General features: G+C 42.3%; 6 protein-coding genes across 7 annotated transcripts; 3 read left to right on the top strand and 3 right to left on the bottom strand.

The window, feature by feature from the left end:
* Positions 1 to 678: 678 nt before the first annotated feature.
* On the top strand, positions 679 to 8,377 carry alg14 (ALG14 UDP-N-acetylglucosaminyltransferase subunit). The gene is made up of 4 exons (XM_084566085.1): positions 679 to 847; positions 2,404 to 2,555; positions 3,020 to 3,142; positions 6,621 to 8,377. The coding sequence occupies exons 1-4, from the start codon at positions 703 to 705 to the stop codon at positions 6,849 to 6,851; spliced, it is 651 nt and encodes a 216-aa protein (XP_084422211.1). The 5' UTR covers positions 679 to 702; the 3' UTR covers positions 6,852 to 8,377.
* A 1,936-nt stretch (positions 8,378 to 10,313) lies between these two features.
* cnn3a (calponin 3, acidic a) lies at positions 10,314 to 22,429 on the top strand. The gene is made up of 7 exons (XM_084566082.1): positions 10,314 to 10,540; positions 18,842 to 18,963; positions 19,293 to 19,359; positions 20,549 to 20,686; positions 20,805 to 20,921; positions 21,162 to 21,308; positions 21,470 to 22,429. Exons 1-7 carry the CDS (start codon positions 10,484 to 10,486, stop codon positions 21,809 to 21,811), a joined length of 990 nt encoding a protein of 329 aa, XP_084422208.1. The 5' UTR covers positions 10,314 to 10,483; the 3' UTR covers positions 21,812 to 22,429.
* A 22,326-nt stretch (positions 22,430 to 44,755) lies between these two features.
* Positions 44,756 to 57,294, top strand: f3a (coagulation factor III, tissue factor a). Its single transcript, XM_084566084.1, has 6 exons — positions 44,756 to 44,982; positions 51,874 to 51,985; positions 52,304 to 52,497; positions 53,893 to 54,074; positions 54,167 to 54,335; positions 54,501 to 57,294. Exons 1-6 carry the CDS (start codon positions 44,919 to 44,921, stop codon positions 54,647 to 54,649), a joined length of 870 nt encoding a protein of 289 aa, XP_084422210.1. The 5' UTR covers positions 44,756 to 44,918; the 3' UTR covers positions 54,650 to 57,294.
* Positions 57,295 to 58,971: 1,677 nt separating this feature from the next.
* Positions 58,972 to 63,317, bottom strand: LOC311503395 (tartrate-resistant acid phosphatase type 5-like). The gene is made up of 6 exons (XM_084566083.1): positions 62,910 to 63,317; positions 62,422 to 62,612; positions 60,694 to 60,821; positions 60,289 to 60,480; positions 60,051 to 60,198; positions 58,972 to 59,902 (listed from the first exon to the last, which is right to left on the bottom strand). Exons 1-6 carry the CDS (start codon positions 62,983 to 62,985, stop codon positions 59,663 to 59,665), a joined length of 975 nt encoding a protein of 324 aa, XP_084422209.1. The 5' UTR covers positions 62,986 to 63,317; the 3' UTR covers positions 58,972 to 59,662.
* Positions 63,318 to 65,801: 2,484 nt separating this feature from the next.
* abcd3a (ATP-binding cassette, sub-family D (ALD), member 3a) lies at positions 65,802 to 84,106 on the bottom strand. Its single transcript, XM_084566072.1, has 23 exons — positions 83,747 to 84,106; positions 79,950 to 79,986; positions 79,763 to 79,861; positions 78,048 to 78,136; positions 77,474 to 77,543; positions 76,669 to 76,766; positions 75,357 to 75,480; positions 74,913 to 74,969; positions 73,817 to 73,959; positions 73,645 to 73,714; positions 73,056 to 73,125; positions 71,767 to 71,864; positions 71,414 to 71,505; positions 71,000 to 71,088; positions 70,817 to 70,889; positions 70,587 to 70,650; positions 70,354 to 70,431; positions 70,203 to 70,268; positions 69,753 to 69,842; positions 69,548 to 69,667; positions 69,313 to 69,417; positions 68,241 to 68,297; positions 65,802 to 67,512 (listed from the first exon to the last, which is right to left on the bottom strand). Exons 1-23 carry the CDS (start codon positions 83,854 to 83,856, stop codon positions 67,435 to 67,437), a joined length of 1,977 nt encoding a protein of 658 aa, XP_084422198.1. The 5' UTR covers positions 83,857 to 84,106; the 3' UTR covers positions 65,802 to 67,434.
* Positions 84,107 to 91,146: 7,040 nt separating this feature from the next.
* acvr2ba (activin A receptor type 2Ba) lies at positions 91,147 to 114,843 on the bottom strand. 2 transcript variants are annotated; one of them, XM_084566079.1, is made up of 11 exons: positions 114,612 to 114,843; positions 99,878 to 100,085; positions 96,968 to 97,074; positions 96,334 to 96,482; positions 94,518 to 94,661; positions 94,269 to 94,412; positions 93,984 to 94,132; positions 93,728 to 93,842; positions 93,500 to 93,638; positions 92,251 to 92,381; positions 91,147 to 92,161 (listed from the first exon to the last, which is right to left on the bottom strand). In XM_084566079.1, exons 1-11 carry the CDS (start codon positions 114,661 to 114,663, stop codon positions 91,940 to 91,942), a joined length of 1,560 nt encoding a protein of 519 aa, XP_084422205.1. In that variant the 5' UTR covers positions 114,664 to 114,843; the 3' UTR covers positions 91,147 to 91,939. The 2 variants fall into 2 exon arrangements, with proteins under 2 accessions (XP_084422205.1, XP_084422204.1); XM_084566078.1 differs by having other exon boundaries at positions 91,147 to 92,381.
* Between the last annotated feature and the right edge of the window lie 29,336 nt (positions 114,844 to 144,179).

The following is a 144,179-nucleotide window of genomic DNA, read 5'->3' on the forward strand; positions in this document are numbered from 1 at the left end:
CTCTGGCGGGCCGGTTTTGGCCCCCAGGCCGTATGTTTGACACCGCTGTTCTAAATGATGTGATAAGTATGACCACTGATAAGTATGCTATGAATAAAGCATTTAAAACTGCATTTATGAACTACTTACTAATGTCTGTTATTGTAGGAGTGATGCCTTGTAAATGATGAATCAAGTATTTACTAGTGCTTTACTACTGCTTCATAGTGTGCAGCTATTATAAAGTGTTACTGTTTTTTTTCCTTTCTGTCTAGTCGCTTACTCCATGCTTCAGTCCAGATGGTGGCAGCAGTCCACCTCTAAACTGGTTTGCCAACTACCATTAACAACATAGGCAGACTGAGGACTGGACACTGTGGGTTAAGGGACATTCTACAGGGTTATGTGAGTGAAGCGGGATTTCCTGGAAATGGCTAAATATAGTGCAGGAGCATGAAGAGTGTTGTATGGGAGAGTGACAGAACTAGATGTTTTGTCATTCTCTGATAAATTCTTTTTCGGCCATAATGAGAACCACCATCTGATTGTGGAAACAGTTTACAGTGTATGATGTAGTGCTGTGCACTTACATCTGAAACGTGGTTGTTGTAAATAATCTCGTCCTGTGGAGGGCAGTATTGCGCCCACTAACGTCAGAACGACCACCAATCAGAAGCAGAAGAAGAAGGAGAAGGCGGAAGCGAGGAAGTCCGAACAACTGAAATGGAGTTTGTAGTGACAGCGGTGTCCGTGGTGTTATTTATATGCCTGTTATTCATTATTCGGTTATATGCCGTTGTGAAGACGGGACCAAACCGCCTGCCTGGAGGCAAAGGTCGGGTCTCTGTTCTCGTCGTTGCAGGATCAGGTAACGTTAACTACAGCAGTAATGGTTCATCCATACCTGGTACCTCCACCGTCGTACAACTTAAAGCTGAAGCTTGTTACATACTCCGTTAACGTTAGGACTCACAACAGTTGTTGTCGAGCAGTGTTTCGGGTAACCTCTTTTATACACAGCCTATATGGTTGTAATTCGCAACTGGGAGCAACAAGAGTACCTCTGTACCAATATTAAGCAATGTATTTGATACCGAGTTGGAGACTGAAAACATATTGGGTGGAGATTAAAACTGGTTCCATGCAGCCATATTTCTGTTAAGTGGGCTTACGCCACAGGTAGATGTGGGGAAGGTATTTCTCTCCTGAAAGAGTGATTAGTTAGTCAGAAGATGTATGAAGCTGAGTGCTGAGCCTTTGTCTCCCCCCTCTGGCTGTCACAGGGCCCGTTCAGACCTAGTATTGAGACCCGATCTGGGCGATCGGATCAAGTAAAAGACTGGTGTGAACACCCCCAGGACGCATTGAGATGGCATGTGACAGATCCGATCTCTGACCACATTTGGAGGTGGTCTGGGTCACATGTCTCTGCATTCCAGTGCATCCTGAGTCACATTAAAGACCACCTATACTCAACAGGGGTGCACCTGCTTCAGCTGAGTTTCGCCTCATTCATTCATTCAGAAAAAAAAAAATACGACCTATAATAAATGATAAGTGATGTCTTCACATTAGTAATGAGAGCCTATAACAATATTATGTCCTTGTAGCTGTTAACTAACTAAAACTAAATAAATCTAAGAAAGAATTTACAAATGAAAGTATTTAATATGAGTGCATGAGTGTGAGATTCTGTGTGTAAAGACCGATGTCTTTATTTCCCTTTATTACCAGAGATTATGGTGCAGGTCTATCTAACGTCAGGGTGGAGATTAATAAATAATAACTGTGCCAAAGTCATGACGCACACACATAAAACAGCTGTTCTTGTTTCTGGAGCAGTGGTAGAGATCCATTAGGGACATCAGCTGTTAAAATGTTCTACTGCGCCCCAGATGATGTCGGGGTTTGTTTACATACAAAGCGCGAAACTGAGATTGGATCTGGAGACGCATTTGGAGATGCACGTCAATGCCAGGTCTGAACACACGTACCTAAAACTGGTTACTTGTGATCGTATTGCTCAGATTGGATCTTAATGCAAAAGTCTGAACAGGCCTTGTGACTACTTGTGACTCCTTGCTGGCAGAGACCGTGGTCTCTTGATTTGCCAAGTCGGCTGGGGACAAAGCTCTTGATTTGGTTTCGCGGCAGCTCAGCAGCCAGAATTTCACTTTACGCTGGTTACTGTGTAACTGTGTTCAACTTGATCAGCACTTTGTGAACTTGTTTGCCAAGGGTTGATTTATGTCGATAAAGATCATACACAGCAGCTTCAGTGTAAAGTGATAATAGTTGAAAAGAGATGTTGAAAAACCTGAACTAGAAACAGGGATAAGAAGCTTACACTGAACCAAAGGAAAAGTCAGAATGTTGTCTTGAAAGTGTGTGTTGTGGCTGACACTACGTCGTCTTGTCTTATAGGTGGTCACACCACAGAGATCCTGCGGTTAATGGAGTCCCTGTCAGCAGCCTACACACCTCGACACTATGTTATTGCTGACACGGACAGAATGAGCGAGGAGAAAATCTGCGCCTTTGAGAGCTCTAGACAGTCGTCACACTCAGAGCTACAGGTACACAACCTTTCACAGTCATAGATGTGTTGGTGACAGGGATGTGTCTAGGGCTGGGTGTCGTTAACACACTGTGGGAGCACGCAGCCATCATATCGCTCCAGGAGGAAGCAGGTTCTGTCTTGTAGAGATTAACATAGTTTGGTTTGAAAAGTGCAAATCAATTCCAGATCAACAGCAAAGGACCTGAGGAAACAGAAATATCTACAGGAAGAACTGGTATACATTTAGAAAATAGATGGAATAATGAACAAGGAAGATTACATTTATATATTAAAGCAACATCTCAATCCATCTGCCAGGATTTTAGACCTCATATGGGACTTCCAACTGCACAATTGCCTCAAACAATGGGGGCATGTTCGGGTCAAGTAACCCCTGTTGTATGGCAGTGTAGTCAAAAGTGTAGACTTGCTTGGTGTCGTTGTTATATTTGAGACAAATGGTGACGTCTTGTTTTACAGTTCTCCATCTGGCGGATCCCGCGGAGCCGGGAGGTGCGTCAGTCTTGGAGTTCCTCTGTTCTCAGCACCCTCAACGCCTTGCGGTACTCCTTTCCTCTGGTATTCAGACTCAGACCTGACGTGGTGAGTGGATCAAGAGACTGTCCACAGCAATATGTCTCTGTAGCCTCACACAGAGCGTCACACATTGTTTGATCAAATTAGTTACGGGTTGGCAAAACACAGGTTACATTGTTTTTGGAGCTAGATCTTAAGTATTTCTTTTTTTTTTTGAGTCACAGTTTCATTTAGTCCATTTGTAAATGATGCGTAAATATAACGCCGAAAGAATCTTCCTCACAAAACATTAATTTATACAACTTCTGTCTCATTATTAGACTGGTAAGTTATTGAATATAACTTTAGTTTTAGGAGTATGCGTTGACCTCTGACAGCCTTCACTATTTATTTACCCTAATGAGGCTCCACCTCGGCACACCGAGACCACAAATGCTCTCCCATCATGGTCATCTTTAAAGGGGAACTACGGCCGCGTATATCGATATAGTGGGAGTGATTGGGGCACCGAAACGCAGCCTTCAAATAACACATTATCTTCTAAACTCATTAATTTCACCAATATTTTGTTATGATACGCTAGTGCTATTCCCCGTTGAGTCCGCAGCAGATAATGCTTTATTTAGAGGCTGCGTTTCGGTGCCCCAGTCACTCCCACTATATGGATATACGTGGCGTTCCACTGGAGCTAAATATCTTCCGAAGGACTAAATATGACACTAAAGTTATATGGGTGAGTAAACAATCGTATTTTATGCCAGAAATAAGGTCCAGGTTGTAAAAAACCATAGTTCCCCTTTAAGACCCCATCACAAAAGCTGTTCTTCTCCCTTTGGAACGCAGCCACATACATGAAGAAAAGCGCGAGGGAGACAGCTGGGCCTTAAGTTACAAGGCTACGCACGTACTGACGTCCCAAGCATCTAATGGGACACCGAAACCGAAGTCATATCCCTGAAATATGACTGCACAAAACTGGAGGAGGAAGACTCGAGATGCAGCCAAGCAAATGTTTTCCATAGACCTGCCCTTAAATGGGGACCCCAGCGTCTTTAGTGGAGTGTACTCTGAGACCAGCTGGAGGAACATGTGTGACTGCCTCATAACGTCCCCGGATCACACTGTGTGGATGCCTCAGCTACTTGTGAATGATTTAAGGTCACGCAGTCATCCAGATATGTCAAAATCCTCACTTTAACCCGTAACGTTGGTGTCATTCTTAGTCCTTCTGAAGATACTTAGCTCCACATCGAGGGAGTGACCGGTTAAGTGGCCTCAGTATTCTCCACACATTTGGAGAATGTGCACAGATCCAGGGAGTGTCCCAAGGGAGGATGGCAGTACTGAAAAACTCCCTTACTTTACAGATATTTTCTGCAACACAGCAGGACGGAAGCATAAAAATAGATCTGTGTGCGTAAAATGCAATCGAGTGATGGAGGGCGGTGTCAGAACTGGAGCACATAACCCCTCCTCAGCGAGGAGTCCAGCCAAGTCAAGCCAGGACAGTGGTCTGTGAGGAGGGGAGACGGATACATAAAAACTGGCGCGTCCTTGTTTATTAACACCAGAAAATGTGACATTGGAAGCTTTAGATGGACACTCAACCTCGGCCAGCCGGTCTCAGCATGAGAAGGCTGCTGAGGTGGAGCTGATCAAACACTGGGGATGTCCCAATCCAGGCATTGGCCAATCCAGGCAGTACCGCACTGGGCAGCCTTGGCTCAGTAGGTAGAGTGGGTTGTCCTTGAACCAGAGGGTTAACCGTTCGATCCACACAACATGTCAAGTGGTGTCCTTGGGCAAGACACTAAACCCCCAGCTGCTCCCAGTGTGAATGTGTGTGTTTGTGTGAGTGAATGTGTAGATGTGGCACAGTGACTGTGAAGCGCTTTGAGTACCAATAGGTAGAAAATCACTATATAAACACAAGACTATTTAGTATCTATACAAACCATATTGCAACTGGTTGTCTACTTATTCAGGAGATACAGAAGAGCAAAGAATGCTAAAGCTGGTAGACGGGAGGGAGTGTAAAACAATCCATGTTTAGTTAAGGAGCCAAGTAGGACATCATCTTAATATCACTCTCCCAGTAACGATGATGGAAGTTTGGTCATCCCATTTGACCTGCTGATCTGTTTTTTCGTAAGAATGTCCTTCCAATTCTAGGTTTTTCTGATGTAATTTGTCACAGCTAAGAATAGATACAGTGTTATAGATGGTCATTTTGATAAAATACGCTACACCACTCACTGGGGGAAGACTCAAGATAAACGCTGATCTGAGTCCCAATCAGATCTTAAACAAAATTTCTTTCCCTGGAGGTTCATAAAGGTATTTCCTATCTTACCTGCATTCTCATTTTAATCTAATTTTAAAAGTGCGATGCCGTTCTACTGTCTGTATCCGGTTGGCCTTAGGCAGATGGGTCCCTCCATATGAGCTGGGTTCTGCTCAAGGTTTCTTCCTGTTAAAAAGGAGTTTTTCCTTGCCACCGTTGCCTTCAGGCTTGCTCTGGGGGTTTCAGGCCGGGTTTTTGTAAAGCGTCTTGAGACGATTTGTATTGTTATTGACGCTATATAAATAAAATAGATCCACAGATTCCACCCGAGTTTTCCCAACCTTCTGCGCACTTTTACAGGCTCCCCTCAAAGCCTTCCATTCTTCCTCCACGTCCTTTACACCTACAACTACAGGTCTGCTGAGCCAAATTGCCACCTGGTGAAATCCGCAGATGACACAGTCGTCTTGTGTCTGCTCCCTGGGCCGTTGCAGCACCATGGTCCTTCTCTTCAGGAGTCTGTGGACTGGTGTGACAACTCCCGTCTGGACCTCAATGTGAGCCCAAGACCAAGGAGATGGTAATGACCATCTTTTAGGGCGATACCTCAAGAAATACCAGCAGCGCCAGTATTCGTTGAGGATGCTCAACTCACCTGGTCCGGCAAGCAAATCCTCACCACGTTTTTCCTTCTCCTTTACTACCACCTGGCCCATCAGACCATAGTCGGAGCCCGCTCTAAAAGCATAGTCAGATCCCGTTGGACTCCCCCTCAGTGCCTCTGGCCTCTCTTTATCCTGGAGGATCACTCACATTCCTCATCTGAGTGGCTCCATTCCGCTCAGGCCGTCGGCTTTGCTACCCAAACGGATTTATTGATATTCTGTAGCTGCTGTAGCTTACATTTTTAAATCGGCTTCATTTCTAATTATGATGATGAAAGCGTGTAGGACCATGCTTTAAAGTGATTAAATGTGTTTGAACAGATGTCTACTGAGTACAAGTTTTTGGAAGTTTCCAAACTATGAAGTTAGAGAGAGAGAAAGTACTTCTTTAAATAAGGAAACTTCAGTGTTGTTGCTCAAACCAAAATACAGTATTTGTCACATGCCTTCTGCTAGTGGCATCAAAACAGCAAACATGCGTGTTCCTTTGTCATTTGAGAGATCTGTCACAGGAACGGCCCGCGACGCTGCTTTCTGGGCTGTGTAAATTCCTGGAAATAAACTCACCCCCTTTGTTCTGTGTGTGTTGTTTCAGGTGCTGTGTAATGGTCCAGGGACCTGCGTTCCCCTGTGCGTGGCAGGACTCCTGCTCGGAATTCTGGGAATGAAGAAAGTCTTGATTGTTTATGTTGAAAGCATTTGCCGGGTGCAGACACTGTCACTCACGGGGAAGATCCTGTATCCAGTGTCAGACTATTTCTTTGTGCAGTGGGCCTCTCTGAGGGACAAGTACCGCAAATGCATTTTCCTTGGAAGAATAGTGTGAAAATACCCAATGGACACACAGTTTAACCCTCCAAGGAGCAGTGTCACCCAACGCAGAGAGGCATGAAACATAACGGTGTGTGGAACACAAACCAAATCATCGGTTTTGATCAGTTTTAATCGAATGACTGTTACAAACGTTCCCCTAGAATCAGGCTTTGACCCAGGAGGTGGGACCTTGGCGGTCAAACATCAGCTGGGGCTGGAGATCTCAGACAGATGCGTGGAGCCAGCCTCATCAAAAGCCAAATACCCAGAGAAGCCTTCACTTTCGGGTCTGCAGCTTGGACACCTTCCATGAGGGCGTAGTTGAGCTGTAGCCTGATGTGCACCTCCTGATGCAGAACTTGGCGACGATGCATGTCCTTCTGCCTCTGACCACCATCTACTCAGACTTCTCTCTTTTTTGTGTTTCCACTAAAAGTTATTCAACGTGTATTAATTTACATCATGCACTAATCCATTTGAATCGTCTTTATTTGAAGTACACATTTGGCACCAAATGAACATGTTCATCAGGAGGAACCATCAAGAGTTGTGTGGGAAGCAATGTGCAAACAGCTGCAAAGATAAAGACAGCTGTAAAAAGGTTTTAAAGGTTAGCAGCATGTAGCTCATGTTTATGTGCTTATTAGACCATTTCCGTTTAAACCGGTTGCTTTAAGGTGCTCCAACTTTATTTATATGTGCTATAACATATTGTACATGTGGGATTATTTTGAAAGACATGGATATATGGATTCATTATGGTACATGAGGGTATTTTTACTTTCCGAAAATAACCAATAAGAAAGAAACCTAGAAACTTTTCCTGGTTCTCGGTGTTGGAGCAGCAAGTCATTTTTAAACCGCAGGTAGTGCTATTAACATCATCAGATGTTCAAAGTATTGTCTTGTGTTGCGTTTCGGTACCATAGCCATACTGTTTGTCTTTTCTTGTGCTTTGCCTCCTGGACAGAAACAGCTCTGAGACAATACGTTGAGTAGGAGTAGGAGGAAGGAAGTGAATGAACAAAATGAACCTGCTTGTGTCGGATGTCGGGAGTCTGACTGAGACGTGCACCGTTTCATATGATGATAGATGAAGGTTTAATACTTCCTTTTGTGTTCACGTTGAGATATTCTTAGACTTGGATAGACTTTATTCATCCACAAGGGAAGTTGCTTCTCAACTCACGCTTGATTGTCTTCCAAATACTGGTTCTCTGTGTAGCAGGTAGTGAAATGCTACAGTAAACAGAAGTTTGATGAAATTACTGATTCATTGAGCTGGAAAAAAAATCCCAAGGCATGACAAGACAATGACATAATGTTTGTCTTCGGAACTGGTTACGCTGTAGTTGAATCCATAAATAATAAACTGCAAACAGTACAAAATGGTTGTAAGTGGTTCTCTATATTTGTACTTGTGTCATAAAAAGCTAAATATGCTATAACTTTGGCAACAGGTAAGGCCTGAATCCCTCCTAAACAGTACCTTTATGGCACAACCAACTCTCTAAGTGACAAGAGGAAACTGGTACAGCATCGAATAGAGCAGTGAGATCCGAAGAAATAAAACGATTTTAAAAATCTTAATAGACAAGGAAAAAAATGTTTAAGAAAGAGTTTCACTGACAGGCTTTAAAATTGGGCTGGAATCAAACTGGCAGATTGCAACACTAACTTCTAAGTATCATGTTTACATTTTAAAATGATAATACAGTAACACAGATAATATCATTTAAATATCATTTATCATGTTGAAAGGCACTTCCTCATTTGCCCCAAGTCCATACAAGGATCATAATTCAAATCACACAATAACAGGTAAATTACTATCATAGAACATAAAACCAGTATGAATACACCAATCAGGAATAACATTATGACTACCTTCCTAATATTGTGTAGGTCTCCCTTGTGCCTCCAAAACAGTTGTGACTCATCAGAGAATGGACATGGGCCTTCTGAGGGTGTCCTGTGGTGTCTGGCAACAGAATGTTGCTAGTGGGGGCCTTTGAGGGGAGGGGCCTCTGTGGAGCATCCCACATACTTGATCAGTTTGGGATCTAGTGAATTTGGAGGCCAGGTCAACACCTCCTGTGCTGGGGATAGCTGCTGTCATCAAGGAGTGTCATTGCTATGGGGTGGGGGTGTCTATGTAACATCCACACGAATGCCAGAACACTGTATTGTCACAAGATGGTCAGCGTTATTTACTTCCTTCTGTCAGTGGATTTAATGGTGATCAGTGTACACTGGCTTTGAACAGGGTTACATGTCTATTGTCCGTCCAAAGACTTCTCCACTGTCCAGGGGTGAGTGAAACTTCATTTTTGAAATTGAAATGAAGTGAATCAACAACCTGTAGACCTGAGGCTGAATGGGCAGAATACCTATTAGTTTAAAAAATAAAAAATAAATCTAAACATTTGAGCAAAGTAAAAAAAGCATTACTGTATAGCACTGCCAGAGGTGATCCTATACTCTGGGTCTTTTTCCAGAGAAGCCCCAGGGTCGAAAAAAAAAAATAAAAATGCACAATTGCCTTTGATCAAATGACAGTCATGTCAATAAGAATGATGAGACCGTGCACGCAAACATCCGTGTATTAGATCAAAATATGTAAGATTAGATTAGAACTTTGTATGGAATGCTCACATTCTGGTTCAACTGGTTGCACACAACCCTTCGTGGGGCCCCTTTCAGCTCACATGGTACAGAAGGGCTGCCCTTTGCAAGCCATTACATCCTGTCAAACCTCTTCACTTCACTCTTCTCTATAGTGGCCTGAGCAGGAACACTTGATGGCCTTTAAAGTCCTCATCAAGTCTATGTTGCCAAACCTCTACCACTCATGCAGATGCTTGCATTAGTATCCCATCCGTAGAGAGGAGCATCGAAGGAGGGCCTAGGTGTATCAGAAAAGACTGCTCTGATTGGCCGGTGTGGCTGCTTCAATCATTTGAGGACATCTTTCCAAAGTGACCCTTCCTATCCTAACACAGAGTAGAGATGGGATTTATGGCTCTTCAAAGGGAGGCGGATCGTCTGGATAAGTTCCTTTCAAAGAGTCGTTCAAAAGAAACGGCTCATTTTGATATTTATTTATTTTTAAGATGCCAGCCTCTGGATAACTCATTATTTCATGGAAATAATCACTGGGAGGAATGATGGGGTAAGATTTGGATCAGAATCATTCAAACTAAGACATCCCACTAATATATAATCTGAGATATCTGAGTTTGAATTAATGATTCTAGGTAGATACTTTATTTATCCCTTGGGAAATTTGGTAAAAAACTTCATCCTAGACTGATTACAAAGGTAAGTACAAATGGAAAGGATGAGCATGTGTGTGCAACTATGTGAAACACAACAAAAAATAAAACTAAAGAACTGCTTGCAGCTGCGACAGGGTTCCCATCGTTCATTTGAAAGAGCCGGCCAATAGACTGGGTTCGTTCGCGAACGTCACAGCTCCACCACAGAGAATATGCGCTTCGCCGAGCAGCTGCATTGTGGATCCTAACGGGATACTTCTCCAAATCTGGCTGATAAAGGGACCACAAATAACAACCGCCTGATCTCCTCGGATATCTCCCCTCTGTCTGCGGGTATAAATTGAAGTTTACGCGCAAAACCAAGAAAATGACTCACTTTAACAAGGGGCCAGCGTACGGACTGTCCGCTGAAGTGAGGAGCAAAGTAAGTGTCCCACTCATTGTCTTGTCCGCCGCGTCTCAAAGAGGAGAACATTTGAAAAGTCGAGAGAACCTTGTGTCGGTGCTTTGCTGCTGTCGGGGTTTGATAGACACGACCCCGCGGGCACGGCAGCCCCTCGGTCTCGCTTCCACGGAGAAACGCTCCTACAACAAAGTGCTAGTTTAACGTAGCATAGTTTGTAACTCTGAACCTCCCCCCAAAAAAGAAATGATCTGTGCATCAGCAAAGGTAGAATAAAGAAATGCATGCCAAGTTTAAGAGTCGAAAAGGAAGTTCAGCTTCTAGGCTTTGACGAAGAATGCTGTCTGACAAGACTGGAGGCAATCAGGCCTGCGCCACTTTTTTCCATGAGTGATGGGAAAGCAGCTTTTTCTCTTTGTGTGTGAAACGGATGGCACGGAGTTGGAAGTTTTCCGCGGAGTTGAACTAGTCGGATGAACTTTTGTTTTTCTGGTTATATGATGCACCGCGTGTTTGCATAGAAGGGCTAAAGGAAGTTTGGTGATAAAAGTGGGATTTTTAATTTTTTTTTGTTCGCGTTACAGGAAGCTGGGTCCCCTTTTATTGACCCAGTCTGCTGCCTGCTTGTCTGTGTTTGGATGTGCTCTACCGTGTTAAATCGGCTGCCACGTAGCTGCAGCTTTATTAAGGCGCTTGTGTTTTCCGAGAGAGCGAAACGAGGGGCCCTCCGAGTGTCATTGTTGCCGTTTTTTTTATTAGAATGGAGACGTGAATTCAAGGTGCCGGAGTTGCTGAGAACTGTCGTAGGAAATGTCTGAATGATGACATCACCAGGAGCAGCGCTCAGGGAGCAGACACAGCCTCATCCAGTTTCCATCACTTCTGTCTTCACTCTATTCTTCCATAAAATCACCACTTCACACGATAGGGATTAAGCTCATTTGAAAAGGAGAATGGAACACGATGCTCTTTTTCCATTTCGTCAAGCGTTAAACACAAATGATATTTACTTTAAAGGGGAAACTTAACTAAATTAGTATTTTCTCAGTCGAGAAATCTGGTAGGCGACTCCATCCTGGTTACTGGTGGCAACAAACTACAAGCAATACAACAAGTTTGCTGTTGGAGGATTTAAAAACTGTATAACAGTGCTGTGGAAAAGTAGTGTCTTTAGCCAATCAGTAACATTGAAAAGTTGAATTTTTTATTTATTTATTTTTTGGGTCCAGATTAAATTTTTTTTTAAAAAAAAGACGCGGAATTGCTGTAAGTAATGTTGCCTACTTCTGTGTGTTGACATAGGCTGTATATAAATATGGACACTGCATCCCCACTTTCTTGCACTGGCCATACTGGCACTAGTTACTGGGAGATACGGGTGACGTCATCTTTGCGGTACGATCTGAGGGTGGAGCCACGCAAAGCTGTGTTAACGATGACCCGCCCACTCTTCCGCCAGACCTCAATCGCGTTTTCGTGAAATTCAATTCAATTCAATTTTATTTATATATATCAATAACAATACAAATCGTCTCAAGACGCTTTACAAAAACCCGGCCTGAAACCCCCAGAGCAAGCCTGAAGGCGACGGTGGCAAGGAAAAACTCCCTTTTAACAGGAAGAAACCAGCACTGCGCTCTGTTCTGCCTCCACCAGTTACAAAGAAATGTTAGATCATGCACTGTAGTTATTTATTTGTTTTTTCCAACTATCGCAGTCCCACGGGACCGCTTCACGGAGCGCTTGGCATGGCAGCTTGTACTCATCATGATGTCACATCCTGTTTTTATTGACAACATTATATTAACTACCTAAAAATTTGACGTGTATTTTAGTGTTTTAGTTTGGCCCAAGTCCTATCCACTAAAATGTTTGGGGGGGGGGGCTTATGACCTATACCACAGCCAGTCACCAGGCTCTACTTGTTTTGGCTTCACTTTTGAGGAACTGTTCCATCATCCATCTTTACACAGTCTATGGTGTTGACAATGAGGACACAGTCCACCTATCTGAATAAACTTTATTGGACTGAATTACAAACCAGCTAAGGACTTGATGCTTTCAGGCTTGCTTGTTCTCCACATGGTGGCTGGTTGTGAACATAAAAGCCTCGGCCTAAGCTCACGCAGCTTCAGACATTTATTGAGTTCACATGTTTACTATAATTTACACAGTGTTTGCCCAGCTTTCAAAAGCTAACCCTGATAACACGCTACAGCTGATAGCAGTAGGTGTACTGTCAAAAATATGGTTGGGCATTGTTTTTTTTTCTTTTCTTCTGCTTCTCAGTACTCCATGATTCCTGACATTGCAGAGGTGTCAGGTTGGGTTAGGATAGGGACTTTTGCTAAATACATTAAGCAAAATTTTCAATGCAGAATTTTTATTTGTAACTGAGGAACTTTTGTCTCCCACTATTGTCTGTGTGAATAATTATACAAACATTATTGACTCTTGACTCTTTCAGTCCAGACTTACAAGTAGAAACCACACCTATGGTAATTCATGTTTGTCCTGTTAGTCACTCTCAGAAATATAGAGTACTGGACATAATATTTTTGAAGAGGGGGCTGCAGTAGCCTTGCTGATGCTTGTGGCATTTTGAAGTGATTTAGCACCAAAGATCCACAATGATACTTGCAGCCACTTTCAAAATAATGTGGCCAACGGTTTTCTAAAACCTGATTACATCAATCCACACAGGTTTTATGCTTGCATTGGTTTAACACAGCAGGTGTTTGCTTGGATTTGATGGCCTCATGTTCACTGCTGCTAAAACTAACTTCTCTGCAACCCACAGTAAAGAAACTGTCAGAGAACATCAATATGCGAAGCTCACACTACATATGCCGCCTCCAAAATTCTTTACGGTGGGGATGGTGCGAGTGTACTCTGATGACCTCAAGTTTTCTTTTTGGTCTCATCAAACCAAAGAACTGTCTGCCAGTTGGCCTTGGAGTCGACCACATGCCTCTGTGTGAAGACTTAATTTCTCTTTGCCAGTCTTCCACAAAGCTTTGACTGGTCAGTAACATGTGCAACAGTTACATCCTGATTCTGCGTACAAAAAATCTCTCCCAGCTGCTGAAGCGTTTAAGTCCTTCGCAGTGCTCAAAGTGTCCTCGTGGCCTCCCTCACTTGTCTCATTCTTGTTTGGTCCCTTGATTTGTGTGAATGACCAGCTCTAGGCAGATTTACAGGTTTGTGCCATGTTCCCTCCATTTCTTAAGGATTCATTTAACTGAACTTCAGGGTGTGTACAGTTCTTTTTTTATTGGTTTTTGTATTAATCCATTGACTTATTCTTTTTAACAACCTGGGAGTGTTCTTTTGTCTTCCTGTTAATGGACTTTCCAGACTCGGGTATCGTTATACGAAAGCGTCTTCATCACACATTCACTGCACTCACAGGTAATCTTCATCTCGCTAACCGTGAGGCTGTCAGTTCTATCAAGCACCAATCAACTGAACCTCTGTTGAATTAGGTTAGTCACTTTATCATATCAGTAAAACCTCCTTTGTCAGGCTGCATGTAAACAAAAAGAAGAGGACAGGGGACAGGCAAGGGCTTGGGGTCCATTGTGATCAGTAGCCCATGCTCTTTTTCCATCTGCAAACATCACATTCATGAAATTCTTCAGCACAAACCCATTGATGAGAGCCCCATCCAGCAGGCCCTCAATGCACCACATTTCACTTTTCACTTTCCACTCTCCACTCTGCTCAGTAAAGTGTTTTTCCAGCTTGGGCAGTCAGGCATGCTTTTCATTTATTTATTTTATAATTTTTTTTGTAATATGCTTTGTGTGGGACAACCATGTAAATAAAAGGTAGATTTGGATATTTACAGACTATAGTTTATTTAGATCAACAAATAGTTTTTTAATCTTAAAGAAATTAAATTATTATTTAAATTACCTAATTAATCAGCATTGTTAACATACAAATTACTCATGGACAGCATGTGTGCATCAGAGTAAAACAGTTAGAGGCTGTTGATTGCCTTCCCTGACTGACTTAACATGTCTGCTGCGCGTAAGAACTTTACTACGGAAAATGAAGTCGGTGAGACAGGAATGTATAAATTGTGCAATGTGGATGTCTGGAGAGGTGGTAGTAGATGATTGTTATTCAATGATACCAATTTGATTCGCCACCAAGAATAACACACACAAACAAAAAAAAGGAATGGGCCGAGTCCCCTCAGGCAAAGGCTGCACTGAAACAGTTTATAGCGTTGGATGATCAGCCCATTTTTACGTTCATTTTTCACATTTTTACCGTCTGTTAGAGTTTCAGGAGCCAAGGTACAAGCTACCTACTCCTCAATACATTAGCTTTGGCAACTTTATTTATTGTGTTTGCCACACGGTGCACACATGATCTAGGAAAATACGAGAAAAAAAAAAAAAATAAAGGACATTTTGTTTATTTAGATCAGATCGGGACTGTAATTGGCCAATTAAAAGATCGGTATCAGAATTTTTAACTGGCCTTCTTCGGGATAACCCTACATTAGCTGACAATATTAACTGTCATTTCATAATAAGGAAAGCGTACATGAACAGTCTTCCAGTATTAATCCATTAATTTGGTGGGTGAGTTTTAAATCCGCTATTGCAAAAACCTTGTTGATCAAGACGACCCTTAACCTGCAGACTATAATAAATTACAGACCAATCTCTAGTTTACAATTGAATGTGTTTATAATGTGTTAGTACAAATTCCTTTTAGTGCCACAAATGTTTTGGACTCGCGACACCTGTTTTTCTCTTATTGGAAAATTGCTATCACTGAATAAAGCAAGCAGTAGCGTAGTGTCTAAACCATGGACTGTATATAAATATGGACAATGCATCTCCACTCACTTGCACTGGCCAAACTGAAAGTTTCCCGGGGATACGGGCAGTGCCATCTTGCGAGTTTGGAGCCAGAGTCTGCGCAGTTCGGTCAGAGAGTGGAGCCAACTTACCAGAAAAATGACACACTGCATCAGCATTAGATTAACTAACTAAAATGAGAGAAACTATCCTTGAAAAAAGATAAGTATTGTATTTTAGTGTTTTAGTTTGGCCCAAGTCCCATCCACTAACATGGAGGAGGTGGAGCTTATGACCTATACTGCAGCCAGTCACCAGGGGGAGCTCTACTTACTTTGGCTTCACTTTTGATCTGTTCCACCGTCTGTCTTTATTTACATTCTGTTGTATAAACTGGTAAGTTTTCCAGTTTTGTTAGACCCCATTATTTAAGTTCTCTTCTGGTAGTTAATCTACAAGAACTCTTAAACACCTACGCAAAATGTATTTAAATATTTTAGTATAGACAAAAGAGGTGCTAGATATATCAAAATCAATATCAGATGAAATAAAATCATCATCATCAAATAATAACCTGTGAGATATTTAATCACTTCGTTCTGCTCATCCAGCTACAATCACGTAGCAAGCCCATGATCCAGGAGCTTCATTGGACACGTTTTTCAAACGCACACAGTTTTGTGCCGATGCTGTTGGTTACAGAGATGAAAGCTGTTAGAGTTGTGTCTGGTTTTCTCTTCCAGTGGGCTCAGACTTTGGCCTCTGAGGTTTTCTCTCAAAAGCTCAGATTAATGATTTCCTCACGAGGAACAGATTCATTTTTCAGATGCCTACTTTCCTGGCAGTCTTTCATTAAATTAACTGATGAAAGACGTTGAAAAAAAAAAAAAAAGAAACCCTTTTTTACAGATTAGGTCTTTGACCACTCAGTGACAAAAAAATGCTTTCAGGCCTGGTATTATGACCATAGACCTTTAACTCCAGTATTCCACTGAGGCAGTTCGGAACATAACATCCTCTTTGGCCTTTAACGAGAACAAGAGGGGAGGGCAATGAAGATTGGATTCTTTGTTCTTTGCAAGACAAGCCAAATTTGATACGTGTGTGAGGCCATGTTGGTAAGCAAGCTAACACAGTGTCTTTATTATGCAAAGACCTTAAAGCTCTTGTAGTAGTTTTAAACTCCAGTCTCACGGTCACTTTTGCTCATCAGGAGGAATAATTCCTGCACAAAGCAGGAAATGTTGTTCTGGTGTCTGTTACTGGACTATGTTATCTGCTGGCATGATGATAGCCCATGTTTTCCTAGATTTGCTAGTAACAGTCAATGTCACTAAGATCCCAGTTTTTCTCATTCATTAAGCTTTCATTCATTGATGCTCCTGACCTGAGCACACTTAATCCACATGGCATTACAATGCTGCTGCATGACTGGCTGATTGGATAATTTCATAAATAAGCAGGTGCACAGAGGGCCCTTATGAGATGATTTATTGCAAATTACACAGCATTATTGAACATTTTGGAAAATCGGCTTAATGAAAAGTGAGTTCTTTCTCCCGAATAGAAATTGTTGGGTTTTGCTGAATTGAAATGACATGTACTACAAATTGGCACATTTCATCATTTTACAAAACTTGATACATTTTATCAAGGTTTATTAAGTATCCCTGGGGAAAAAAGGATCAGTTTGGCCAATGCAAGGAAGTGGGGACGCAATTAAAATTATGCTGCATTTGCTGTATGCCTTATCCATCCTTCTCTTCTCCATTTCTTTAATGGGCCAGCCTCAAGCAGATGGGTCCCCACATATCAGATGGGTTTTTCTCAAGGATTCTTCCTGTTTTTTGTTGCCACCACCAGCATCTTAGTGCCTTACTCTGGGGTTTTCATGCTCTTGAGACAATTTGGCTACTGACACATTTTTTGTTATTTTAGCTCTTTAGCAAAACATGCTGACATTACAACTATGTAATGAATAGAGACTTCATAAGTACTGAATCTCAACTTTACTTTGAACTGAAGACTCGAACCCATGGACGTCACCAAAGAATGGATTTCTCCTTTGCTACGATTTACCAGGCCTTTACTGCAGCTGCCTTCAGTTTCTGTTAGTTTGTGGGTCTTCCTGTCTTTGGTGTTGTCTTGGCTAATAAAATGTATGCTCGATCAAGCGACTGACTCAGCCACAGCAGAATATTTCACTTTTTTCCCTTTGGAAGCTCCGGGATGCTTTCACTGATTTTGGTCATTGTCCATCTGTTCTGGGAAGCAATTATGCTTCATCTGTCTTAGAGATGGTATACACGGAACACGGAACTTATCCAGCTGCTTCTGCCCTCGTTCACATAAAGAATAAACACCAATGTTCCTTGCCGTTAATATCAACTTTGAACGCATGTGTGTTCCAAGCATAGACCGTATAAAGATGGATGGCAGAACAAAAGTGAAGTAGAGCTCCCCCTGGTGACTGGCTGTAGTATAGGTCATAAGCTCCACCCCCTCCATGTTAGGACTGGGGCTTGCGGCAAACTAAAACGGTAACATTTATTTAGAGTAGAAAAAAATGGCAGAAATGTGGGCGGGTCATCAATGACACAGCTCTACGTGGCAGACTCTGGCTCCAAACTCACAATATCGCGCTGCCTGTATCCCCGTCAGTTTGGCCAATACAAGGGAGTGGGGACGCATTGTCCATATTTATATACAGTCTATGGTTTACAGCAGCAGTTTCCATGAAAATGCCACTTGGATTCAAGTCGAGACCTGTCACCTACTTATGATGAAGGCAATACAAAGCAATACCGCACACCTGTCCATGAAACCACTTTTGAGTCAACTGTCCAATCATGTTTGCACCCTTGTAAATGAGGGGGACTACATATTTCAGTCTACATTTTTCTTCCCCTTTTCCTCCCCCCACTATTGCAATTTCCCCATTGCGGGACTATTAAAGGTTTTCTCAATTCTCAATTAAAGAGCTGATACGGGAAACAATAATCAGCAACTCTATAGTTGGGAGAATGATGAAAGACAGTGTTGTTTCTTGGCTTTCACAACTGGATCCGGACCGTCTTCATGGCAGTTGGCAGCAATGTTGAGAGCTAAGTGTGTTTGCTCACAGATGCAGACGGGGGCTGGGGACAGGGTGTATGGTCAGTTAAAGAGGTGCAAGCCTTTACTGAAGTATATAAGCAGTTGAATCAGATTTGTGTGGTGATTCTGTACATGCAGGCTTTCTGTCCCAGAGGCTCTCTCTCCGCTCACTGCAGATAGTGGCTTGGTTTTATTAACCCTAAATTGCTGCCTATTAATGACTGATCAGTTCCAACACCCTAACCCTAACCCTAGTGTCCCAGTAAGCCAGTGACCGTGAACCAACATGCAAAGTAGCAGAACATCCCCCAAGTTTAATTCAGCCATCATTAAAGGGGCTTAGTAGACCTAGATTATTTGTTTCTGAAATGTAAAGCAGAGTTAATGATTATGTTTAATCTTTCAGATTGCTCAGAAATATGACCATCAAAAGGAGGAGGAACTCCGCTTCTGGATTGAGGAGGTAACAGGAATGTCTATTGGAGAGAGCTTCCAGAAAGGCTTGAAGGATGGAGTCATTCTGTGCGAGTAAGTTACGTTTAATTTTAGGGTGCATACTTGATTTAGGTTTAGGTTCAGTTAACATTAGGAAATGGTAGAATAAGGGTGAGTGGCAAGGTAACACTCCAGGATATTAATGTAACTTAATGAGCTATGTCCTTGAACCTTTTTTCTTTACAAATGAAATTGTGAATTCGGCACTTTATGCTGCATGGGATGCTGACATACCAAATATAGTAAAATGTTTGAAATGTGAGATGGAATTTGTAGTACAACATATCCAATGCAGTAATATTGTTAAGTAGATAGATGACATTATATTGTGATAACATGTCGTGTCTTTTCTTTCCCCTCAGATTAATTAATAAGCTGCAACCTGGCTCAGTCAAGAAAATCAACCTTTCACAGCTTAATTGGCACAAGGTAAGACCCGTTCTGAATGGGAAACGGTGTGTAGGGCTTTCAGTTCGTCTACTGATGTCAACAGTCATTTAACCCCTTGCACCTGGTACTGGCTCTGAAGAGTGTTATGTGTGTTTTAAACCTAAAAACAGCAACTATCCAAGCGCATTGTATTCCAAAAGTGTATTTTAGTTAAAAAATAACACCCCTGTAAATATGAGGGACAGTCAAAATGTTACGTAACCGCGCAGTCCACTCTGCATGACTGGCTGATTGGCCTGGCTACCCTCCTGGGTTTTATTTGAAGCTTAGAAGAAGCTTCTCTTTCCATTGATGGCCAGCACCACATAGCTGGCGCTAACCAGCTAGCCTCAGCCAACAGAGAAAACTTGAGACAAACTACAAATTTGACAGTCAGCATGTCAGAGTTTCATTTTATGTCTCAGTAGTTCATGAAATCCAAAAAGAATTGACAACAAATGCAACTGATATTATTTTATTGATTCTCCATCAACTATGGACCACATGGTGACTTGTCTGAAAGAATCTGATCCCTGTGCCTCAATGCCATACATGGGTTACTCTGCCTACATCTAGTGGGGTGATGGTGGTGCAACAGATAATAAACACAATGGAGTTATCTTCTATGGAACGATACCTTTCCAAAATTGTACAACATGCCTTGGTGACTTGTTTCCCTATTTTGTTGTCAGAATCCCTTTTAAGGGATAAAAATCTTGGATAAGACGCACTTGACACACTTTGTTTATCCAAATGGCCTCGTACTATTTTTGCTAAAACATTTATAGAAATACCACAAATCCCACAAGTTCTATGAACTCTCGGTACAGAGTACAGTTTGCTGAATGAGTTCAACGGCCTCTCTGTACCTGATGTCATTGCTATCAGTGTGTTTTCTACTATCTAAAGAATTTTAGGCCAGGAAAAAGATTAATTTCTTGACTTTAGTTAATCACAAACTAATCAGGCACAGTAACAGCAACGCTTTTGCTAACACTGGGAATCCATTCCGCAAAGTCATTCCTGTCCATAGAGGAAAGGGTCATGTATATGGACCTGATAGTTTTGGAGTGTGTTTCTTTTTAGGCTTAAGAGGTTAAAGAAAGCAAATCAAAAGTCCGCATCCTTAAGTGGACATTGCTAATGGGATTGCTACTTTTGTTTTTCTTTTCTATGCTACACTTCACAGCTGGAAAATCTTGGGAATTTCATCAAAGCTATCCTAGCCTACGGCCTAAAGCCCAATGACATCTTTGAGGCCAACGACCTTTTTGAAAACGGGAACATGACTCAAGTCCAGACCACACTGCTTGCACTGGCTAGCATGGTGAGTGTATACACAGTGAAGAGGGGTCATTGTCTCGTGAGGAGCACTTTTCGTGTTGTTGTAGCACACAAATCCAGTTTCACAGTGTCCTTTTCACCAGCATGTCCTCTCTCAACAGGCAAAGACCAAAGGCATGGACACAAAGGTCGATATCGGGGTGAAATATGCAGACAAAAAAGCTCGACATTTTGATGATGAAAAGATCAAGGCTGGGCAGTGTGTCATTGGACTACAGGTAACTGTGACCTGGTAGCTTAAATGTCTTGTTACAGTAAACATTATTGTTTGTATCTTTAGATAAAACCATTTCAGGGGTTTTAGTGCTCTCAGAAGCAGGATTAACACCCACTTTATTCAGTATAGAAACTAAAATTGGACAAGTTTAGCCTTCATTTAATATTTTTAAGGGTATAACAATTTGGGCTGATAGTTGATTTGGTTTGGTGAGATCCTTTTGCTGGCCTTTTGTCCTCAGATGGGAACAAACAAGTGTGCAAGTCAGGCCGGAATGACTGCTTATGGAACCAGAAGACATCTGTATGATCCCAAAACTCAGAGTGACAAACCCTATGACCACACCACAATCAGTCTGCAGATGGGAACCAACAAAGGAGCCAGCCAGGTTAAGAGCTTGTTTAATTATGCTTTGGCGCACGTGCACCTACTTTCATATGGACTCATTTCACCTAGTGAAACAACTAAATGTGTTAGTATTAGTCCAGTTAAAATGGAGCATTTTATACTGTTTACACAATTATTGTGTTGTATTGTGGTTTCCCGCAGGCGGGCATGTCAGCCCCTGGTACCCGCAGAGATATCTTTGACCAGAAAGTCGCGCTGCAGCCGCTGGACAACTCCACCATCTCCCTCCAGATGGGCACCAATAAGGTGGCATCCCAGAGGGGTATGAGCGTGTACGGTCTTGGTCGGCAGGTTTACGACCCCAAGTACTGCGCCCCCCCCACTGAGCCGGTCATCCACACCAACGGCAGCCAGGGCACAGGCACCAACGGTTCAGAGATTAGCGACAGTGACTATCAGGCGGAGTTCCAGGAGGACGAGTACCACAGGGGTTACCAGGACGACTACACCTCCCATTACGACAATCAGAGCATTGACTTTTAGTGGAGGCCTCTGGCGAAGTATTACCTAGCGTGTTTGATCAGCTACACATCAGAGCGAGACCTCTGCTATCCTTAGTAGTCTTTTTATTCTCTCGAAGCATGAAGTAAAATGTTGACTTGTGCTTTCTGTCTTTCCGTAGACTCTTTGGTCTGAGCAGCAGTGATTGGAAGAAGTTGTTGTAGCAAAGACTGCAATACAGTCTATTTGTTTTTTTAAACAGAATATTTTTAAAGATGTGTTAATGATGCAACATCGAAGTAGTGATAATATTGCTTCATTATAGTATTTCCACGTGTCGTCCTCAACAATCGACCAGTCTATGTTTCTCCCCTTTGTACTCCCTCAGTATTCTTTCATACAGAAGACCTGCCTGGAGCTGATAGACGTAGACCTTCTTGTGCATCATATGGCATTTTTGTTTTGTTCCCCAGCTGTATTTATAGCAGTGACTTTTAATTGTAAACCAGTCCACTGTAAAGATAATGGTATGTTATACATAAATGCTATGCTATAAATAAAGTCTTAAAATCATTCACTCTTCAAGCCTGTCTATTGTTGCACAGGTGTGTTCCTGTATGCGAGTACTGAACACAGCACTTTTACAATATTTGCATCCCATTTTGTGAAAGAAACTGACCCTAACTGTTAATTTAACAATACATTTCTTACATACTTCCACTTTATTCAAAACGAGAGCTATGCAGTGACCCAGTAGATTTAAAAAGCTTCGGCCACTGTCCTGTCCAGGATCGGAGAAAACGTTAACGATGATGTTTCTCGCTTTCTGTCTTTGGCACAAACCTGTTTTGTGACGTGTTTCTGGCCCGTAGCAGTACATGTGGAGTGGGGGAGTACCGCTGGTTGTAAAGAGACAGTCAGTTGCTGCGGTTACCATGCTGCTACCATGCTCAGGGGTCTCTCTATGTTTGAGTCCTGCATTTTCACCCCGGACTCTGCAGGCCTGCACAAAGCGGCGATTATTCCTGAGCAGCGGATGGGTTGGGGGGGAGGGGGGTGGTGTGTGTGCAGGGAGTGCAGGGGGGGGTTAGAAGGCCCTTTGAATGGGTGCATTGCATTCTCATGATGCTCACTGGCTGTACACTCTCCATATGCCTCTCTCTCTCTCTGAAATCCCAAAAGAGAAGGGAGTGTTTGATCCAGTCGTCACAATGAGAGATACATTTAACCAAAAGGACACAAACTTCTTCAAGTCATTTTCTGATTTCAGTGCGACAGGCTTAACCGATTTAAAAGTACTAATGAAAAATAGTGTGCAAATATAACGGAGCAAGTTTAAAGTCTGAGGACTTCCAGTTCTTCCGGTTCTGAACGTTTAAACTATGCTTGATGCTTAAAAATGCCTTTACAGCACAAAGCCTGTGTTAGTGATTCTGCCATTTGGGCTTTTATGAAAGTTGTTTTTAACAACAACCAGTACAGCTGCATCCATCTTATCCACATTTGTTAGCATTCTCATGGCCAGTTTTATTTTGCTCTTTATTTCTTCTTTTATTAACGGCTTGGTCGCTTCTTAATCAGAGCCCTGATTAGTCAGCTGTAAAAGCTCTCGGTTCAGCAGTACACTTACACTGATCAGGCATAATATTATGACCACCGACAGGAGAAGTGAATAACATTGACCATCTTGTGACAATCTAGTGTTCTGCTGGGAAACTTTTGGACCTGGTATTCATGTGGATGTTACTTAGACATGTAGCACCCACCTAGACCAGACCAGGCACCCCCACCCCATAGCAATGACACTCCTTGATGGCAGCAGCCATCCCCAGCAGGATGCAGCCTGACGCAGACACACACACAAAAACACTTTAGGAACAACTAAAAAAACATGAAGAACAGCACAAGGTGTTGACCTGGCCTCCAAATTCACTAGATCCCAAACTGATCAAGTATCTGTGGGATGATCCACAGAGGCCCCACCCCTGAACCCATAGGACCCAAAGGCCCCCACTAACAACATTCTGTTGCCAGACACCACAGGACACCCTCAGAAGGCTCATGTCCATTCTCTGATGAGTCACAACTGCTTTGGAGGCACAAGGGAGACCTACACAATATTAGGAAGGTGGTCATAATGTTATGCCTGATTGGTGTACATCAGCTATATCTTTCCATGTAGTCAGGTGTATGTATCCATGACAGATGGATGTTTCTCATTCGTCCTTCCCTATCTCTTTTCCTGTTTGCTCAGCTGGCTTCAATCAGATGGGTCCCTCCATATGAGCTGGGTTCTACTCAAGGTTTCTTCCTGTTAAAAGGGAGATTTTCTTTGCTACCGTCTCCTTAGTGTTTGCTCTGGGGGTTTCAGACCAGGTTTCATAAAGTTTCTTTCAGATTATGTATGTTGTTATTGACGCTATATAAAATTGAATTGAATTGAATGCCAAACCATAGCCAAAGTCTTACGGTAGGTCCAGCACATATATAGAAAAATCAGCAGACATTAAACTTAAAAAGCCCCAGTTCATTCTGCCAGTGTATAACAGAGACTGGACAGCAACTTTGATTTATTGTTATGTTATCATTAACTTGTAATAAAAAAAATACAATTTTGAACTTTCATTTCTTTTAAGCATCAGAATGCGAGCTACTCGACATTCATGTTGTATTCTAAAATACATTTCTTTTGCAAAACAGATCTCAAAATAAACTAAAATAAATAAAAGTTCTAGATTAAAACGCAATAAAAAAAAATTCACTGTGCTTCAGCCTCGTCCCAGAGACAACCAGCGTGATGGCTGCATCCACAGCCACACAGGAGTGAAAATGCTGGTGGGGTCCCCTCGTGGTGCTGCTGCAGGAGGCCGGGAGCAAAGGCTGAGAAAAAGGGTCGGGTCTGCTAAATGGTCTCCTGGGCCGATTGGGCTGCACCATCTCCCCAATACCTCCAGGGAGGAGATTAGTTTGACTATTTTTGTTTCTTAGGGTATTTAGAATTTTTGTATTTCTTTATTAAGGCCTTTGTTTAGAGAATTCTCTGTGTTTTTTTGTTAGACGTTAATAGTTGTAATAGTATGTCTTAGTGAGGTTAGTGTAGTGTCTTTCAGTTCCCCCTAGTGTGTCAACGTGGTCTGATCAGCCACTATATATGTGCCCCATTGTGTTAATTTTGTCAGGTCTGTTTGTTGAGTTTGTTCTTAGTTGTTTTTTCAGTTACACACTGAGTCCTGTTAATTTGACCTCTTTCATGGGCCCAAAAGTTTAACAAGTTTTTTTGTAAATTACTTTTTTGCCTTTTTGTTAAATAAAACCTTCTTTTCTTTAAACCACCTGAGCATTCTCCTGCTTTGGCCAGCTCGGTCTCTCACGGCCAGGTATAGTTGTATATTGTCTGCATAAAAATAGAATGAGAAGCTGTACTCCGTGTGACCAAAGGGAAAGGTTCAGGGAAAATAGGAGCGGCGCAAGAACAAATACCTGGGGTACTCCTCAAAGTAGAGGTGCAGAGGAAGAAAGCCTTGTCAAAAAGGCTGACATAGAAACTCTCGTTGGACAGATAGGACCTAAACCAGCACAGAGCAGCCACACGGTGCTCCAAACAAGTCAAAAGGATCCTGTGGTCTACAGTGTCATAAGCCGCTGTGAGGTGATGATGACTGAGTCAGCCTGAATCTGTGACTAATAAAAGACGATCAAATACTATTAAAAGAGCAGTTTCAGTGCTTAAGTCCTAAAACCACAATGAGCAACACAGCACAGTCTGTTTACACTCCACCACACTTCATACAGACACACCTGTTCTTCAACCCTTCGACAAAATACAAATATGTACACGTGCTAAAAATCTGAATAGTAAAGAAGATTGCAACAGAATAATGACAACAAACATGTTTATCATTAAAATGAAGACATAGGAACTTATTATAAGGCGTATAGAAGAATGTGTGTTTTATTTCTTTCATCATGAATTGCACTGTCCCTTACCTTATTATTACCATCACTGTGTACAGGACACAAAATAATCAGCTGTGAACCAGTGCTTGGTCTCTCTGAGCTGAGTAAAAGACTATACTGACCTCATGTGGACTCTCTGCTGAATTACTGTTCCACATTGAGATGACAAAATGGAAGCTACCGTATCTTTCCATGAGCACTGAAAAGGTTTTGCTGATTGTCAGGCAATGTTTTAAAGCTGTAAACTAGCACACAGCCATTACAGACCTAGAAGTAAGACAGTATATTTAAAAGTTGCCGTGTATATTAATGCGTTTTCTCCATATCTAGCAATTGCTTGATTCTCTTTAAAATAGTGCCTAGAGATAAAGGTTAACTCAAACAAATGACGAGTTAAGCTTACACTTTGTAGCCATTTTATTAGTTGAATAATTTAAAAAAAAAAAAGTAGCACCCCTTCAAAATCATAAATTCAGAATCAGGTATTCCACATGAGTTGCCAATGATTAGAACATACTGTACTTAGGGAGTGACAGATCTGTGTCATTTCTTTTTTTAAAAACCTAATCTCTTAAGTCTGGTGTTTGCTTGGTTTCTGAAGTGTGCACTGTCGTCATGCCAAGTTCTAAAGAACACTGACAAGTCTGGGAGGGGTTTTACAAAGACTTCCAAGTAATTCAAAATTAATCCATTAGCTGTGGTATAGAGTTCAGAAGACTGCTGTTTTGCCCAGGACTGACCAACTTGGCAAATTAAGCCCGAGAGCAGACCGAACAGTTGATACAAAAAAGTCTCCATGAACCCCCAAATGAAGACCCTCATCCATCTCAGCGTTCAACCTCACTCATCCCTTCACATCACACCTTTCATCCTATACCCTCGATCCTACCCATCCCTCCATCTATTTCTCTCAGGTCCTGTCAACCTGTGAACTATTTTGCATCAATTAAGGTGACTTTGCTGGTGACCACAAGTAGTACACTTTGAGAGTGTAGTGTAATATCGAACCGTAAGGTCTTTACAATATGATAGATCTTGGTCAGTAAAGCCTGGATTATGCTTCCGCGTAGTGATCACGCAATGGTCACGCAATGGCCACGCAGTTGCTCGGACGCAGTCGTGAGACCGTGATGGTTCTGCGTGGGGTTTACGTGTCGAAATGCAATTCAATGCCACACCGGTAGAGGGCGCTATGATTTTTTGTGACCGACCGACCGACCGACCGACCGAGACTCTTGTGACGTATCTCGCCTCGTATTGTTATTTACCTTCCGGCTTTTGTCGTAGTCACAGTGAACGATGTTGTCCATTCTCAAAGACCAACCAAACTGAAGACTTTTTAAAAATGGCGGTGTTTATGAGTGGAAACCGGAAAAGCGGTCTCCAGCGGATGTAGTTAGCGGACCAATCACAGCCAATGCCGCTGCGTTGCTGCTGCGTTGCTGCTGCGTTGCTGTTGCGTCGCCTTGACGCGCGACGAGGATTTTTGGGAGGTGCACGTCTGGCCCTTGCATAGGACGTACGGGGGTCCGCAAGGACGTAATAGGTCCGTACGCCCCCTCGCGCTGTGTCAACGCAGAAGCATAACTTGGGCTTAATGGTCTTTTTTGTTTCTTGCTAATTCCTGTCAGTAATCTTCCTCCATATTGTACCCGTTGGACAATCCAAAGACTTCTTTGAATTTCTTGCTAATAATCAGTTCCTATGAAGTAACAAAAGCGTGATTTAGTTCTTTAGCATTATTCAAGTATTCCAATGACGTAGAAGCAAATGGAAAGTGGGCTGCCAACTGTTGAGGTCAACTAATAAGAGAAGTGACCAGTTTCAAGTTCTCAGTTCATAAGAACTTGCTTATCTGGGCACTTCTCAGGCAACGACATACCCAGTATTAAGATGCCCAACAACAATGATTTCAACATTAACCAGAAATAAACCAGAAACAAGTCTAGTCAAGTAGATTACTTGGAAAGTCTGTGGTAGAATGTTATACTGTCTTCCCAGGAACATACCACATGCTGAATAGTGTCCTTGAGCAAGACACTGAACCCCCAGTTGCCCCCAGTGCGTGGTGTATGACTGTGTGTGTGCTTGTGTGAGCGAATGGGTAGATGTGTCTATGACTGTAAAGCGCTTCGAGTACCAATAGGTAGAAAAGCGCTATATAAAAGCAAGGCCATTTACCATTTACCAAGTACTGTAAAGACTTTGAGAACCAATCATAGACTGTATATAAATATAAAAATGTACAACGCATCCGCACTCCCTAGCATTGGCCAAACTGATGCTAGTTTCCCGGGAATATGTGCAGTCTTGCGCAGTACAGTCTATGACTGTCTTCTACCAGACTTTAATTAATACCTCCACCAGTTACACTGTTGGATTATACACTGTACTTATTCTTAAAAAAAATTTATAGTGTTAAATAACAATCAGAAAAATGAAAACTTGAGTATGCATCAGCATTATATTAACTGCCCAAAATAATAGAAACCATCCTTTATTTATTTATTTGTTTGTTTATTTATTTATTCTTTGACGTATACTTTAGTGTTTTAGTTCAACTCAAGTCTTATTCACTAACATGGAGGGTCTGGAGCTTATGACCTATACTGCAGCCAGTCACCAGGGGGAGGTCTACTTTGTCTTCACTGTTGAAGAGCTGTTCCTTGTCTGTCTTTATGTACAATCTATGATACCAAAAGCTATAGAAGCGCTATACATATATACATAAAATCATCCTTCTCTCACTTATTTTGTACATTAGGTACAAGGCTGGGATCTATTGTATTCACAATTTCTTAATCAAGTAATGCAAAAAGAAACTTTTTTTTTATCAAAAAGGAGAATAAAAGAGTGAGAGCTGTCCAAACCATCTACTTTTTTTTCTTAATCACTGTAGCAGTGGTGGTAAAATATGTCCTCCTGCACACTGCGGACTGTAGCACCACCATCACTTCATCTTAAAAAAATTCTGTGCTGTAGCGTTCTGTAGAGCAGTAACTCCTTAAACTGACCTAACTTTTGGTTTCATAACCTTTGGTCACATTGACTGTATATTGAGTAATCAGTGGTGGATAGAAAGTCAGTGCATCTATTCAGCTGCTGTACTTCCTCTATGTACAGTGCATAAAATTCCCCTTGCATATTTCAGCATTTTGCTATTTCAATCTCAGCTCACTTAGATTTTACACAGAAATGTACCCCTAGCTACTAGTGAGTTTGCAACTGCATACAAAACATAATTATGCACATATAACATTTTTATTTTTTATAAAGCAATGTTAAAAAGGTGTGATAGGCTTTGGAGGAAAATATAAGAAAACGGAGCATAGGATCAATGTCTAGAAGGATGAATACATTCCTCGACTTTTTTGGATACAGATGATTTTATTTATTTTTCTAATGCTAAATTTAACCTAATATTTCAAGCATATGAAGCGAAACTTAACAGTTGTGACATGTGAAAAGAGTAATGGCCAATGTTGCAATAACAGAACAACAAAGAATATGTTAAATCAGTTTTTTACTCTTTTCACACAACTTTTCAAGACACGCTGCCAATGGCTTCTGGGAAGTCTGCATTAACGCTGATTAAAAATGCTCTGCCGCAGCCAGCAGGGTTATCCACGGCTTTTAGTTGTTGTGTTGCTTGGGGCCGGTTGCCATGTTTCCGAAGAATCCAGTAGTGTTAGCAGGCCTGACTGACTACGGAGAATGTGGAGCGGCTTCATGTTTCCATCATTGACTGTTTCCATCCACTTGATGAATCTGCTCTACAAATGAATTTATTGTCATTAATCTTATGTAATCAGAGAGTGTCACCATCTGTCTTTTTTTCAAGATAGACCTGTGAAAAAGAGCAGAAATGTGGATGTATGCCCAAGAGCAGACAGACTCTTTATTGGGTTATTTCATTTTCTATATAGCGCCAGATCCCAACAGAAGTCATTTAGGTTACCTATCCTATAGAACAGGTCTATATCTTGTTCTTTTATTAAACAACCTAAATAGCCTTATGTTATTTGTCTTATTTACACGACAGAATGACGTTTCTATCTCAGCTTGATCGCGTGTGCGATGCCCAGATGAGCACACACAGGTGAGCACACTCCCACCAACGGACAGAGACATGTTGCACCAACCCTCTGCAATATGGCTCCTTCAGAGCCAGGTGATGTGGTTGCCCATACTGTCGTTCCAAGGCTGCTAGTGCCATGGTGAAGGGTTGAGGGTCATGGACATAAGAGAGGGCAATAAGGAGGGCAGAGGGGAGGCTTATGTGGTTTAGAAGGATATGAAATTTGCTCTGGTTCCTCTTTTGACAGAATTTAACTGAATCTGAGAGCTGTATCCTGTTGATATTACTGGGTTGTGTACAGGGTGAGGAGGCACAGAAGAAGGGGCTTCTGGAGCATTTCCAGGGGCAACATGTGTTTGTAGGAGTGATGGAGGCTGAACAATAGACATATGGGAAGAGGGAGTGTTAATGAATATTACTGAAGGTATAAAGGAACTGCAGGCTGAAGATGATAATGCTGAAGCTGAAGAGGTGGTAACTGGGAATCAGACTGGCAAAGCTGAAGGAAGTGCTCTTGAGGATTCTTGACTGAGAATGTGACTCATTTCCTATGTTGATGACTGAGAGGGGTCTTCCATACACACACTCACACACTCCCCTATCCCAGAATGTTTGGTGGGATAGGGGAAAAAGTGTTTGGTCTGACTGACAAAATTTTCGCTGATTTAATTGCAAGTGCAGACTCAGATAAATTAGGTTCGGAGTGAGCCTTCTCCCAATGTGCTTCTGTACCAGTCCGTGGAGGCTGGTCGGCTTCATCATGTGCCTGCTCAACTTCTCCTTACAGTGCACGGGATTCTCCTGAATTTCTCTCTGAATAGCTCTTTTCAACTCTTCCCATTAATTCTCAATTGTTCCACTTCCTCTCTCAATAAAGAAGTCTCTGGTGTCTCTGAAGGACGTTCCAAATGTTGTCTTATTTCAGGTGGGCGGCCATAACGTTCGGTTTGGTAATCTTGCAGATACCTCGGAGGCAATCTGTCTCGCTTGGGTCGTGCTCCTTGTATCTCGGAGGACCATGTGAAAGCTCAGCTGCTTGTGTTGACAATGGCCGGGATGTGTGAACATCTCCTGTGTTTAAATGTGAAAATCTCACAGGAGAAAACACAGGATCCAAACTTTGCCGCATTCAAGTTTTATTTACAAAAACTGGTTTGTGGATCGTTTTCCTACACAGAAAGGATAAATAAACATTGCAGTCATGAACTATCTTTTAAAGAATAACAAATAAGTCTGCCTTCTTAATCCACTTACTTCATTTATGCATCCAGTTTTATGGTACTCTCAATGTAACTAGTCATGCACACAGCAATCTAACAGAGAACATAAATGTTATCAGTAGAATACATACTCAAAGACAAAGAATCAAGAATCCTTTATTGTCATTATGGGAGAACATAATGAAATTTTGGACGGTGCAATATGAAAAACAATAAAATAGGCATAAGAATAAAATAAAATAAAAAAGAAAAGTGAAAATAGAGCTGTGCAGATATATACATATGAGTAGTCAGCAGCCAGCCTTGTAAACATACGGTGCAAACATTGCAACGACTTGTAAAGTGTCCATGACGGGGCGGGGGGGGTTCAGGGGGAGGGTTGAGTGTGTGTGTTTGCTCGACTCAACAGGAGATTCCAGCCTCTTCAGCTTCCTGAGGAAGAAGAGCCTCTGTTGGGCCTTCTTCACCAGGTGTGCAGTGTTGACAGACCACGTCAGGTCAGATGCGATGTGGGTGCCCAGGAATTTGATGTCGTTGACACGCTCGACCGCCTCCCCTTGCACGAGGAGAAGAGCGTGTTCTGTTTTTCTGGACCTCCTGTAGTCCACAGTGACCTCCTTGGTCTTGCTGGTGTTCAGAACAAGGTTGTTGTTCGAGCAACACTCTGTCTCAGCATTGTCCGATAATATGAGAGCCACCACGGTGGTGTCATCAGCAAACTTCACAATCCTGAAGTCAAACAAAATGCACAAACAATCATGAGTAATGTCCACGATTCACTCACATGTGAAGTCTTTGTTCTTTTGAATGGAAAAGGGTCTCAGTGTCTTTTGGGAGGCCTTATATAGGTTCTGGAGGAGTGGTAAAACATCACAAGATGCAGACAGGAAGTAACTTGGGATTTAACAATTACTGTATTATGTACAGTTTCTATTTTTTTGTTTGTATGTAAAATAAAATTCTTATTGGTGGTTCCTTGGAAAATAAATTCAATGGAAAATAGTCTCTGGTTGACGTTCATCCATTCATTCGTTCATCATGTGTAACCACTTGTCCTGTGTAGGGTCACAGGGAGGTTGGAGCCTATCCCAGCTGTCATTGGGTGAGAGGCGGGGTACATCCTGGACAGGTCTCCAGTCTATCACAGGCAGTGTTGGGAAGGATACTTTCAAAATGTATTCCGTTACAGAATACAGAATACATGCCCAAAAATGTCATTTGTAACGTATTCCGTTACATTACTCAATCTGAGTAACGTATTCTGAATACTTGGATTACTTCCACATTGAATTGCATTTTATAAGTGTAGGAATGCGACCATCAAATCCTGCTTACTAAACAGGCCTATTCTGGTGTGTTCTTCTGTTCCAACTGGCTGAATGTGTTAGGCCCAAGTCTCCCTTAACGTGCAAATTCTATATTATAATTTGCTGTAGAGAAACAAGACTATAAGGGTGTGTTTATGCAAAAGATGTTTCTCTTTGTTAAAAAAGTGAAGAATTTACCAATTTTCCCTTTTCAGTTTCTTTATTTACTCAGCTGTTAAATGTGGGAAAATAGACAAACATAATATATCTAACAAAGGTGTTGCAACTTCAGGATGAGGCAAGCAGAGATTGCACTGCACAGTTATATTGCGTCCCTTCTCTTTCTTGAAGGTGAAATGATCTTTGAATTTCCACGATGTTGTGCCGGTTCCAGCTCTACCTCTGCTAGCTCCTCTTCTGACTCCATTGTGACTGATCACGCGGCTCATTTTTTCGTTTTCATATTGGGGCTTCTGGGAAATGCGTGGAGTTGACTTCATTTATTTAGAAAGTGAATAAACTCGTGAAACAGAAGTATCGTCATGTAATCCATTGATTTCAACAATGTAACTGTATTCTAAATACCAACTATTTAAATTGTAACTGTAACGGAATACAGTTACTCATAATTTGTATTCTGAATACGTAACTCCGGTACATGTATTCCGTTACTCCCCAACACTGATCACAGGGCTAACACAGAGAGACAGACAGATGAGGAGACAAATACATCTTTGTCTTTGTTCTACTCTTGTGCTTTCTTCCTGTCAGGGAACAGTTGTGCTGACAAGACCTAGGCCCAATAAGAAACCAAATGGAATGCGGCCATTATTGTCTTAAAGCCAAGAAATGGTAAAGACATTTCCGATAGAGTGGAAAAACCATCTCTACAGCTCGGGTTCCGGCCCATGGCTCAGTATTTTCAGTGCGGCACTTAAAATGTGTGAATCACAATAAAACTGAGATAATGTAGACGCCTGGGCTGTTGTTCTGCGTCTGGTTCCCCTCCAAACAGTCACAGAAATAAATGACCTGTGATCAACCCGCGCGCAGCAGGAATGCTCCGTGTATATTCCCACTTATTTAGTAATCAAACATCTGGAACAACAGACCCTGCTATGAGAACTATGCCAGATTACAGGAAATGTTATGTGGAGCTTTCTCAGGGAGGACAGTGGCCCTCTGACGCTCATTATATCTTGCTGTTCCCAACGCCAAGACTGGAAGATAGTTATACAATGAAAGTGGCATTAGCTGAAATAAGAAAAAAGACATATATTCATATTTGTCATTACACGATTGAAAAAAAGTGCATGGTTAAAAATTCGTCCTCCAACTATCCATTGGCCCCTTCTTGTGGCAGATCTGGAGACTGTCCCAGCTGATACTGAGTATATGTACGTACGGACACTACGCTGGAGCTTGAAGGCTTGTTTGAAGGTATATTTGCTCGACTTAACGGTGACCCAGCCTGTACAGGAGGCACAGACTTCATAACATTCTGCAGCAGGTTATTAATAGAGCAGATTTTGCGTTTTCAGTGCTTTGGCTGGACTCTGAGACGTCACGGAGCAGTAAATCAGCTCAACTGAGATCTCTGCTCTCTTTTTATTATGGAAGCCTTCCGACCCCGGCTGGCTGGTTCAAATTAAACCTTTCTCCATTCGGAGCTCGAGTGCATGGTTTCACTAGTTTTACCACGCTCGTGGTATTTTACGATGCTGGTGGGCTATAAACAAAAGGAAGTTGGAGCAAGTACTCACTGAAGTGGTGAATAAAGAGGCAGCCCCAGAAGAAATCAAGTTTATTTAGATAGCTAAGAAACACGCATCCCAGTCACCAGCTGAAAATGATCCGGTGTGAAAAAGACTGGGGAAACCTGCAGCTGAGTAGTCACTGCTGTGCTATGTAAGTACAAAATAATTAACCAACGCTTAGGAAATGAAAGATTTCTCCCAGTGTATAATAAATCAAACTAAAAGTTTCTTGACAAATCAACAATGGGTCGTATTGGGAGGTTGTTATTGGTAGCACACACCAACCATCTTCTTAGTCATATTCCCTGTGCTGGGAATTTTTTTCGGAGGGGGGGCTCTGGGAGCGGCGGGTTCATTATGTCTCTCAATGACACCTGTATGAATGTTCAAGACAGGCGGCTGATTGGAAGAGATAACGCAAACATGACGCACCAAACAGCTAATGGCTGTAAGGGCCCATATCAGTCGGAGATCAGTGTTCTGATGGGAATGTATTCACTTCCAGACTTTGTTTTGGTCTCATACAGTATGTGGGAAATCCAAGCTAGACGTGTCTGAAGTGCATGAGTAACTTAGCCAGGTCAAAGTTTTAACAAGGAAAATCTCCGCTACAGTACAGACTGTACTGTGCATTTTATGTTAATGTACACCGATCAGGCATGACATTATGATTGTGTAGGTCTCCCTTGTGCCTCCAAAACAGTTGTGACTCATCAGAGAATGGATATGGGCCTTCTAAGGGTGTCCTGTGGTGTCTGGCAACAGAATGTTGTTAGTGGGGGCCTTTGGGTCCTATGGGTTGTAAGGGGAGGGGCAGATACTTGATCAGTTTGGGAGCTAGTGAATTTGGAGGCCAGGTCAAGACCTTGTGCTGCTGCCATCAAGGAGTGTCATTGCTATGGGGTGGGGGTGCCTGGTCTGATCCACATGTCTAAGTAGCATCCACATGAATGCCAGGTCCAAAGGTTTCCCAGCAGAACCTTGAATTGTCACAAGAAGGTCAATGTTATTTACTTCTCCTGTCAGTGGTTTTAATGTTGTGGCTTAACCCATGAGACACTCAGACATTTTTATCAGTTGAGGTCATCTCAAAGCAGACCAGCACGCCCTTTCTTGCTTATCTTCCTGCAGGTTTAACAGTACTCGATGTGACCTTATCTCATCATCTTGGAAAGGTTCATGCCTACTTCTTAAGTTCCCCACCACCAACGCATTATCCCTCAGCAACCTGCATTGTCTGCAGGTGGCCCCACATGGCACAGTAATGCTGACAAACAGACATGCTGCATGTTAATATCAAGTCACTTTCGTGCTTTGAGCCCTAGTTGTGAAAATGTGGTGCAGACAGTCATGTACCAACAGGTGAATATCCCACCCCTGTTCTTGGTCCCTCTTCCCTGTAAATTACCACACCTTATCTGTATCCGTTCTTCACATTCCTGGGCAAGCTGAGGCATTGTGAGCCGAGCCACTCAGTGATAGTGGAAATTTCCTGCTTAGAAAGCTCAGTTCACCATGTGTGTGTTTTTTTTTTTTTTTTTTTAAATGTGATACCAAACTGCAACAGTACATCTTGAACGTGCATTCAGTTTGCTTCCACGTTTGCTCAAACAGCAGTTTGCGAGTTTGTGACAAGACCAAAAACGGAACTCAGTTGTTGTGCTCAGTGGACAACATACTGCAGCACAACTGCCCCACGTCAAAGGATGCAGGACCTAACAGGAAATGGATATTTAACTGACCCACTGGTCCAATAACATCTCGCTGATATCTCCGCTGCTGTTTTGGTGCCTGAATCAATGAACAAATCATGTAAATACATGTGCAACTTAGTGGTTAAAAATAAAGAGACACGTCATTTGACTCACAAAAGCAAAGCAAGGTTAATACTTGATGTTTTGCGACTTATACCGAGTACTCATAGCAAAATTACCCCATGCTATTTGCCAATACCGTCCAAATCAAGTACTGACTCTTTGCATTTGACTAAAAACAGGACTTTGCGTAAATGCACATGCCTGCACAAGTGTCGTTGTGGTGACGCAGATTCAAACCAGTCCATACTGTTTCTTTCTGTGCCCTGCTCAGTATATAAAAACACCCAAGCCATTTTTGCAGAGACAAATTCCAATCCTATTCCTAGACTGAATGCTCACACATTATTAATATTTGTGGTTATAAAAGGAATTATTTCAACACTATCTGTATTTGAATGCTGCACGTGACTTTGAGAGCTGGAGTCCATGGAGCTATCTCAGCCCTAGATGAATGTAATCTCTGTGATCAAGTTATATTATCTTTTGATTAAATTTGATCCTGCGACTGAATTTACAAGCTTTAGAAATTGAGACTGCTCTATCTGCTAGATGTGTGTTTCTGGAAATCCACAGCTTTCCTGATAATGTCTTCACTGTTGACAGTCGCCAGAAGGATTAGCGCAAGCAGCTTGGAATGGCCAGACAGAGTTCATACGGTTCCCATGTGTATGACCAACTGTTTATTTGTTCTGTGCCTGGGACACATATCTTGACCGTAACCCGTTAATGTTCATGTAGGCTCAATATAAGTGCTTCGACTAAAGAAGTGGCTGCTCAGTTTGTGTCTGAGCTATTTTCCATTCACTGGAATGTAAGCCCAGTGTTTGGCTCTTATCATTTATAAGAGCACATTGATAAGTAGGCCGACAGTAGACACACATTGTTTAATGTCTGACTTTACACCTGAAACCCTTGACAGTTGATTTGGCAAAACCTTGAATATATATTTAATAGTTTAACAGCCATTTCAGAAGATAGTATTTTTACCACATGATTTGAAGTTCACAAACATTTAACCATTTAAAGGGGAATTACCATTTTTTACAACCTGGACCTTATTTCTGGCATAAAATACGATCGCTCCAACTGCACACTACTGTGTGAACAGTTGGATGGGCAGGAACTGAAATTTCCCCATTGCGGGACAATTAAGGGTTACAATTATTATTATTATTATTATTATTTGGAGTCGTTTGAAAGATATTTAGATCCAGCAGAGCGCCGCGTATATCCATATAGTGGGAGTGACTGGGGCACCGAGACGCAGCCTCTAAATAACGCATTATCTCCTGCGAAACTCGTTCATTTCACCAATATTTTGTTATGATACACTAGTGCTATTCCCCGTTGAGTCCGGAGTTACCTGTCATCTATTCACGGACGTGCGGCGGTTTGTTGCTCTTTGGCCAGCTATTCCTCTCTCTGCCTCTGCATCCTCCTTTCAACGAGCCCCTCATCCATATACTCTGGCTCAAAACGGTAAGGACGTCCATCATACACAAAGTTGTTGTCCACAACCTCAGAATCAGAAAAATATTCAGCCATGTCGCAAAAAACTAGCAGTAGCAAATTACAGGTAAACAAGCCGACCACCGCGGCTGCGCGCGGCGCTCAGAGATGACATCATCCAGGTCAGAGGTTAGTAGGGTAGGTCAATCTACAGACCCCAGATGATGAAAACAGGTAACTCCGGATTCAATGGGAAATAGCACTAGTGTATCATAACAAAATATTGGTGAAATTAACGAGTTTTGCGGCAGATAATGCGTTATTTAGAGGCTGCGTTTCGGTGCCCCAGTCACTCCTACTATATGGATATGACACCAAAGTTATATGGGTGAGAAAACGATCATTTTTTTATGTCAGAAATAAGGTCCAGGTTGTAAAAAATGATAATTCCTCTTTAAGGCTGTATTTTGGAGAACTCACTAAATGGGAACAATATTCATATGATAGGATAGGACAAAATAACAAAAAGCAGTGCCAGTAGAGGTTTGAGTTTATTCACATTATTTCACATTTTGCGGTTATGATCTGAGTTTGAGAACAACTAAGTTACTGCAGTTACTGAGAACCACGTCCAAATTGCCCAAATTGGAAAACATAAATGTTTTCCAATTTGGGCAATTTGAATGTTTTCCAATTTGTTCTTGTTCTTGCACTTGCTCCTTACTCAGAGTTTTTAGCATACACTGTATAAAGATGGACACGGAACAGTTCCTCAAAAGTGAAGCCAAAGCAAGTAGAGCTCCCCCTGGTGTCTGGCTGCAGTATAGGTCATAAGACTTGGGCCAAGTCTTAGAAACGGGACCTCATGATGACTACAAGTTGCCATGCCAACTGCTCCATAAAGCAGGACTGTGAGAGTTGGAAAAAAAATTAAAATAAAATGAGTACAGTGTTTAATCCAGCATTTCTTTGTAAATGATGGCGGTAGAGCAGAACGCTGTTTTAATTTAACAAAAATGTGAGTGAGTCTGGACGAAGTGTGGGTGGGGCATCAATAACGCAGCTCCATGTGATTTCAGCGTGGCAGGCAACAAAATACAAGAGAATTCAAAATCACTCCCTGAGGAGGCAAACTAAAACAACCGTGGAAAACATGTTACATGATACATAAACTAGATTACAAAAACAAAAAAACTCTCACGAGGAGGAAAAAGGAACTGGTCCAAGACTACGAAAAACAACTCAACTGTGGCTTGAGAATCGAACATGAACAAACGGCTGGGGTGCACGAAGGGACGAAACATTCTGGCACAAGATAAGAGGAATTGCAGACTATATATAGACATGAGGGTAATGGGGAACAGGTGGAAACAATCAGGAATCAGGGAAGACAATCAGACCGGTGACACAACGGAAGTGCAAGTGACCTGAAATGAGAGGAGAGTTATTTTTCAAAATAAAACAAAGATGAGACAGAACCTCACCGCCATGTAAGCCCCCTTCAACTGACTCCTGACAGCCCAGGCTGTCCTGGATGGCCCCTATGAAAATCTTCGATAAGGCCTGTGTCTACAATGAAGCGTGATGGGATCCATCGTCTTTCTTCAAGTCAGTTACCCTCCCAGTCCACTAAATATTGTCTCCCCCGGCCCCGGTTGGGTACTGCCAACAGCTGTTTTACCTTGTATACGGGGGTTGTGTCGAAGCAGCCACGGATGGTCCAAAATAAGTGCATGTGAGGGTGACTTAAAAAAAATGAAAGTTTATCTGTTCCTGATGCTCGTTGATGTGAAGATCGAGGGGTTCTGTGGTGTGTGTGATGGTAAATAGTTCAACATCGCCAAGAGCACTAGCCTTGATAGGCTTAGCCAAAGGTTTGGTTGAGTCTGAGTTTATCAGCTAACCCCCAGTCCATCATGCTCTCATCAGCCCCTGGGTCTACAAGCACTTCTAGTTCAGTAGTGGTGGCGTGGTGCGTTACCATGAAAGACGTGATGTTACGTGAAGCGGAACTTGAAGCCTTGAATTGGCTCACCAAAGGCTAACTTAATGCCATCCCCAACATAAGGCATGGCCAGGGCAGGAGCAGGTGCTGCTGCCAGGGGATCAGGTGCTGTGGAGGTAACAGTCTCCTTGATGAGGTGGTTGAGTAGATCCTGTACTCGAGACGAGAGAAGGCCCAATTGAGAAGTCATGGCAGTCTGGAATTCTTCCTGATGGGAGATACGGACTTCTTGAGCACGAAGAGCCGCCGTCATCTGCCCAGTCTCTGCTAAGTCCATCTGACCAGAATGTACTCTCAGGCCGGGACTTGGAACTCAGACGCAGAGAAGGATTTCGGCAGATCTGACGTTATTGCACAAAACCAAAAATACTCTCAACGAGAAGACAAAAACAAACAAAAATACAAGAGAACTCAAAATCACTCCCTGAGGAGGCAAACTAAAGCAACTGTGGAAAACATGTTAACTAAGATACAAAACCTAGATTACAAAACTAGATTACAAAACTAACCAAAAAAGGAACAGAAACGAGACAGAAGTAACCACCAGCCCTTGACACAGAAAAACTGCGAGAAAAAAAGAAACTTGCTCTTCAAGCAAACGCTGCCAAATGTGCCGTGGCGGTGGTGGTGACGGTGAACTTGCAGTAAGCTGGACTGCTTTCAGAACACTTAGGCTATGTAATGAGGAGGCTAAACCCAACCCCTTGGTAAATCTGATAAAATGATAGTCAGTTTGTATTATAAACGCAGGTGAAATTAGCTAGCGTCCTTACCACTAACATTGACTGGGCACAAGACATTGTGCCTACTCACAGACTGGATGAGATAATAAGCCTAAGTTAGTACTTTAATGTCTTCCATCCTGAACTAAATAGTCTTGAATGTGAGAACACTTTTTAAAACCATCATTCACCAGCAATAACAGTAAGTCAGTGAGCAGCATTCTGATTTCATTATTAGACTATTATTGTTTGTGGGGTGAGTAGTAAGCTAGCCCAAGGGTAAGCTACTATTTGGTCCTGGAAAAATGTCTTAGGCAGTTTTTATATAGGTGGTTAGAGACAATGAACAGAAATGAAAGAAAATCACACTTTTAAAAATGATATCATTTTGTCTATTGCCTATGTTATGCCAATGCAGCTGTGCACCTCTTTACAAGAGAATCCCATAATTCTAGACGTATTTGTAAATGTAAAGCCACCACTCACCAACATGAAAAGTGAGTCAGCAGGCAGCTTTCTGATTTACTTATCAGGCTATTAATTGTTTAACTGCTTTTTAGACCTGGAAAAAAATGAGTTTGGGGCAGTTTTTATTTAGCTTAGGTGGCTAAAGACAATGTAGGCTACAATGAAAGAAAATCACAGTTTTTAAAATGACATCATTAGGTTCATTGCCAGTGTTATTCCAATTAAAGGTGACAGAGAATGAAAAAACGTTTTTACCTTGTCTTAGTTGAATAACGGTAGTCTGCCCGCATTCACGAACATACGAAAAGTGCTAGACATTCTGAACATCTCCGTTTCATAGAAATTCCTCCTTTAGAAATGTCAGCCAGAAAATGGCCCAATCTGAACAACGGATACATATTACGTAACATGTATCTCACTGCCCCCCCACTCTCATTCAATTCCCTCCCCTTCAAAATAATTTGCATACATCCGCCCTCTCGCCTCCAACGGGAAGTACATTGCAGCAGTGCTTGCGGAGTTCAAGGCGAAATGGCGAGTCGCGTTCCGAGGTGTGCTCTTCCAGGCTGTGCAAGCGGTGTGCAAACTTTCCATTACATTCCCACCGAAAGAAATGCACGAGATGCGTGGCTGCTGTTCATTTATAATCGGATTCCAACTACATTCAACCACAGACTGCTACTTCGTTTGTGAACGGCAGTCTATGGCGAAAGATAAATTATTTTCTGGTCCCGATCGACTTGTGCCTTGGATTATACATATGTTGTTTTTCAGAATAAAAAATGATTTTACATGTCAAGAATGTCACAGTTTGTCGCAAGATAGTTAAGTAAAACGCTATGGAAAATACGTAATTAAACGAACTACAAGTCCCGCATGCTGGCGCGAACAGAACCGACCAAAACTCCCTTCGGTAAGTAGAGGGGCGGGACTTCGGCTCTCTTGAGTGGCAGCAAATGCAGCCAATCAGCGTCAAGTGCTTGCATTTCATAATGAGGTTGCCAGTTAAGCCCGAAGGGGCGCCAAATAGGTGCAAAACCACGTGTTTAAAATCCCCCACCCTAATATAGCTTTCTGAGAGAGGTTTTTAGGAAGCTTCTAAGGCATTACAGACCCAACCAAAATTTTGTTGTCTGCATGTCACATCACAGATCAAGGATAAATACCCCGTTCAATCATTCTATGTCACCTTTAAGATTAAGATTCATTACTGTGATGGAGTGGTGGAGTATACATTTTTGTAGTGTTAATTAATGACACTTTTTGAAAGTATATAATGTGACCTCTTCCACTGATTCCCGTTAACTCACTGCATGGCTTAAAGTACATGGTTTTAAAGAGTTGCACAACTGGTATACACATTCAAGAGACCAAGAAGACTAAAAAGGTGTGCGTTATCAAATGCGTTGGGCCGGTCTGGTCCAAAATGCCAGGGCCGATTTGTTTTGTCCCAGTCCGCCCCTGTTCCCCCTGTAAAAATAAAAAATGCATAGTTTAAAGCAGACAGTCTGGAGAGATACATAATAAGTAATATAAAACTGCCTTCAGCAGTCCTAGAAAAACATATTATTCATGATGAGGGGGAAAGGATAGAAGGGAAGTGAGTCCCTTCCTGTCTCTCTGTTTTTCTCCCTTCCCTATGAGCCGGGTTCTGCTGAGGTTTAAATATAAATTAAGTTGTGTATATTTAAACCTCAGCAGAACCCGGCTCATAGGGAAGAGAGAAAAACAGAGAGATATATATATATGAACTCGTATTGTCAAGAATTCTGTCTTTTTAAAGGACATATGCAGAGTCTGGCCTCACCTTAAGGTGTTTCTGTAAAAAGAACATGACAAGTAAAACCGATAGAACAGTGACATGATGACAATAGCACCAACTTCACTGTCGTGCTTCAAGAACAACAACCGTTTACAATAATCGGCGCAAACCCAAACAACCACTAGGAATCTACCCGACGAGAAAATGAAAATCTTTTCGCATACGCGCAAAGAAACATGGCGACAGTGCTTACGTACTACACAATATGAGGAAGGAACCCAGGGGGGCCTCTCAAGACAACAACGGAAACCTTATCCAGGTTCGAATCTGTGCTCGACGTGCTGGAGCGCACAACAAAGCTGGCACAACAAAAAGCTAAAGGTACGCAGAGAGCGAGCAAAACTGCTGATTCACTTTTTAACATAGAGGTATGAACATTTGAATAATTTATTTTTGGACATTTAAAAACCCAGTGATTTAACAGGGGGGGTTTTTTGACACTGAGAGGTTGTGTTGATACAGAGATTGTCTCACCTCTTAGCTCTTTGCTGAAAAGAGTAAGCTATACAGTAATTAGCTATCTGGAGACCCTTGTCATGTGAGTTTCTCAATGTACAAATAGGGCACCACTCACAGATTCCTCACGAAAACCTGAATTCCCAGCACTCTGATTAAAAACTGAAGGAGCTGCTTGGATGAGTGGCAAACATCTTCAAGTAAACCCAATGAGTCCGGTTTTTGTTTCATCTAGGACTTTCCAGACGCCACATCCTGCCAAATTGCATACTCCAAAAATAATCATTCTATCCATCTTTGTTCGTTCACTACTTAAGGCCAATTCATGGTTTCTACATTTGTGTGTGAAACCTCATGGAAACTTTGACTGTGTGGCGTCAGTCTGTATTGGTGTGTGTGTATCACTATGTAAGACCCTCGCAGTCAATACAAAAAAACTCTAGCAGACTCCTGTGGATTTGGAAAAGCTGACAGAAGTATAGACGCTCAGGATAGTCACCGATGCTGTTCAGCCCCTCCAGCCCCTATTTGTGACTCAGGTGTCCCGTTTTGTAACCCACAGCCAGTTTGTTGCTGATCTGACTGTGTGTCCTTGTATTCTTCTGCTGGTAAAATATATATGCCGCAGATAACAACAGATCTGTTCACACAGGCCGGCTTAGTGTCAGGCCGATCATTGCGGTTTATCTTTGTGTTGCGTGTGCACCGTCAGTGTGACTGTGTGTTCAAACGCTGTACTCCCTGCTAATGTGTCAAAGCTGTGGTTGATGAGCCGCGTTAAGATAAAAATAAAATGTTTATCGTAAGTAGTAGGAGTGCTGTTTCATCACTACGGAAAATAAGAAATGTGAATCAGAATTTTAAAATGTGTGTGTATGCACATCTATAGGGACACATCACTTGCTCATTCCCTTTTTAACTTCCGATCTATTTATCTACATCACCTACAGTATAATGAAGTGGCTTTACTTTGTTATATGTGTGTGTGTGTGCGTGTGCTAGAAGCTCCTATTATTCCTGTTAAGCTTTTATCCGTTCAAAAGAACTGGTGAACTTTTGTATGGGTATTCAGTCCTTCCCATCCAAGGATTACTTTGTATTCAAAGCTACCATGTGGCAGGGGGGGAGGGAGGGGCCCTGCCAAGGGACTAACACAGGGAACTGGGCAGCTCCACATCAAAAAAGCTGAGCATCCGAGAGCTGCCCCAGATACCGTATATGTATGTGTGTTACATTTCTGTTCAGCTATACAGGATGGTGAGGGTGACAGCAGACTGTTTGAAAAGTGACATGCGACCAGAGCAGCATTTGACTATGATACACAAGACAAACTGAACCAAAGTTTTCTGTTATCAGTCAGCTGTACAGTACAACAGAAACTACTAAATTTCTACACGGTCTGGACACAAAGCGAACGCATAAACAGCGTGGTGTGCCAATAAAGGTCCAGTTCAGCCGCTGGAGCTGTCCAGGGAGTGAGTCATGCGATGAATGAGCCGCAGTGATCCATGCTGATGCCACCACAGACAGAACCAGGCATCTGTTTACCATGCTCACTTCACTTTTCTGTAATAAAATCCGGGCGTGTGATCACCAACGAAAAGCCAGTGTTTACTACAACACTGCTTCAGACACACATGTCTGGACAACGGATGGCATGCTGCACTTCCAGTAACCTTTCTGCTTCTAGTACAGTCACTATGAACGCTATGAATGACTAGTTCATTATTTAATTCCTCTATTTCGGGACATACTTGAAATTCTAACATTTCAAATGCGGTTTTGAGCGCGTTGGAAATATTTCTAATCCAGGAGAATATACCTCGACTTCCGCTTAATGACCTCACCAGGACGGCACCCTGTCCCAGCCTGGTGACGCACACTCCCGGACGCTCCTTATATGGTCACGACTCGCGCGACCAGATTGCTGCGCTAAGTGGAATGAAGTCAGACTAAAGCGATACGAGAAGACGAGAAGAAGTTGAACACGGCGCAGCGCTCCTTCTGTACGAGACGACCGAAAAGACACAGCGACACCTGAACTATCCGACGCCGGGCTGCACTTATCCTTAAAGACGACCATACACCGACATGATGCCGAGACTGCCAGCAGCCCTCCTTGCTGTCTTCTTTCTGGCCGCGCACTGCGCCTCAGGTGAGCCCGAACTCTTTGATGTTTTGGTCCTTTTTTTTCCCTCAGCATACCTTTAAGCATCCGCGGGCTGTGAAGCGGTAATAGCAGGGCGGGATACAGATGTGCTGATTACTGTATCAGATGGCAGGCATGTGGAGGAGCCCGCTCACAGTGCTGTGGTCGAGACGAGGACGCTGTTAAACAGAGTAGGGGTCCCACGGACAGTGCATGATTAGGGCGACCGTTATTAGAAAACACGTGATTTACTGCAGTGTTGTGATTTCACGATCGGGTCAAGTTGGGAGCAGGCACATCAACGTTTTTCTTTTGGATTGCTTTTTAAAGCCAGGCCGTTTTAGTGCTTATTTTTTTCCTTGCCATAACCTGATAATCTTGATTATTTTCAGCATATGCCATTTTCATTAATTCTGTTGCTGTTTTTGGTTTTAATTAAAATGTTAGTGCACCTCCTTGTGACAAGTAGCTCAGTCACTGTGCCATGCATGAATGTAAAATTAAACTTTGATTTTATATTATGTAAGGGAAGCTTTGGATCTGTACGTGGATCCACTCACTGTAGGAGTCCCATGAAATAAAAGTTAAGCAGCGTAAAATAGGCTCAGTGTGAGTTCTGCTTTTATCACATGCAAGGAGCTGCAAAAGTTGAGGTTTACTGTCAGGCGACGGAATTTATGACCTCTAATAGAGATTTATATGAATCATTTTAAAAAACGGTAGATACTGAATGTCGTAATATGCTGTGAAGTTGTGTACTCTAGATAGTAAGGCGATGCATAATGTCATAAAAAAGTACAGTATTGCTTCTGATAAATAGTGGAGTCAAAATAGCCAGCGGCATAAAATGGCAAATCCCAACCCTCTTGAGAAATGTTGATTCTATCGGCCAGTGTTCGTTCAACCACTTAAGGCCAGTTTATGTTTTCCTTGTCCTCATGTAAAGACTGTGGACTTTGAACGGAGGGGTGTGTTGCCTTTAGGGTATTTGTCGCTGTGCTCCGTAGATGAGTTACCGGGGTCGCACCTTCATTACTAAAATGAACTTAGTTTTCTTTGCAGTTAAAATTGTATGATTCAGTCTAAGTAGAAGACAACATTGTCCAGGAAATATTTGTTATGGAAAAAGTGACATACCTGTTGAGACTCAAAGAGAATGTATTTGAAAGAAACTGGGAAAAATGGAACATTTACATGAGATGTGACACCAACTGAACGAACGCTAAATGGAACAGTGGACTGAACAGTAGTATCTCCAGACAGTATGTTAGTGTTATTACTGTTACTTTAATTTGTACCTTGTTTGCTGTCAATAAAAATTTAAGTGATAAAAAAAGAAGACAACATAACATTAAAATACTCAACAGTACTAGAGTAAATTTACTTTAAAGCCAAATTAAATTTAGCATCTCACAGCATTTCATTAAGTCATTCAGTCACGCATTAGAAACAAATGACAGAAGTCTGTTAGGGGACTGTGTTTGAAATGATCATGTAATATTGGAAATGAAAATATAATTACAATAGTGGCATAATGATTCACAAATATGTTATTTGATTTTTTTTAATTTACATTTTTATCTTAGTCATTAAAAATAAATATATATAAATGTCATACTACAGTGCAGTAGTACAGTACTACAGTGGATAATATTAAAATTGCGATCCAGATTTGAAAATTCAAACAATGTAGCAAATCTATTTCTCAGACACCAGATTTAGCTGGTGACAGGCAGATGCTGCACTTAGTCACTTGCCTAAATATAACACTACAAACAAGTGCACTAATGAAAAGGAATGCGCTCTAACATAGCAGTCCAGCACTTAATCCCCCTTTCATGAATGAAACAGCTCAAGGTGGTAATTCAGCTGAAGCCCACTGAATAAAATGCCAATAATAGCCCACTGACTTAGATTTAGCGCAGGATGATTACATTAGAATTCACTTGTGTACCTAATGAGCTGTCAAGAGAGTGTACAATCACCTCCTGTTTCCAGGATGACCTTCCAGATAATTCTGTGTTACAAACTGGTGCATCACTTTGCACTTTGCTCTCCTGAACCTACACTTCCCATGTGCTGGTGTGCTTACATTGACATTACTCAGATAGAAATTGCAACAAATTTTATAGACCAATACTGAGTACAGTCCCTTTGAAATGTGTCATGGGTATTGCATATACCAAAAGCTATTACTGAGTGTTGGAGGAAATGATGAGGTGTGTGGATGAAAAGAAACCAAAAAAAATTTACAAGTACAAACTGTCAAATGACTATTAAAGGGCAAGTCCCCTGGTTGCATAAACAAGTGTGAATGCAACTTTGTCATCGAGCTTTCCAACAGTATGTCACACTCAGGCGCAACTTACGTGCTCATACGCTACATACTTGCATTCCACTTTAGGATGTTAGTAATTACGCATGACACACTCATTTCCGATTATTTTCTTTCTTTTTCTTCAGTTTTACAGTGTCTAAGTTACAAGAGCATTTAGCAACTTGGAAGTCAAGGAAGAGATTCACAGGTGTTGAAACTGAGGAAAATGTACACAACTCTTCTACATTTTGACCTGCTTTCCAGTACACGTTAGTGTTAGTTAGTTTCACTGACAGTGTAGAGCAACAACAGTGGAAATCTTTCCCCCTCCCCCCATATTTGTGGTGTCACACATAGTGTAGAATATATACATAGTTACTCTTAACATTCAATTCAGTGCAATTTTATTTTATTTATATAGCTTCAATAACAAAACAAATTGTTTCAAGACATTTTATGAAACCCAGACTGAAACCGCCAGAGGAAGCATGAAGTGTATGTAGAATCTGATCTTGATAGAAGTAAAAGATTGGGTACAGGTCAGAAACACACAACTTCGGGCCAGGGACACTCACAAGAAGAAGGAGGAGAGAAGGGGAGACGGAGAGATGGACACACAGCTAATATAGAGTGATATAGTAGATAAGGAAAGGTGCTCAGTGCATCGTCCCCCAGCAGCCTAGGACTATAGCAGCACATCTAAGGGACGGGTCAGTCCAGCCCGAACTCTAAGTTTTATCAAAAAGGAAAGTCTTAAGCCTGACCTTAAAGGTAGAGAGGGTGTCTGGGAGCTGGTTCCACAGGAGATGGGCCTGATTGCTGAAGGCTCTACCCCTCATTCTACTTTTTGAAACTCTAGGAACCACAAGTAAGCCTGTGGTAAAGCTAAGTGTATTGTCAGCTGAACAGTTAATAATTCCGACAAGTAATCTTGGCAGTCCTGCCAATTGCAAGCAAGGGATGGCACAGCAGAGCCACTATGAGATGAGGGACTGTCCATCTGCATCTGCACAGCGACAGGACTGACCATATAGTCCATGGAACTGACTTACAAGTGAAACGCCAGAGGGCAGTATAGGCCATGAACCAGTAATGCTTGACTGGCGCTTGCTGCCTTCTCCCTGGCTTCCATTTGTTGGCAATGAAAGCATGCTGTCAACTAAGCCTCCTCTCTGGAGCCTGTGCTGTACAATTACCTAGAGCACTGAGCTTGCTTTAAACTTTGTTTTGAATGTGTGCTTAACAATCCGTAAGAAATAAGACAACAAGGTGAATAATAACCTAATAACTGTTGTCAATGTAAAAATTCAAAGTGATATCAAGATTGAATGTGGTGGTTATTGTTCAGCTGTAGTGTTGTGATGGAGGCCACATTCCTGTGGTAAAAGCTGCCTGTTAGTTCTGGCTCTTTTTGTCCTGGCTGGACGACAGCGTCTCAGACAGGGACTGGCAGGGGTGTGTTACCTTTTGCTTTTCTGTTCTTGTTCTTTTTTGTTAAAAAAAACAAAAACGTGTTTGCACCGGCAAATTAAGAAACCGTCTTTATCACTTTATCAACACATGTGCTGCCAGTACTCACAAGACAACTGAAAACAGAAATGTGTGGCAAGTTCTCACAGTGCAAAAGAAAACCTAAGTGCGCCACAAATGCAAACACAGAAATACGCTGCAAAAGTGAATGCGACAATGGAATTATGTCCAGGGGCCCCATAAAAGTGGACGCACCACAGAGTCAAAACTCTGTGACTTTGAAGCTGACCATGACGTTTGCCACTCATCAGTGGTGTTGAAACAACCAGTAGCCTTTGCAGACGTGACTACGTATCACTCTGCGTGAATAACATTAACTTGCAATTTTCATAGTCACAAATTTCCATTTAGTGTCATGATACTCTTTGATACTTTTCTCTCCTTGTTTATTTTTTTGTGCTTGAATATTTTTGTCAGAATGTGCTGGCTTACGTTACGCCCCTGGAAGACGGGAAGGAATGATTGCAGATGTGATTGTGGGCTGTTTCCTCAGTTAGAGCGTTTACTAGAATGAGGAAATGGCGCGTTCTTTCGCTAAGTGGAGCTAGACAAAAACAAGCGACGATAGTGTAACAGATCCAGACTTTCTGGCTGATAACAGATCACGCTGGCTTATATTAAACCATTGTGAAAATTAATGAAACGTGGAACGGGCCAAAAGATTTTACACCTTTAGTGCTTTCTCAAGCCTTTTAGCTGTTTTTACAGATTGAGTATGTCAGAAGCCTTAGTGGACTGTTTCAACTCTTGTAACTGAGTTCATACACATATATTTTAACCGGTCACACTATCAAATCCAAATGAGAGGGAGGGAAACAGAAATACCACAAAAAGTTATAAACTTTTTGCGTAATCACTCAACGAATATCACTGCACATACATGTAACGAAAGCTGCGTAACTCATCTCCTTCTACTTTAGTCCACAAATCGCCCCACTAACACAGTTATCTACATACATGTGCACAAATGAGACTAACTGTGGAGCATACACACTTGAACTGGTTGATTTAAACTGTTGAAAAAAGTATATGAGCTTTGAATATCAATAGGTAGAGAAGCTCTATATAGATACAAGCCATTTACCATTTATGAAGGGTGCCCTACACAAAGAAGAGAAATGATTACAGCAAGAACAAAAGTGTGTACCACTTTATTTTCATCACCAATATAAAGAAAATGCAACAACATCAGAAAGGATTTCTAATTTACATTATGGTTTAATCCAGTGTTAGTGTTCTTAATATAGCTTGTTGAGAAACCCTTGACATGTCACACAACAAGAATACGCAGGACTGACTAAGTGTGTAACAAACTCTGTTACACAATGCATACAATGGTGTGCAATGATGCCTAGAGCCGCCGCTACTAGCCCGCATAACCTTCCATGAAAACCAAACAGTGCAGTCACTGATGACTGCACAAAGGGTTTTGAATTCATCCTGTCCATCTGTGAATGCCATGCTTGGACTTGCCCTGCTAAGGCATCACATATCAAATAAACCTGCCTCTGTGGCAGAGATGAAGCCCAGATGGGTTTTATGTGGAGTAGCTGTGTTTACAGTGGCAGTGGGGAGTACAGTCTCTCCTACTGGTTAGGCCTGCATTCTTCAGCCTGCTTTTTTATGAGGCTGAGACTTGAGATAAAAACTGGTTTGATGCAGTTTGAAAAGTATTTAATCAGCTTATTGTCTGCACAAATCCAGCAATAAAAAGGCAAAAGCAACGATAAGAAAGACTTGGACAGGAATATAAGCTTACCGCCTTTAACAATCAGGCAGCATCAAAAGACCACGCTCATATGATTCTAGGCTATTTTAAGACAACCATGTCTTCAATATGTTGTCTCAGGACATTGACACGAGAGAAATGCTTCCTGTGGAAAGGCTGCTAATAACTGACTGCTGCTGATTCTGCAGGTATAAAAACATCCAACAGTCAGTTTGATTCAGTTCAGTTTGATTTATATAACGTCAGTAGCAGTACAAATTGTTTCAAGACGCTTTACAAAACCTGGCCTGAAACCCCCGGAGTAAACAAGTAGGCGGCAGTGGCAAGGAAAAAATGAGCCTGTGGAGGTGGAGGGTGATTGGAGGATGAAAGCAAAGCTGTCATTCCTAATGGAAAGCAGTCCCACCCCCTCCATGGCGCTGCTATAACAGCACCGGGCAGCGCCTTCAGCAGCCGACTGCCTCACCCGGCCTGTGTGAAGGAGCGTTACCACAGGTCCTTCCTTCCTGCTGCTGTGAGGCTGTACAACCAAGCCTGCTCCCAGTAGACCACAAATGTAGAACTACTGTTGTATTTCATTTGCGATTTTTCTTTTTTATTTATTTAATGTTTACTTCACTATCTCTTGTAGGCACTGTCCTTAAACCATATGCTTGAGGCCAGCCGGGTAGAGATGGAGAGGGGGGGGCACACAGCTATTAACATGCTATACAGTAGCAGTACATAAATACATGAGTAGAAATAGATATAAAAGAGAGAAGAGGACAGGTGCTCAGTGTATCATCCCCCAGCAGCCTAGGCCTATAGCAGCATAGTTAAGGAATGGTCACCTGAGCTAGCCCTAACTATTAGTTTTATCAAAAAGGAAAGTCTTAACTTGCTTATCCCTTATGAACTTACTGGTTTGAAAGTAGTTATAAATGTCACAAACAGTTAACATAACGTTAGCATAACATTTGATTTGAATTAGCAGCCGACAACTAAAATGAGATTTGGGTTGTTAAAATAACAGTAATAAGCAGAAAAACAATGTCATTTCAGCTTATTTCCACTCACCAGTGGCAAGTAGCAATCGTCAACATCTACTCCAAAAGTTTACTTCGTTTCTAGGCGTCCCCTGGAAAGGGGATAAGGGTTCAGTGGCTCTAAAACATTTGAAAATTACAGGTGTTCAGCAAATCAGCAGACATAAGGCTGTCATTATGGACCTGAGTCATTTAAATTTTATGGGATTTTCATGACTTGACTCGAAACTCCTCCTATCAGGTTTTGAAAAAAAGTGTTTTGGACAGAATTTGACAACATCTCTTTTATTATGCAGGCTCCTATCCCAAAGCACAAAATGTCACCTGGAAGTCGACCAACTTTAAAACTATTTTGACCTGGGAACCCAAACCGGCGGATGATTACTCCTACTCAGTCGAGTTATCTGCGTAAGTACCGTCCACACCCTCATTTTAAGAAGGGAGAAGAAAAGAAAAGAGATATGTAAGAGGAATGGGGAAAATAACAAACAAAATAAGATGTTTTTTTTAAAAAAGCATTCAAAGGATCGGTTACAAATGTCTCCTGCATTACTGCTGCTCACATGATTTGAATCTGTACATTTTAGCTTTATATTGATTGATTATTGCATTCTGACAATATTGGCTGTGTGTTAAACTGCATTTTAAATAATTATCATGCGTCTCTGATTGCTGCATCCCTCAGGCATGTCTGTGTGTAAAATGTGGTCTGTTAAACTGTTGCAGGGTAGGTAAGGACATCCAGAAGATTCCTCACTGTTTGCGGTCCCTTGAGACGACCTGTGATGTGACCAATTATTTGACTGACCTGAAAGTCAGCTACACAGCTGACATCCTGTCGGAGCCCCGGCTGGGGGTCTCCTCTGACCTCATTGAGTTCCCTCACACGAGGTCACCACGCTTCTCCCCCTACAATGACAGTAGGTTCCTCTACTATGATTGTGTTTTCTAAATCGGCAATGAAAATAGATGAGAAGAAGTAGCTAGATACACCGATCAGCCACAACATTAAAACCACTGACAGGAGAAGTAAATGACATTGACCAGCAATCTCTCGTCTGCACTGAAGATACACAGGACCATGACTGTGCTATTTATTAATACTACAAGCAACTAAATAATCGAGGCACTCAATAATAAGGACATGACAAGAAGTGGAAGTGAAACCGATGAAAAATATTGTAGTTCAATACAATACAATACACATATTGTAGCGTCTCACACAAAGGAAGCTACAGAGGCTTTTCTGCAAGGTGACTGAAGCTTGAACACGGGCTACTGTCGGCTGTAGCCCACGTCAACACCATAAACACCGTCAGTCTGACACTTCTAATATGCGTCTCTCACTCGGCAAACTCTCACCTATACCGTAACTTTCATCTCTTGCGTGGTGCATTAACTGACATCAAGGACAAAAATCCACGGTTTAAATACACAGCAGCAATGTCAACTAATAGAACACAACAGAACTGAACATAAACACAACATAAGCTTATCAATACTGTGCGCTGTAGATGTGTATAGCCTATATAAATCGGGACAATCATTAAAATTTAATAGCATGTTGTAAGGTAGCATAGTGTAGCTGGGTTGAAAAAATGCAGTATATCTCTGAAGCCTTTTCCGTGTAGAGCAGTTAAAGGTCTAATAACTTTAGACAATGAAATTCACCAACAAACTGTTGATTTGCAGCCTCCTTCTCTCTGTTACCGCATGACATTTGGTGAAGTTGTTAATTGCTAAGTGTTAAGAGGATTTGGACCGTTCTTCTGCTAGCATTACTGGATATCTTTTCAGATGAGTGTGTATTGTAGTAGTACGTTTGTTGTATTTCAGGACTGACTTGCATATTATGCATGTCATGGTATGTCTTCTCGGGGGTGTCTGGGTTGTTACTGTCACGTGATCAGTGACTAGTCGACTTCCTGCTTAGAGACTCGTGGCGTAGCAGTAAAGTCGACAAATCGACTAATCAACTACTTGGTACAACCTCTAGTGTTCTCGCAGAGGTAGACCCTTTTAGGTCAAAGGTCAAAGAGGTTTTTATTGCTTTGTTATGATATTATTGTGGTTGTGAGTATGTGTGTTGTGTATGTTCAAACAGTTTTTGCAGCTATGGTTTAGAAAATCTGGATGCACTGTCAGTGTTTTTCCAACCTTAGCTTTCATTGTAGTCACTTAATAACAGACAGAGACGTATTTAGATACTAGACCACCAACCCTGTCACATCAACAACAGGAATAAGACTTCATATTCAGAAATACACACGCAAGAAAAAAACCCTACGACTCCCTAACACTCCCTTTCTCCACAGCTGATATAGGCAGACCTGAGTTTGAGCTGAAGGTGAGTGAAGACAAAAGGACAACCACCCTGTACGTGAGTGATCCACTCATCGCGCTGTTTAAAGATGGCCGCCAGCTGACCATCGGGGATGTCTTCGGCGATCGGCTGCAGTATAAAATCACCTATTGGAAAAATAAGAGCACGGGCAAAGTGAGTAACGGCAGACATCACAATACCAGACTCTCACACACACACGTATAAGACAATAGTAACGCCATATTATCCTGTTGTGTTGTCTTCAGAAAGTGCGCAACTCAAAGGCCAATGTGACAGAGCTGACTGACCTGGATAAAGGGAAAAGCTACTGCTTCACCGTCCAGGCCTACATCCCTAGCCGGAGAACAGACAAGCAGCTTGGACAGATGAGTGAGGTGCAGTGCACTGAGGACGAAGATCAGTCCATCTTTCAAGGTGAGGTGTTATTTTCAGAAATGGATCACAGAATAAATTTCTCTGTAGACATCATATTTTTTGAATGTATGTCTATTGCTTCAGAGTGTGTTGCTTCAGAGCATATTTCACCCGATTTAACGTGCTGTTCCTAAATCTTACGGTATCTTGTTTTGTCATTCACAGTTTATTCGGTTCGTACGATTGTTGTCACCGTCGTCGTAATACTGGTGCTGATTGCCGTCTTCATCGCTGTAGCGGTGATCTGCTGCAGGCGCAGGAACAAAGCCTTGAAAAAAGGAAAAGACGGTGTGCCACCCGAGCTTATGTATTGAAACCCACACACAGCCACAAACACAAACTCTGACAGGGTTGCCAAACATATCAGTTTCATATTCATGAAATGTACCTTATTAAAGCTGTATTTATTTTTTTTTAATAGTGATTTCAGTAGTTTGGGTTACTGACTCAGACGGACCAGGAGCATAGGTGGTGGGGCTGATGAGGGGAAACTAGAGAAGGTGGTCATAGTGTTATGCCTGATCGGTGTACATACATATATAGAAATATGACAACGTTGAATATGCTGGGTATGACAGGTGTTTTTTTGCTTTTTTGCTTTTAGAGTGGTGGGTTTGTTTGCCTTCCGTATCTGAAGGCGAAGGAATGCTGTCTTTTGCATTCTCTGTGACATTGTGGCCCGGTGTTGATACTAAAATTTGGAAAAGGCCTGATGTTGAGACTGGTTCAGGCCGCCTTGTGTGCACAAAAAGAACCAGTTTAACATGCTTTACTGTTTTTTTTCTCTCTCTCTCATTTGGCTTGAGATTTGTTTGGATAGTGAGAGAGAGCACCTTAATGCCAGTGTCTTTCATCAGGCTTCTAGAGTTGGCAGCCCTGTCACTATGGGAACATGTGACACATTTGAAATTGGACTGAAGCCTGTAAAGAAAGTAGAAGGGTGGATCTAGTTCAGCTTTCCTTTGTTAAACACTGGAATTCATCTTTCATTTAGTTTCTGTGAAACTGCCTTTAAAAGTGTGTGAGGATGAATGAATAAACAGCACTGTCCCCTCAGTGTCCACAGTTGAAGTACACTTGAGCAAAGTACACAATCTCACGTAAACTGTCAGGACGAGCTGCATACATCTGCCCACTGCTCCGATTGTGCTCACTACTCCTTGTGTATATGAATGAGTGGGGTGAATGAGTTCACCTTTCCAAGTGTGTAAACATAAAGACAGATAATAATTGGTACTGTAAAAAACGGTACTCAGTTCAGAGCAGCCGCTCAGATAAGGACCAAGGTTTTGTCACACAAACAAATAAAGGCAGGCCCCAAATGCAAGCTGGGGGAAAAAAACAGGGGTGATTAGACATCTGGTGTGTGCAGGCCAAGAAACTGCGTGTACCTATGGGCTGTGTTCCTTTAATTCCATGCAAAAGTTTCAAACTACAAGCACTGAGTTTCATACTGTCGAATAATTTCAGCCAATTAAAACACCTTTCTCAATGGAGATGTTTAGGGAAACTGTTTCACAACAAACACTATCAAAGCTATACTTGTAATAAAATGTTCTAACTTGAGATGGGGTTTACGGCTCTTCGAAGGGAGCCGGATCTTGTGGATCTGTTCATTTCAAAGAGCTGTTAAAAAAGACTTGCTCATTTTGATATTTATTTATTTTTTAAGATGCCAGCCTGGGGGTAACTCATTTTATCTGGGAAATAATCACTGGGAGGAATGATAGGGTAAGATCTAACTTAGACATCCCACCAATATATAATCTATTGGTGATATATGAGTTTGAATGAATGATTCTAGGCAGATAATAAATTCCCCTTCTTTAGACCAATGTGTACTGAGGCACTGATGGAAAACTCAGATAATGTCAGGTGATATTTGCATAGCAGATAAACACTAATGGAAAGAAGAAACACAAAACAACAAAAAAAAAAACTTGCAACTGTGACTCAGTTCCCATTGTTTGTTTTAAAGAGCCGGTCAATAGATTCGGTTCGTTCACGAATGTCACAACTCTAGTTCTAACTTATCAAAAATGAGGAAATTAGAAATTAAGGCCTGCCCCAGCTTCTTCAAATAAAGGACTCTTACCTTCTGCAGTCAAGGTAAATGAAAGACTTGGTCAATCTTTAAGGAAATGTGATATTTAGTTTTTTTATTTTTCATTCCAAGCTGCAGAAAAGGAGACTTCCGAAAACCAGGTTTGAAATCTCCTATTGTATGTACTACTTTAGTCCTATTGCTGAAGCTCTGTTATTTTCAGTCACTGTGTTTTATATTAGGTACTTCTAATAACTGTAGCTAAACACTACCAACTGTTATTACTGATTTGATTTTATACTGATTATAGTCTACCTTCTAACTTGAAATTATTTTTATGGTGAGGATATTTGGGATTCATTTGCACTTAATGGAAATCAAGAAATTATGTACTACTACTTTTTATTTTGTATCATGTGTTTCTATTTATTGTGTTTAATTAAAAAGTTGCATTAGTTCATGTTACTATTTTTAGTTTTGGCTGTTGCAGATTATTTCATGAGGTGAAATATCATTAATAAGTAATTAGTAACTGACAGAAGAAAACCAGTTTGTAAATTTCAATACTGTCAATACTAATATTCAAATCTATTGACAAATTAACGAATAATTATTTTATGGCGTATGAATTTTGGGATTGGTTGCCAAAATATTTATGCATGAATATTTTGTTGATTTCTCACACATCCAATGAGAAAAGTACAGTATGATTTGTTTAGATATTCCCATGAATCATCTCTTAACCTCTGTTCCACATCAATACTGCTGTTTTGTATTTATACTTCTTTTTATACGTTTGTATTGTATATATTTAATTTTGTACTGATTCTGTTTATTACTGTTACTGCCCTGTCTGCTGCTGTAGCACTGCAGATTTCCCCACTGTTGGATCAATAAAGCAAGATCTTCACAGATCAGAGATCGGATTTACTTTGACCTTTAACCGCCGCAATTCACCACAGGTTATTCTTGGGTCCATATGAATACCTGTTCCAACTTTGAAGAAATTCTGTCTAGGCATTCCAGAGATATTGCATTCACAAACTGAAGAATGGCCAAAAACATATTTTGTGAAGTAGCAGTGGCCTTGACCTTCATATGTCCAAGGAGACAACTGTGCCAAATTTAAAGAAATTATGTGTAGAATGGAAGGAAGTGAGGTCACAGTGACCTTGACATTTGACCCTCAATTCTAATCAGATCATCCTTGGCTCCACTCTCAGACAGTACTGTGCAGACTCTGGCTCCAAACTCGCAAGATGGCACCACCCTTATCCCTGGGAAACTTGCGTCAGTTTGGCCAGTGCAAGATAGTGAGAAAATGTATGTGTTGTCCATATTTATATACAGTCTATGCTCTCCACAATAAGCCCAAATAAACCCTTACAAGAGCAGCAGACTTAACGATGGTGGTAAAGCAACCATTTCTCCGCTGTCTGCTCCTGTCAAAATAGGAAATAGTATATAAAAACAATGCATTCATTCAAGAAGTCGTATAGTTTCAAACAAAAATAGTCTTACAAATAATAATAATAAATGGCCCTTCCATTCCAGTCTCTAAATGTTACTGCTGAGGCATAACGATTACATCTCAAAACAGATACTTGGCCTCTCCTTACACCATGTCCTTTAAAATCCATTTATACATCAGTCAGTATCAAGTGAACTGGCAACTTTGATATGGATAGCATTAACAGTAAGACATGTAAACAATAGGCTATGTATCTTAACTGTACTACCGACACATTTTACCTCCAATGGTGCAAAATAATGAGGGCAGGAAACAAGTGATCTTGAGACAGGTTTGCTGTCCTTTAGTCACCAGGCTATGCTGCGACCTTTCAGGCCAGTCTTTCTTTTCTTTTGTCAAAAACTTTGGCCCACAAATCCCGTTTTGAAACTTAATGAACACGTCTTAATTTCATTCCTCTTAATGCGTGGTCAGAAGGATTAATCTCAGTTAATATAAACCCACTGACTTGGACTAGTGTCGTCCCTGATGAGGTCTGTGTGCTGCTAAAGTATTGTCTTGCATCACCCTATTGATCATGTGCTTTTTTTTATGTCAACTGAGAGAACAATCTGGTATTTATAAGCTTGGTCAATTAGTTTACCAGACCCTTTCCTGTGTGCATTGGTGCCCTCTTGTGGCCGGTCCTGCTACTGCAGCTCTGTGCTGCCACTGTGAGTGGATATGTAGTCAAAGCGCATTGTGTCCTCCACAAGGATTTCAAATAACCAAGCAGTGTGTTATAATGGCTACTCCCCAGCTATCCTTTAGTCAGTTTGGAGTCAACAGATCAAATAACCCTTTGGCACCGATTAAAAAGTTGAGAATTAACAGACTTTAATCTTTCACCACGACAATGGTGATGGCTTCAAAAATAAAGAATAATGTCCCAGACCTGAATATCATATTCATATATAATCCCATATATTGACATATTTGACAAACCTCTTGAACAGACGAAACCACCATTCCTAGTGGTTGATTAGGAACAAAAACCTTGTTAAATATGTCAATCAACTCAACTCAACTCAACTTTATTTATAAAGCACTTTAAAAACAATCACGTGCTGTACATAGGTATGACAAACTATTAAAAACAATATAACAATAAAAATAAAAAAAACAATAAAAAACATTAAAAACAGGGTCTCATGCTGGGTTACAGGCCAAGGAATAAAAATGCTTTTATTTGCTTTTAAATTTTTAAATGGTCTCGCTCCACCTTACCTCTCTGAGCGAGACCATTTAAAGATTTAAAAGCAAATAAAAGAATCGTAAAATCTCTCTAAAGTGCACAGGCAGCCAGAGGAGGGAGGCCAGGATGGGAGTTATGTGCTCCCTCTTACGTCCTCCAGTTAAGAGACTAACTGGACTAACTGGAGACGTGCGAGGGAGGACTGGGCGACCCCTAAATAAAGTGCGTTACAGTAATCCAGCCGGGATGTGATGAAGGCGTGGATTACTGTCTCAAAGTGCTGGTGTGTAAGGAAGGGCTTAACCTTTGTCGACCGCCTGAGATGAAAAAAGCTGGACTAACAGATCCCACTAGGACCAAACACCATCACTTCTGTTTTATTTTAATTAAAATGTAAAAAGTTTACGTCCATCCAGGTTTTAATGGTTCCCACACCCAAACTGCTTCCTGGGTGTGGGAATGAATGAATGAATGGGTTAAATGTAGAGGAAAATACAAAAAAAAACAGCAGCAAGACAATAAATGACATAACATGTCACTTGTTCTAATTGTGACTATGACAGACAACATCTGTGAACTCAGGCTGTGCGTCTCGGTATCTCCGCCTGGTAAACGCATTTTCCATCCGTCTGAACGAAATTGACTGTCATCTGACGCTCAGTGATCTGGAAGTAAGCGAGGCCCCCTGCCGTGTGATTGACAGGGCTGGAGTAGAGCTGCCAGGATAGCGGGACACCTCCCTTGCTCCTGGTGGACGGGTCGCTGACTGTCCCGCTGCCACTGACAACATATGAGTTCCCACTGTCTTCTCTGATAAACTGTTGGAGGAGGAGAGGCACAGGGCATCAGATGCATCTGTGTCATACTTTTACAGTCTCCGATGTATGGCGCGCCGTACAGTAGTTACACATGTCACTTAAAGAGGTTTGCTTTTTGTTTCTATGTGGCTGAGTGTGCAGTACATACCTGCATATCGTGATCATGGCCACTCACGTACACAGAGACTTTGTATTTTTTCAGGAGAGGTCTCAGTTTGTTGACCAAACAAGGCGTAGGTCCATGATGGCCAATGGACCACACAGGATAATGACCAGCCACCACGACATAGTCTGACCTGCAAAAAAAGACACACAACTTCAAGACTTACACAGCCAGCGTCTACACACTACACAGTGCCTCTGTCTAAATACTGATACTGGCTTACAAGCTGCTGGCTAATTTCGTTTCGATCCAGTTCCACTGCCGATCAGACGCTACAGGATCGTCTGGTCCTTGGGGTTGGATTTGATCATGCGTGTTTCCGCATAACACCACTGTGTCAACCATCAGGATGGTCACTGACACGTTAGTGTGTGGGACAGCAAACTGGAGGTCATAATATAGACTGTGGTAATTCCTACAGATACAAAACACACCAGATTGTATGTTGTTAAAAGCACAGGTAGCAGTGAGATGTAGAATCATATCAGGGGACATTGTGAAAAAAAATGGAAGCAAATCATTTTCACGTGGGTTAATAATCAAAGGAAAAGTTACAGTAAAAGCTAACGTGGATGTACTTTTCACTCGTGTTTCTACCAAAACCCCGTTTGTATTGCTTGACATTTACCATCTGTGGGACACGTCAGAATAAGCCATCTGAGCTGAGATGTTGCCGTTGTGGTCGTGGTTTCCACCAATCAAATACCATGGTACATCCAGTAGAGACGGCTGAAAGAAGACCCGCTCAAATGTGTGCTGTGGATGAGAAAGAGATGTCTGCAGCTGTTAAAACGTTAATCCATCCCTGATAAAACAGTAGGTTTTGTGATATAAAAAACAAAGATTAAAAAAAGACTTAGAAATAACATAAGTGCGTAAGTGTGCGCACCACTGAACCACAGACTGTAAATAAAGATGGACCACGGAACAGCTCCTCAAAAGTGAAGCCAAAGCGAGTAGAGCTCCCCCTGGTGGCAGGCTGCAGTATAGCTCATAAGCTCTATCCCATGTTAGCAGATGGGACTTGGGCCGAACTATAACACTAAAATACAGGTCAAATATTATTATTATTTTCAACGGTGGTTTCTCTAATTTTAAGTAGTTAATATAATACTGATGCGTACTCAATTTTCAGTTTTTCCAATTTTGTTTTAATTAGTTATTTGTCGTTATAGAAACAGACTACATGACTAAGTTGCCAATTGGTGGCATCTGCGACATGACACAATCTTCATCACTCAATCCACAGGACAGACGCTGTTACCCTGTTAGCATGGTTTTTTTGCTCTTCATCAGGCTCATGAGATCACTTTTTAAACACATAATTATTAAAATAACCATAGACCAAACACACGTTTATCAATACTGAGACACAAACCTGAGGCCATAGACTGTATATAAATATGGACAATGCATCCTCACTTCCTTGCATTGGTTAAACTGACGCTACTTTCCCGGGATACAAATGTTGGATTATACGCTGTACTTATTTATTTATTAATTTATTTATTTATTCCAGCTCTCACGATCCTATGGGACCGCTTCATGGAGCTGTTGGCGTGGCAATTTGTAGTCATCATGATGTCACATCCTGTTTCTATAGCGTCAAATAACTAACTAAAACTAAACTTTTTGGAAAAATGGACTCTTGAGTATGCATCAGTATTATATTAACTAGCTAAAATGACTGAAACCATCCTTGAAAATAAAATTTAAAAAAAAGTTGATGTGTATTTTAGTGTTTTAGTTTGGCCCAAGTCCCATCCACTAACATGGAGGGGGTGGTGTGGTGAACAGGGAGCGCTCTACTTGCTTTGGGTTCACTTTTGAGGAGCTGTTCTGTCATCCATCTTTATTTACAGTCTATGCCTAAAACCTGCAGCAGTACATGTTCATTTGTTACTCTAATTTATTACATCCATATCCAATTCACATGGCTATTGAGACAAAGCATTTGAGATAAAGTTCTGGCATGCCCTCATGCTTTTAGTGGGGGAGAGAGACTTAACGCGTTTTATCTCCCTAAGTCATGACACCACACAAACAGTGCTGCTCATGGCGCTGGTACAGTAGATAGACATCAACTGGAAGTCTGGACTCTGACTGTAAACAGCTTTGAGTATCAGTAAGCAGAAAAGTGCTATATAACTACAAGACCATTTACCATTTACAAAAAGCCCTGAAAAGAAAAATGAACATTGTAAGGACAAAGTCCGCTGCTGAAGGGGAAATTTACCAGAACACATGACGATGTGGTGAATGTTCAGGGAGCTTTACAAAGTAAACTCTGACATGACAGGAACTTCTCACATGGAACACCTTTGTTCCTGCTGGTGTGTTTGCTCTGTGAACTGACCTTGAAGCGGGGGTCATCCACATCCTTGACGCCACTGTAATAGAAGTGATCGCCCAGGCTGAGGACAAAGTCGACTCCCGCAGACCGGGCCAGCCTGTCCACCTCTGCAGCAACAGCTTGCTCGTGAGGGGTGTAGTACGGAGGGAAAGGAACACCACCCCAGTCGCCAAGAGCAACGAAACGTAGAGCAGCTGGGAATAATCAAAGCACCAGTTCTGTTGTTTTGTGTAGATTCAACATTCAGATATATACTACACCAATCAGCCACAACATTAAAACCACTGACAGGAGAAGCTTATAACATAGACGATCTCGTGACAATTCAGTCTCTGGGGCTGACACCGACTCCACTAAATAATTGTATTTTAAACAGTCCAAATCTCTCAGTCAATCTCCATAAAAGATTTGTATCATTAATATTCAAATATTCAGATTATCTGCGTATGAATGTGCATGCAAGGCCTCACACTAATAAAGGATCACAATACCTGGTTCCAGAGCTTGAAACGGACCCCAGCAGTTCTGGAAACAGAGCACCAACACTACACGCTTCAGCCCGTCCATGGCTTCTTGGGCTGACTAAACGTCCAGTTTTGTTTGCTTATGCTGTTTGAAAGTGAAACAGTCCTTTCGAACGCGGCAGCATGACTTCCTCACTCGTAAAGCTAGTCAAACAGGATATCAGCTGATCAGCACGTGCTTCATTGCACACTTTATCACAGTGACAGCATGGAGAAAGCAACGACCTTCAACCTGATACAACGTAATCTATCACAAAAAATTGAAGACAGGGAATGAACCCTTATTTTAGCATTTTGTGTGTCTTTTGTAGTGGTATTATATTTCATTTTATCACCATTAGAGCTGACTGGTTAGATGACTTGGTTAGGCTTTATACTTTTAACTGGCTGATCCAGTTTTCCTTTCTTCCTCGTCTTGACTCTGAGCTTTCATCCAAAGCTACAGATGCATCAACAACGGAAAAACACTGAACAATGAAACTTTGGCTCTTGATCTTTGACATCATTGCATTTGCTCCTAGCCTAATATTGTGTATTGCCCTAGCAGCAGATCCTTTAAGTCCCACAAGTTGTGAGGTTGGGTCTCTATACATTGGACCTGTTTGTCCCGAACATCCCCCAGATGCCCAGCTAGACTGAGGTCTGGTCTGGTCTTAACACCTTGAAGCAAGGCACAATGCCATGCTAAAAAAGATATCCATCAGGGAATACTGTTTTAGTGAAAGATTGTATGTGGTCCACAACACTGCTTAGGTAGGCGGTACCTGTCAAAATAATGCCAACATGAATGGCAGGACCCAAGTTCTCCCATCAGAACATTGCCCAAAGCATCACAGTGCCTCCTTCAGCTTGCCTACTTCTGTGTTACTGGCCCTCTCTGTTCATTCAACTGCTTGTCCTGTGGAAGGCCACGGGGGGGCTGGAGCCTATCCCGGGGTACACCCTGGCCAGGTCAACCTTCTATCACAGGGCCAACACAGAGAGGCAGGCAACCATTCACACTCACACCTACGGCCAATTTAGAATCACCAATGAACCTAACCAGCATGCCTTTGGACGGTGGGAGGAAGCTGGAGTACCCAGAAAGAACCCACGCAGACACAGGGAGAACATGCAAACTCCACACAGAATGGCCCCAGTCGGCCTGGATTTGAACCCGGGACCTTCCTGCCGTGAGGAGTCAGTGCTAACCACCACTGTGCCGCCCTAGACATGACATAATGGCGTCAAATCAAATATAAACTGGTTCTCAGATATGCACATTTTATTAATGACGCTGGACTTGGCTTGACCTCCACAAAGTTAAGGAAATGACCGATGTGCTGGGATTATAGGCAGTCTGGGTCTGGGTTCCTGCTGTCACAGGAGAGCAACCTTTGACATACAATATAAAATATAAGGGAGCGCTCATCTTGGTTACAACATTTCCGTTGATCACTGACACACTTCTTATCTCTCCCACAAACACACTTGGAATCCTGTGTTTGAGAGGACACTGACATAATGCAACCCCAATCTTAACTGTCTCCACTAAATGCTGGAGCCCAACCCTTACAGCCCAACGCGAATAAACAGGCTGAATGCATCGCATTGCATATAAAACACGAGCTGCTCTAGTAAATAAACCAAAGAGGTTTAAAGATGACATGTACTTCAGTAAAGGCTAGACACTGGAACTCATATTGGCTAAATTAAAACAACAGAGCAGAGCAAGAGAACAGGCGAAGAGGAGATGCTCAGTGATATAAGAGTTGAGGCCTGCCATACGTTGAAAAGAACATATATAAAGCACCATAAAGGGTGTTATCTCTCTGGAAGTGCTGCTCCAGCAGGTATATCATATATGACTTTTCCTTCCATGCACTTTGACCTGCCATGACTAGATGTTTTCAGAAAAACCGACTGAGACTGGATCCGTCAAAAGACTCCTATTGACATCTTTGTTTAGATAAGGTGTTTCTGCTTACCCAGATGTGCTGACATGTGGGTTTTTCTTGAACGCCTCACCAGCTTTGCCCGTTCCCTGCAAACCCTTTTGAAATCTGCTGCTGGCTTTCATGTCCTTGCATCAACTGGCATCGGGTGTACAGTATACTGTATATGATTTTAACATTGTACTAGAGCACTGCCTTTATCCATCCATGAGACACTTGCTGGGGAGCCTTCTAGACTAGGATTTGTATGGAATACGTATTTGCGAACAGTTGTGTTTGTATTTCATGCTATTGCATCGTAAACAGGTTTTTAAAATCTGTCATTTCCTTTCCCTGATGGCAAAAGCAATAGGATTTTCTGTCTCTGAACGCAGCAGGATGGACGACGTGCACAAGCAAGGCCTCTGGCAACGTGCCATCGCTGCCGAGGTTGGACGCAGCAAGACTGTCGTTTTACATTTCTTAAAAGATCCTGAGGGTTCATTCATTCATTCATTCATCTTCTGTAACCGCTTGTTCCTGTCTGCTGGAGCCTATCCCAGCTGTCATCGGGCGAGAGGCGGGGGTACACCCTGGACAGGTCGCCAATCCATCGCAGGGCTAACACAGAGAGACAGACAACCATTCACACTCACACTGGTATTTTTTTATTTTTATCTAAATGTGTGGTTAATCTCTGAAATATTGGGTCTTATAAAAACAGTTTCAAAATAAAGGTTGACCCTTTCAAACCCAAGTTCCAACGCATCGGAACTACTTTTTGAACATGTTTTGTCAAGCAGCTAAAATAACCATTACATGTATCCAAACCATATGGACCTAACTGTATAATAAATAAACTGGATATTAATTATGTGCTTAGTCATTGTCACACAATGGACCATCAGAAAGCGCGCGCACACACACACACACACACACACACACACAGAAGAAGAGACAAATCCCTTGTTGTCCCATGTATTTTCAGGTTTTATTTTTATGCAGAGTGAAATTACAACAGCATTATTATTCATAGAAAACCACAGGAGCAGTTGAGGGCAACTCTTTAGTTATTATACAGTACATTCAGAGTGACTGAACTGAACAGGCCGGTCTGATTATTAACATATTGACAACCCAAAGCCATCATTACAATTTACCACCAGTGTTCCTTCACAGATCTAATGCGTAATCAAACCTTTCAATCCCACCACCCGGGCAACATATATACACACACTACATTTTAACCCAAATTAAAAAAAAGAAATTAGTATAATTGTTATAGAAAACTAAATGTTTAATAATAATAATGATATTAATGATTTGCTGTTGGATGAGAATGGACCCCACATGTTCAAATCTCTGCTAGACATCAACAAACTAGTAAAGGAGACAGTGAATGCACTCAGGGGCTATTTATTCATGAACCACTTGAGCTCAGCTACACTTTGTCCCTTTTCCACACCGACTGATTTACGCTCCTAGAGTACAGCTTACACTTGGAGGATCGCAGAACTCAGTCCAACGATTAAAATCTCTATCTACATACGTAGCCTAAATTAAAAGGCAATAATGTGCGGATTTTCTAAAATGCAGAGCTCCTGACTCTTCCTGTACTCTCTTATTTTGCTGAATACAGAGTATCGATGATTTAACATGAATTAGCTTTCTGCTATCTAACAACACTGTCAGCTATAAAGACCTGTCCTTCCACCGTCCTTCACTTTACTCAGCTGCGTTGCTACCACGTTGCACAGAAAGAACTTCAGAGCTTTCACATGCAGCAGCTGTGTCTGCAGTAACTTTGACAATGAATGCAGGTCCAGAGGGCACTACTTGTCCTGCAGCTACGGAAGCAGAGAGCAGCTTTGGATGACTATTAATATTTAGGCACTTTATCATGTGACTTCCTCTCGTTTACTGCCTTCTCTGTACACAACAAATATTCAGTTTTTTTTCAAGCTATGAATTTATATTCATTCTAGAGACATTAAAGTTGTTTTCTGGTTAGAATCATTACCCCACGTAACATCCAGGTGGCTTTTATTATGTTTGATCTTGAGGGGGAGAAAAACAGTTTGGCAGTCATACATGTATCTTCAACTTAAAAGGTCTGTAAAAGATTCTGAACCTCTACTGATCTGAGCGTCTGGCTGCTCCGTCAAGTTTAACGTTACTGAGTACTAAGTATGTATATTAAGTGTGATGTATGTCTACTAAGGAACGCGATGCCACAGAGACTGTTGTAGTGTTTAGCTCATTTCAACAGGCAGACTTGGTACTGTTATTAGAGACATGGGTAGAATAAAAACAGTGTACTCTACTCAAATACTTGTCGATTGCAAAACCAATCCTAGAATATAAATTACACGACTTTTTTTATTTTTTTTATAATCACACATAAATTAATGGTGAGATAGGGCTTTTTAAATAACAGAAAACATAGATGAACTATGGTTGACAGTTACAAATGATTAAAAAACATTATTTACTAGCTTCAGCTATCATTTCTGTCTTGAGTGCAAAGATTAGACTGGTTTTTAGAGAGCAGTGCAGTCGTGGCTTACATTGGCAGCCGGTTATGAGCCGAACTCTACAGTTTCCTCTGTGATGGGCTTGAACTCGTAGTTCCCTCTGCCGTCCATGTGGAGGTAATACTTCATGAGAAAAAACAAAAAGAGGGAAACAAAAACTGAGCGGGGAGGAAAAAGTCATCGTAACACAGTTCCCACATTTCCATCTGCTGGGCTGTCTGCTTTAGATTAGTAAAGACTGTATTTGGTCATGTTCTGCCCTGGTAGCAGCACAAATGAATGATTGCCAGAAAAGACAAAGAGGGTGAGAGGCTTCACACCTCATTAGGTTTCACAATTTCTATCAAATACCCATGTCGAGCCACACATGGCAACAAACAGCACTGTTTGTACCAGTCGGGTTCATTTTTGTTTCCACTTCCTGCTTCACTTTCAACAACGGCGACTGAAACTTTGGCCTAAAGTTCGCCGAAGACGAGTCATACAAATACTTGTATCTCTGAACCTTCTCAGTTAACCTTTCCTTTACATGTTCCATCATTATTGATCCAAAACAATCCATCTGAAAACTGTAGAGATGGAGAAGCAGCCAGCAACATGCTACTACCAAGTGGACCAATCACAGCTCTTACATTACATTTCTAGGGAGGTGCACGTCAGCTGCGGCCAAACTGTCTATCATCATGAGCTGGTCATTGAATAGTTAAGCTAATAGAAACATTTCTGATACTTTTACTGGCACAAAAAAGGTTGGAAAAAGGTGATTCTCCCATTTGGATAATACTGAAACATTTGTGGTGTAATGAAACACTAGTAAACTTGTTGATACATGTGTAACTGTCAGTCCTTACCTCATGGTGCTTCCACAGGGACTTTCTGTGGGACACTGTGAACAGGGTGATGCCCACCTGGGAATTTAAGGAAACAATTATTACAACAGCTTTTAAAGAACAGCATGTAAGCATCAGTTACCCCCACTATAAAAGCTAGTGGAAAGTCTGTGATGATGCTGATTTAAGTAGCCTTATATCAACCATAGGGCTTTAACAGGTGCACATACTACAGTCAGTGTAGACGTTAGGCTGTTACATACTCCACAAGAAGTGAGAAGTTTGTTCTCACAGCCCTCGTTTGGGAGTTCTTGCAGAACTTTTTTTCTCATGTCATGTCCAGCAACTAGTCCGTGATTGGTCAGAAATAGGAAGTGGTCAAAACACACAGCCCTTTTTCGGCGGAAAAGCAGAAATGCTAGCAGCCACACTGTGAGCTCAAATATGCTAATACTGGCAGCGTGACCGCTAATCTCTCCTGGGTAGAGATCAACATACTGTGTGTGGGTGCATGCTGAATAAACAGCGTGATCTGATGGACACGTCGTATGCTGCAGTGGGAGGGCCCAGTGTTTTTTTTTTTTTTTTGTACAATACTTGGAAAGCTAATTTTATTCTATATTCTATATTTATACTTTTTTTTTTTGTTTTTTTTTTACTTATGGCTTGAATCGGGACCAGAGTAACCAATTTCGTTCCTTCCCATGTACCAACATGTGTCGTAATGACAATAAAGAATCCTTGAATCCTTAAGGACTTTCCCAGAGTCAGCACTAGAGTTTCTCATGAAGTATAACTGTACTGGCCAGAACAAACTTTATTTTTGTTCTCGCAGCCCTAGAACAAAGTCTGGCTTCATGTAGAGTATGTAACAAGCTTTAGAATAAGATCTGCACTTTGTGACAGGTGATATTTTACTGTGTCCCAAATCTATCAGTCTTTATTTGCAAGCAGAGTGCGACTGGATCTCAAGTGGTGTCTTGCACATTAATGGTAGGTGTGAACACACATACTTGAAGCTGGAATCTTGTGAACCTATTGGTCATGATGCAAGTCAACAAGCCTTAGTATAGAATGTGTTTTAGGGTCCTACCGTCCTGCAGTGGCTGTAGATGTAATCCTCCACATCCACACTCACTGCACTGGTGCACTCATCCAGAATGGCAAACTGGGGCTTGTGGTAGAACAGTCTGGCCATCTACGTACAGGGACAGACACAATGACCACCAGGAACATCAAGTAAAATACAACAACCTGAGATCTCTGTCCAGAAGAGACAAGATGCAGTGTTGAACCCTCCAACGCAGGCCTCTGGTAGAGTAACTTACAGCCATCCTCTGCTTTTCCCCTCCACTAAGGACATCCATCCAGTCCTGGACCGAGTCCCAACTGCCCTCCCGATCCAGGATGTGACCCAGCTGGACATTGTCCAGGTACTCCTTCAACACCTTGTCACACAATACACAAAAAGGTCTTTAGAAACACAGGTAGAGGGACGTGAGCATGTGTGTGTCACACTGTGTTGTGTCCCACCTGATCAGAGATGCCTTTTTTCCTCTGGTCTTCAAAGGTGTCAGGATAGATGACCTGGTCCCGCAGAGAACCAAGCGTCATGTAGGGTCTCTGGACAAACACAGCAGTCAAAGTCAAACTTCCAGATCATGAAGGGTTATATTTGTCATACCAATTTCAGTTGATTTCATTTCTTTTCTACTTGGCTGGATTTGTTGGTGGGTGGTGGGATGTACAGCTAGCCTGTGAACCAATTTGATGGTCCCCTGTTCACTTAATGTTTGTGGAGGAATTTATTATGCTTTATTACAAAGATCTGATGGGTCAATCATTGGGCGGGCTTTATGTGGTGACAAACAGAAGAGTAACAGCAACACAGTCATACATGGCATCTGGGCGCTGCCGAGTTGATTATGTTTACGACAAAATGGTTCAATGGAGATGCGAGATCTCTGACTGGCTGATTTTTACCTGTGGAACATAGAAGAGCTTCCCTCTCTCAGGTTTCGTCAGGTGTCCACCAAACAGAGGCCACAGCTGTTAAAAAAGTATTGATTTGCTTTAGAAAAAAAAAGAAACAGAACGTACATTTACTTTGCTAACCAATCTGATTAACTCTTACCTCTCCAAGAACTCTAAACAGAGAGCTCTTTCCACAACCGTTTGGTCCACACACGAGAACGTTGGTGCCAGACCTCACCTTCAGAGTACAAGTAACGACACGTGATACAGAATAATGCATGTCCATGTGATAAAAGAAATCCACAACTTAAAGACATCCTTCATTCAGTTCCAGTCATTACCTAACCAAGCAATGGTTGGCTGAGGTATGGCAATGAAAAATGAATGTTTTACCTCGAACGTGAGGTCTCTGATCAGGACGTCTCCATTGGGTGTTGATAGTGGTGTATGGTCAAATCTGAAAAATTACGGAAAAAGGTTTGTTGGAAAATAATTTCATGACAAAAAAGAAACAGGAAAAAACATGTCTATATCTATATCTATATATCTATATCTATATCTATATATCTATATATCTATATATATATATATATATATATGCAAGAGAGGAACAAGAGACCTACTTGATGATGTTGTCTCTGTTGGTGACCTGACCTCTTCCAGGCACCAGTTTAGGTTCACCTGCAGTGTCTGCTCCTAAGTTGAAGGGAAAAACAAAACAATCTGACTATTGGGATGGACAGTTTGAGCAGACTGATGTGACAATTCCTGTCACATATTTCGTTGAGATCCAAAGTCAGTGGTACCGTTCTGTTGAGAAACCATGGTGCGCTCATATTTGCCAGCATTCAGCTCCTTCAGGACTTTTATCAGTTCAGTGATACGAGCAGTAAATCTATGGAGGACAAAAGAAAAATCTTATAAATATGTTTGAATTTCCCAGGGCCACAGGTAGTTCTGTTTTTGATGGGAGAACCAGACAAACACACAAGTATATAGTATATAGTATGAACCTAAGCCCTATCCTCTGTTTTAACTCAGACAGAACATAGTTCTAGTTAACAGAGAAGAGGATTTGTGACAGAGTTTCATTGAGGAAGAGGACAGTCAGCAAGGGAGTATGCAGAGGGAATCACACACACAAGGCCCTGAACAACGCATCTGCAAGCTATGAATTGTTTCTTTGTTCCATCGCTGTTGTACTATTCTGTAAAAATCACCCTGAGAGGCGAGTCATCTCTCGGCCGGCCAGTACAATCCGGCCAAGGGCCTGGGACATTCTCAGGAGCATCCTTCCACTCTGGTAGTAGTCCTACAAACAAGAGAGGTTCAATTACACTCGGTAAAACCTAAATGTCGCAAAATATCACTGCAAAGCATTTCAAAGGTGAGTGAACTGTGTGGACGTATGTTTCTAACATTGGTGTAGATGTTTATCATTGTTTATCAAACTATGTTACTGCTGTGTGTAATTACACCGACTGCTTTCAGATTGTTGTCTGTCTGAAATTAATTTTGATACAGAGAATGCATGGCCCACTTGGGTACCATGTGGATGTGTGCTGTCGCTTACCTCAAGCAGCTCAGAGTGCGTGCTGTGCAGGTGCCGATGGTCGGACGGGTTTAGAAATGGCCGGCTAACCACCAGATAGCCCACCACAGTGGCTATGTCTGGGGGGGGGACACATGTAGAGAGGGGTTCACATTAACTTTACGCTCATACAATATATAAATAGTAATATAAACCAATCCACAATAATATTATGACTACTGCCAATAACACAGATTATCTAGTTATCATGGCACCCGTCGTTAGGTGGGATATATTGCACAGCAAGTAAACACTTTGTCCTCAAAGTTGTGTCAGAAGCCCAAGGCCCACTTGTGATGGGTACTTGACTGGGTCAGTGCATTTCCAAACCTGCAGCTCTTGTGGCGTGTGTCTACAGTGGTCAGTATCTAGCAAAACTGGTCCAAGGGAAGGAAAAGTAATGAACCAAGGACGGGGTCATGGGCATCAAAGGCTCACAGATGCATTCAGGGAGGGAAGACTGGGCCGTGTGGTGCGCTCCAACAGATGAGCTGCTGTAGCTCAAAGTGCTGAAAATGTTAATGCCTGTTGAATGTTCTGATAGAAAGCTGTGAAAACACAGTGCATTGCTGTTTGTTGCATAGCAGCAGAGCAGTCAGGGTGATCATGTTGACGCGTGTCCACTGCCAAAGGTGCCCCAACTTGGCACTTGAGCATTAAAACTAGACCACAGAGCAATGGAAGAAGGTGGCCTGGTCTGATGAATCAAGTCATCTCATACTGTGTGTCAGTTACCCTGGGGAATACATGGAACAAGGATGCACTGTGGGAGGAAGGCAAGCCAGTGGAGGCAGTGTGATGCTTTGGGCAATGTTCTGCTGGGAAACTTTGGGTCCAGCCATCCATGTGGATCTTACTTTGCACATACCTAAACACTGTTGCACCCTTGTACACCATGTACACCCTTTCATGGCAAATGTACTCCCTGATGGCTGTGGCCTTGTTCATCAGGATAACACACCCTACCACAGAGCAAATATAGTTCAGGAGTGGTTTAAGGAACACAACGACATGTTCAATGTGTTGACTTGGTCTCCAAACTCCCCAGCTCACAATCTAAAAGAGCATCTGTGGGATGTGCTGGACAAACAAGTCTGATTCACTGCTTTGTTTTGACCAATATCATTCCCTCCCTCCCTTCACTCACTGTGCAGTCCAGCTGTCCACTGATGAGCTTTGTTAAACTTCTTAAGCAACCGACAAGAGGCAAGTTTTAATCTTGTGTTTACAAACCAAGAAATGCTACTATTTATATGTATGTATGCACTCACACTTGGCAATTATGCTGTCCACAAACCCCATGGAAAAGCGGAAGAAGATGAAGTTATGCAAGTGGTCAACCTGGAAGGAGAAATAAATGTTCAAGAAAATATAACACAAATCTATTTGTGTGGTTGGGGTGTGGCTCAGAGGCAGAATAAAACTTTGTTTCTGTCAACATTTTGCTGGTTTCACCAAGCAGAAAAGTACCTATTCTGTGAGGGAGCTGGACTACCACAAGGCTTTTGAGATAACAGTATTGCACATTTCAGAGTCCATCTTGCGAGGCTTTAAGCTATTCACTTGTGGCTGATGATTCATAGTGATACAGACCAATTCATGTTTCTGTGGCTGTACACAATTCTCTGAAAGAATCTCCATTTTGACAATGCCTTTTTAATCTTTGCTTATCTGGTGCATGAACATAATGTACAAGCGTACTAGAGCGTACTGTACCGTAGCTGTAGCGGTATTACAGACGCTACAAGACATATCTGAGCTGCCTTTATAGAGACATGATTCTTTAGACAACTACTCATACAGCCCAATTTGATGACAAACACAGCCTCTCTTTAGCAGAACACTGAAACTGTTACTCACCAGTTTCTTGAATGTGGCGTAAATGGTCTGTTTTTCCCTAACGTTCCCGTTATAGAAGGCGATCTCCTCACTAAAAAGAGAGAGAAAACAACAATGTAACGGTTTATAGTAAAAGCTGTACAATAAAGTATGAACACGATGACAGATATTTAGTAGAAAAAGTCCTGTTTACCTGTTAGTTATGAGGCGAGAGTTGACGTAGCGGTACTCTCCCTCATAACGCTGCTCAGTGACTGTCATTTTGCCAATAGGCCTTCTCATTCTGGTAAGAAACAGGCCTGAAATCACCAAGTAGGCCATCATGATGGCTGGGCCCTAGATAGAGGAGAGAATGAGGAGACTGTGAAGAGTCTATTTAATCAAATTCAAATCACTTCTCTTTATTCACCACGTATTGTGTGTGCTGCAGAGCCAGTGAAGTCATAAAATACAAGACAAGACTTGACCTATCCCACAGTGGGGATGAATAAAAAAAAAAATAAATACCACACACATCGACTGATCAGGCATAACACTAATATTGCATTGGTCCCCCTTTTGCTGCCGAAACAGGCATGGACTACACTAGACCCCTGAAGGAGTGATGTGGTATCTGGCACCAAGATGTTAACAGATCAGATCCTTTAAGTCCTGTGAGTTGCGAGGTGGGGCCTCCATGGATCGGACTTGTTTGTCCGGCACATTCCACAGATGCTCAATTGGATTGAGATCTGGGGCATTTATAGGCCAAGTCAACACGTCGAACTCGTTGTTGTGCTCCTCAAGCCGTTCCTGAACTGTTTTTCCTTTGTTGCAGGGCTCATTATCCTGCTGAAAGAGGCCACAGTCTTGTTTCCATGAAAGGGCGTACACAGGGCTGCAACAATGCAGAGTGCCTCCTGGGGCTAGGTGTTCCCCAGGTTAGCAGACCGGGAACGCCCAATAAGAGTGTCAGTTCTGAAGATGCTCTGACTCAGATGTCTAGCCATCACAGTTTGGCCCAAATTCTTACATTTGCCTATTTCTCCCTGCTTCTACCTTGCGGACAAAATGTCCACTTACTGCCCATTCTATCCTGCCCTCTAACAGGTGTTGTGATGAAGAGATAATCAGTGTTAATCACTACACCTCATTGGTCATAATGTTATGCCTGATCGGTATATACATATCTATATGAAGTTGAAACTTCAAAATGGTCTAAATGCCAAACATTTCAATTTGTTGATTTAAGTGCTCCAAAAAATAATTACAGCCAACTGCTAAAGGAAGTATTGTCATGGTAACCTTACCTGAGCACCAATGGCACTGGTCAGCTTGAAGATGTACAGACCAATATCTAGCAGGGGCTACAAAAGACACACACAGTACAAACAGATTAAAAAGGAGAGCTGGCCAAGGTCCACTTAGCAAACACTGCTATCATCATGCAGCATGGGTTAAATAGTGTTCAAATACAATAAGCTTATCAGTGATGGATACATGGCTAAAAGGATGTTTAAAATGATACATGGAGGATTTGCTCCATTGACAAAATGTGCCTCCACTCATCCACAATTCCAGGTCTCTGGTGTACACTACATATCCAACTGAGGTCATCAGATGTGATGGAGAAGGAGTGAGTCATCAATACAAAGTAATCTACCCGACACACAACTGAAGTCATTTCTTTGTTCACTACATAGTCATGCACCATTACCCAGTCCATGAATCGTAGAAACTGGTTCTGACTGTACCTTACTGAGGTTGGAGTAAAGATCCACCACACTGTTGCAGAATTTCTCCACATCCTGTGTCAGCAGCTGGTCAGCATTGGCTATCCGGTTGTCCAGGTTTCCCATTTTATAGTAGGTGAAGCCTCTGAAGAGACAAAACACAATTTGAAGAAAACGAAACACATATACAACTTCTCACAGTTTCTAATCAGGTCAAAAACACACATTAACACATAAATTGGTTTCCATTTTCATGTTTTTGCACTTGGCTGTTAAGCAGTGAAGATATGGGCTCTGGTTTGATATCAAAGTGGGATTTATGGCGTGGTGTGGCCAACATGAGGATGTCATCATTCATCAGCACCACCTCCTCACCTCTGGTGTTGTGCATAAGCAGGCGGCTTGATAACCATGACGTAGGCAGAAGGAAAAAGGAAGAGGTCTGACAACACATATTTTTTTTTTGTGCTTTTGCAAGTGCTGTTTTATAGTTTGCTAAATAAATTTAGGGTAAAGCAAGACAAATGACTTCTAACTTCTAAGCAGCTGAAGGCCTCTCTCACATTGACTAATGTGAATGTTCATGAACCCACCATCAAGAGAACACAGAACAACCACTGTGTGATGGCAGAGGGGCAAAGACGAAGACACTGCTCTCCAAAAAGAACATTTACAGTTTACTAAATAATCATGTGAACAAGCCAGAAAACTATTGGAAAAATGTTTTCAAAGTTCAGCTGTTTGGTTTAAATGTGGGGGTTCGTGCTTGGACACAAAGCAACACTGCATTCCAGCATCAGAACCTCATTCCGCTCATTAAACATGGGCGCGCTAATGTCCTTGTTTGGGCCTGTTTTGCTGCCTCTGGGTCAGGACGGCTTGCCATCATTTAACACTTTTTTCGTTTTATTTGTTTGATTGGGGTAGTCTTTGTGTAAGGTCATGACTAATGTGAGAATCAGCTGATGTTTGGAGTCATTTTTATGCAGAAATGTAAAGATTCTGATGAGTGCAGATACTTTTCGGAAGCACTATATATGATGAAAAGTCACACCTATTTTGGGTGTGCAGCAGTGTGTATTTTGGGGTACAACTTCTTCCGAAGATGGATCAGGTAAACTGAGGGTTATATCATTATGAGGTAGTTGAATCGGTCTATCTAAATTGAAATCGGGCCGAGACCACCCTCTCTATGGACCTAGCAGCGGATATTCAACATGCAGTGATACAGAGATATGCAGAGCCAGAGATGTATAGGTGACTGTTGGTTCATTACATGATTATCAAGAGACTCAATATAATGGGAAACCCCTCCAGTAGAAGTTGTACTTACTCCAGGTACTGGTCGTACAGGTTCTTTGTGAGCCGCTCACGGAACCTCAGCTTCAGCTCGTTTAGGCCCAACTTCAAGAAATTGTTCACCAAGGCAATCTGGAATGTGCCAGTCACAATTAAAAATGTTACTCTCTCACACTATGAAATTCTTAGCTTCAGTGTGACTGTACACGAGAAAGGTTTTTAAAATTATTTTTTAGCACAAAACGGGAACGTGGAATTTACACAATTCTACAAGAGCCATGCAAACTGATGATGAAAAGAATTACGTCTAGAAAAAATCTGTTTAAGGAGTTGCAACAAATTCACATTTAATTGAACTTCATAACGAGATCTGTATACACTGATCAGCCACAACATTATGACCGCTGACAGGAGAAGTCAATAACAGGCCAGCACTAACAACATCCTGTTGCCAGATACCACAGGATACGCTCAGAAGGCCCATGTCCATTCTCCGATTACTTACACAATAGGTAGATGGTCATAATGTTATGCTTGATCGGTGGATATACCAAACATATACATCATTGCATGTATTCAGTTCCTGTATGCCATAGGAACCCTACACAATATAGGTTTACAGTTACGCTGTTCAAAAAGTTTCGTTTTGATTCCGTGAAAATAAGTCTTTCAAAATTATGAAATTAGTAATTACTTTTTTTTTTTAATTAATTATTGGAACTATTTAAAACAGCATGCACAGTATGAGCATGAGCTGACTCTGAACGACAGCACTGTCGCAAAATAATCAACAGAATATATGCAGGCAGTGTCACGGAAATATCAAGAAACATACTTACTACTGGCATGAATTTGATAAAGCTGTACAAGAAGGCCTTGAAGTCTTTTCTCGAGCGGCCAATGATAGCGCTGCAAAACACAACATGCAAAAAAGTCAGACAAAAGCTTTGGTGACGTTATTGTGCTCAGTGGACATGCATACAAATGTGTACAAGTGCATAATAATAATGTGCGGTGATATTATGAGGAGACACTGCTGGAAGCTGACTATGGGCTATATCATATATAAAAAGGTTTTTCTGACAAGTTTATTCAGTATGAACCAATCTCTCCGGTAATTTGGACCTGTCCTTCTCAATATTCATGACTAAAGATAAGGTTATGTGCAACTTTGGGTTTTTATATGCGTGTTGCAATGAAAACTGTTGACTCTGAGATCTGTGGGTTATCCTGAGGAGTAACCCACAGTAGCGCTCTCCCATCATTCATTTGCAGATTTGAGATTTGAGTGTGTCACTAAAGCCGCTAAATGGTGACAGCCTGAACGCATAATCCAGACTTCTCAGGCCACAAATGGGAAATTGTTATTTTAAACTTCACATAAAAATCAAAGCACTGAAGCCAATGTTTGACCTTTCGATCATGGTGCCGTTCTGGATCATCCACACATCACAGTAGGTCCTGGCAACCAACATGGAGGCAATAAAGATAAGGTAGCCAGTCTGCAAACAGAAAACCAGAGAATTATTAGCCTGGAAATCAGTGCTGAGTACCAAGTCATTTTTCATCCTCCCCTTGACCCGGTTCATATCTACTAAACAGAATGGATAAGATAGTGATATGGAAGATAGGGAAGAGAACCAGGAGCGGAATACAGCTGTGACCTTGGCCTATAGAGCTAATGCCTCAGTGCCAAAGGGCTCTGCTATCTGTCAAGTCCAGTTCTTAGTTGCCAAATTACATGGTTTACCACATCAGGAAAATATTAGGAAAGGAAATTCTAAAATAAACTTCATGGCTTGAACCAGTAAATCAAAGCATGGCAGACGGAAATCTAACCTTATTTCGTAATCTCACACTAGAAATCCTCTCCAGAGTTCTGGGGTTTATCTGACATAAGTGTAATCTCTGTTGGCGAAGGTTCTCAGTCATCCAGGTCATGGTATATCCAAAAAAGCTTTAAACAAAAGGCAAGTTTTCTTTTTAGCTAATCGCTACAAGTCCAGTTGCCTTTTTTAAACCTTTTTAGGATAATCTGTTAGGTTCACAGCACGCATGAAAATTTGATTATCAATGTAAAAGCAAACAAATGCATAGAACTTTGAATTTGAATTTGATTATTAAAACACAATCATCTTCCACATATACCATCTTAAGTGGGCCATGATACAGAATGCTGCATACAGTATGCCAGCAAAAGACACACTGAAAGAGCCTGCAAGAGGGGTATAATACAGAAGGTGACCTTTATGCTTGGAGCTTCTATCTGGGTAATTGATCTTTAGATGCCTATAACTACATCCTGAATGGTCACAAACAAGACTTAACTTTCAAAGATTTAACAGATGAGTTTTGTGTTGTTCTGCCTAGCTAGCGGCAAGGCCGGAAAACAAACCTGCATCAGGCTTGGGTTATTGTGAACAGAACTAATGGCTAGGTCTTGACAACTAACTGCACTAGCATGTCTGAGTAAGAAATCTACATACTGTAATGGTCAGCCATAAAGTTAACTAAATACGTGTTATAGGCTAATGAATATGCTAATGGGAACTATTACACAGGCTAATAGCTAAGACGCTAAAGGAAAGGCAAAATATTGTTAGCGACGTTATGTTTGGCAAAATATGAAGTAAATGAAGCTTGCTATAAGTATCAGGGCAGCTCATTACTCTAACGTTAGCTAACTTTCTAGTGGGAGCTAGCAAACAAGCAGTTTTGATGATCGCCTCAGTCCAATTCTCTCATTTTCTAGCTATTAACCGTATTGGAGGAGTACAGTTAATAGCTCCCTACAACGCAGAAAGATGACATTTTGATAATGATAGCTGCTGTGGTTTTTGCCTCCAGCTAGCCGCCGTGACAAAGGCCGTAAAAGGGTCTATTAAAGGTAAGATTTAACTTTTCAAAAAGAAAAACAAGACAGAAGGCTACTGCTTTAGCCAATTAGCTTTCACCCTGGCATGTATTTTGTCAAAATACATCAGATGCATGTATTTTGTCATCTTCAGCACGTGTGGATGTCATTACTCAAGATGGTTGCTGACTGGCAAAACTCAAATGAGCCTTAAAAAAATATATATTTCGACCAGCCCAAAGACATTACTAGTCTAACAGCAGCATAACCGTACCTCCATGCAGAAAACTCGAGGCACCATGATCCGAATAATCTGGAGGATTCGGAAGAAGAAAACCTTGTCCACTGCTGCCCGGTCTTTTTTGGCATCTTTCTATAAGTAGTGGCATTAAAAAAAGGATATTAGATTACTTTCAATTATGACAAACATGATTTTAAATACTTCAATAATTTTGACGTACCTCTACGTTCAGCACTTGGCCCGAGCCTCCTTTTTTACTGGAAAAAAAACAAGAACTAAATTAGATTGAAAGACATTAGTACTGTGATAAAGTATCACCTCCGTCATATCCAGGCTCAGTAAATTATTAAAACAAATGTCAAATCACTGGTAGAAGGGAAGGCCACAAATGTCACCACGGAATTCCATTTGGATACTGATTTACCAGCGACCTGTACAACCACAACAGCCCCAACACAGCTGACAATGAGCCAACACTGTTCTTCAGCAACATCAGGTGATGTTACGCAAAATGTATAGCATAACAAACTGTTTTTTTTCCCCCAAATGATGCAACGTCCTTCTAAAAGTAACTAATCAATGTAGGCTCTCCACTTAAAATACCCTTGACTGACTGATCACACTGTTTTTTCCTACAAGAATGACACAGTCAGCGCAAAAATGAGCTCCTTAAATAATGTAGCCTTGTTTATGATGAACAAATGCCCCAGGGTAGGCGTGCTCCTAAAGACATGTTGCAATAAAAACCAGTCCAACTGGTGCTGAGCCGTTTTTGGGATGCTTTCATTGCATTTCACTCACACATGTTCAGAGACGGGCTACAGTAACCACTGAACTTGGTTCAAAACAAGCATGGACGCTGATGGTGAAGATGCTCTCAATAAAGTACATGTACAGGTTGAAGAGTATCTTGGCCACAGGCAGGAAGGACCTCCTGTGGTACATTTGAGTAGGATGAGTCTGTTACTGAAGACTGGCCAGTGTGCATGGCTCCATACTGTGGTACAGATACCTCTGGTTTTAGACTAGCTTTGTTCCAGCAGCTCGGCTCAGTGCCAGTAAGTACACAGCAAATGCTGCGGAGTTAAAATTCTGGTGTTGACGAAATTTTAGCAAGTGTAGTGTTAATTCTACTCTTTGTAGAGTTAAATGTATTATATATAACTCTCTGAGGACAAATAGTTGGTGTTAAAATAGAGTGTCAGAATGGAGTGTTGGTGATTTAACTCTGTAAGTGTCAATGCAACACATTTAACTCTCTTCATTTTTACTACGAGCTCTGAACCTGGATATAACACCTGAGGTGTTAATTTATAAACTCCGCCCATTTATTATACCCGCACCTGGACAGTCATCCCGACAACTACCTACTGATTATCACTGATGAGAAAACGTTGTTTGGTGAGTAAATGTGCTTCACTTTGTGTATAATGTTATGTTTGACGTAAATATTGACTCTTAATCTCGCATGCGGCATCATGCCCCGTACAGCGCTGTGTCCGAACAACAAGCTAACGCTAAGCTAACATTCGAGTTTACGCGTATGCTACAGTCAGTAAATGCTAATTCATGTTCAATTACAAGGTTAACATAAGTAGACTATTTCAGGTGTTACAGCTGACCAAGTAGACAAAGACTGTATAACTGTGGTGGTGTTAACATGCTTGTCGGTTAGCATTAAGTTTGACGCTAGCTAAACCATGTTAGGTTAGCGGGCTAATCACTGTCGACGCTAACGATGAGCAAGCGTTTCACATGAAGTCCAAAAACTCTGTATTAGTCATTTGACTGTATTAATCTTTTAATTTTTTTGTGTGTGTTTGTTTGTGTTTGTATTTAACCAGGAACTCTACTATGACCCTGAGGCAGTTCAACACCTGCTGTAGGAGCTACAGGACTAATTCTCTCCTTCACCCTGATGTCTGGGAACAAAGTATCTGGAAAGTTTGATGTGGCATTTAATGTGTTGTTACATGCATTTTAAAATAAATGTTTTAAACTTAACGTGGCCTCTTTATTTCATCATAGTTAATTTTACACGTAATATGTAACAGAAAACAATATTTACACCATACAGTGTAAATATGGAGGTGGAACACCTGTAGTAGTTAACAACTGACACTATGAGATAGTTGATATCTAACACTATACACTAGTGTTGAGAGAAACTAACACTGGTTAGTGTTGAGAAGTGTTAAATTTTAACTCTAAGAAGAGTCAATAATAACACTTTGGGAGTGTTAACATACCAACACTTCAAAAAGAGTCAAATTAACACTCTGTGGTGTGGACCCATATAGACACTTTAAAAAAGTGTTGAGATTAACTCTGATGGTGTTGATTTGGGTATGCTGAATAGCTTTCGGTCTGGACAAAACTCCACAGCGGAGAGGGAAAACGAGCGTCACAGAGCAGCAGATTAGCACAGTGCCACTGGTAAACTGCTCGACAGCAGCATGAAACCATGTCGCCCATAAAAAAATTACAACAACAACAATTACACAGTCACAAACGCATTACTTTCCCTTGAATGGAAAGTCTTGTCTGGAGACACAGTGTAAAGCACTTCCACTGAGCAGTCGTGTTAAAGTTTGGTTTTTCATTCAGGGCAGTAAATGCAAAATAAAAGCTATGTGTTCTAGTGTGTAAAGATTTTATTGTTAGTCATTATCCTGCATTACGATGTTAAGATGTGTCAGGATTATGTTTTATAGGCAAAGTTCTGCTGATTATTCAGTGGTTAATAAACAAATTGTTTGAATGCAGCCCTGCTTATTTGTGCAGTGGTATATGGACCGATCAGGCAAAACATTATGACAGGAGACACTGACGGGCATCTCTTCATCACGCCACCTGGTAGTGGGTGGGACAGAATAGGCAGCGAGTGAACATTTTGTCCTCAAGAGTTGACGTGTTAGAAGGGTTTGACCGAAACTGTGATGACTAGACATCTGGGTATCTCCACAACTGACACCCTTGGAGGATGTTCCAGGTCTGCAGTTGGTCAGGATCTATCAAAGGTGATCCAAGGAAGGAACAGTAGGGAATCAGCGACAGGGTCAAGGGTCACGGGGAAAGGAAGGCTGGCCCGCGTGGTCCGTAAGCATCAGAACTGGTCTGTGGAGAAATGGGAGAAGGTAGTGTGGTCTGATGTATCCAGTCTTCTTTTACACCACGTGGATCGCCGGGCGCGTTTGCATTGCTCACCTGGAGAACACAAGGCACCAAGGTGCACTATGGGAAGGAGGCAAATGTTCTGCTGATAAACCTTGGGTCCTGCTGTCCACGTGGATGTCACAAAGACACGTATCACCTACCTAAACACTGTTGCAGACCATCTACGCCCTTTCATGGAGACGATACTCCCTGATGGCTGTTGCCCTTAGTATTAGTATCCCCAGACCTCAATCCAATCCAGCATCTGTGGGATGTGCTGGACAAAGTCCGATCCATGGAGGCCCCACCTCACAACTGACAGAACTTAAATCTTATTTGCTGTCAACATTTGGTGCCAGACACCACACCACACCTCCAGAGGTCTAGTGGAGCCCATGCTTGGACAGGTCAGGGCTGTTTTGCAGTAAAAAAGGGGACCAACACAATGTTAGGAAGGTGGTCATAATGTTATGCCTGATCGGTATTGTGCAATATGTTTGCACTGATTAAAATAACCATCTAGAACCGTGAAAGCACTCAAAGTCAATATATAAAAGCGGAAATGTACAAAGAATGGCACTGGTTTTGTGTCACTCGAACGACAATTTAAGCGATTAAAGTAAAGTCCCGTCGGTTCAGAGTCAATGTGACCTCGCCGTGCGCTTTTTTTTTTTCCACAAGGTGAAACTGAGCAAACACAAGCTGCTGGGTGACAGGGAATTTCTGTCCAATGTCCAACGTAAAAGTAACTTCCAGGATAGCAGCTGCTAATTTCAGTATCCTCTCGCAGCCCTCAGAAACTCAACTCGAAACATGTGTTTTCCGCAAACCTCAACGCTCCATCCTCTGCCGCGCACTTACCTGTTCGGTTTGGGCGTCCGGTATCTGTGCTTCAGCAGATACAGTGCCAGCAAAATGCCGCCTGCTATGGACGAGTTTTTCGCTGTCAAGTGTTTGCTGAAAGCCGCCATGTTTCTGACACAACGACCGGTCTTGGGGGCTCTAAACTCGCTGGGCTTCTTCTTCTTCTTCCTCCTCTTCTTCCGCTTCCGCTTCTTCTTCTTCGTTTTGCAGGTTTTGGTAGCTTAGACTCCACTGGGCGTATTACTGCTCTCCACAGGATGGGATTATTTGCAACGTCCTCGTTTCAGATCTGGGTTTGAGGTCCTTTCCACATTCACATGGTGGTTCTCTTTGGGCCAAAAACAGACTTAACAGAAGAGGAGTTTTGTACATTCCAGGAAAACATGCTTCACTGTTTGGGGCTATCCACACTCACATAACCCTGTAGGATGGCTTTCCACAATGTACAAGTACTGATTAAATCCACAGCATCTGCAGTACCCTTTCAACTGCCTCCTAGATTTTTCACCTTAGTTCTACTCGACAAAAAGTCAGTCCTCATATGTTTCTACATCTCTGTATTTCTCTTAATTACAGCAGGATCCATCAGAACCAGCACCACAGCACAGCCCCGAAGCATTTGCTTGCAGAATATCTAATTTCCCAAGCACTGTTTTAGCATCCGATTTGTTCTTTTGAGAATTTTTACATTTATTTTTGCTCATTACATTCCACCTTCCAAAGTTCCCACCACCTATACTTCCATCTCTCCCATCGTTTCTTTCTGCCATCTCTCCTCCACACTGCAGTGCATTTCAACAGGCAAAACTTAGAGACAAAAGTTCACCTGCTGCCTTAAAAATGGGAGTAAACTCAACTTGAAGAAAACCTGTTTCAACTCAAAGAGCTAAGTTAGAACTTCTAACTTCTCTTCTAAAACTTTCTTGTTTAAACTCGAGTTAAACACCTCTTTAGGTTACATTATCCATTGAAGAAAATTAACTCACGATTCCTCACTATCACCACTAAACAACTATACTATATTCATATCAATTGCCATTTTAAAGGGGAACTACTGTTTTTTACAACCTGGACCTTATTTCTGGCATAAAATACGATCGTTTACTCACCCATATAACTTATAACCATGTAGAATGTTATTTGGAGTCACTAGACAGATATTTACATCCGCGTATATCCATATAGTGGGAGTGATTGGGGCACTGAACCGCAGCCTCTAAACAATGCTGGTCTCCTCCACTGCAAAATCAATTTTTCATGCATAAAGTAGTCCCATACACTGGGAGAAATTAAAGGAAGATGGTGAGAAGAACTGGGGATGATATAATATAATATAACAGTTAATTAAGCAGTGATATGCGCTGTTGGCTGTTTTGGACAAATAAACAAGAAAGGTAAGCACAATAAATGATTCCCTGTGCAGTACTTTTTGAATGATAAGGCGAGCCTCTATGTAGTTGTGATTTATTGTGGCATGGTATGAGTTACAAAATCACTTTTGTGTCCCCCCCAATCCTGACACTGGATCTGCACCCATGGTAGACAGCGAAAGCAGCACAGCATTGAGCTGATCTGAAGATCCAAAGGGCCACGGCACCAGTGTGACGGATGGGATGAGGGCGTAGTGGAAGGTGCGATCCAAAGGGAGGTGTGCCTGCAGAAGACATAGACACATACATTGTCTTCAAATTGCTCTTTCTGTACCTCTGCTCCCTAAGCAAAGCCTCAAAGCACATTCTAATTTCATTAATTGACTTAGAAAAAAGAAAAAAAGAATACATTTTTGACTTTACATTGCATATTCAGCTCAAGGTGCACTGTCATGATGTAATTGTAGCAGTAGTGTACTTGATGATGCCCGGTTTGTCCACTATTTGCAGGGGTGGTGGTCCAATACCTCGCCAATCAACGTGTCCTTGGGCAACACCCAAAGTTGTTTCCAGTGATCATGAATGAAGCACCTTGCATTGCTGGAGCGTTCTTTCACCTTGAATCAGTGTTAGATCTTGGATCAGTGTTGTGTTTATCTGATCAGTAGTGATGTGGGCTGTCTTCCTGCTTACACTGGTTTTCTTAAGGAAGACTAGAAGTCCCTGACCTTCCTGAGCCGTTCAGGAGTGTACTAGCCCTTTAAAATGGACCCATCTCCACCAACTCCCACTGAGAACAGTGACATCTAGTACTTAGGAGCCAGGGGGTGTTGGTGTTTATCAATCTGTGTTCTTGTTGACTCTTGTGAAATGACATCAGTCTGTCCAAGTTCTGTTCCAGTTCCAAGTACCATCTGACCAAGGACAGTCCAAATACCAGGATGAGTTTTTGCCCCGTCAGCAGGTGACTTGTGTGGACTTGTTATAGATAGGGATCCCAGGAGTCATATTGTATGCTGATGTTCCTATTACAGAAATGTCCTCTGTCCTTCTGTCCTCCAGTCTTTTATTCAATCTAACTTGTCGAGTACGAAATACAAGTTTGCATACTTGATACTGAGAAATGCCTCTAGTGTGTGCCATAGTGCTCGAGGCTGGAGCCATGGTTTAAATGTCCGGTCTTGACTTAGTCATGGAAACACCCCTGTGGATATTTGAAATAGAGTGGCTGCTCAGAAGTTGCTGCAGGCTGTATTGCTAAAAAAACTTCTATAATCCTTCAGCTCTCAGGTTGGTTGGTCCTTCTGTCAGTGTGTAAACAATCGAAGTAATGTAAAGATAAAGGTACTGTTGGGACTACTTCCCTAAGAACAGCTGTCAATCACAGCGCCAATCACTGTTTTTGTAGCATCAAATTAAATTAAAACTAAGCATATCAGAAAAAATATACCCTTCTTATCACATTGCTAAAGTTTTCTTTTTTCTGATATGCTTAGTTTTAATTTAATTTGATGCTACAAAAACAGTGATTGGCGCTGTGATTGACAGCTGTTCTTAGGGAAGTAGTCCCAACAGTACCTTTATCTTTACATTACTTCGATTGTTTACACACTGACAGAAGGACCAACCAACCTGAGAGCTGAAGGATTATAGAAGTTTTTTTAGCAATACAGCCTGCAGCAACTTCTGAGCAGCAATGTGATAAGAAGGGTGTAACTGACATAAACTAACTTTTGAAAATTTTCTTAGAGGTGTACCATGACTTTTTTATTTATTTTTTTGCTGTAGTCCCATCTACTGGGGGAGGAGTCTGTTATACTGTAACAGCGCGGCCAGCCACATGCTTTGGCTTCACTTCTGAGGAGCTGTCACCATCTTTATATAGCTTCTAGTTTAGATGGACATCAAATAAAATGATATGATCAGATATATGTGTTGATACTCAGATAGAATGTATTTATTCTAACCAGAGAGAAACCACCGCCATCCACAGTCTGATCTGCTTCAGGAGGTTTCATTCTGGAGGAACTGTACAGCCTTAGAAATAAATGTATCAAGTAATTGCTCCTTAAAGTGAGTTAATAGGAAGGAAAAAGAAACAGCCATGTAAAATGACTTGACAGTATTTATTGTTTACACGTACAAAAAGATGAATCTGAAGCAATGCTTCTTTTTCTACAGATGGATTTTATTTTTTTATTTTTTTTACTAACTCTGTGTGTGTGTGGTTGGCATCGCTGCGCTGAGGACTATAACTACATTCATTCATACTGTAATGATCCTGGCACTGGATGGAGGGAGGAAGATAGAGAAATATACAATAGTTACAAAAATAGATAAGAAAAGAGAGGGATGCCACCCACACCCACACACACACTTATTTTTTCTTCTTCTGCTCTACGAATAGCTCCACATTTGGAGTGTTTCTCTACAAACCACCACAGTAAAGTAAAAAAAAAAAAAAAAAAAAAAAAAAGATCATTCCTAACCAGGGGATTTTCATCAAAGTAAACGTCTATGTTACAGCAATCATTGCTTCTCAGAATTAAAATCAGGAAACACAATCTGCCACTGGCAGCTCTGACACAGCTTCACAACAGGACGGACAGTACCTGGGGAAGGAGGGGCTTTTATTTTGTTAAATGTTCCTCTTTCTCTCTGCTCTGCTGCGCACATACATACATTCATATTTATATATTTATAAGACAGAAGCAGCTTTTCCTGCACTTCTTCACTCCAACAGATTTTTTTTTTTTACAGAGATGAAAATCGGTTCGCAGAGATACGTCTGTTTTTATGGCGTATCGGTTAAATCAGTAGTACAAGTTCTTCTGCAGTTGAGTCACGACAGTGGAACATAAAGTACAAAAAGTACATTTCACACCACTTCTCACAGGGCTGGAGACGGACTGAGTTTGATCTCTGCTGAGAAATGTCAGAGAGGAGCTGTCTGAGCGTGTGCAGAGTCCCTGAAGTCCACCAGGACGATGATTCTTATCAAATTTTTATTCTCTCTTCCCTTTCGTTACTTTCATCCTTCTTTCAGTTTGTCATTTAGAGATCTCTGTTCATCAGCTGCAGATGCTTCCTCTTTCTCGTGACTTTGGTATTTTGTTCTCAGGATTCAGTGTCTAATAAATGTGGCTCTCATCTCGCAGCCATATATGATAAATGTACAGTGGGGGATTCTAAAATCTGACATCAGTATTAATATGTGAATGAATCTCTCCGGACCAGAGGATCAGTGTGTAAAATATGAATCCTAATGCTTTCATGAGTGTCTAATCAGCTGTAACTAAAAAACTAGAATGAGTTCTTCATGTCTACAGAATCACCATGTTTCTACAGATGTTCCTACACGCCTGCAAAGGGAGGCTGACAGAGTATTCAGCAGTTGCAATCTGCAGCACCACCACTAGATGTCTCTGGATCCTACACACTGGTCCTTTAAATTATCAAACTCAGATTATTGGTAAAAATCAGCCTTTAAATTTATGACTTCTACTTTGGCCTCAGACCAGAGTCCCACAATGGTGACTTTCATGTGCGTCTCCATCCTCGCTGTACCTTTAGGCACAATAAAGTTCCAAAGTTATTCTGTGTTAAGCTAACAGCACACACAGCTTCTGAGTTCAAACTTTCAACGGTTGAAATTGTGTCATGCACCTTTAAGACCATTGTGTTGCCTAAATACAAGTTGGGCCGTGTCACCAAGCTTTTTATTTTTGTAGTAACATGTTTTCTGTTTAACACAGTCAAGACAGTCTGATGCTCTGCACTGCAACTTTTTATCTGTATTATTTGTACTCCGAGATAACGTTTAGTTTACGTCTTGTTAATGTAGGATAAAGCCGTACAAGTAGCCTCTGTAAAGTTGAGTACTTTTGTTTGGAATGAACAAGCTTGTGTTTAGAGTTTTTGGCTAATGACGTCTGCAGTCTTCAACTAGCCTTACCGAAGAACACATCCAGTAAACTGTTACACACTGAACTGAGCAGGTATATTTTGAACTGCTGAGGAGAGGCGTCGGCTCTTTACCATTGCTAGTACCAACAGACTGGTCCCCTTTTTTTGTTTCGTGACGTCACTGCAAGATGCTAACAATGCTAATAGCTCCTTACTTCTGAAACGTTTCCTCCACACTGTGTTAGACCTTTCAGGCCTTTGATGGGAGCTCAAGCTAAAATGCTTTTTGGTTAATAATCTGTGAAAGTAAAAAATAAATGACCCCTTCTTTCTCACCCCAGTCTCCCCCGTGTCACTGACCACTGTCTGCCTGTGAGGCTCTAATGAGGTAATATGTTCCTGAAAACACTTGGATCTGAGTATTCACTTATTTGTTTGAACCTGACGTAACAATCTCAGATCAGCTTCAGACTAAATCTTCAGATCTAATCCAACCTCATGAAGACTGCTTGTTGGCATATATAGACACTGTTGTGATATTTAGGACCCCTCTATTCACAGGAAGGAAAGAAGGGAGGAGGAAGCAAGAGGAAGATGTGAAGGAGGCAAACGGCAAGGTTGGAGAGGTGAGACAGTGAGGAGGTGAGAGGATGACAGAGGAAGTCCAGGCCAGTCCAGGTGCTTTCATCAGCAGTTTAGTTGAAACAAGAAAAACATTCCACTGATTATTTCCAGGGTCTTGTTTTGAGTCTCTTGGAAACCTGGTGTCATTTCTTCTTCATCGGTTTGAAGATGTGATGGAAAAGAAACATGAATAAAAAAGTACACGGTTAAAATATTATGTGATTACAAGTCATCAAAAAAGAACTAATAAAATCTAGAAACAGAAGTTCAACACGTAGAAAAGTCTTCTGAGGTATTTCTGCTGTATTGAGGTGATCTGTGCTTCATGAGCCGTATTGTTTTCACCTAGCCGACGCCGCCCTCGCTCATTTCCCCCCCCCCCGCTTCGCTGACTTCGTACGACAACGCAGAGTTGCTCGTGTTCGGTGCAGCCCAGGTAAAACTAAGAATAAAAAGGAATCTACAGAAATATATTCATCTTTGAATCATCATCATCATCATCATCAGCAGCATCGTAGACATTCACCGTTACATGTATGGCATCACAGGAAGGACACGAAAACAGAAGCACGCACAAAGTACCACGCGGCTCCTCCTTTGCGCTTGCGGCGAGTCTGAACGCAAAAGACGGAGCGAGTTTGAGAACTGGACTCGGAGGCGTCTGACAGTCGCTTCCGCTTTGGTCCAGTTGAAGGAGAAAGTAAACTGAGAAGTAAGGCGGTGACTGGTGACCTTTGACCTCTGAACTGATGGAAAATGGAGGTTTAGTCTGAGAGAAATGTGGCTTCCTTTCTGTGGTTCTTTAAACCTTTAAACTCACTTTAAAGGTTTACTTTCACGTTTCACTTCCTGAACACTGACGTTTTATGGGACTATTTTCAGCGGCGGATAAATCATTTGAGTAATGGCGAAGAAGGACTGCAGTTTGCCTCCGACATAAAAATATATTTTAAAGCCAGGATTTGAAACAGAGTTGCATGTAAAAAAGGAAACTGAGCTCTGAGCTGAAAAGATTCACTGCTCTCCACGACTGAGAAATGCAGTGCAGCACCTCAGCCTGAAGGGGGCAGAAGCGAGGAGGACAAAGGTCACCAGCATCTCCCTAACCTCCAGGTAACACACAAGCAGACGGACATAAATCAGCAGGTACAGTATAAAATCAGCATGAAACATAAAACAACCGTCACATCAAGTGACCGTTCACACACTCTCTCACACACACATCGACCTGAATGCACTCGATGCATCACGAGGTCTTGCACCTTATTTTTTTTTTTTGTTTTTTTGTTTTGTTTTTTTTAGGATAACACATGTTAACCTTGTTTGGGCACCTTACATATTCAGGATTCAGCACCCTTAGATAAGCCCCTCCTACCAAAGGCCTCCATCACCCACACCCGACGTTGGCGCCGCTCCCTCTCGAGTGTGGAAACCTGCGGCCGGTGTCGCGTTACGCGGAACCCCCTCCCCGAACCCGCCCCGCCCTGAGAAGTTTCATATCCGAGCTAACCAAAATGCTGTGGTTGAGTCAGTCAGTCGAATCTCTGCATGCAAGATGTCCCCCTGCGTCAAACTAGGAGAGCTGAACGCATCCAGCCTTGTTCCTGCTGATATCACTTCTTGTTCCCGTCTTTTTTTGAATGCAACCCGTTGGATCCGAAGGTGAATGGCAACATGTGGCCACAGGAGAACAATAAAAAACAAAAAAAAAAACAAAGAGATTTCTGTGGGTATCCTGTGTAACAGTCTTGTTGTTCCTAGAAGGGTTTTGCAGCATCGTAGGAAACAAAAAAATCCCAGTGGTCTCCTGATGGTAGAGGGTTGCTAGGTGACGTGGTTGCCAAGTTTCCAGGTAGGTAGATGAAATGCGTTGAGTGAACAGACAACGGCGGAGGGAAGAATGCGCGAGAAAGAGAAAAGTAAGGAAAGCAGTCGCTGAGGTACCTGGAGATAGAAGAGCATTCACTGAGTCGGGACCTGAATGCGTTTCAGTGTGGGCTTTACCCGTTAGTGTGTGTGTGTGTGTGTGTGTTCACTTCGTTTTCTCATCAAACACACACTTGGTTAAAAAAATGAGTCAATACTGAGGAAAACTTAAGAAAAACACGAATGTGTGCTGGTAATATTTGTCCGAGAGGACGAAGAGAGGGAAGTCTGGAGACGTAAAGTAGCAGCTTCTTTCATGCCGGTTTCTGGTTTTAGGATTCCACAGAGAAAAGATGACGTGGTGAGTGTGTGCATCTTTTAGAGGAAGTTGAACCGAACTGGAGGAAAATCAGCTGCTTTCTCTTCATATACTGGACTCTTTGGGCGGCAGGTCCACATTAGTTACCATGGGAACGGACGCGACAGTGGAGACCAGCAGAACGTGGTGGTCGGAGGTAGGCGGGGCGATGGTGGCGGTGAGGCGGCGGACCTGGGAGATCCTCTGCTCCACGCAGCCGGCGGAGAGTCGAGCCTCGGCGTCGTGATCCCAGCACTCCTCCACCGTCTCACAGATGTGCGCCAGACCCTGTCAGTGAAGGCAACAAGGATATTTCTGGATTTCTGACAAGAAAACAACAAGCGTTGCATGTGTAAAACAGCAGCTGGATCACTCACGCTGTGTTTGAACCAGAGGTCTTTGAGGGCCGGTCTCATCTTCTTGTGGACCACGACCTCCTGCAGGTCCTCGAGAGACGGATGCTGACCGACCTCCTCCTCAAACGGCAGCATGTACTCATCCACTGGGCCTGAACACACCACAGCCCAGAGTCTTTAACACGCCCACACTTCTTTCTTTTGTGATGTAACTACAGATCTGCTTTGACCTCACTCTGACTGTCACTACAGCCTCAACAAGATGACACTTAATGACACAAACAAGGTCAGCACATGACCCTGGGAGGTGGAACTTTCTGGACTACTATACTTTAGTCTGATTGTTGGTTGGTGGTCAAAGCCATCAGCTGTTTTTCACGAAAGAACTCAGCCGCGACTCAAAAGCAGATGCTAATGGGAATGCTAATGGCTAGCATGGCAGCACTGCTTTCCAGATATTTTGTTTTTGCAAAAATAGACATATAAAACTAAAACAGGCAGATTTCCATGAATGTTCCACTCTAAGTGGGTGTTAGCAACCTTTAGCAGTGGTTAGTATCACAGCATTAAGGTTATGGGTTCTAAGCATAGACTGTATATAAATATGGACAATGCGTCCCCACTTCCTTGCATTGGTCAAATTGACGCTATGTTCCAGGGGATACAGGCAGCACCATCTTGTGAGTTTGTTTACCATTACAATTAAATGAATGATAGAATATAGTAAAAACATTCTGATTACACCCAATAAATCTGAACTTTTGTTGCATAGTATCATTTGGTAAAACTCCACGTATTAAATGTGTTTTTCATTTTAGATAAATTGACTACTCAAAAGATAACTCATACATTCATTTAAAAAAGAATTGATAGGTTAATTGATTGAAAGCCCTAATCAGGACACAAGGACAACCTTGTCTGCCTGCAAAAAGGAAGATGGTTGAAACCAGCCAAAGGCAGAAGGGTTAGGCTACAGAGACAGCCCCTCTACCATCTATCGTCCACTCTAAGTACTTTTCTAGAAGTTGCAAAGAAAGCTATCATCATCTGACTAACAAGAACTAAGGAGTTGTGGAGCCTATTAACCTAATTTCAGAAAGAAATAGTTTCATGAGTTACAGTCGGTCAATCACAAGTCAAGAAAGTTTCCTCATCTGTCTGTCAGAGTCAGCGTTCAGCCTGCTGGGCTCATGAACACAGTTACGGTTCAGAGGTTGAAACATTTCAAAACCTGAAACTTTCTACAGCAGAGAACATCCATGTCACGTACCATCGGCAGCCTTGCAGCGGGACACCAGCTCCCACAGCACCAGGCCCATGGAGTACATGTCGATCCGAAGAAAGGCGTCTCGCTGGAAGTTGATGGCTCCTTCTAAGACCTCCGGAGCCATGTAGCGCCTGGTCCCCACCTGCTCACACAAACACATGTTTACATTGAGGAAACAGAGTCGAGTGTTAGTTCCTCAGACTTCAGTCAGCTGCAGCCGGAGCAGCTCACCTGTCCGTGCGTCTCTCCGGGTGGTTTCCCCGGCTCAAAGCAAACGGCGAGGCCAAAGTCTCCGATTACTGCTGTGAGGTCTGAACGCAACATGATGTTTTTACTCTTCAAATCCCTGAGGGGAAGAGAGAAAAAAAACAAGCTCAAACATGGATGACCCTAAACTACAAGCACACAAACATTTACTAATGTAAGGCCAAACATTTCTGTTCAGACTATTCACTAATTTTGGATTTGGGGGATTTTGGAGACAGACCTGTGAGCGATGGCCGGTTTGGGTCCCTCTCCCTTCTGTCGGGGGATGTCTTCATGAAGGTAAGCGATGCCGCATGCCATCGACTCAGCTATATGGCACAGCTCGGACCAGCTGATCACATTTCCTTTAAGGAAGTCCGACAGGGAGCCCTGCAGAGACACCAGATGCTTTGATGGTCACAGAAAATCCTTGAATTCTCTGGAGGTACTTTTAGATCCCAAATGTGCCAGAAAGACTGCTGAGGAAAGGAAACAGCAGACATCGAATCTTTTCCGTCTTCCTCACCCTCTCGTGGAACTCGGTGATGAGCCAGAGTTCAGCCTCCAGGTGACTCCCTCGTTTCTCCGCTCCGATGTACTTGAGGATGTTTTCGTGCCTCATACCCGGCGTGGTGAACACGCCTTTTTCATTCTGCCACGACTGCTTATTCTGATGGGAAGCAGAGGACGAAGATGAGGAAGAGGAGGAGGCGTTAAAGGGTTTGGAGACAGTCAGTCAACAGAGGAGCAGTCCCCAAGCAATGTGATTCCATACCTGGATGGAAAAGATCTTGACGGCTACGTATTCGTTCATAATCTGGGCCTTCCAGACGCAGCCGAAGCGCCCCACGGCCTTCACCTCCAGCAGCTGCAGGGGCTTGAGACCCAGCAGAGGGGAGGCAGGAGGAGGACCAGGATCCTGGAGGAGGACATATTGAAAGGAGAGTGAAGGTTTGAAGGTTTGAAAGTTAGAGACTGAGATAGAGAAACTAAAGCACAGGAGAGAGAAACTGAACCTTTAGATTCAGAATATTAGGGACAGACCATCAAAGAGATAAAATATACTGAAATATCTAAATAACTAAAAGTCAGAGAAGTCTCTCTCCATGATCCTGTGATGATTCTGTGAAAAAAGGTGCAGTAACAACAATCTACCACCAGATGGTACTGTGAGAACACTGGTTCCTTTAAATGTTTTTGGTCTACAAAAGCAATAAAATACATACAAATATTAGAGGATTTAAAATAAATATAAAAATAAAGTATATATTAAAAAACACTATTTTGCCAAAAGTTTTTTCTCATCTGCCTTTACACACATATGAACTTAAGTGACATCCCATTCTTAATCCATAGGGTTTAATATGACGTCGGCCCACCCTTTGCAGCTATAACAGCTTCAACTCTTCTGGGAAGGCTTTCCACAAGGTTTAGGAGTGTGTTTATTGGAATTTCTGACCATTCTTCCAGAAGCACATTTGCGAGGTCAGACACTGATGTTGGACGAGAAGGCGTGGCTCACAGTCTTTGCTCTAATTCATCCCAAAGGGATTGAGGTCAGGACTCTGTGCAGGCCAGTCAAGTTCTTCCACGCCAAACTCGCTCATCCATGTCTTTATGCACCTTGCTTTGTGCACTGGTGAGCAGTCATGTTGGAACAGGAAGGGGTCATCCCCAAAGTTGGGAGCATGCAATTGTTGACTCTGCAGAAAGTTGGTAACCTCTGCGCCTCAGTGTCCGCTGACCCCGCTCTGTCATTTTACGTGGTTTGCCACTTCATGTCTGAGTTGCTGTCGTTCCCAATCGCTTCCACTTTGTTATAATACCACTGACAGTTGACTGTGGAATATTTAGTAGCGAGAAAATTTCACATCTGGACTGGGATCCTATCACAGCACCACGCTGGAGTTCACTGAGCTCCTGAGAGCGACCCATTCTTTCACAAATGTTCGTAGAAGGAGTCTGCATGGCTAGGTGCTTGATTTTATACACCTGAATTCAATTATTTGGATGAGTGAGTGAATACTTTTGGCAATATAGTGTATAAAAATGACATTCCAGACAATTCATCTCTGAGGAACCGTGTAAAGAACAGTCTGAGGAACCGTCTTAAGAACAGTCTAGGGAAATCTTAACTTAAGACCTCAGACTGTCCTTAAGACTCTTTAGAACAATCTTAAGAACAGTCTGAGGATCAGTCTGGGGACCACTCACAGGAACAGACTTAAGAACAACCCGAGAAACAGTCAGAGGGACAGTGTCAGGACCAGTCTGAGGACCAGTCTGAGGAACAGTCTGAAGAACAGTCTGAAGAACAGTCAGAGGGAGAGTGTCAGGACCAGTCTGAGGAACAGTCAGAGGAACGGTCTGAAGAACAGTCAGAGGGAGTGTGTCAGGACCAGTCTGAGGAACAGTCAGAGGAACGGTCTGAAGAACAGTCAGAGGGACAGTGTCAGGACCAGTCTGAGGAACAGTCAGAGGAATAGTTTGAGGAACAGTCGTCCAGAACAGTCAAAGGGACGGTGTGAGGAACAGTTATAGGAACACTCTAAGGACCAGACTGAGGCAGAGTATTTAAGCGTAAGCTGCACCTCAGTGATGTCCACATGTCCGTATGGAGGCTTCCGGTGCTGGTACATCCAGACGACGGTAAGCAGAGTGACAGACAGCATGGTGACGGGCAGCAGGCAATAAATCAGCACATTCAGTACACCAACGCTGATGGACGGGGCCTTGATCACTGATACACACCAAGAAACAAGGACATACGTTTATTGAAAGGCTGCAGCAATTTTACCAGCTGTAAATGACAAAGATTAATAACATACATATAGGTTAATTCTGAAAATGAAGATCCAGTTATTAAGAAACTTCAGTTACATTTGAGATTTTAAGAAAAGTTAATAAAGCAATGCCATCAGTTTCCAACCAAGACTAACATAATACACTAAATACACTGTAGATGCACTCAATAATACACTGTAGAAACACTTTCCTTAGGAATGGTAGGACATAGACAGATGCATCAAACCTTCTGAAAATTTTAAATATAGCTACTTATTTATGCATGTGGTTCACAGAGCCAGTTAGACACAGTTTGTTCCATTGAATGAAACACTGAAATTATTCACTGATGAGATGAATCACAAACACTGGCAGTGGAATTCAGATGTGATACACTTCATGGCAGCTAAAGCATCCAGTTAGATCAGAAGAAGGACTCACATGGTCCGCTGATGTCTGGCAGGTGTATGAACTTCTCATTGCAGAAGTTTCCTTCACAGCAGCAAAAGAACACCTGAGGACTCTCCTCCGTTGCGACACACTCCTGACTGAGGGAGACAACAGATTCAAATTACGTCACTTAAAACTATGCAGGTGAAAGACTTTCATCATCCAATGGTGGTGACGTTAATATCATAGGGCGGCTGAGACTCAGTAGGTAGAGTGGGTTGTTCAGGAACCAGAGGTTCGATCCTCAGAACATGACACATGCTGAAACGTCCCCTAGCAAGACACTAAACCCCCAGTGCTTGGCACTGGTGTGTGAATTCGTGTGTGTTTGTGTTGAGTGAATGGATATGGGTCTACAAGGAACAGATTGACCAATAGGCAGAAAAGCCCTGTATAAATACAAGACTATTTACCATTTTCCACATTGTTCATCTGTGTTATATCTTGCTCTCCAATGTGGATACCAGAGCAGAGTCTCTTCTCAAAAGAACCCAAACTGCTCTCTCATCTCTCTGTGAGGATTTCAGTTCAATTTTATTGAGATAGCAAAGAAATGAATAAAATGGTCTCAAGATGTCTTACAGAACCCAGAGCTGTGCCAAGGTGACAATGGAAAGAAAAACCTGAAAAGAAGAGAAGGTATCAGTAACTACTGAAATACCACAAAGCATTCTTATTTTATAAAGGTTTTAGAAAATATAGTACCAGCTGGACTCTCTATCAGGCCATTGCATAACCAAGTTACCCAAAGTGTGACAGACTGGGTTTTTAGCTCTTGAAAGATTCTGGCTACAAAATACTACTTATACCGACTACAGAAGGCAATGTACACACAAGTCAAATTTTGGCCATTTTATTAAGCCTGTACATCATCAAATTCTACCATTTTGCACATCATAGAATCCATAAAAATACTGATATTTCCTTCATGTGGCCATTGTCCACAGATGTAACTCAGAAGGGAAACAAGGTATATCACATACCAGGGAAAAGGACTCGTTCAGTACGAGATGGCTCTGTTGTGTTTATTTTCCACTATTAGCCCTCTAGAGGGAGGCAAAGGACCATGTATGAAATTGAGGCACAGAGATCAGATCCTGTCAGACAAGTCACCATGTGGTGCATAGTTGATGGAGAATCATGTGGATAGGCTCAAAACGACCACAAAAGGTAATCAAAACTATATCATTTACAACTGTTGTCAGTTGTTTTTGGATATGATGAACTATTGAGACAAGAAATTCTCAGATACTGATTGTGAATTTCAAACTTTGTGTATTTTCTCTGTTGGCTGAGGCTAACTGGTTAGCTTTGTGACGGTTTCAAATGAGCATGGCAGAGTGGAGTTAGTTTCTACATTGAAAATATGATTATACACAGTCTACAGTGGAAATCAACTGTAGCTCCTGCGGCTGCCATTAAATCACTGCATGCTGCATGTCAAAGAGCCACTGATTCATTACTATATCAGCAATAAAAAGGTCAGAGGTCATCACTGACAGCCCCGTCTCCATTTGTAAGAGTTTGTGCTTCAGCTGCAGAGATATTCAACATCTGAGACCAGAGACAGGCTGCCAGAAGAAGTCGATATTTCTAATAGCGTTTATGTCAGTTCAGAATCAGCGTATTGATTCCTGGAGGAGTGCCTGAATACACAAAGAAAGATTAAGTGAACCAAAAACTAGTCCGTTGTCTACTATGCTGCTGCTGCAAACACCACCAACACAACTGCTACTATCAATACTACCTTAGCTACTACTTTCACACCAACCACCTCCTCAGTGATACATAGACTGTTACGCAGTGACAACTGACACATTGAAGCTCAGCACCGTGACAAGATCAACTTTTATTTGTGTTTGTCCTTTGGCTCCAGAGATCTCCTGTGTTGAGCGATGCTCTTTTCTTGCCGTCACTGTCGTAGTCTAAATAGCCGTGGGAGGCTAACAGCAGACGTGTCAATCAAAGGCATCTGGGGAACATATCATGGCAGCCATTTGCCAGCAGTTGTACTTGACCCAAATAGGAGGTTTTCTGACACCTCGGGAAAAATGGTAAATTTGCAGCATATCAGTTTCGTCAGGAGAGAATGTGGAGAACCAGTCAATGTCTTGGAACATGTCACTGCCTTCTCTTTGCTCTTTAGTCTCGTCACTGCTGCTGGTCGCTTATAAACATCACGGGATGGGTGTCTGGTTCCCCTATCATTGTACCTTTTCATATCAGACCCATGAACAACTGTTTTCTGTTTGTGTGTCATGACTTGGGGAGATGATCTATATTTTGGAACAAGTTGTAAAGTCTCTCTCTCTCTCTCTCACTGTAGGCACACATGTTAAGTTCTTATTTATTTCTCGATCTCTGCCCTGAAGTTAGTCGTTTTACAAAGCTCAGATTAGAACTCTTTTCAGGTGACCATTTATATTAATGATTGGGAGTTAAACTCCTCTTCCACAGATCACCCCTGTTGAGTTGGTGGTCTTTAATGTGTAACAGGACTTAAATTGTCTTCATACTACCAACGGAATGAGGTCAAATGTGTCCCAGATCACCTCCACATGTGGTCTGAGATCAGATCTCTCAAATGTGTCCTGGGTGTGTCTACACCTGGACTTTAAGCTGGACACTTATGACCAGATCATTCAAACAACCAGGTCTGAACAGGGCCTGGTTATTTGAAGTACTTCAACTAAAGAGGCAGACATTTTCCTCAGGAACTAAGCCTAAAACAGAGCTATCCAAATGAATGACTGAGTCCATAATATAAATGTTTAGAGCCTCAGACATGTTGGTGTTAGAGTAGGGCTCTGGGCTGAAAGACGTTTATCAGCCCCCTTCATCCATACTATAGCTGCTGGGTTATTATCTGACAATAAGTAGATATAATGAGTGTATTTGTACCGGTCGTAGCAGTTGAAGTCGTCCAGCCAGCATCCTTTTTTCACCAGCTCGATGGAGCCGGAGTTGTTCATCCATGATGCGTAGCAGTGCGAGCGCTTGTCCGTCTCGCCCTCGCAGCGCTCCACCCCGCTCTGGTTGGTCTTCTCGATCTCGTAGTTGATGTTGTAGTACAAACACTCCCTGGTGTCGGCCTCCCCGTGGCTCAGCCCTGCAACAGAGACGGGAGGCGGCTGTCAGTTGTGGACACAAACGATCATCACACTCCTGAAAGATCCAAAAAAGCTAAAAGCTGATGAGAACGCTGACCTCTCCGCCACCATCAAACTCCTTTTAATTAGAGCTCAAAATCTCTGATTCCTTACACAGAGAAGAAGATGGACAGAAGAAAAGGAAGAGAGTCATCAGTCATCGAACCTTGTGATGTTCTGAGAGGTTCAACAATAACAATGACCAATCCTTCTTTGCTCTAATCCTTCTCTTCTCCCTCCATCCTTCTCTTTCCTCTGCCTCCATCTTTCTCCTTGCTCTTCCCCCCACTCATAAAAAGGAAGATGAGGGCGACTGAGATAGAGAAAAAGAGAGAGAGCAGGTCTTCTCAGATAACAGGAGCCGAGTGATTTAACACACACACACGCACTCTGATGATTTTAACATGTTGACTCTAAAGGATCTCACTGGAATTAATAGTAGTAACATTCACTGCCACAAGGGGGTGACAAACCTTCCTGAACCCGAAAGCTAGATGCAAATAAAAGACCGAGGAGAAACACCACAACTTACACACAATCCCTGCCTTCATTGTTGCTAGGTAACGAGAAGCGTTGACATAAATAAACCCATTTATTGTCCGTACATGTGATGTGAGTGTGAATGGCGACCCTCGACATGAGAATACAGCTAAAGGAAAAGTCCAAGTTTCATTCACAGATGTACAAATGTGATTATGTTTGAATAAAACGTTATTATTAAGTGGTAAGCAAGTATTAATCAACTACCCAGAAAATAGTCGACAGGTTACTGGTTGAAAAAACAATTGTTTGTCGGCGCCCTAAAAGGAAACGTTACAAAACATAATCATCCTGTTGTTTTGCTCTTTCCTGCATCCCTCCTCCCACCTCCGTCATTTCAACTGGAGGATAACTCCACCAGTAAACTGACCTTCTCGTCCCGCTGCTGAAACTACCGACTTCTACTTCTGTAGTACACAGAGGACCCTCATCAATATTCTGGAGGTCAACTATTGCCATGGAGACCTGGCAGCAAATGCTGCCGTGTGTGTGCTGACATTTACTCCAACTTCTTTTTCAATTAAAAAGTCGAGCTACAGAAAGTTCATAAAGACACACACACTTCCATCTTTGTGGGAACCTTTAGTGACATACAGCCCAGACCCTGAACTGTGTCGCAGCAGGTCCGTGTTTTCATGGAGGAATGTTTGTTTAAGTCATTTTCATACCAATTAAAATAGAACATTATTACCACAGAATCTCTCTCTACTTTTCATGGCTCCTGGGACATATCAGGCAGAAAGTGAACATTTTGTCCTCAAAGTTGATTGTTAGAAATTAGAAATGTTAGAAAGTTAGAAATGTTCAAGTGGAAGGACTTGAACCACTTTGACAAGGATTAAACTGTGATGGCTAGACAACTGGGTCAGAGCATCTCCAGAAATGCAGCTCTTGTGGGGTGTTACTGGTCTGCAGTGGTCAGTATCTATCAACCAGATGACCCTGTCTCAAGAACCAGAGACAGGGTCATGGACAGGCAAGGATGATTGAGAAGGTTGGCCCGTGTGGTCTGATCCAACAGACTGCTGAAAATGTTGATGCTGGATTCAGAGCACACAGTGGATCACGGTTTGTTTTGTATGGGGTTTGTAACACAGACACCAGTCAGTGTGTCTGTGCTGACCCCTGTCCACTGATGAAAGGTCTTACAATGGACCTGGGAGCATCAGAACTGGACCACAGAGACATGGAAGAAGGTGGTCTTGCCTGAAAACAAGCCGGTGGAGGCAGCGTGATGCTTTGGTCAATGTTCTGCTGGGAGACCTTGGGTCTTGCCATCCATGTGGAGGTTACTTTGACTCATACAACCTACCTAAACATTGCTTCAGACCATGTCCATCCTTACATGGAAACTGTATTTTCTGATGTCCTCTTTTCAACAGGATAATGCTCCTTGGATCAGTAATGGTTTGAGGAATGACAGCGGCGTCAAGGTGTTAACTTAGCCTCTAAATTACACAGATCTGATCCATTTTGTGGCTCAGAGAAACTAATTGCTGCATCTTCAAACTCCAAACATCCCACTTTATGTGTAGACCAAAATAAAAGCTCAGATGCTACTGAAACACACCTGTCGCACAGCAGCAGGTAAGTCATCTGAGTTTAAGGAAGTGTCCCAAGAAACTACAGAACCAGTGGAGACAAAATCCCAGCCATTGTAATGAAATAGAGCTGGGTTTAGAAAAAACTATGTTCCGATTCAAACTGACACAATGCGATGCTGATTCATTAAATCCTCAGACTGATTTTTTAAAAATATTTTCTTTCGTCATACTACATCGAAAAGTATGACGGCAGAGAAGATCTGGAAAAAAGCAAGGACAAAAGATGAGAAACTACAAGGACAACGTTGTGGAGAAACCACAAATCTGTGTACCAATGACAACGTTAGTTTAAGCTTTAAGCAAAATAGTTTTTGAACTGAAATACCGCTAAATGAATTGGTATTAAATCAAACTGAACTGAATCAGGAGATCAGTAGGCATCAGCATCAGCATATGGCGGCCTGTGAGACACACATTAAAATGTCTGAGCCGACACGCACAGCTCCATTGTTAGAGTGAGATCATCTGACCCTGGACGTCAGCACTCACACAATATATATATATTAATATATGCTAGTCAGCTTTGTGTGTCAGAGTTCTGCTGGACTTTGAAGTTGTCGTCTGCCAGATGATGTCCATCAGTTGGCGTTTGTGAGTCATGTGTGAATTATCTGTTTCATCAACATTTTTATGCTGATATATCAAAAAAAGTGTTTAAAAAAAAAACAAATGGACTTGTAGAACTGGGCTTTCTACAAGTCCAGTTGCCTTTTTTTGAACGCTTTTTTGGATATACCATGACCTGGATGACTGAGAACCAGACATTTTTTTGCTGAAAAATTGTCAGGCTTTCATATATTTCTTTTGGATTCAGGGAGTAAAATGATACAGTAAGTGATAATGTTGGATTTAACCTTGGTTTGTTTCACAAATAAATCAAAATAGTTCACTCACATCCTTAACACTATGTTTTGCAAACTGTTTATTGCTGGTCAGAATTTTGCAGGACATTTGGAATCCAGAAAACAATCAAATAATCGAGTTCTGCTGTTTATGTATTAGAGTTCTGTCTATGAACATGTTCAGTTGGTTGAGCATCCAAGTTACGTGGAGAAAACAATATGGCTGGACACTACTGATTTCCTCGATTAAATTCATATAGTGATTTCTTAGTTTCAAAACAATTTTTAGTTTTGAACAAGTTTTTTCACCGGTTCCAAAGATTTGTGATGTACATACTTCTTAAATCGTGACAGTGCTCTCAGTGTTGGAACTTCTGTCATGTTCTGGATCTTTTGGGTTTTTATGAGGTACATCTGTGGGCGGTATCCACCTGAAACGGATACCCATCTGTGGTTAGAGGAATCGGTTTTGATCCTGTTGCAGACCCAAGCCAAGAGTCTGAAGTTCTTTCAAAACTTGGATAAAACGTCTTCTAGAAACCCAAAATCCAAACCCAACAAGTCCAGATGTTGTTGTTTCAGCTTTTTTGTTGGATAAATATTTGAGTCATTAATGCTAAATCACAAGACTGTGGTGTTTGCATTTCAGACATTCATTATTGTGGTTTCATCCAACAAAAACTAACAGCAGGTGTTCCTCAAGGTTTCACTTTAGGACCACTTACGCTTTTTTATTTTTTTATTTTTTTGCATTTTGTCGTATTCTGTTCACTTAAAATGAGGGAATCCATCCTTAAGCTTTAATCCTGATAAAACAAAAGTAATAGGTTACTGTTCATATCGTCATCTATGACCACAGACATTGTCATGAAAAGCAGGTGTCGATGTTTCAGCTTAGAAAAGGATTCAAACTCCTCCAGCTGCAACAACTCAGACAACATAATCACATTAACATGTCTATGCTACATATGTCTGAAAGTGTGACTTCTGATGTCCAGGCTGTCCTAATGACATGCACACATACGTGAGTGAAATGCAAATGACTCAGATTGTGTGTGTGCACCACTTTATAATGCAAAATGACCATGGACGAATTACTAAGAACCTTTGTGAGGCCCAGACACCAGGGTCAGAGGTCACACACACATACACACACACACACATATATATCATATATATATATATATATATCAACACACACACTCAGGCATCTGGCGGGCCCATTGTGTGTGTGTGCATATGTTAGTGAGATCATAGGGCCACATATGAGATGCAAAGCCATGGGAACTCTTCACAGACACACACAGATCCATTTCATTATTCTGCGAGACATTCACATGTTAGAGGTCACAAACACACAAGTCCTGTTTCTATCTTTGTGAGGACCTTCCATTGACATAATGAAAGGTCGAACACACTGATTCATGGACAACTTGCCCCATCTATTGAGCCACGGGCTCAGATTCACAAGGTCGCAATCTGATTAAATTTAATTAATTTCAAGACTTCTGAGATATGAGATATTTCAGCTGCAATATTGTCCTCCTAGTTTCTTATCCTTCATGGGTCTTTCCTTTTGTCCAGCTCTTCTGTTGTTATACTTTTTAAATCAGCATTCAGGGCTGACAGTGCTCCCAGAGTTGGAGCTTCTGTCATTTTCTGGATCTCCCTCACAGCTCAACTAACAATTCTAACCAGAGGCCGCAGACAATTTTATGAGCCAATATCAAATTTTTAGAATGAGGACCAATCTGAATCATCCATTTGAGTTGAGGACCAATTAAAATGTCCTGTCAAGGATTGGACCACATCACTACATGAAGACATGTACACACACTGGAGAGACTCTAGAACTCTTCAAGAAATTAAGTTTTTTGGAAGTGGGTTTATATAGTTAAAAAGTGTTTTGTTCAAAGAAACGAATCAATCATTTTGGTGTGAAGTTTAACTTGAAAAGCTCTTGTGATCCTTTGGACTCTTCCCTCCTTCCCCTCCTGGCCTCTATCCAGCTGGAAACCCAAACTGGGCTTCCCCTCCCCAGACTTTCACAAACACTCGCCTCTATTTATAGCTGCTCACAAGTCGGCCTGAACGCTGCTCAACTGTCCTCGGTGAAAATGAGAAGGGGGGGGGGGCACTAGAGCTTACGGCTAACCAAACCTCGCTCCTTCTCTCCATACAATCACACACAGACACACAACAACCACAAGTGCCATCAATCACAGTCTGGTTGGCCCTGACAGCACAGAGGGCCGCAGACAATAGAGTTGACCTCCAAGACAGTGGGCCTCAACGCTGGAGAGAGCAAACTCACTGCACTTTACTTCTGCCCGTCTAGCCTGCATCTGTTCCTCCTTGCTTTATTTCAGAGACAGAGAGTAAAAAAATCCTGACTCAGATACCGACGTACAACCAATAAACCGAAGCCGTCCTGGGGACAACAGCCCAAACACAACATGGAACAATCGACTGTCAGACATGTGTAGGGCTAGGTTTAAAAAAAAAAAAAAAAATGATGATCTTGATTTTAAAGACCCAACATCAACACACAAAATCCTTGCATCGAGTTTGATAGAAACATGATTGGATTTAAAAAGTATGACGATAGAGAAGAGCTGGCACAAGCAAAGATAAATGAAAGATGAGAAACTAGAGGGAAAATATTGTATAGATACTACATGAATTGAATGAATGTAATCGGGACCTTGAGAATTGAAATTTAATCAGTTCAGGAAATCAGCAGGGATACCCACCCCAACATTTTTATACATAATAGCTGCGGCTAACAATAATTTTGATTAGAAAGTAGTGAAAACCACCCATCACAACTTCCCAGAGTCCACATAGATGTATTTATAGTGCGGGTTTTACCTACGTACTTTGGGGTTCAGGAGTTTCTTAGAGAGGATCCAGGTGTTATTTTTCTGATTGGATTTAACAGGTTCTTTGAAAGGTTAAAGGCGGTTTTCCATCAGTTTCGGCATGTTCTACCATGAAACCGCAAGTTTCATATCGTGCTGGGTGTCCCTTCTGATTTTCTGGATTGTTCTAGTTCATTTAGAGATATTTCTGTTAACTATTTAAGTTCATTTGTGGTATCTTCCCAATATTTTCCCTCTAGTTTCACATCTTTCATATGCCTTTCCTTTTGTGCAGCTCTTCTCTGTTGTCATTCTTTTCGTGGACTAATCCCTTTGTCTCACAAGATTTGTCGTAGAGAACCGGTCCGGAACCACAACCAGAAACCTTGTAGGGTGTTGTCTATTAAGAGTAAAGAGCTCTGCTGAGGTTGGTATGTGGCTCCTCAGAGAGTGACTGTAATTTCCTGATCCTATTCTACTTTGATGAGTATAAGATCCGGACACACCAACTCAAAGAATTACCGGCAGCGATGGCAGCCTGACATCTCCCATGTGTCTGGATCAAAGAGTTGCACTACTGCCAATGATACAGCTGGTACATACATTCTGCACCGGAATGTTGTTTGAATGTTTTTGTTGTTTAATTTACTTTCCACCACTTCCTGTCTCTTCTTGCGCTCTAGCGGTCTTCTGACCAACACACTATGCCACTGATTCAACCAAAGGTTCAACTAGAGCCTACGGAGTAGTCACAGACGACCACTGACAACCCGAGAACATCTGACCGTCAGTGGTTGAACTGAAAGGATGTTTGGGCTGTTTAATATTTTACATCTAGCAACAGCACTAGAAGCTGGGATACTTGAGTGTGCTCTAAGTATTTAGAATATACTTTCAGGGTTTCTTAAGGACTTTGCATGTGGTGTTTCACAGTTGTCTTGTTTCAGGATTCAGCCCAGAGTTGTGGTGAGTCTTTGGTTCTCATTGGAGATGTTCTCACCTCATTAACCTTTACACCGTTTCATTCTTTCGTCATATATTTGAATTCGACACACTGACTGAGCTGCATCTGTTTGCACCCCGCGGGTTGACAAATATACAGATGTCGGCTACAGTTCAGACTCCAGAACTGTGAGTACATGTGCAGCGTGTTCCCATGTGAGCACGTGAACAGATGGCTGCTGGTTCAACGAGTGATCTGCAAAAGGCGCACGCACGGAAACAAACACAGCAAATCAGAACGAGAGTGCTGTCACAACCAGAGGACGTAGCACAATTCAAAGACGAGGCTTGAATGAAAAAAAAGTTTGTATGAACACATGTTCCAATGCTTCTGATATTATATCCTTTCAAAAAGCATCCGAACCCTTAAAATACCATTACCCCAACAACACTTTTAAGACCTGAAAACACCCTGAAGGCTGATTTAAAGTACTGCAGGACATAGATGCCGTCGCCTACGACGGCGCAAGCGATCTATACTGTGTGCTCGTCAGTCTGGCTCACTGTAAAAACACCACCCAAATGCTAGCCGGCGCTGCGTCCTGGCTCACTTTCTACTTCCTGCTTCACTTTCAACAATGGCGAATGAAACTTTCGCTGAAATTTCCGCTCTGAACCTCCTCACTTAACCTTTCCTCAATTTGTTTCAGCTTTGTTGATCCAAAACAATCAATTAGAAAATTGCGGAGATGAAGAAGCAGCCGGAAATAAAGCAGAAACACGCTCTTGAGGTCTGCGTAGTTGCAATGCATAGCTACATTTCTGGGGAGGTTCTGGACTGCCAAATTAGCGCAGAAGCATAGACTGCAAACAGAACAAGTCCACGCCAACTTCAGACTGAACCAAAACCACCACTTTTCGGGACCTTTACCAAAGGGTTTTTGTTGTATAAAGTCAGAGCCGTCATGTAGATCCTGGTCCACAGTTGTCCCACCATCCAACACAACCTCCCCGGGAGTCTCAGATGAAGCCCTTCAGTGTGGCCAACTGTTCATCAGCACTGCTGCCACAACAACAAGTCAGTGACAGAAACATAATGAGTGCGCGTCCACGTCCAATCATGGTGGCATGATGGTGGCATATTTTCTTTCTACTGCTGTTTTTACTGTTGATACTGAGCACCTTGCAGAGCTGAAAACAGAATCTCGTTGCTCTTTACAACCCATGTTCTGCTATTCTATTCCCGTTAGTTCAGTTTGATTGTTGGTTGGTGGCCAGAGCCTTGGAGTCGTCGTCATGTTTCAGACAAGAACTTGATAAAGCAATGACAATGGCAAAGCTAATGGCGGTGTTCATTTCTTTGCATATAGACCTGTAAAACTAAAGTTAAATCAAAATTAACACTACAGATGCTAATTAACAGAACATAATACGGAAACAATAACAGTCTTTTCTAATAACACTGAATAAATCTGAATATTTTTATGAGAAAATATTAAAATAAATGTTTAATGGTGGAAGTGACTGTCGTTAATTTGTGATTAACTAAAGGATTAATCCAAAAAAACAAATGGTTTGTTGCAGTCCTAGTCATGATACAGAGACAGAGGTACTAATGCTCTGATTTGACAGCTTGTATCAGTGCGTTTGTACATTTCTGGATCTTTTCGGGTTCAGCCGTGAATCTTTGCAAACTTGAGAACACTCAGGAGTGAGAGTCATTCCTATGGTCCCCGGGGGAGAGCGAGGGGGAAGGGAGTTAGTCTGGACCCTGGGAGATGTCAGACCCCCCATCTGTCACAGCCAGACTCCAAATTTTACGGCCCAGCAAACACAATGCACACCAACACTCTGCCATTTACTGCTTTTACCCTATAGCATAATGACAGAGGGCTCTGATTGGGCTGTTTGAACAGAGCTGGACATGTCCTAGGCTCGGTTGCTGGCCTCAAACAGCATGAGCTGCTAGATGGCAAAACTGGGATATGACTGAATTCAAACTTTTAAAAATAAGTTGGACTTACAGATTTATACAGAAACAGCCTCTGAAAACTCAGAAATAAATCCCTGCAAGAAGTTTTGACAACTGGTGAGAACAGTATTTGAGTAAACTGACCACTTTCATTGGATTAGAGTGCCCCAAACCCTGAAAGCACTAAAAACGTTGATGCTGACGGTTGATGGTGGATGTTGGAACGAAGTGTGCAGCTTAAAAATTCAGAATTTTTACACTGCTGCATGAAAACGACTCAACGCATCAGCAAATTTTCCCACAAGTCCTGAAAGTCCACAAAGAGAACACAATCAAACAGAAATACTATGCTAGTGTATTTGTTTGTTCAGGAGCAAAAGTTAAGTGCACCTCTAGGATTACAAGTTAATGTCAAGGCCAAATTCCCTTTATTCAGAAGTGTTTCCCATCAATGTAATGTTGTTTATACCTCTACGGGACTAGACGCCATTTATACTTGCACGCGGGTTAATTTTTATATCTGCTTCCTGCTTCACTTTCAACAATATTGAATGAAACTTTTGCAGAGTCGTATAAATGTTTGTATCTCCGAACCTCCTCAGTTAACCTTTCCTCCATGTGTTCCATCTGTGTTGATCAAAAACAATCAATTTGAAAATTGCAGAGATGGAGAAGCAGCCGGAAATACTAAAGCGGAAACACGCTTCTAACAAGCGGACCAATCACAGCTCTTGCGGTCTGTGTCTCCACAATGCACAGTGACATATCTGGGGAGTTGCATGTCAGGCTACGGCGTTACGGTCTGCGTAGAGTAACTAACGCAAAAGCCTAAACCGCCTATTAGATGTTGTTCAAAGCTCTGTTTAGTGTCAAAAATCTGTGATTTGTCATAATCTGATCTTCACAACACAAGTTTGTGGAAGTGTATGGTGGCATGGACATAGGAGCTATGTGAGGTACTCAGAAACAGCTGCTCCAGGGCAGCACATTTAGTTAATTTAAGATTGAATCCGGACCCAGATCAGCTGACACTCAAAATTAAATGATATGGACTGGATCGGGGGATGGGGCAACAATGAAGACCATAACAGCTATGACTGGTCCGAAATGCATTTCTTTGTCCACGTGCCTCAACAGCCGAGAAACCTCAGAAAGTTCTCCCTCCTTCAGCCTACTAAAAAACCATCTACTCAGATGTCTTCTATATGTTCTGCAGTGATTTCAGTGAAAGTAACTGCTGATCCACATTTATTCACTTCAGTTTGGACTGCAGGAACTTGTCCTAATGTTTTAGTGGAGAAATTACAGAACAATGCAGACCCACTAGTACACAGGCAGAAATGCTTTCACTGGCGTAGGCTCCACATAGACCAGCTGCAGGAATGAAAACAAGAATGAATTCATAAAAAAACTTGATTACAAGTAAGCTGAGTGTGTGATGTCATTGAAAAACGTACCATCATGTGGTTAATTATTAATGCAAACAGGCTGATGTATGTCAAGGATCCATGTGGAGTTCAGTTAATTCCTTCACAATGACTGCTGTCTCTTTATTAGTGGAACTTTTTCTTTCTCTAGTGCAAACATTACTCTGAGTGTGGACGCTTCTAGGGTTCAGTTCTAATCTGAGCTCAGTGAACAATTACTACTAACCTATCAATTAGGCCGCTCCATTGATCTATTACCTTCTAATCAAATTATTAACCAGCTCTGACGTGACTGGTTTAATGCTGTTCTTATCTCTCTGCATGGCACAATGTGCGTTTGCGTTGTGCCACTTAAAAGTATTTTCACTCCTCAGAATTTTAAACAACTCTGCAATGACTTAAAACATTGGCTGATTTTCACTGAAAGTAGACAGAGGGGTCCCAGTCAAACAGAAGAATTAAACTTGTGTATTTGTTTAATCAAGAAAATGAGCCAATATTACATATCTGGGTTGAACCCTTGTTTTCAGTATCAGGTGTGACCCCCTTGTGCAGCAATAACAGCAACTAAACATCCCTGATAACTTCTGATCAGTCGTCCACAGCAGCTTGGAGGAATTTGCTCCACCGTGGTCTCATAACGAATCAGAAATATTTTTTGTGTTGCTTTTTAAAACCCGATGTATGTGCTCTTGATTATTATTATCACTATAATTATTTAAAGAGAGTTGGTCATAACTCAGAGGAAACGACTCCAGAGGTAACGTGAACTAGCTTAACGTTATAAGAGCTAGCTAGCAAAGTTAGAATGAAAGTCAACTGTTTACTATACTTTATTTAATCTTACTTATATTTGTCCATAGAATGCCATGTCTCAACAGCTTGTGTTTAGTATTCATGTACATGAACCGCACAGGCTGCTGCTATTTGTCGCTAAAGAATAATTTAAAGACAGACTGATACAAAACACATTATCTTATTTTATGTCATATACTGTATAAACAGTTTTTAATAGTTTTTAATAAGACAGTAGATGGTCCCATTCATCCAGAAAACGTTTTCACAATAGTCTTCGAGCTTGTCCACATGATGTTGATCGACCTGACTTTAATAATGACTTAAAATCCTAGAGGTACACTTACTCTTGCACCTCTCAATTTCCTGAATAAACAAATACCAGAGCATAACATTTCTATTTAATTTACTTGATGGGGTTCTCTGTCTACTGTCAGAACTTTTGACAAGTGATGTGATATAGTACCCCTCATCCCCTCATCCCCTCATCCCTTCTCACATCTCCCTTTTTACAATGTTACATCGCTTTGCTTGTAAAGGTGCAGTGACAGGTATATGTTCCTGCAGCCCACAACAAGACCTGGACCTGAAATCAGAAAACCAACACATCCTGAAACCTGAATAGAACAGACGAGCAGGGACCTACTTGCAGCACATGATGGAGAAGACTGGCAGACAGTCAGAGACAAAGGACACGTTTGATTAGTTAAAAATGGGCCACCAGGTATCAGGTCGGGTTCCTAGACTTACTCTATACTTGCTCTGTTTCAGTAAAAAGCAGCTGCAACAAATCTACGCCTGTCCAAATGTTGCTTCACTGCACTTCAAACGACTCACAGATACTGTATTCTTTTTGCTCTCTTGCTACATTTTTCCCGATTCAATTTAATTCAATTCCATATCAATTCATTACAGACAGAGATGTGTTCTGCTCTGTCATCACACTTGTTAAATCCAATCATCTTTCAGGCCTGACAGTGCTCTAGGAGTTGGAGCTTCTGTCATGCTCTGGATCTCCCTCACACGTCGACTAATCTTGTAAGATTTCTAACAAGAGGCTGCATGGTAGAAGACAAATCATCACCAGCATTCACTGTCCCCCTTCAGTTCCACACACGTTTTGGAGTATTGGTGGCTCACTTAACCAGCACAGCTACCACAGCACTCTGCAGAGACATGCCATCCCATCATTAACCCACCTCTTCAACAGGATAATGACTCCAAACAGACCTCCAAGCTCTGTAAGGGCTATTGGACCAGAAAGGAGAGTGATGGAGTGCTGCGTCACATGACCAGGCCCCCACAATCACAGACTTAAGGCTCATTTAAAGTACTGTGGGACTAGACACCGTAGCCTACGCAGGTAGCCTACGCCAGTGCGTGCCATTTATACTTGTGCGCTCGTCAGTCTGGCTCACTCTGTAACAACGCCACTCAAACGCTAGTTGGCGTTGTGTCTTTTTTGCCTGTCGGGTTCATTTTTGTTTCTACTTCCTGCTACACTCTTCACTTCCTGCTTCACTTTCAACAATGGCGACTGCAACTTTCAGCGAAATTTCACCAAAGTTGAGTCATACAACTGTTTGTATCTCCCAACCTCCTCAGTTAACCTTTCTTCGATGTGTTCCATCTTTATTGATCCAAAACAATCAATTTGATACTTGCAGAGATGGAGAAGCAGCCAGAAATACTAAAGCGGAAACACACTACTACCAAGCGGATCAATCACAGCTCTTGCGGTCTGCATCTCCGCAACACATAGTTACATTTCTGGGGAGTTGCATGTCAGGCGTTAGTGTCTGCATTAGGGTCTGCGCTGTGGCCTTAGCTACGGCGTCAAATTGACGTAGAAGCCTAAACCGCCTATTAAACCCAACAAGTGCTCAGCAGCAATACTGGGAACTCCTTTCAGAGAGTTGGAAAACCATTCCAACTGAACACCTCATGAAGCTGACTAAAACTAGAAGAATATTCAGAAGATGTTCAGAAGAATATTATTCTCAGTGAGGAAGGACACATGCTGCTAGTTTCATAAATCTTTGATTTGATTAGAAAGTAGGGCTGGGCTTTAAATAAGGCTTTTCCCATTCAAATCTTGATAAAGGTCAAGCATTGAGTCATAAAATCCTCTGATTGACTTTAAAGATGTCTTCCATCTCCTGCATTCTCTGGTTTGAAATCTCAGTGGACGGTGTGAGGGAGATCCAGAACATGACAGAAGCTCCAGCTCTGGGAGCACCGTCAGGTCTGACGACTGGTTGGATTTAAGAAGTAAGACGACAGAGAAGAGCTAGAAAAAAGGGAAAATATTGTAGAGATAGCACAAAACTCTGGAACCAATGAGAACATTAGTTTGAGTTTAAAGTAAAATAGTTATGAAACAGCATACTGTTGCTGATTCAGGAAATCGGTTCCCAACCCTAGTAGAAACAACCACATCAAAAATAAGAGACAAACAAGAGGGCGGCCAGGAGACGGAGCAAACGTCAGGATCAACAGGACCTGAACAGATTCCTCCAGTTCCAGGTGAGTATCTGGTCCTTCCTGACACTAGTCACATGCGTTACAGGTGGACACCACCCACAGACGTTTTAGATATACCATGACCTGGATGACAGAGAATCTTCACAGACAAACACGAGCAGATTTGTAACCAATTTCACCTCAGACAATCTCCAAGACAAATGAATTAAACATCTGAGGAGACTGCAGGTTGTGTGAGGCTGCCACAGAGGAACCAAGAACAAACCAAGCCATCAGACAGCATGTTTTTTTGGCTCCTCTCCTCTTCACTCTGGAGGAGATGAAGCCGATCGATGATCCTGGTTGATCAATAGCTAGCCGTTCACCTCGCTGAGCCTCTGCCTGAGGATCTCTGGAGTATTTTTCCACGCACACGCCTCTTCTCCACTACTACGAGGCTACATGACACAGCTCTCCATTCATCCACTGGGTTGTAGTAAAACGCGCGTGGACGGCACCGAGCCGCGCGCACGGGGAGGGTATACAGAAAAAAAATATATAAGGGGGCAAATTTTATTTATTTATTTTTTTTAAATTAATTTCTTAATTCCGGGATTGAACTGTGTGAGTCCGCTCTGCTGGTCCGGTATTGATCCGCCTGCCGGAGCAGACAATGGAGCTGCAGCCGTGTGCGTGCGTGCGTGCGTGCGCGCACATGGTTGCAGCCAAACAACCGACAGCGGATAAAAAGCAGAACGGACAGAGGTGACTCCTGCTGCCCACAAACACATCTACTGCCTGGTTTACTGCCTGGTTCACAGCCTGACAAAGGACGAGTGGTTTCGTCAGTGTCTGGACCTGGACCAGAACCAGACCCCCCTCCCCACCACCACCACCACCACCACCACCTTTCTCTATCTCTCTCTCTGCCATGTGCTGCAGCTGGTATAATCCAGACAAATCACTACAACATCCCTACCCAGACCCAGATCTCTGCAGAGGGACCGATATCTGAACGCCAGCGGGCCGGTTCTCCTTACCTGCACACAAAGTTCCCAGCACAAGTGCACAAGTCAGCCGGGGCAGCCACATATTTCCTCTAGTCAGAGGCGGTCGCCGCTGCGCCGCCAGCCTTGCTCCTGCTGTCCTCCGGGTCCTCCTCCAACATTTAGAAGACGAGCTCCAGAGGAGCGCCGCGTAAAAGCCAACCCGGGCTCCGGGAAGCGGCGTGTCCGCAGAGCTGCTGTATGTATGTGTGTGTGTGTGTATCTGTATGTGTGTAACAATCCAGCCAAGCAGATTCCTCGTCCTCCTCCTCCTCCTCCTCCTCCTCCTCCAAAACGCACCAGACCCGCACGGCTCTACGGAGAAGTTGGCAGCGGCTCTGGAGCCATGCACGGCGGACAGCAGCGATAGATCAGCCCGGTGTCATTCACAGCCTCAGCCCGCGGATAGTTCCAAAAACCAGTCGGTAAAAAATAACCCAGAGCCAACAACAGGCATTGGGAGGTGGAAACAGCCTGCAGACCAGCTCTCCTCTGCCCGCCTCTCCCTCCTTCTCTCTTTCTCTGTCTCAGGCTCCGTGCTGCTCTCTCCACCACCTTGTCCTCTCTCCCCCTTTCTGGTCGGGGCTACTGGGGACAAGCGGACAGGCGGTGCTGTCAAGCTGCACCGAGCGCCTACGCATCACAGGACTCCTCCTTCCAAATAAAAGCAGCCCTCGAGTCTGCCTTGAGTTCTGTTAGCAAATAAAATCAGTAGATTCAGAGTTTTCGCGACAGAACCGAGTGCCTCCACATCCAGGACCGCCTCTGCTGTCACAGTCTCCAACACAACATATCACTGAAACCCTTTAAATGTGGCGCTTAACAAATTTTATTCTCACCCGGAGTGACCTGAGATGATTTTATTTTGACAATTCGGACCGGAAGCGGGTTCTTTCCTTTTGGGGGGCTTGACGGTGTTTGGTGCAGCCGAGCTGAACTGAGTCCAAGATGGCTCCGAGAGGGAGAGAGAGGGAGAGAGGGAGCGGATGTTTCAGCACAAAAGTAGGAATGTGATGAAAGATTCAGCTCCTCCAACAGCTGAACGCTGGAGATATTATGGTCACAGGTGCATGATGGGTAATGTGCACTTTCCTCTCTGAGCTGCAGGCTAAGGGAGAGCTCCACAAAAGGTCATCAGATGAATTAAAAGGACCATGGAAACGGATCAGATTAGATTACATACAATAAATGTGCAAATAAACGTAGGAGGATAGCAATAAGATGTTTTTATACTGAAAATATAAAATATTAAGCATTGGGTTATTTCAAAAGAGTTATTTAACATACATCCATATAGTAATCATTAATAATACAGACCAATAAAACAATTACAAAGACAAAAACAACATGTTTAGAACTGAAGGTTAGACATTTTCACACTGCCCTTCGGTCTGCAGTAAATATAGCTTAGCTTAGCTTAGCTTAGCTTAGCTTAGCTTAGCTTAGCAGGGTTAGCCGGGGGTGAGCTGAGGTCTCTGCAGCTGCAGCGTCAGATTGGTGTTTACATGTGAATCAGTCAGTCGCTGCAGATTTGGAGTTTTGCTTCTCTTGAAGGTAAATTCAACTAAACGTCAAAGATATTCTCCTGCCTGTAATCACATTGTATCTATAAATGTACAAATGAACAGTAGAATAATCTCTGATCTGTTTTTTTTATACTGACCATATTAATTATTAATCGCAGGGTTAGATAAATAAACAGTTGACAAAGATCAATAAAATGACTAGAAAGACAGAAATGGAATTTGTCCAGTTAAAGGTTCAACGTTAAAGTAATCAAAAGTAACACTTGCTTCTGGACTGTGGGATAAAGCTGCATTAAGAGACAATATTCAGGTAAAGTGCGTCCGCGTTGCGCTTGACGCTTGCAGCCTGCCAGTCTGTGTGTTTCTCTGCCGTCAGCTGATGTTACATAAGTTCAGACAAAACGCAGACATGCACCAGACAGCTGTGTTATTCTTGGATCGGCATCAAACTCGCACATCCAGGAAGTCGGAGGCACGAGCGGAGAGAAACACGTCTGAACAGACCGCATCGCACACTCCCGCTGCGCTCCCAGCCACATGCATGCAGCACACATCACACACACAGCTCCGGAGCGTGTGTCGGGCCTCACAGAGCCTCCTCACGTCCTCGGAGAGTGGACGCTGCAGCCACGCCATCGATCGGTGCACCCACACATTTCACAATAAGAGCGCCGCTGGGGTGGCCGACTGTCTGCTGCTCGGTGTGCAGCTCTGAGCGCCCTCCGCTAACTGTGAACCACATATAGAAAGACCGACATTTACAGGTTTTATGCTGTGTGAAATGTTCCTGCTCAGCTTTTTTAGCCTGGACGCCAGGCCAACATCCTTCATGCACAAATCTTTAATGGGGTAAAGTTGGTCTGGAGTCTCTCCGTTGGGAAGTGATTATGCTCCAGCAAAGATCTGCCAGGCGAAACAAATGGTTTGACTGCGTTTATGTGGCGATGGATCATCTGTGCACCACGGAGTCGTTGTGTGGTCAAAACAAACGGTGGTTGTTTGATTTATGGGTCGACGTCAGATAGATAATATAACTCTACATCCCAGACCGTGCAGACCCTAGCAACTGTGATTGGTCTGAAATTCATTTCCTCGGCCATGCCACTCTCTCTAGTTAGGTTTGGTAATGGTGCTAGGGAAGCCATTATATCAATGGAAGTCAATGGTGTGTTTACGTGTGTGTGTGGTCCAGAGGTGAGGTAATACTTCCGTATTTATGCACAACAGCGAATTTAAACCAACGCGTTTGTGTTATTGATGGGCTCATTAATATAACTCGGTCTGACACGCGCGCTTTCAGACACAACACCCAGCAGGCATTCTGCAAACCAACCGGCAGACATACAGTACGTCTCCCTGTCTCCCAGACGATGCGAGATAAGAACAAACAAGATAAGATGGGTTGAAACAAGAGGAGACAAGACCAGCAGCACATCGATTTAGAAAAAAAAACAACTTTCAAAGTAGACGACTCAGTCTGTTCAGGGCTGAACGTGACACGCAGACACATTCTCCAGCTTTCTGTCTCCTATGGCTTTAATCTGTGTCAATAATGAACAGGAGGGAAGCAATCATCTCAGCCAAACTATAAAAAGCTCTGGCTATCTCCCAGCTCATCACACAAACACACACACACACGCACGTATATATATATATATATATATATATATATATATATCCATCTGAGAGGTGAGAAACCAGAATTCGATTCATCACATCAATCAGTTCATTTCTCACCTGCAGCTCCTCTAACGTCAGCCCGACGACCTACATGGTCAAAATGTTTTCAGCCTCGTGTTAAAACATCTTTGGTCTCTGGAGCTGATTTCTCCATTCATGATGATTGGAGATGAATTAGATGGGAGTCCGGTGGAGTCAGACACTGCCAAGATGGAGACGGACGGAGACGCCAAACTGAGCTTCAGGATGGAGGACGGTTCATCCGTCTTCATCAGATAAAGTCAGCGTGCGTAACAAAGCCCACGGCCAGTAGTAACTGAAAGTAGTTGCAGCCTGACCATCTCATATCTAACTGACATACCACATAAGTGAAGTTTCCTCTGGGCAAAAAGCAGCCAGTGATCACACCGTCACAACATCTTGTAATTAGGAGAATAATTTAACAATTCAAAAGAAAGGATAAGTCCAAGGGGCTGGAAAGGAAGCTCTGACCTTGGAGGAACAATGGGATTGGGATTGGGATCGTGGTGATGGAGCCGTGGAGCTGCACTTCACCTTAAGGAGACACAGGAGTTTGTCCATTCAAGCGTCTTGTTGGCCATCAGTGGTGGCTTGTTAATAGGGGGCGCTGGGGCGCCTCCCCATCAAACTTGCAGGAAAAAAGTATAGACATAATAAATATAAATTACCAAATAAAAAATAATTATGACATCTGTTCTCTCATACGATGTGTCTTCACCTCTTGCTGCATCTCCCTATATTCCCGCCTACTTTCCTCAGTCCTCCCAATGTCCCACCTCTTCCTAGCCAGCCTCTTCCTCTGAATACCCTCCTGCACTTCCTCAGTCCACCACCAAGTCTCCTTGTCGTCCTTTCCCCTTGAAGGTATTAATGACACACCTAATACCTTCCTACCTGTCCAGTCATCTGGAAGCCCCTCCTGACCACCTAGAGCCCGTCTCAACTCCTCCTGAAACACCACACAGCACTCTTCCTTTTTCAACTTCCACCACTGTGTCCTCTGCTCTGCCTTTCTCTTTTCATCTTCCTCGTTGCCAAAGTCCTCCTGCACACCACCCTTCTATGCTGTGTAGCTACACTCTCTCCAAGACTACTTTACAATTGCAAATCTCCTTCAGATTACACGTTCTACACGAGACACAGTCCACCCGTGTGCTCCTGCCTCCACTCTTACATGGTATCCTATGTTCCAGCCTCTTTTGGAAGGAAGTGTTCACTACAGCCATGTTCACACGAGGTCCACCACCTTCTGTCCTTTTGAGTTCCTCACCTGAACACCAAACCTGCCCATGACTTCGTCGTCACCACTATTCCCTTCACCTCTAGGAAAACTCTGCATCAAATCATCTATCTCCAGTCCCGAACTTGACCACACAAACTCCTCCTTCAACATCACCCCTATTCAATTCCTCTTCCTATCCACACCATGGTAAAGCAGTTGAAACCCTGCACCAATGCTTCTAGCCTTGCTACCTTTCCACCTGTCCTCCTGGACACACACAATATCAACTTTCCTCCTCTGCATCATGTCTGCCATCTCTCTGCCTTTACCTGTCATTGTACCAACATTCAGAGTCCCTACTTTCAGTCCTAAACGTTTGCCTTTCCTTTTCTCTCTCTGCCTAGGGGTACGCCTTCATCCTCTCCTTCTTCAACCAACAGTTGCCCAATTTCCTCCAGTACCCTGTAGATCAACAGCACCGATGGCGGTCGTTGCATGGAAGTCATATTTGTGATTTGCATGTTTAATTCGGCAAAATTTTTACGTCAGATGCCCTTCTTGACACAACCTGCTCCATTTAACAGGGCTTGGGGACGACACAAGAGGTGCGCTGGCTTGTGGTCCCCTGTGGCTGGATTATATACATGAATACTGTATGACACTTCAAACAGAACGCACTCGAACACAAGATGACATGAGGCAAAAAGAGAAACTGTATTTTCGATTTTTTTTTTTCCCTAAAGCTTGAATTTCACTTCAGCAGCAAACTCTTTGTTCATGTCCTTCACATTTAGCGCTGTGAGCATGATGCTCCTTGGAAATGTAATTAAGATATCCGCTTTAGAAAATTGCCAAGCTAATTTCAGGAGACACAGAAACAAACAGCAGATCAGTACATTACAACAGCTTAGAGTTTAATGACATCTGTCTTTGTGCTCTGTGCTTGTGTTCGCCTCCTCTCTCATGTCTGTCAGTCTGTTTTCTCCTCTCTGTGTCTGTATTCATCTCTCTCAGTTAATTGTGTCTTTGCAGAGCTGAAAGAAAAGATACAGTCCAGACGTTGACTCATACTCTGAATAGAGGAGAAACACCGACTGTAGCTCTTCAAGTTGCCACTGAAAGCCTGACATCTTTGGAAACTATAATCAAACTATTTTCTCAAGTTTTAAAGTGGCTGTGGCTCCGCTGGTAGCGCGGGTTGTCCGCGAACTGGAGGGTTAGCGGCGCGATTTCTTTGCAAAATACAAGACCACAATTTAAGCAGCTCTTTGCTCACATTTTTTACAGACCATCGACTTCCCAAGAGGTTGAGTGTTTGGTGATCTGTTGCGGCATCATTCAGTCGATGAGTGCCGCTGAGTGTTGACGCAGATATGAATGGCAACAGGCTGTTTTTTGAGTTGGCTTTAGCTAAATGTTAGTTTTGGTGCATCTTTTCATACAACTGTGTCACAACCGTGACACTTTTTGGGGATGGTGATGAGCGTGATGAGTTTTTGGGGTGTGTCCTGCACTGTTGCCGTTGGTCGGATCTCCCATCATGTTGAACAAGTCTGTAAGAGAGATCACTCTGATTGGCTGATCAGTTTAGAGAACCAGAACCGAATCCACACATATTTCCACAAGAACATGGTGATATATGTTCAGTCAGATGAGCAATCTCTTCTGTAGCTTGTCCTAGCTTCCTGGCCTCCCCGCGAATTGTAGCTCTTCCTAGCTTCTTTGCTTCCCATTGAATAGTAGCTTCTCCTAGCGCTCTAGCCTTCCACCTAACAGTAGCTCTTACTAGCTTCCTAGCATCCCAGCTAACAGTAGTTTTCCCTAGCTTCCTCGCTTCCTGACTTCCAGACTTCCTGTTTTGTAAGGTGAATACAGACTACTGCCACCGAGTTGTATGAAGAGTTATTTTCTCTCAGGTGCATAATGTATTGTTGGCTGTCGGGAACAATGTCCATTTCTATGCAGATGACTCTCACTTGTATTTCTCTGACACACAGTTGGTGCCAACTGGGACCTGTTTGCACGGCAGGACTACACCTCCACTGTTTTATTCTACATTCAGAGATGCAATGATAATGTCACTGTTGAAATGCACATCAGGCATTATCAGAACAACAAACCCTGGGTGACCAGGGAGGTCAAGCAGCTGCTGAGGGACAGTGATGCAGTTTTAGGTCATGGCCTTACACAACAAGACCAGATCCAACCTAAAGAGAGGCATTAAAAAAGGAAAAGACACTTGGGTGAAGGGTACCCGTAGTGCGTATGGCAGGGGGATCCAGCACCAGCACCAACCTAGCAGAGGAACTCAACCATTTCTTTGCATGGATTGTGGTGTCTGAGGCGGAGACAGGTCGGACTCCCCTATCATCAGCCAATAACCTGGCATTCACTATGAGCACGGAGGAAGTCAGGAGAGTGGATCAAGGAGTGAACCCCAGGAAGGCAGCTGTTCCTGATGTCATTCCAGGGAGAGTACTGAGGAACTGCACAGACCAGCTGGCCGAGGTCTTCACTCCCATTTTCAACCTGTCACTGTCCCACCTGCACTGTCTCCAAATGCGTCAAATCTGCCACCACTGTTCCGGTCCCAAAGAAGACACCTGCCAGCAGCCTCAATGATTACAGACCTGTGGTTCTCACCTCTCACAGTGAGTGATGAAGTGCTCTGAACAGATGGTTTTAAAACACATAAAATCATCCATCCCTCTGGACCATCACCAGTTTGCATATAGAGCCAACAGGTCGGTGCCATCATCACAGCCCTCCATACTGTGTTAACTGACCTGGAACATCCTGGCTCATTTCTCTGGATGCTGTTTGTGGACAGCTCCAAATTTAACACCATCATTCCCAACACATGGTGTCCAAACACACATGCCAGTAGATTAAGGACTTCTTCACTGACCACCCACAATCAGTCAGGCTAGGGTCCCATCAATCCTCAGTCCTGACCCTCAGCACGGGGACACCCAGGGCTTTGTGCTGAGCCCCCTGCTGTTCACCCTGTGCACTACAGCTGCACACCATATCACAAAAGCAGCATCATTTGTAAAGAAGGTCCCGATAGGATCTGCTGCTGTGCCTTCTTATATATATATATATTGGTGCGATTGAGCAACATATATGTTTCCCAATAACACTGTACAGATAAGGTATACAGTCATGGACGAAAGTATTGGCAACCCTGGAACTTTTCCAGAAAATGCACCATTTCTTCCAGAAAAGTGTTGAAATTACAAATGTTTTGGTATACACGTTTATTTCCTTTAAGTGCATTGGGACAACACAAAAAAGCAGAAGAAAAAAGCCAAATTTGACATAATTCTACACAAAACTCAAAAATTGACTGGACAAAATCATTGGCACCCTATTAAAACTGTGGCTAAATTAATTTCAAGCATGTGATCCTCATTTAAACTCACCTGTGGCAAGTAACAGGTGTTGGCAATATAGAAATCAAAACTGAAGCCAGTTGGAATGTATAAAAATTGACTCAACCTTTGTGTTGTTTGCCTGTGTATGCCACACCAAGCATGGAGAAGAGAAAGAAGAGCCGAGAATTGTCTGAGGACTTAAGAAGCAAAATTGTGGAAAAATATCAACAATCTCAAGGTTACAAGTCAATCTCCAGAGATCTTAAAGTTCCTTTGTCAACTGTGCGCAATATAATCAAGAAGTTTTTAACCCATGGAACTGTGGCAAATCTCCCTGGACGTGGACGAAAGAGAAAAATTGATGCAAGAATGCAACGCAGGATTGTTCGAATGGTGGATAAACAACCTCAGTCAACTTCCACACAAATTCAGGCTGTCTTGCAGACTCAGGGTGCAACGGTGTCAGCTCGAACAATACGTCGTCGTCTGAATGAGATGAAGCGCTATGGCAGGAGACCGAGGAGAACCCCACTTCTGACACAGAGGCATAAAAAAGCAAGACTGCAGTTTGCAAGAACATACCTGAGTAAGCCTCAATCCTTCTGGGACAATGTTTGGTGGACAGATGAGACTAAGGTAGAGCTTTTTAGCAAAGCACGTCATTCTACTGTTTACAGAAAACCGAATGAGGCCTACAAAGAAAAGAACACGGTACCTACAGTCAAATACGGTGGGGGTTCAAAGATGTTTTGGGGTTGTTTTGCTGCCTCTGGGGCTGGGTGCATTGATTGTGTGCAAGGAATCATGAAATCTGGAGACTATCAAAACATTCTGGCCCGTAATGTAGGGCCTAGTGTCAGAAAGCTGGGTCTGCATCAGAGGCCATGGGTGTTCCAGCAGGACAATGATCCAAAACACACCTCACAAAGCACTCAGAAATGGTTGGAGACAAAGCGCTGGAGAATTCTGAAGTGGCCAGCAATGAGTCCGGATCTAAATCCCATAGAACACCTATGGAAAGATCTAAAAATTGCTGTTGCGAGAAGGCACCCTTCAAATCTGAGAGACCTGGAACAGTTTGCAAAAGAAGAGTGGTCCAAAATTCCAGTTGAGAGGTGTAAGAAACTTGTTGATGGTTATAGGAAGCGATTGGTTTAAGTTATTTTGTCCAAAGGGTGTGCAACCAAATATTAAGTTGAGGGTGCCAATGATTTTGTCCAGTCAAGTTTTGAGTTTTGTGTAAAATTATGTCAAATTTGGCTTTTTTCTTCTGCTTTTTTGTGTTGTCCCAATGCACTTAAAGGAAATAAACGTGTATATCAAAACATTTGTAATTTCAACACTTTTCTGGGAGAAATGGTGCATTTTCTGGAAAAGTTCCAGGGGTGCCAATACTTTCGTCCATGACTGTACAGATCACATTAGAGGTCCCTGCTCACAGGACCTTACATGCTTTCCATTCATTGGCTGGACTGGATGAGGGGGTCGGGTTTGAAGACACTTGTGAATCAGAGGATGCCGGTAGAGAGGCTCGAACCATTGACGGCCGTGATGTGATTTATCTTCTTGTTTTCGGTTATTCCTTTTGGGGTTTTGTATGGTTTCACCTAACATTATTTATCAAAGACACTCTTCAACAAAACTACAACGCTGAACCAGATGGATGATGCAGTATAGCCGCTTGGGCTCGCCATGGGTAAAGCGTGTCAAAGGAGCAGCAGGTCAGGGCCGCAGTGAGCATGCAGGTCCACGGAGCCTGGTAAGCCCGCATCCCACTCCTCATGTCAGTCCAGCCTACATCACACTTTCTTCCAACATCCCATCCTTACACACACGCAAACACACACCCACCCACACACACACACACATATATATACTCTACCATGTTGTTTTTTTTATATATATATTGTGTTTCTCTTATCTGCACATTATTGTTTTTTTTTTTATACTGTGTTCATTATTATAGTGTTTGTTATAGTGATCTTTTATACTGTGTCTTCTTTTGCTCTTAAGGAGATTACTTTAATTTCCATTACAAGACAATAAAGTCTTTCTGATTCTCTTCTGATTCTGAATCTAATCATTAACCTGTATTCATTAGTCCGACTTTAAACATTTGAATGTTTCCTGTGAAGGCACATTATCCTTTACCATTCTGAACACACAGCCTCAGATCCTCCTGTAGAGACCGGTGATTAATTCCTGGTTCAAAGCTGAACAACAGAAGCAGCTATATTTGACTTTTTCTCTCTCTCTCCCTTTCAGTTATCATGCTTTTGTCACACGTTTTGTTTTTTGAAGGTGACACAGACGTAAACCTTTTAAACCATTAACATTGACTTTCCCCTGTGTTGGCAGCTCTAAGCTTCTTCCAGCTTCTCATTGAATCATGAATAAATTAAGTTAATATCAGGCGTAAGTGGGTTAAAAATGTTCTGGACGAAAAGTTTCTGCTACTGCAAAGAGACAAAATAAAGTTGGAGAAATGAATATTTAAATTATTATGTTGGCAACGCAAGACATGAAAACCAGTGTGCTGTTAGCAGTGTTACATCAGTGTGAGCTGTGAGCAGAAAGAGGAAATCTGAGCAAAGCTGATAACTAATGCATGGATTCTCCTTAAAGCTCTGCTGGTGGAGACACACACACACACACATACAGTGAGGCGAGGAAGTTTTTTCCGCCTGTTGCAGCAGTTCCTCGTCTTACTTTGAGATTATTTGGAATTATTTGCTTTGAGATTATTTGTTTCTTCCGTTATTTCTAACTTTACTTTTTTTACTTTTTTACTTGAAGATTTTTTACTTTGTAGTCAGCCGTTGAATGCCAAATTGTTTACAGCAGAACATGCTGACACAGCTTGTGATCTCCTGCACACTACAAGAAGGCTGCAGGCTCCAGAAACAGCACCCACAAGCCCTGCTCCTCATCTCTGGTGACTTCAAGTAAGCCTCTCCGTCTTCCACTCTGCCCAACTACACCCAGTACATCACTGCTGCAGGTCCAGATGGCATCAGTGCCAGGCTTTAGAAGTCGTGTTTCGATAAGCTGGTTGGGATCTTAGGGCACATCTTCAACCTTAGCTTGAGGTTGGGGAAGGTACCACAGCTGTGGAAAACACCCTGTGTGGTCTGGGCCTAAGATCCCACTCCCCAAAGATCTGACAGACTAGACAGCTACAGACCAATGGCACTGATGGTCTTCCCTGATGACACTGGAGAGGCTGATCCTTACCCACCTGCACCCTCTGGTGAGCTCATTGATGGACTCGCTTCAGTTTGCATACCAGCCAAGCATCGGAGTGGATGACCCTGTCATCTACCTCATGGAAAGGGCTGGGGGCACTGAATCATTTTCTTTGATTATTCCAGTGCTTTAATATTTCATACTGAGGTACAAGCTGGTGCACACAGGAGTGGACACCACCTCACATCCTGGATACTGGACTTCTTGACCAATAGACACAGGACTGTGTGTCTGATGTGGATGTTGGCAACACAGGAGCCCCTCAGGGAACTGGCTTCCTTCCTCTTCTCCCCCTACACTGCTGACTCTAGACACCTCTCAACCAGCTGTCATCTGCACAAATTCTCAGATGACTCTGCAGTCATCAGCATCACCCAGGAAGGGAAAGCCAGAGAATACAGAGAAGGTCCACAGCTGTGGTTATGGTGGCTTGTTGGTTAGATCTGTGGTTTCAGACGTGATCAGTAAAGAGCAGCCGCCAGGATCAGAGCTCTGATCGGTACCGATCACCTCCATCAACTGATCAAATATCAATAACCTGCCTCTGCTGAATACATCTGTCTCCTGAACCTGTGATTCTCCATTGCACCAATTATATCTGTTCAGTGATGTAAATGTCGATAATGACTTACTTAAGTTTGTGTTACTTTAGTTTATGTTATTAAACTGAGAAATTCAATATTTCATGGATTAAAAACATGTATGATCGTCATCTGAAAGGCTTTTTTTTGGGGGGGGGGGGATCTTACCTTCTCTGAATAAGTAATGGTAATTAACTGATATGAATTAACTTTGAATAGTAATCATCAGGTATTACTTACTTAGCAATCAAGAGTTAATTTTACCCAATTTTAATGGGTAAGTTGTTAAATATATACAGACATGTTAGATAAATATAACCCAATTTATTTCAGTATTCCATAGCTTTTTATTTCAGTTATTTTATACTCAAAATATGGAATTGAATCGACCCAAAAAATGTAGCTGCAAATTGTTACCTCAGATTTATTGGGTAAATTCTATGTTACTTTTTTCAGTCTAAAGAGAAAACGCCTGTCATCTGTCTGTGAGCTTTAGGACAGATTGCCAGCAGAAGCCTAGATATGATATTTGTAATTTTCATGTGGAAACGTTGAAGCTGGCGTGGAAAAGCCTGAAGGCATCAAACTCAAACCCAACACCTGATCTCCTGCCTTGGCCTCATTACTTGCAGTAAATAGGTCTTTCACGTGGGTGTAAATGCAGTGGGAGACTCTGCATATTTAAAAGGACTGAGCGGTTTGATGAAGTGCTGCTGCTGAGCTCTCGCAGAGCGACAGCCACCCTCCAGCTGTGAGCGCAAACACAAAGCTGCAGCATTAAAGAGAAACTGAGAGGTGGACTGAGACCACATCAATTTACAACACAGTGTTATGGTCCTGGGTTTCCAGTGCATCCGGTGCTGTTTTTGTTCTCTCTTTCCCCGCTCTCTCTCTCCCTCATTAGGCTCACCTGGACAGGCAACTGGTGGGAGCACCTGACTCAGCTGCAGCCTGTTATCATCAACTCTCCTTAAAAGGCTGGCTGTGGCTTCACTCCAGTGCCAGATGATTCTGCATGTTATGGTTTGTGCCAGCTCTCAGGTCTCGCCTTGTGCCTTTGTGGCTTTCTCTTTTGCAAACATTGAACTCATCTTTTGTGGTTTTTTCCCTTTCTTTTCCAGTGACCTCCCAGAGAGAGCCAGATTCCTGCCCTTGCAGCCGTTTTGTATTTTCTTTTGTTTCTGTTGGAGTATCCAGTGCCTTTTGTTTGCCATTTTTGTTTTTTGCTCTGGGATTTACGTCCCAGCTGAGCTTTGTTAATAAACTCAACCCTATTGACTTTCACACGCAGCAACTGAGTCTCTTGCTTTGGGGTGTTGCCTCCGGCTGGACAGACCCTTACACACAATCTGAACATCTGTCTCCAAGAAGTTTAAATTCATCCCTTGAGTCTTTCGTTATAAGAGAACTACTACTACTACTACAGTGCCCACCGGTGGGTAATCACAACCTCTTGTGGAAGTGGAAATTTTCTTTAAGCTCCATCTTCATAAGTTGAGACGTGTTCCCCAACATAAATAAATGATGTTTAAAAAATCGTAATTTGGTTGTGCAGAATTTTTATCACAGAATATCTTGAAGGAAAAAGTTGATATTTCCAACAGTCTCGTCCTTTGCTAACCATTAGCATGCTAGCTGTTAGCCTCAGTTCGACAAAACATGTTCAGGCAACCCAACTAGTTCAGCAGTCTTTCTTTTAGAGGTTCATCAAGTGAGATACCGATGATGATCATGTTACTGTTTAACTGCTTGACTTAATAAGGTGATAAATAGTCGGTGGCTTAAAATATGTAAATGCAGCTTTAAATAAAACAAAATCTTAAGAACACACTGAATAAGAACACGGTTGAAATCAGCTGTCTCGTACTGGTGACATCAAGAATACAGTACCTTCAGAATTTTCTACATTTCTTCAGAAAAATGACTCAAAACATCAGATCATTTTCACATCAGCTAGAGAAGCCAGTAAAGAGTTTGGTATGGTATGATGCAGATGGTATGATGCAAGTCTCAGTGATAAGGCGCAGTTTGAAGGGTTGAGGCAGGAAATGATTCAAGGCGTTTCAGCCATGGACCGGTCAGGGCTATGGTTTACTGCCCCGGTTAACGTGGCCGCTGACAGTGTATGAAGTTCCTCTTTCAAAGGTAGAAACGTTAGAAAGGATGATTAATTCATCTATCAGAAAATGGCTCGGTGTCCCACGCTGCTTAAGCGGCGCAGCCTTGTATGGCAAAGGCATACTGGAGCTCCCAGTTACTAGCCTAACAGAGGAGCTTAAGTGTGCGAAGGTTAGACTGGAAATGACTCTTACTCAGTCAGTGGATCATCAAGTTTGTATGGGAGGGAGAAAAGTCTAGTCTAGCAAGCATCAGGCATAACACGGGGCAGGTAAGAGTAGGAGGAGCCTGGGAAATGAGGGCGGACTTAAATGAGCAGCAAGTTATTCCAACCGAGATAGCTAGCATCCGACTATGGCCAGATCTGCTGTTGTGGTCTGAGCCAGAGAAAGTAGTCTATTTCATAGAACTCACGGTCCCGTGGGAAGATAGAGTTGAGGAGGCTAACGAGCGCAAGAGAGCTAAATATGCAGAGTTTTTTGCCGTGTATTTGTGGCAAAATCGGCAATTGCTCTTCTGAGTGAGTTGGGCGTACGCGGTAAAAAACACTGCGGTATGCAACATGTGCCGGGCAGCAGAGAGAGCAAGCGAGTGACTGTGGGCACGTAGGAAGCATGCTATCTGGGGAGCTCATTAAAGGTAAGGATGGCTGCGTAATTTTAGTGCTTGCAAATCATGATAGATTTGGTCGATTGGTTCGTGGTTCAGTCCGCATCAACTGGGAGAACCACGGTAGATTTGTTTGTTTGGTTTGTGGTTCAGTCCGCATCAACAGGGCAAAGCATGGTAGATTTGTTTGTTTGGGTCGTGATTCAGGCCGCATCAACGTATCAGGTACGTTTGACTGCTACATAAAAGGGCTATGCTAAATTATTGAAAGAAATGGTGAAAAAACGGGATGGTGCAGTGGCAGCGTAGAGGAGGGTGACTCCAGGACACTGGAATTCACTGTTAAGCCTTCTCAAGGTGTCGTGGGCCTAACTTGAAACATCGGTGAAGGGAAGTGCCCACTTGAAAATCCCAATGACATGCTGCATACTGCTGTTGACTAGGCCAGGTTCCTGATGTCTTCATGTTGGTTGGTAGCGATATTTCTTTGTCTGTTTAGCAGCTGAGCGGGACATACAAGCCAGCAGCATTTGGTTAGCTTATATTTCACAAGGTTTGAATTGTCCACTGTCGGCAGGTTGAAAAATTGTTCATTCAGGGGGAGGGGAGGGGAAAGGAGGAGGAGGGGGAGAGGGACACACAGCAGTTAACATGCTATACAGTAATAGCACAGAATTGCGTGACTAAATTTCTCAAATTTCTCAATTCCTCTAAAATAGCACCACTGTGTAACCAGAGATTGTGCAGTTGTGGTCAGTGGTGTTTAACAGTAGCTGTTAAATGTTGTGAAAGTTTCAGATATCATCGCTGTTTCCAGAAAATGGTGAAGAATGAAGGAAATTCTACTTACTGGTACTCAAAGCATCTTTACAGTCACAGTGACACCTCTCCATTTGCTAACAAAAGCTTGCACACACATCACACACCAGTGCCAAGCACTGGCTGCAACTTAGGGTTTAGTATTTTGCTCAAGGACACTTCAGCATGCGGCATGTTCAGAGGATTGAGCCGTTAACCCTCCGGTTCGTGGACTACCCACTCTACCCACTAAGCCCACCCGCGATGAATAAAGTGAAAGAAAAGATTAGATTTTTTTGTTTTCCTCTGTCTTAAACAGTCTGACCTCTGAGCACGGAGGCTTGGATACTCCCAATCAATCAGACAGCATTTCTGCTTTATTGAACAGTTTGGATCTGAGGGAGAAAAGGGAGCCAGCGACTCCATCATCCATCAATCCCTAATGGATGAGGGTGAAAGAGAAGATAATTGAGGTGGAGAGTAAGGGAGAGGAGCCGATTAAAACAGGAGGAAGAGAAGGAGAAGGAGAAAATCTAATCCGTCCGTGTGAACAAATGTCACCTGACTCGCAATTAGCTTTTATTAGACGAAGGTGGAGGAAGACCCAGCGTGTCATTAAACATAGAAGAGCTTTGCAGAACTAACGGCCAATGGAAGCTGTTGGACTCTGCACATGGACTCTGTAGACATGCAAAGTACAGTATATTGCACCACGAATTAAACCACTGTTACCTAGTGAAGACAGCGTGTTGAATGAACCTGCTGTTGACCACACAGACATCATAATGAGTATATGTCCAGGATTACACGTAAAAATGTCACAAACGGTTCCATTCTGAAACCAGATTCAGAGAATTAGGTCAGAGAAAATCATTGTTTTCATTTGCAGACCTTTTGACTTTGGCTTTGGGAAGCAGTTCAGCTGGATCTTAAATGTAACATTTTCTGAAGATACCTTTTAGGATGTTATTTGCTAAGTAGTATTTCTTTGCTATTTAGGGAAATATAGTCTTTTTTCATTAAAATATGAAGGAGTCCATGAGCTTAACCTCGATTATTTTCAACCAAAAAAAAAATTACTTCTAACTCACTCTGACTCTTTGCCAGTCCCCTTGATCTCTGCTCTGACTTTAGTTATTTTAGAGCCGAAGCTCAGAGCTCAACCCTGGAAGCTTCCATCGTCAGAGTAATGTCACTGCTGAGCTGTTTGCAGCAGAGAAAGAAAAAAAAATATATTCAATCATTTCATGAGTTATTTCTTGTATTTAGTTAGTTAACAGCTACAAGGACAGAATATTTTTAAAGGTTCTCTATACTAATGAGCATCACTTATGGTGCTTTTGTCTTAGGTGATCTTTTATAATGGTGGTTGTGTGTTTTTTACTGAATGAATGAGTTAAACTGTGTTAAATGTGTCTCAGGCCAACCCCAAATGTGGTCTGAGATCAGGTCAGTGTTCACACATGTACTTTAAGCTGGATACTGATCTGATCACTCAGGACAGATGATAATGTTAACGCTGAAGTTGATCTACTCTCCGAATGAGGCCATCTCATCTGCTTTCAGAATCGGCAGCCACAACATCTGAGCGTCCTTCACATTTCCATCCGACGTCTGTTTGTGATGAAGAAGAGTTTCTATTAACGACAGAGCACCGGCAGAAAATCAGAGGACAGATCAGCTGAAGTTAAACTGACATGTGCGCTTACAGTATAAGCCTGCTCTGCTGCCTCAGTGGTTGTGGTGTGTTAATCAGTGAGTGGAGGGAAGGCTAGGCTGATTACTGTTTAATGTTCAGGTAATAAAGCTGCAGGCACCTCGGCGCCATCTACATAGTGATCGCACACATCAGTGCTGCTCGACGCTTCGGCTGATTGCATTATAATATTCAGTTCATATTTAGCAGCACTCAGTGTTGAGAGGTAAATGAGTCAGAAGGACTCGGAACCAATCCTCACACAGAAACAGGAACTATAACCAGTCCAGTCCTTTTTATCATGGAACATGCAGCTACTGAATCCATGTCGACTAAAGGCTGTGACAAAACAAGAAAACATGAAAGGTCATCCGATCCAGACACAGGAGACGTCACAGTGAGAGGTGCTTTGAAGTTGGCTTGGCAGGTCCATACCTTGACATGATGAGGCATGCATGCCGTGTTTACACTGTACCAGGGTTCAAATCCGCATCTCAGTCAGTGAGAGCACTGAACAGACTGAAACAGAGAAATACTGTAATAAAATGACTTTATAAAGGAGTGTTGGCTTCCAACAGGCATCCTCTAGCTCCGATGGCATCCCATCACAAACACCCAGCCAGCCATGACTTTTTCAAGAGGCGGTATTCGTTCGGCATGGACGACCTGCTACCTTCCATTATCCGCTCAGAGGAGCTGCACCTGATCAGACAAACCTGCCGCACTTAGTCCCTTCCACTCCAGGTTCACGGTCAAACTCCATCAGTCTTTACTGACCTTTAATGTCTCTAAGCTTCACTTTCTCGGCGTCGGTTCAGTCGACAATTAGCATGGTGAATTTGGAGGTAGGAACCAAAGTAGTGGACAGTGTTTCCTCCAGGGAACTCTGTGTTCAAGTCATATGTCAATCAACCGCCTCAAACTTGAGGTCAGTTCACCGAAAGTCTTTTGTCCTATCTTTGCTGGACCTCTCTGAATTATAAAGGAGGAGTGAGACACTTTACCGCCTCGTGTTTGACCACCGCTGAAACAATTTGTCTTTACAAACACGACCACCATATTCCCTTGATGTTCCCTCCAGTTTTTCATCGCTTCATCTTGCTGAACTCACACAATTCGGTGAAACCATTTTTCTCTGTTTGTTAGCATCATAAATGTTTAATGTGGTGCTGGGTTGTATGTCTGTGCAGACTGGAAGGACCGAAGGAGAAAATAACAAGAATCAAACGAGAAGTGGAGGGGGATAAACTGCACTCTTCTTATAGCAAAACCCTAAACAGTTGGAATTGCAATGGGAAATGGACCCTGAACTCAGACTGTCAGACTGAAAGTGCTTCAGGTTAAGGTTAGCACACTATGGAGCGGCAGCTACTATAACTATAAAGGCCACATTCAGTTACATGTAGTTTAGGGCAAAAATGTCCTTAAAAGCTTTGACAGTTTGGAAGAGAAGTTCAAGTCCTCCAATTGAGCTCTGAAAGGCGATGAGTGCAGATAAAAAGAAAAAAAGCTCCTGTAATACTGAACCAGGTTTCACCAGAACTTGTTCCTGATTGTAGACAGTCCTTCTTCCTCCAGCTGTTAACCCTTGAAGCCGTTTTAAATGTCCACCTGATCTAAATGTCCCTACATTTAGTCAGTAACATCCGCAAATTGCAAGGCTAAGGAGTAGACATTCAGGAGACATTTGAAGTAGAAGTAGTCTCTCTGTCCCATCACCAGGGCATGGATTTGAACCATAGACTGTATATAAATATGGACAACACATCCCCACTACCTTACATTGGCCAAACTGACACTATTTTCCTGGGGATATGGGCAGCGCCATATTGTAAGTTTGGACTTTGGAGTCTGCGCAGTATGGTCCGAGAGTGGAGTGGTTTCGATGACCCATTCACACTTCTGCCAAACTCACTCGCATTTTTGTTTAATTAACACTGCGCTCTGATCTACCGCAACCAGTTACAAAAAAATTTTTGGATTATACTCTGTATGTATTCTCATGGTCCCATGGAACCGCTTCATGGAGAGGTTGGCATGGAAACCGGTTGTCTTCATGAAGTCACATCCTGTTTCTATAGTGTCAAATAACTAATTAAATGAAACTTAACCGAAAAATGGACACTTGAGTCTGCATCAGCATTAGATTAACTACCTAAAATGACAGAAACCGCCCTTGAAAAAAATATTTGATGTGTATTTTAGTGTTTTAATTTGGTCCAAGTCCCATCCACTAACATGGAGGGGCTGGAGCTTATGACCTATACTGCAGCCAGTCACCAGGGGGAGCTCTACTTGCTTTGGCTTTACTTTTGAGGAGTTGTTCCAGAGTCCATCTTCATACAGTCTATGATTTGAAGAGATAGGCTGACTTTTAGCTTTGTGTAATCATAAATCAAGGGCTAGAACCGGCTAATGGATCAACAAACACTGACATCGTTGAACTTGTAAAAATGTTCAACTGCAGCTAGGGTTGCCAACCGTCCCTTGAAAAACGGAATCGTCCCGTATTTAGAAATAAAAGCACCCGTCCCGTATTGAGCTGAAAAGGGACGCACTCTGTCCCGTATTACTGTGAGAGTCAAAAAATAGTCAGTAAAATGCCAATGGAAAATGAATAACAGGACGTTTTATATGAAAATTTACGGCAAACTTGTTCCCAGGCCCTGTCCTTCTCTGTGACCAATGAGCTGACAGCACATTCACACACGAGTATGACGATACAGAATACGCTCCTCCCATTGGTTGAGGTACTGTCGCTCGCGGAGAAGATAGCGGAAGACAACAAAGTAGCATGGGTGACAGTGACACAGACGCCGACACTGATTTAAGGGGCAGTACACCAAGTTCAAGCAACAATGCGATTTGTACTCCAAGAAAAAAGCAGAAAAGAATGCAGAAATACAGAGAGGATTGGGAAAAAGATAACACCTGGGTGGAAAAAGTGCGCGATAACCTCTATAAAGCGCACTGCACAGTGTGCCGGCGCACTTTTTCCATAGCCCATGGTGGACTGACTGATCTAAAGCAACATGCTTCCAGTGGTGGGCACATGCGAAGCATAAGGGACAACAAAACTAGGGGAACCCTAGATCAATTTGTAGTCCACCAGGCAACGCCAGAGGCAGATATGGTATGTAAAGAACTTTTTATTTTTAATATGGGAAAGTAGCAAGTGCAATGGATGTCAGCAGCATTTTATGGACAAAGATATAATTATTTTTTTCAAGTACAACTGATAGATGAGTACATTAAATAGATAAATAATACATACAATTAATACCGGCCAGTGATAAATGAGGCACTTGACCATCTATTTCGCGGGACGCTGAGCGCAGTTTCTATGGGAACCCGCACAGGATGGATATACATTCCCAACTTCATTGTAAGATTAATTTAAAGCTTTAGTTAATAAAATTATCAAATTAATTCAGTTGCTCTCATAATGTGTCTTTTTGCACGGGAAAATGTGGCAATTCTGATTGGCTGGTAATTTCAGAAACTTACCAGCCAAATTAGCACTATTACTGGATGAATGTTCTGCTTTATATCTATTGTTTTATTATTAATTTATTTTAAGTTAAGCAGGACGGGTTTATGTTTAAAAGAGATACTTGTTTTCTTCAGTGAATTTTGTTATTTTGTATTAAAGGGAATTGCTGGATAATAATTAGTTTTCCATGTGTTCATGTCACTCAAAAATATGCATCTAATTCAATTCAGGTGTGAGTCAAATAGTTAAAAAAATTGTTTGACTCACAAAAAAAGGGGCTAAAAAGATTCACCACGCCAGGAAGGGTGAAGGCAATCGGGTCGGCCGGACCTGCCATGAGGTGTCCCTTATTTTTTTTTCAGGGAGTTGGCAACCCTAAGCTACACCAAATTCAGTGCAACAGAAATATAGAAAACAAGTGCTACACCCATTTTAGTCACTGCAGTAACAGGCTAAAAGTACAAATACTTCCAGTATGAGATACCAGACACATCTCATGGATTGGAATTTACAACAAGGAAGAGGAGAAAATATGGATTCCATCGGTTGAAGACAAAAGTGGTAGAGTCCGGTCAGGACAAAATGAAGGTGAACCAGCTGAGATGAGAGATGACGGGCGGCCTTGGTAAAAGCTCCACTCTCTCCTGTCAGCTTTGTGATTCATGGTTGTGAAAATTTCTCTAAAATGAACTTTCAGATACGTCTAGGCTTTAAAGTGTAATGGATTATTAGCAGAACAATTGTAAGAGGAGAACGCTGTGTGAGAACAAATCCGACACAAGGACTGAAATGAAACCCCTCACAGGAAGTTTATTTACCCCCAGAGAACAGTCCAATTTAAAGCAGAGAGGAACGGAGTGTACTGACTGACAGGAAGTTGTGAGGAACTCCTGATGAGTTTTACTGAAGATTAAGAGGGACTTCCATTAATGTGGATGAAGAGATGAAGGACTGAAGAGGTGAAGAGGTGTGCGAGTGTGTTTGTGTCCACGTGTGGATGTGTTTGGCTGTGTGTGACATTTTGTGGTGTTTGGCGTCAGCAAACTGTGTGACATTGTTTGAGATGTGACGGCTCACGCAGCAAAGTGTGCGTATGTGTGTGTTAACTGTATGTGCATGTGTCTGAATCTGCGTGTGTGTTACCGTCACAGCAGCATGCTAATTCAGTGATATAATGCCACAGTGTCAGAGTAATTTATGTTAGCAGTGAGCGGCTCTGAACTCTCCCAGTTATCCTCCACACAGTTGTGACAGAGGCTGTGGAAATGAGTGACAAATGAAATGAGATAAAGAAGGACGAAGTGAGAAGGCAGAGTGAATCTTTCCACATCACCGTCATCACCACCATCGTCACTGTCGTCATTGTCGTCACCATCATCATCATGAAGTCTTCATGAGGACAGCCCTGTTATCCTGTTATAAACATGAGTTATCTGATCACAGGTGACCAGCCTTTAGAACGTATGATAATCAGTTAAAATGCGTCTTAAGTGACCTCTTATATTTCGATCACAGTTCTGTGCTCTGTATGCACACCATTTAGGAGTATTAGGATGTTGTGCAAACACCACCAAACATGTCTGAGTGACATGATCTCTAATGTGTCCTCATTATGCATCTTGAGTCTGTTCACACCTGTACTTTAAGCAGACCACTTCTGATCAGATCACCCAGCACATATGTTAATGCTAGGTCCAAACAGGAACATATTTTCACCTCTGCGATGATTCCCCAGAAAAAGCACCAAGTATTCAGCCTCTGTGAAGATGGACAGCGTGTCAACAGGCAGGTCAGGTGGCTGCTTAGGGACCCAGGTAAGTAGGAGGCCCCCGAGAGACAACAATCTTAAATTACAGCAGTGGTAGAGTTTTAAGTGACAGTAGAAGACATCTCTAAGGTGAGCATGTGCCGGTTGGACGTTAAATCACTCATGGATTGATAGCTCTGCCTGTTGCGTTACCATCTTGGCACATCCTGAAGGTGGAACAGACCTTCCACTTTTAATCTCCACATCCTCTTCCTCACATCACAGAGAAAAATACGAAATACACGAGAAATATGTGGATAGCATGGCGGACATGGAGGCAAAGGTGATTCTTTTGGGGCCAGAGGACAGAAAAACCTATTGTCCAAATTATCTTTTTTTCCAAGTATTTTCCCATCTCGAGTCATGTAAATTATCAGATAAAACTCCCCTAACTCTGTTCAGGCATAATCTTTGATCTTTATAGCTGCTGCAGTTGGGTGGGCTGAATGGAAATCAGGCTGAGAAAGAAGCAAAGGGCTGTAATTCTTCTGCAGGGACACGCTGAGGTCAAAATATACGTAAATATACACCGTGACGCACACAAACACAATTAGGACGGCTCTCCTCTTCACGTCAGGCAGCTGAGCTTTCAGGGACATCACCACACCGCATCCAGCTGTCAATTACAATAACCTCAGTGGGTGTTAATGAGTTAATTCCTTAACGAGCTGCCTCAATTAACCTCATCCTGCTTTTCATTTTTAATATCTCTGTGTTAATGTGTTTGGAAGATGACATCTTCCTAATTAGACCTAACTGCACCCCTGAGATGATCACTTAGTACAAGGCTTAATTGGATAAACGAACACAGAGTTTAATTGACTAAATTATCAGTGTTCTTGATCAAATAAGCATCTGGCTCTAAGGGCTAAAGACGGCTGATCGGGCTCTGACAATGTGGATGAGGTATGAGAGAGTGTCTCAGATTCACAGGGAGAATGCAGCAAGTGGTTGTTGCTAGGCATCCAGAGACCTCCTTTCTCTTTCGCTCTCTCATTTAGGCTGTAATTTCCTGAGCTGAGGTCTAATGGACTCTATAGGAACAAACACGGCAGACGGCTGAAGGACAGACTGTCTCACTGAACTGAGGTCAGCAGCAGAGAAACAGAGGTGTATTTTTTTTAATAACCATAGCTAATAATCTCATACAGAAAGTAATGTGCTGAGGTCTGGGGATAAACCTGAACATATCACACACTTGATGACTGATTTACACAAACATTTTCCGGTCAGGAACCTCTGTCGAGTATAAGCTCGAGAGCTTCTGAATTATAGTCCAATTCAACAAAACAAAACGACCAACCTAAAAGACAGATCAGTCTCAGTTGATTCAAGGTTCGAGATTCTTTATTGTCATATACTATTTAACAATGCAGCATCATTACCAGTAATGACATTTTGGGATTTGGTGCCAACTTAACTTCACAGAAGCAGTGAAATGCATTGTCTGCAGGCACCTCCTGTGGAGTACCACATGGCTCCATGTTAAGATCATCTTATTTTATTGTATTTATTTTCCCTGTACCCGCTTCCTTTATGGGTCTATTCTCAGAAGATACATCTGTACTGATGATCAGTGACCTTGCTCCTCCACTGCTGAATGTTTTCAATTCAAGAAATGTCGGCATCTTTGATTGTGATTTTAAAAAATCATTAAAAAAAAAATAAGTCAGTCAGTCAAGTCTTCCTTGCAACTGGTTCAAAATGCAACAGCAGGAGTACCAAGACGAGAGTCCACGTCTTCCTTAACTTCACATCATCCATCACTTTCACACTTGTAAGAACTTCGGAGGTTAAAAGTGACATAAAAGAGCTGCTTTATTCACCAAAATCATAATTACAACTGTGAAAACAACATGTGATCTCTTGTGTCACGCCATGGTCAAGAGGTCAGGAGGTTTTCTATTGTCAGTCCATATATAACAGGACTAAGTATTATACAAGGAACTGAGAATGAAGTGCATGTATGCACGCTTATGCAAACAACACAAACAGTGCAAACAGTTCAGATGGACAGTGACAACAGTGGAGAGATGACAGACGAAGTGAAAGACAAACAGCACAGTACTTATAAAAAGACACTATACAGCAACAGAAAGCAGAGCTGACTCATAAGCAGAGTATAAGTTAGAGTGATTGTAAACGTGACTGATTAGCAGCATAGTGTGTGCAAAGGGCTGAATATAGGTTATGATTTGATTGTGATTGGGAGTTAGCGTGTATATTGTGTAGGTGTATGCCAATTGTGAGTGACTGTGTTTACTGTGTATGTCTATGTTTGTGATTGTGAGTGAGTGTATAAACATTGTGTATGTTCAGTCCAGTCTCAGGGGATTCAAGAGTCTGATGGCTTGAGGGAAGGAGCTGTTACACAGTCTGATTGTGTTTGCCTGAATGCTCTGATACCTTTTCCCAGATGGAAGGAGGGTGAAGAGCGTGTAAGGGGTGTAAGGGGTGTGTGGGGTCAGTGGTGTAAATGTTTGTCATGGAGGGAAGAGAGACTCCAGTGATCTTCTCAGCTGTCCTCACTATCCACTGCAACGTCTTGCAGTCAGAGATGGCGCACTTCCCAAACCAGACAGTGATGCAGCTGCTCAGTTCCTCTGATGCATCTGTATGCAAGAATTAGCATAACAGAGATGTGGTCTGATTAGCGGACGTAGGGGTGGGGCCCTGTGTGCAAAGTCCACACATGAGATTTGCATGGGAGAAATCTCTGACGATAATAAGCAGTCCGTTGGGGTGAGCATTCTGCAGATCGCTAATAGAGTTCACAGAGGGCCTCCTTAGCATTAGCTAAACTCTGGTGTTGAGCCACGTCTCTGCGTAAACAAAGACACAGCAGTCTCTGAACTCATGCCATGTTGTCTGCTGGAGTTGGATGTAGTCCAAGTTTATTGTCCAGGGAGCGAAGTTTGGACAGTAGGATATATTAGAAACCTGGTGGGCTAGGGTTTGTGGGCTAGGGTTTCCATGCTTACGCTTTCTCGCGCACCACTTCTGCCATCCTTTCTCCAGTTCACTGGCAACTGGCAACCAGCAACTGGCAACAGGCAACAGCAAGGACTGGGGGCCTGGGCTCTGCAGCAGGTCGAGATCACCAAGCTTCTCCAGCATCATCATGCAGGTTGGTTGTTTCATGACTCCTGCATTGTAGTGGTGATTGGCGGCCATAGACATCAGTTCCTCTGGAGTTCACCTGCAGAGATTAAGTCGGGCTGGCAAGAAGAAATGGGGGATAATGACATGAATAGCTCCAGTTTTGAATCCAAAGTGGCCACTGCGTGTCGCTACCATGCTGCAGTCTTCAACTGGCATTAATGAGTGTGCATAAACGCCTGACTCAAACAGACAAATAGCCTGCATTGGGCAGGGACAATGGCCATGACCAAGCATAAAAGACCCAGCAAGATTGAGACAATTCATGGACTAAGACAAGTCTAAGTCAAAGGGCAGGTGAGACTGGCATGAGTCCAACTAAAAAGAACAAGATCATTTTGAGTCAAAAGACTAGTGAAACCAAAAGAAGTCTACAGAACCCCAAGTCCAAGAAGAGTGAGTCAAATGACCTGTGAGAATGAAACATGTCAGGGACTGAAACAAGCCTGAGTCCAAGGGCAAATGAGATTCACTTGAGTCTGAGTCAAGACCCCAAAAGACAAATGAGAAAGAGACAAGTCAAACTACTCACCAGACAGAGTTATAAATGATCAGACACTTGGACTGACCTTGAGAGAGGGAAGGGAAGGGGGAGGACAGATGAGATAACATTATTCACCGTCCTCCTCCATCCAAGTTAATAAGCAGATAGTCAGCGCCCCCAAACAGCTCAGACAAGAGTGCTCATTTAAACTTTTGTAGCCAGAAGGTTCGAAAATATGTCGTACAATTTTTGTGGTAGATAAATCAACAATCTAACAGCATTTGTACGGTAAGGAACAACTTTATTTATTCATTAGAGTGATGGGTTTCAGCTTGTGGTCTTCATCAGGGTCATCCTTTCGACTTTTCTACTTTTCTACACTTTTCTCCGTGCACCTTGGTAGTGGGTAAAGTTGTGCCAGAAAAAACATTTTATACAACTCTTTATAGACTCAAGCTGTTGGCTCCTGATTTTTTATGAGTTTTGAAAAATAACCTGCAAACCATGAAAGTTTCAGAGCTCATGCCTTCTCACACAATTCTCACTCCTGCTCCCCTGAAGATGCAACGTCTCCAGTCCTGCCCTCAGGGCAATATTTATATTTTTAGCTGCACTGCACGGTAAGACTTCAGGTCCAGACTGGCAATAGAGCTACAACAAAGGTTGGCTGCAACGTCTCCTCATGTCTCCAGACCAAAAAGCTGCACTCGAATGCACCACAAGACTACAACCACTGACCAGCTGGTACATGGTTTCTGCACCTGAGAGGAAAAATTTACCAAAAACATATCAGCAGGGGTCTGCATTCATCGTTTAAAAGGGAAACAGTACGCAATACTGTTAGCTAATAGGCTAGGGAGAGTTACTTGCAGATGGAAGGCTATGATGCCAGGAAGAGCTACTATTGGTTGGGAGGCTAGGAATTTAGAAAAGCTACTATTAGCTGGGAGGCTAGGGCACTAGAAAGAGCTACTATTAGCTGGGGGGTTAGGAAGACTTACTATTAGCTAGGACGATATGAAGCTAGGGAGAGCTATTATTAAATGGGAGGCTAGGAAGTCTTTCCTCAAAACACATGAAGAGGAGGAGTGGCAGTAATCTTCCACTCTGATTTATCTACACTGCCTGACCAAACAAAAGTCGCCACCTGGATTTAACTAAGCAGACAGGTACAAACCTCCTATTAGATAATTACTGCATGGACGATTATCTTTCACCTGGCAACAAGTTTTCTAACCCCAACTGATGCAATGAGTAGCTTCTCATTTCGGCACTGATGCCTCACAGGTGGTTAGCACTGATGCCTCACAGCGAGAAGGTCCCGGGTTCAAATCCATGGGCCGACTGGGCCTTTCTGTGTGAAGTTTGCATGTTCTCCCTGTGTCTGCGTGGGTTCTCTCCCGGTACTCTGGCTTTCTCCCACTGTCCAAAGACATGCTTTGAAAAAGAAGCGTTCTTTTTTTTACCACAGTAAAAGAAACGTGTGTATGTCGCAATTATGGGGTTACTGTGGCAACAGCAAAGCAGCACAATGTGGAGAGACACTTGAGTTCATTACGCTAGCTTCCATGCTAACTGCTAACTAGCTGCCTGGCAGCGCACTATGGGCGGAAAAAGGCTGTGAGTTAAAGACAGTCTATTTTACATGAGGAGGAAGGAGCCAAAAGACGTAAGTGAAGCATCATTTAACAAAACGGATGTTTTTAGTGAAACACTGTGGCAACGTTAAACTCAAATATTGAACTAAAATGTGAAAAATGATTAGTTCTAAAAGTGTAACAGATGTAAATTTTTGTTAAAATGCTACAGATTTGTACAAATGTGATATGATTCATTTAAATATGTGAAAGAAGTTATATTTTTTTAATATTACATTACTGGTAGTTTCTGGTAGTTACATGGGACAACGTTCTTGATTCGTCAAAGTTCATGAAAAATGTCCCAAAGGTGTTAATACGAACAAAAATAAAACAGGTGACAAAGTGCTGCAAATGTGCTCATTCATACAGTGCAGTTAAGAAAGATAGATGAGTCAGAGAGAGAAGTGATAGCTCAAATGTTGAAAATGAATTATAGGAACAAAAGTAAATAATGATAAATGTTGCATGTTTAAATAAATAGGTTTCTACCATGTAAATCATTACTAATATTTATTGTGAGGATTCATTAACAACAATATGACATAACAACAACCACTAACATGAGGAGACAGCCTCATCACACGTATCAGTTGTTAATATTATTACCATTCTTATTATTAAAGGTGAACTTTGCGACTATGTTCTCCATTAAGTTTGTATCAAAGGTAGCCCTTCGAATTACTCCGTATCCTTGAAGTAGCTCTTAGTTTCAAAAAGGTTGATGACCCCTGGTCTATAGTGTTGCTGCCAGACCAACATGTGTTGTTGGAGTCTCTCTGTTGGGAACTGATTCTGCTCCAGCAAAGGTCTACCGGGCCAATCCAATCAAATCGTTTGGGTGGGCTTTATGTGGTGATGGACAGAAGAGTAACAGTGGCATAGTCACACAAGTCATCTGAGAGAACGATATGGCTCTGATTGGTTAGAGGATTATTAAATAGATTTTTTTTTGTCTGTATCTGTTGAAACACGCCCTTAATTAAATTTAAATGGAGAATTACCAGAGTCTGAGAAGATTCTGAGAAGAACTGACTCTGTTAAATGTGTCTGAAACCAGCGACTACTACCTGATAAATCTGAAGTTCATCTGTGAGCATCTCTGAGACCTGGAGGATCCTTCAGCCTGTTTAAGGCTCTATCCTTCATTAAATCTGGTTTCTGTCAGTCGTTCCTCTGCACAGCCTTTCCTCCTCTAGATGTATAATTTTAGACTAAATCAGCGTCAGATGGCGGGTAGCTGAAGGATTCCGATGAAATCCTGCCTTTGACAGTAATTAACAGCTGTATTACAATTTGAGACACACAATCTTGAATGTGCTCATCACACACGTTAACACAATTAAACACACAGATACGAGATACGTACTTACAGTCTTCCTTCATCTCTTATTCTAGACGCATTAGCATCCGCATGTAAACATACATTCAGCCCATCCATCCACTCAGATTCTGCTGCTGCTGCAGTTTCCCTTTTTTTTATTCCTTTTGGGAGCCAATTATTTCAAACACGCAGTCACATGCTGCTTTCTGCGAACCAGCTTCTTTGATCATCCGAACACACACATCTGACGACAGACCTGCAGAGCAGCTGTCCTCAGCTCAACCTGTTTTCATACTTGTGAGGACATTCATGTGACCTGTATTCCGAAAATGTCCACACTAAATGAAAACAAACTTAAACTGAGGAGATGAACTAATAACTGGAATCACATTGATCCAGTTTCTGGCAGCTGCAGCGCCACCTCTCTGCTAAACCTTAAAGCTTCCTCCGCATTCAGATGATTGCTGATACAGTTGATTGACATATGACTCAAGTACAGAGATCCCCAAACGTTTACGCTTCCTTTCTTTACGCTTTCCTTCTTCCTTTCATCCTTCTCTTTCATTCTTTTTTCTTTCCATCGTACTTTCTTTATTCGTTCCTTGCATAGACAGTCTAAAAATGGGCCGCCGAACTGCTCCTCAAAAGTCAAGCCAAAGCAAGTAGAGCTCCCCCTGGTGACAGGCTGCAGTATAGGTCATAAGCTCCACCCAACTAAAACACTAAAATACACGTCAAATGATTTTATTTTCCAGGATGGTAGTATGGTGGGGTCATCAATATC

The sequence above is a fragment of the Chelon labrosus genome (assembly GCF_963514085.1).
Source record: "Chelon labrosus genome assembly, chromosome: 18".
NCBI lineage: Eukaryota > Metazoa > Chordata > Actinopteri > Mugiliformes > Mugilidae > Chelon > Chelon labrosus.

What these genes read in the sequence shown, in the direction of transcription:
- alg14 (XM_084566085.1), top strand. Translation starts at nt 703, where the DNA reads ATGGAGTTTGTAGTGACAGCGGTGTCCGTGGTGTTATTTATATGCCTG. An exon ending in TCTCGTCGTTGCAGGATCAG is followed by an intron (nt 848 to 2,403) that starts GTAACGTTAACT and finishes CTTGTCTTATAG; the next exon opens with GTGGTCACACCACAGAGATC. An exon ending in CGTCACACTCAGAGCTACAG is followed by an intron (nt 2,556 to 3,019) that starts GTACACAACCTT and finishes CTTGTTTTACAG; the next exon opens with TTCTCCATCTGGCGGATCCC.
- abcd3a (XM_084566072.1), bottom strand. Translation starts at nt 83,856, where the DNA reads ATGGCGGCTTTCAGCAAACACTTGACAGCGAAAAACTCGTCCATAGCA. An exon ending in GGACAGCATAATTGCCAAGT is followed by an intron (nt 71,865 to 73,055) that starts GTGAGTGCATAC and finishes TCCCCCCCCCAG; the next exon opens with ACATAGCCACTGTGGTGGGC. An exon ending in CATGGTTTCTCAACAGAACG is followed by an intron (nt 70,890 to 70,999) that starts GTACCACTGACT and finishes CCTTCAACTTAG; the next exon opens with GAGCAGACACTGCAGGTGAA.
- acvr2ba (XM_084566078.1), bottom strand. Translation starts at nt 114,663, where the DNA reads ATGTGGCTGCCCCGGCTGACTTGTGCACTTGTGCTGGGAACTTTGTGT. An exon ending in GCCAGACATCAGCGGACCAT is followed by an intron (nt 96,483 to 96,967) that starts GTGAGTCCTTCT and finishes GGTGTGTATCAG; the next exon opens with TGATCAAGGCCCCGTCCATC. An exon ending in CCGCTGCAAGGCTGCCGATG is followed by an intron (nt 92,382 to 93,499) that starts GTACGTGACATG and finishes TGGTGTGTTCAG; the next exon opens with GCCCAGTGGATGAGTACATG.
- f3a (XM_084566084.1), top strand. Translation starts at nt 44,919, where the DNA reads ATGATGCCGAGACTGCCAGCAGCCCTCCTTGCTGTCTTCTTTCTGGCC. An exon ending in CTTCTCCCCCTACAATGACA is followed by an intron (nt 52,498 to 53,892) that starts GTAGGTTCCTCT and finishes CTTTCTCCACAG; the next exon opens with CTGATATAGGCAGACCTGAG. An exon ending in AAAATAAGAGCACGGGCAAA is followed by an intron (nt 54,075 to 54,166) that starts GTGAGTAACGGC and finishes TGTTGTCTTCAG; the next exon opens with AAAGTGCGCAACTCAAAGGC.
- LOC311503395 (XM_084566083.1), bottom strand. Translation starts at nt 62,985, where the DNA reads ATGGACGGGCTGAAGCGTGTAGTGTTGGTGCTCTGTTTCCAGAACTGC. An exon ending in GTTTCAAGCTCTGGAACCAG is followed by an intron (nt 62,613 to 62,909) that starts GTATTGTGATCC and finishes GATTATTCCCAG; the next exon opens with CTGCTCTACGTTTCGTTGCT. An exon ending in ACGAAATTAGCCAGCAGCTT is followed by an intron (nt 60,199 to 60,288) that starts GTAAGCCAGTAT and finishes CTTTTTTTGCAG; the next exon opens with GTCAGACTATGTCGTGGTGG.
- cnn3a (XM_084566082.1), top strand. Translation starts at nt 10,484, where the DNA reads ATGACTCACTTTAACAAGGGGCCAGCGTACGGACTGTCCGCTGAAGTG. An exon ending in CCGCTGAAGTGAGGAGCAAA is followed by an intron (nt 10,541 to 18,841) that starts GTAAGTGTCCCA and finishes TTAATCTTTCAG; the next exon opens with ATTGCTCAGAAATATGACCA. An exon ending in TGCTTGCACTGGCTAGCATG is followed by an intron (nt 20,687 to 20,804) that starts GTGAGTGTATAC and finishes CTCTCTCAACAG; the next exon opens with GCAAAGACCAAAGGCATGGA.